Here is a 107093-nt window from a genome sequence, read left to right on the forward strand (position 1 = left end):
AAAGATTTTCCTCATCTCAGTCCTAAATGGCCTACCCCTTATTCTTATACTGTGACCCCTGGTTCTGGACTTCCCCAACATCGGGAATATTTTCCTGCATCAATCCTGTAAGAATTGTATATGTTTTTATAAGATACCCTCTCATCCTTCTAAATTCCAGTGAAAGTAAGCCCAGTCGATCCATTCTTTCATCGTATGTCAGTGCCACCATCCTGGGAATTAATCTGGTGAACTTATGCTGCACTCCCTCAATAGCAAGAATCTCCTTCCTCAAACTAGGAGACCAAAACTGCACACGATACTCCAGGTGTGATCTCACCAGGGCTCTGTACAACTGCAGTGGGACCTGCTTGCTCCTACACTCCAATCCTCTCGCTTTGAATTTTGGGCTTTTTGCACTAAAATCAGGATTTCTAATTTGATTATTTTTTTTGTCATAATCATAATCGGAATTTATTAGTTAAGTATGTTTTGCAACATACGAGGAATTTAGTTTGCCATACAGTCATATCAAAAAGGCAACAAGACACACAACTACATAAAAATATTGACATAAACATCCACCACAGCGGCTCTTCCACATTCCCCACTGTGGTGGAAGGCAATAAAGTCTTATCTTCTTTCCTCCTTTCCTCCCAAGGTCGGGAGAGTCGAACCATCCGAAGTTCCCGCTTCGGCGCGGTCCTTCATAAATACTGTGATTACAGGCCTGTTATGCGGCTGCAAATAAGAATCTCCTTATTCTGTTGTTGGTACACATGACAATTAAGCACTCTTGACCATAGGTTATTTTAAAATGAGAACAAATTATTGAAGGGCATGAATTAAGAATGTCCTGACGTAGAGGATGAAATACTTGCATTTCTTTATTGCATAATTTCCACCACATAATTACCTTTTAACCTACAGCAGGTTTTGAAAGTATTTTACTTAATTTTTGTTGTTTCTACTCTCAATTTTAGATAGGGTGCACAGTAATGGCACACTGACAGGCACTGTCCCTTTTGAAATAAACTATATTAGGCTCTATGCCATAATTACTGTATTGCCGCTATCAATTAATAAGACCAATCCTCCCCAACCATTCTCGATGCTAAACAATGAGTAATCAGATTTTGTTTGATGTATTTTATTATGGGATGTGGAGAATGAGCTCATTCAGCTGAATACTTTTACAAATGAAGTGCGGTTTGGTTAGCTCTAAAATTCCTATTTGAGGTTCTCGCTGTCGAAATGAAAGTAAGCGGAGATTTATGACATGGGCAGCTATGTAACTTGCCTTTTCTTTCTTTCAACAGAGAGTAACTATGCCGGGGAAGCTGAAAGTCAGGATTGTGGCTGGTCGTCACCTGCCGGTTATGGACAGGGCCAGTGACCTCACCGATGCATTTGTTGAGGTTTGTATACCTTAAGCAAAACACACTCTGATGTAACATTTACTATCTGTTGTGGGATTCTGCATTGGGTGCAAATGCAACTCACCATGCTATGAATTTGGTGACTATAATTAGATTGGGGATATCAGTGGGTGATCAGATATTGTAGAACGTACAGTGTAGCGCAACGTACATCCGAGGAGAGGCAATAAAAAGCCACAAAGAATCAGCAGAGAGAAGTGTCGCAGTTGGTAAAGACCCGCTTTCCATCCTGACCTTAGGTTTTCACTGTTTGAAGTTTGCATGGTGTGTGTGTGGGTTTCTCCTTGTAGGTTTCCTCCAGGATGCCAGTTTCCTACCACATCCCAAGTTGTGTGTGTGTGTGTGTGTGTGTGTGTGTTTGTTGGTTAATTGACCCCTGTAAATTGCCCCTAGCTAGCAGGGAGTGGACACTGAAATAGGATAACACAGAACTAGTGGGAACAGATGAGCAATGGTGTAATGGACAGGGTCGAAGGGCCTGTTTCCGTGCTGTATCTTTACACAAGTATCCAGAGCTCCATACTCACTTTTGGGCACGAAATCCACTGGTGATTTTTGAAGATGTCGGCCGCAGCACAGTCGGTACCATCTATATCCTGGTTAGTTGGTGGCTTCACATAATTTACGCTGACACTCTGCTCCGATCCCAAAGCGCTGTTGCCAAAACATTGAGCTGAAATCCGATCTAACTTCTCGGGTGGATGTGAAATTTTCCATGGCAATATTGAGAAAAGAGAACCTTGAAATTCGAACACAAGAAAATAAGCACAGGTGTAAGGCCACCATGCAGCCTCAAGCCAGCCCAGCCTTTCAATATGGTAGTGGCTGGTCTATGCTGGGCTCACCTGTGCCACTTCAACATAATGCCCAGTTCCTTGATTTTCCAAATATTTATGTATCTCCATCCTAAATGTATCTAACAATTTGGTCTCTACCATTTGCAAATAGAGAATTTCAGTGATTCATTGCCTTCTGATAGAAGGAATTTCTAAGCACCTCCATTTTAAATGATAGGCCCCCTAACTCTGCAGCTATGTCCCCTTGTTCACGACTCTTTCCCCTAGTGAAAATATCTTCACATATACTCTATTAAGCTCTCAGGATCTTATGTTTAAATTGGATCACCCCTCGATCTTCTACATTGCAAGGAATACCAACTCAAACTCTGGCTTTTCTTGATTGGACAACCCTCATCCCAAGAATGACCTTTTGTTGATTTTAAGATTCTGAAAATGATATATTAATGAGCAAGGGCCCTGTCCTGAAACCTCATCTGTCCATCCCTCCATAGATGCCGCCTGTCCTGCTAAGTTGCTCCAGCGCATAGTGTTGCTTTAAATGAAGGTTGGTTATTTCTGTTCAATGTCACCTCCTATTGCCGATTCTGCATTTATCTAGAGGCAAAATGTATGATTCGAGAGAGTTTAGTTTAAACATACAGCCTGGGAACAGGCCCTTCAGCCCACTGAAACAATGCCGATCAGCGATCACCTGTACCTTAGTTCCACCCTACACACTAGGGACAATTTACAGAAGCCAATTAACCTCCGGACCCGCACATCTTGGGAATGTTCGAGGAAACTGGGGCATCCGGAGAAAAGTTATGTGGTCACAGGGAGAACCTACAAACTTTGTACAGGCAGCACCCGTAGTCAGGATCAAACCTGGATCTCAGGTGCTGTAAGGCAGCAGTCTACTGCTGCACCACTGTGTTGCATCTGCAGCATAGATATTCATTTTGTAACTAAAGAAGAATATAAGCAGAGTTTAAAAAGGAATGGAAAATACATGTACAACTTCTCTTCCTTGCAGGTAAAGTTTGGTAATATAACATTTAAGACAGATGTGCACCACAAATCGCTCAATCCCCAATGGAATTCAGAATGGTTTAAATTTGAGGTAAGTCTTGCATTGTAGGTTTGCGGAAATATTAAATATGCATTTTGTACTTTAGTCAATGAATCAGAAATTTTAAGCTATTGGCTATAACGTTGCAGCTACTGAATTTAACAGGTGTTTCAATTTAAGGCATAACAGGTAAAGACCCGGCCCAGGTGCACATGTTATTTTGGGCTGGCTGAATTATCCAGGATTGGTGAGGCATTAGTGACATCCTGTCTAAGACCCGTTCTTGAAACTTCCTTTGTCTTTGTCAGACAGTGGCTCCCCATTCTAAGGTCAGACTGCTATTAAAACATGTGAAGAATTACAAAATAATGTTCTCCCAAAAAATTCAGTTTAAAAAAAACTTTTAACTGGTTAGAAATATATAACCAAACATTAAAGATATCCAAAAAGCCACGAATATTTTTTTTAATTGAATTTCTCCTGAAAGATAATTTATAATTGATATTGTTATAAATGTATAATTTATATTATTATAAATATAATAATTACATCATAATATATAATAAATATAATAATATATTATACAAAATAAAGATGCTTGAATACTGAAATAGAACATGAAATGCTGGAAGTATTAAGTATTCTTGTTATGGGATATAGAAAAGTACAGCACAGGACAACCCTTTCGGCCCACAATGTCTGTGCCGAATATGATGCCAAGCTAAACTATTCTCATCTGCCTGCACATGATCCACACCTCCAAACTTTGCACATCCATATGCCTTTCTAAAAAACCCTGAATGCCACTTTCATATCTGCTTCCTTCACCACCCCCGGCAGCGCATACTGGGCAACCAGCGCCCTTGTGTAAACAAAAACCTGCCCCACGCATCAACTTTAAACGTTGCCCTTTCTTGCTTGGTTCATGGGGTCCTGAGCTAAATTGTCGCCTATCTATCCCATCTACAGATGCTGCCTGACTCCCTGATTTACTACAGGCATTTTGTGCTTTATTGATAAAACAGTGTTTCTCAGTTTAACTGGTATCGCCATAGCTCATGGGCACTCCACAGGCTGTGCAACCTGTAGAAACACAGTTTCATCAGATGAATTAATGTATTTTGACGAGTGAAAATGTTCTTGCAGGTTGATGATGAAGACTTGCAAGATGAACCGCTGCAGATAACAGTACTGGACCATGATACCTACAGCGCTAACGACGCGATTGGGAAAGTATATATTGATATTGACCCTTTACTGTCCAATGAAGCCGCTGCCATTCTTTCTGGCTGGTTTCCAATCTACGACACTCTTCACGGTGAGTTCAATTTCTGATAATTAATGAGTTTCTAGCAGCTGGTAGTATGGTGTAATGGTCAGAAACGCTGGCAGTGCAAGTTAAGCACATGATTTACATATAAAGTTTTTCTGTTCATGCCTAATGTGGTAAATGTAGTCCACAAAGTAACTCGGTTGCAATTAATTGTGAACGTGGAGATGTTAATTTGTTATTTACTGTACTGCATCCACAGCATTTTAAATTGTTTTTCAATATTTTTCATGCTGATGAATTGTGGTATTTCTGAGGCTTGTGGATGGTTAAGCTGTTCAGTAAATAAAATAAAATATCTGTTCAATAGTAAAACCAACTTGGCAGTGAACACGTCAAAAAAAATTAATTTAAATGCTTGGTCAACTTTCTCTGTCGAGTTAAAGCATACATTTAATGTAATATTCCAAGATGTGAGATCCAGGATGAAGTATATTTTTGATAAAGAATAACTGCCTAAACGTTTGCCATCACATGAAACATCAGTTATAATGGAGGGACGAGGGAAAAATGGGCACTCTGGTCGTGCTGGTCTGGGCAGCTCAAGGCTTTGGGGGTGGGGTATCATAGCCCAGCATCTGATTTGAGGGAGGACAACTGTTAGGGAGGATAGACATGAGAAATGGCAGAAAGGCAATGCCCTCAAGAGATGCTGCCTGACCTGCTGAGTTACTCCAGCACTTTGTATCTTTTTTTGTAAATGGGCAAACAATTAAAATAAACATTCTGCCAATTTCTATGAAGGTGTCAACTAGTGTTTTTGCACAACATATTTTGCTTGCAGTTGGGGGGCACAGTGGTGCAGCGGTAGAGTTGCTGCCTTTCAGCGCCAGGGACCTGGGTGTGATTCTGACTACAGATACTGTCTGTATGGAGTTTGCACATTCTCCTTGTGACCACGAGGGTTTCTTCCGGGTGCTCTGGTTTCCTCCCACATTCCAAAGATGTACGGATTTGTTGGTTAATTGGCCTCTGTAAATTTTCCTTAGATTGTCTCTAGTGTGTAGGGTAGCACTAATGTGTGGGTTATCGTTGGTCGGCATGAACAATGTTCCAAAGAGGCTGTATCTCTCACCTAAACTTAACTAAACGAAAAAAGCTGCAGTGACAGATTTTTATATCGTTTCAAGGATTCCTCCTTTAACTCACTGTGATTGAAGACAGGGGTTTAGGAGATTATCGAAACGCATTCACAAGCTCTCCACGAGACATTCAAAGATAAATCTTCCCAAAACACAGTCTCTTGGTTAATAGTTTCTTTATTGTAGTAGTAAAATAGTAAGATATTCATCCAAATTTCTTCTTGTTTAAGCACGTTTTTGATCTTACTCATAGTCAAACTCGTGCATGGTCAAAAGCTGCGACCTCTCCCCCATGCTTCTTCAAACTAAACTAATTACTAGGGCATCTGCGCAAGAATGCTTGCCGCAAACACACTTCTGACCACGTAATAAATCCCACCCACATAATTACAGGCAGACAATATTTAAAGGTAACTGGTTATAGTTATAACATACTGTGTTAAGCTAAATGGCTACTACAAAAGCAAAGAGCAGATTTTAGACCATTTGATATTTTTATAACACTTTCACCTCTTTCAGAGCATTGTTATATCATGGCATTAACTTGTGCAATCCATTTGATTCAGTACGTTTCAGGAAAGTAAGGTGTTAATGTTTGTAGTATCTCTTCCTTTTAATTTTCATTAGCCTGGTTTTAATGCCATATTTTCTGTGCTAAGGTGGTATGATGTTTCATTTTGTTTCGAGATACAGTGTGGAAACAGGCCCTTTGGCCCACTGATTCCACGCTGACCATCGATCACCCGCACGCTAGTTCCATGTTAAACCACTTTCACATCCTACACACTAGTGGTCATTTACAGAAACCAATTAACCTATAAACCAGCAAGTCTTTGGATAGTGGGAAGAAACCGGAACCCCTGGCGAAATCCCACACCGTCCTAAGAAGAACGTACAAACTCCACACAGACGGCATCCGTATTCAGGATCAAACTTTGGTCTCTGTGAGGCAGCAGCTCTTCTGCTGTGCCACTGTGCTGCCCAAAAGTGTTTAAAAGTAAGATTCATGGCCTCCTTAGAATTTTTATAGCAATGGAAAAAAAAGGATAATTTTACACATGTGTCTTGGGGTTACTTGCAAAATTTGTGAACCTTTAATTCTTTGCTCAGTTGTCATTTTGTTTCGTATCCAAATCATTGACTGCATTAAAATAATTGTTCTGAACAGGTATCAGAGGAGAAATTAATGTCATGGTGAAAGTAGATCTCTTCAATGATTTGAACCGCTTCAGACAATCATCGTGTGGAGTCAAGTTTTTTTGTAGTAAGTATGTTCGCATCCACTCCCGACACACAAGGGGCAATTTACAGAGGCCAGTCAACGTAGAAACTGTCACGTCTTTGGGATGTGAGAGGGAGCAGAGCACCCGGAGGAAACCCTCACAGTCACAGGGAGAATGTACAGACAGCACCAGAGGTCAGGATTGAACCCGCATCTCTGGCATTGAGTCAGTGGCTCTACTAACTACCCACCGTACTGTCTTAATTTACGCCCATTTTCGGCACCGTGTTTACAGGGGAAGTCTATTAAAGTATGTAAACACACTGCTGGAGTTAATTCCTTGTTCTGTGAGAGTCTATATTAAAGTGAGAATTGGACTTGGATGGTAAATTTCTCACCATCTTTTTATAGCATTTCCCATGTGTGGCTCTAACTTACTGATGTGTCCATATCTCATACCAGCATTTCTCATTAACAAACAGTTAAGCTTTTTTACTGGTGGAGAAACTCAGCGGGTGCGGCAGCATCTATGGAGCGAAGGAAATAGGCAACGTTTCAGCCCAAAACGTTGCCTATTTCCTTCGCTCTATAGATGCTGCCGTACCCGCTGAGTTTCTCCAGCACTTTTGGCTACCTTCGATTTTCCAGCATCTGCAGTTCCTTCTTAAACATAAAGCTTTTTAACTAAGCATTTTGTTAATGAAAACTGGGTTGATGTGATTCAAAGCAATCTGACTACCATGCACAGCTAGCAGGGAAAGGAAATTCTAATCCAGTTCGTATGCATTCCGATCTCAACAGGACTGCAATAAATTTCTCTAAGTTATTAAACGTGATTATTGTTTGCATAGTTTCTTGACCTCATAATAAATGATTACAATGGGAGGCAATCAAGGGGCGGCACGTGGCGCAATGGTAGAGTTGCTGCCTTGCAGCGCCAGAGACCGAGGTTAGACCCAGACTGAGGGTGCTGTCTGTACGGAGTTTGTACATCCTCCCCGTGACCACATGGGTTTTGGCCGGGTGCTCTGGTTTCCTCTCACTCTCCAAAGACTTACAGGTTTGTAGGTTAATTTGGCTTCATTTAAAAATTGAAAATCTTCCTTGGTGTGTAGGATAGTGCTAGTGTACGGGGATTGCTGGTTGGCCCGGACTCAGTGGGCCAAAGGGCCTGTTTCAGCGCTGTACCTCTAAACAACATTGCTTTTGCCTCAGTCTTGCCTTGCAAATTTGATGGTGTGATTTTCTCTCAACAGCTCCGTCCATTCCTAAGTGCTACAAGGCAGTAACAATCCATGGATTTGTAGAAGAATTGGTAGTGAACGAAGATCCTGAGTACCAATGGATTGATAGAATTCGTACACCCAGAGCATCAAATGAAGCCAGGCAGCGGCTAATCTCATTGATGTCAGGTAGAAAGTCTTGCTGATTGTTGCCAATGTCTTTGTTGATGTGTGCTTGATTGTGTCGGAGCTTGTTTGATATGGCAGAATTTTGCATAGGGGATTTATGCTTCTTCTGAGAGATTAAGCCAGTTATTGATTGATTAAAAGGTACAGCATGGAAACAGGCCTCTCGGCTCGCCAAATCCATGCCGACCATGATTCGCACTGGCTCTATGGTTATTCCGTTTTCGCATCCATCCCCCAATTTACAAAGACCAATTAATCTACAAACAAGTGGTAAAAACCAGGGTCTGGAGGCTGTAAAAAAAATATATATATATACTTGCTCATCTCGCAATGTGTTACAACAAAGTATCATGCTTGAGATCAAAGCAGTATATGCTGGAAACACTCACCAGTTCAGGCCGCATCTAAAGTTTTAAATACCTTTCATCAGACCCTACCCAGTCCCTCTGCCTTCCACACCTCAGTTTTTTTTATCTCCTTTCAATTTCGCTATCTGTTTTTTTTTTAAATCTCCTTTCCGCTTTTACTGACCACTACATTGTTGCTTCTATTTTTAATCAACATACCAATTTACCAACTTTACCAAATTGACCTAATAATGGGATACCATGTTGCAGCTGTACAAAAACATTGGTTACACCGCACTTGGAGTGCCCTGGACGGTTTTGGTCGCCACACCACAGGAAGGATGTGGTAGTGATGGAGGGATTGCAGGAGAGATTTCTCATCAAAATTTGTACTCTGTGCTGCATGGATCCATGCTACTTACTTGATGATGATGATGATTATTACTTGTTGCAGTTACAGCTGTGTTTATAACAGCAAAGGTTTCAGACCTGGCCTCTTTTGTTAGGTTAGAGATTCAACATGAAAACGGTCCCTTCGGCCCACCAAGAATACGCTGACCATCGATCACCCGTTTGCACTGGTTTTACGTTATCCCACCTTCACATCCACTCCCTACACTGTTTACAGAGCCCAATTAACGTAGAAATCCACTCGTCTTTGGGATGTGGGAGGAAACCGCAGCGCCCGAAGGGTCACAGGGAGATCATGCAAACTCCACCTGAGAGGATCGAACTCGGGGCTCTCTCTCTCGCTTCATGAGGCAGCTGCTCCACCAGCTGTGCCACTGTACTGTCCTGTGGCACTTGATCAGCAACTCAATGCGTTTCACTGGATTTACATTCTGTGGAACAGTTTGTTTCATAATTAATCCTTCAAATGATTTGGCAACAGCATACTACATCAAAACGCTAGCTGCATGATACACCTGCAATGTATACTGCAAGTGTGTACTATCTCTATTACGTGCTGGCATTCAGGTGTTGTATTTTAAACACTATATATTCAGTACACTGGTGGTGTTCACTATTGCCAACCATTTCTTAAAAAATTACCTGCCTGAAATCACGTTATCATGTTTTATAGGCTGTGGTTTTCAGCATTTTCAGTCATAAAAGTAACACTATATAATTTGTTAAACAGGTGAACTGCAAAGGAAAATTGGCCTTAAGGTTCTTGAGATGGGAGGCAATGCTGTTGTAGGCTACCTGCAGTGTTTTGACTTGGAAGGCGAATCTGGGCTTGTGGTACGTGCTATTGGGACTGCATGTACGCTGGATAAACTGAGTAATGCAGCTACATCATTTCTACCTCCATGTAGCTCTCCATCCAAAGATCTGAAAGAGTAAGTACAAGGTTGCAAGTACGTGCAATCTCATTCTCCGCATTTTTTTCTTCTTCTGCTGCATGCAAGATTCATGTGCCTCTTCTTTGCACACTTCAAATATATTTGAGCATGGTTGAATACAAAGATTTATTGCAATTGTAAATCCCATTTACCCTGAGATGCAGCAAAAGCAAGACATAACATTAATGGGAGCTTTCTTGAATGATTTGTGGAAATAAAACTTAGCAACCAGAAAGCATCAATAGTCCATCAACCAATGCAATAACAGCGCTACATTTCTTAGCAAAATTTATGACTTAAACCAAATCTTTATGGTTATAAAAAGTTCTAAGAACATTAAATGCATATTTTTTATTCTTACGCTTTCCTGTTATGCCTGGTTTTGTGACGTCATGTTCCATTCCTACAAATGGTTGTCTAAGGCCGCACTTGGAGTATTGTGCGCGGATCTCAATGCCACCAAAGGAAGGATGTGATCAAGCTAAAGAGGGTGCAGAAAGGATTCATGGAGATGTTGCCTGGATTAGAGGGCTTAAATTGGAAGACGAGATTGAATCGATTGGAATAGTTTTCCCTCGATTAAAGAAGGCTGTAGGGGAACCTTTTCACACGGTGGATACATGGAACAAGCTACCAGAGGGGATGGCAGAGGCAGGTTTCATTACGAAGATAGACACAAAATGCTGGAGCAACTCAGCGGGACAGGCAGCTCTCTGGAGAGAATGAATGTGTGGCGTTTCGGGTCGAGACATTTCTTCCGTCTGAAGAAAGGTTTCATCCCGAAACGTCACCCATTCCTTCTCTCCAGATATGCTGCCTGCCCCGCTGAGTTACTCCAGCATGTCTATCTTCGGTTTAATCCAGCATCTGCAGTTCCATCCTACAGTTTTCATTACAATGTTCAAAATGCATCCTTGGACAGGTACATAGGTAGGAAAGGTGTAGAGGAAATTAGGCCAAATGCAGGCAAATGGGATTTGTCTTGCATTGGATAAAATGTTACTGCACTTATCTTTGTTGCATACGCTCAAGTAGCATGTTCCTGATATTAACTTTCACGTGATGATGGTTAAACTTTTGGCCATCGTTTTTAATGAAGGCAGGTGTCATGCTGAATATTGAGAACACGGCTAAAAGGATGCAAAATATCATCAAATGTGCTAATTGTAAAATTTCCAATTGCTTTCCTCATCTCTTGAAGGCATTATGAGATGCTTGGGTGTCATTCCATGCTCAAAACTTCATACAAAAGTAACTCTCCTGTGAATCAAGGCAGCAAATGTTTGCGACCTCCATGCAGGAGATCTTGTTTTCACATGAATGCATGCAGGCTTGCTCACTTTTGAAGTATGTTTAGGTTCATTGTGTGCCGGTGGTACAGTGAAAAGCTTTTGTCTGCGTGCTATTTAATCACATCAGATAATACTATACATCAATGCAATCATGCCAAACGCCAGTGCAGAAGTTAGAGCGATGAGAAAGATACCCGAGTCCTACTGATTCAGTGACAGTTTCTTCCCAGCTGTTATCAGGCAACTGAATCATCCTACCACCACCAGAGAGCAGTGCTGAACTACAATCTACCTCTTTGGTGAGCCTCGGGCTATCCTTTATTGGACTTTGCTGGCTTTACCTTGCTCTGTATCTATACGCTGTAAATTACTAGATTGTAATCATGTATTATCTTTCTGCTGACTGAATAGCACGCAACAAAAGCTTTTCACTGTACCTCGGCACATGTGATAATAAACTAAACTAAACTAAATGGCAGCTGGTAAGAAACTGGAGCATAGAGTCATACAGCGTGGTAACAGGCCCTTCGACCAACTTTCCCATGCCGACCAGCATGTCCCATGCAGGCCTTTGTTACCAGCTGCAGCTGGGACTGTAAAATGCATATGGACTCAGTGGACTGTTCTGTACTGATATACGGGGATAGTCTTGCTGAGCTGAATGCACCATTTGGTGTATGTGACAATAATTATAAAAGATGAAATAGCGGCACATTTGGATAGCTGTAGCAGGATCGGTCCGAGTCAGCATTGATTTACGAAGGGGAAATCGTGCTTGACTAATCTTCTGGGATTTTTTGAGGATGTAACTAGGAAAATGGACAAGGGAGAGCCAGTGGATGTAGTGTACCTGGACTTTCAGAAAGCACTTGATAAGGTCTCACACAGGAGATTAGTGGGCAAAATTAGGGCACATGGCATTGGGGGTAGGTTACCGACATGGATAGAAAATTGGTTGGCAGACAGGAAACAAAGAGTATGGATTAACGGGTTCCTTTCAGATTGGCAGGCAGGGACTAGTGGGGTACCACAAGGCTCGGTGCTGGGACCGCAGCTATTTACAATATACATTAATGATTTAGATGAAGGGATTAAAAGTAACATTAGCAAATTTGCAGATGCCACAAAGTGGCAGAGCAAACTGTGAGGGATGCTATGAGGATGCAGGGTCACTTGGACGGGTTGAGTGAGTGGGCATCTGCATGGCAGATGCAGTTTAATGTGGATAAATGTTATCCACTTTGGTTCAAAACAGGAAGGCAGATTATTATCTAAAGGGAGTCAAGTTGGGAAAAGGGGAAGTATAATGGGATCTGGAGGTCCTTGTTCATCAGTCACTGAAAGTAAGCATGCAGGTACAGCAGGCAGTGAAGAAAGCAAATGGCATGTTGGCCTTCATAACGAGGAGTAAGGTCCTTCTGTAGGAGCAAAGAGGTCCTTCTGCAGTTGTACAGGGACCTAGTTAGAACACACCTGGAGTATTGTGTGTAGTTTTGGTCTCCCAATTTGAGGAAGGACATTCTTGCTATTGAGGGAGTGTAACGTAGGTTCATCAGGTTAATTCCCAGGATGGCGGGACTGTCAAATGTTGATAGAATGGAGTGGCTGGGCTTGTATACGCTGGAATTTAGAAGCATGAGAGGGGATCTTATTAAAACATATAAGATTATTAAGGGTTTGGACACGCTAGAAGCAGGAAACATGTTCCCGATGTTTGGGGAGTCCAGAACCAGGGGCCACAGTTTAAGAATAAGGGGCAAGCCATTTAGAATGGAGATAAGGGAAAACATATTCACACAGAGAGTTGTGAGTCTGTGGAATTCTCTGCCTCAGGGCGGTGGAACCTGGTTCTCTGGATGCTTTCAAGAGGGAGCTAGACAGAGCTCTTAATGATAGCAGAATCAAGGGATATGGGGAGAAGGCAGGATTTTGGATCAGCCATGATCACATTGAATGGCGGTGCTGGCTCGAGGGGCCGAATGGCCTACTCCTGCACCTATTGCCTATTGAGAGTGTTGAAAATAATTTCTCACCATTGAACCGTAACGGTTTCAGAGAAAAACTCCAATACCTGCAATGAAGTAGTTTGGAGATTCAGGATTATAGCCAAGCTTGTGACAGGACTATTCAAGGGTCTTGCAGCAGAGGGGAAAAATCTATTCCTGAGTCTGGTAGTGCATGCTTTCAAGCCTCTATCTTCTGCCCAACCAGAGTTGGGAGAAGGGTAAATGATTGGGGACGGAAAGGTCCTTGATTATGTTAGCTACTCTCCCAAGGCAATGTGCTGCATAGATGATGGGGTACCTGGTCTGTGTGATGTGGCACAATGGCTGGCTCTTGTACAATGGGCTTGCCACATTACAGGAGAGATGTGGCGCCTTAATCGCAGATGAGGGTGCAGAAGAGTTTAACAAGGATGTTGCTCGGATCGTCAAGTTTAGAGAGTTTATTGTCATGTGTTCCAGATAGGACAATACAATTCTTGCTATATATATATATATATATATATGACCAAGTGCAGACCCGTCGGGTCTGTTCCCCCAACGTGAGGTTGTGGGGGGGGGGGGGGGGGGGGGGGGGGGGGGGGGGCATGCAGCGTCACACACACCAACTCCCCCCCCCCCCCCCCCACAGCACTCACGCTAATTATCCCCCTTGATATATTAATATTATTAATTTGCTCCTTTTACCCCATAACCACCCTATCTACTGATGCATAGACCCCAACTTGCAGTCACATCTAGGGGGGGGGGGGTGAGAGTGAGGGTAGAGAGAGAAGGGGCAGAGGCAGCAGAGACAGAAACACACAGAGAGGGGCAAGAGGGAGAGGGGGGTGGAGAGGAGGAGAAGAGGGAGGGTGGGTGAGGGGGGGAAAGGTGGGGGAGGAGGGGAGGAGAGAGGGTGAGAGTGAGGGGGGGGGGAGAGAGGGGGTGAGGTGGGGAGGGGTGAGCAGGGAAGGGGAGGATGGAGGGAAGAGGGTAGGGGGTGTGGAGGGGGGGGGGTTTAGGGGAGGGTGGGGGGAGGGGAGAGAGAGGGGGAGGGGGGGAGAGGGAGAGGGGTAAAAAAGGGGAGAGAGAGGGTGTGCTGAGAGGGGAGGTGGGGAGCAGGGAGAGGGAGGGTGGAGGGAAGGGGGTAGGGGTGTGTGTGAGGGGAGGGGGGTTTAGGGGAGGAATGGTGGAGGAGGGGAGGGGAGAGGGAAAAAGAGAAGAGAGGAGAGGAGAGGGGGGGGGGGAGTAGAGGGAGGGGGGGGGGGGGGGGGGGGGGAGGGGGGGGGGGGGGGGGGTGAGAACCTAAAAAACCTTTTAGAACCAAAAAAGACACATTCTGCAAGCATTGTAGAACCAAAAGAGACACTTTTTGCAAACATTTTAGAACCAATAGACACTTTTTGCAAACATTTTAGAACCAATAGACACATTCTGCAAGCGTTTTAGAACCACTAAGGACACTTACATTTGAGTAGACATGTGTTCAGTGTTATTCACAGCTCAGAGAAACGTGACCCTCTGCCTTCCTCCATCTTGAAGAGACTGTGAGGCACACCACTTCCTGGTTTTATAGTCCCTCCCCCCTTCCACCAGCAGGGGCAGCAGAGAGAATGGGAAATTTTGTAAAAATTAATATCTCTGTCATTTTTCATCGACGGGAACAATCCTCGGCACACATACGGCGGAGGGGGGCTCTGAGCAAGGTGGCCAAAAATGACGGCCGTAGGTGGCGGCGTTCTCTCGGAAATCGCAGCACAGGTGGCCAAAACCGGTCAAGAACAGACTTTTAGTAATATGAGATATATACACACATAAATAAACAGCTGGTCAGAGTTTGTTTGAAGTCGTGTTTCATAGTCTGATGGCTGTGGGAAAGATGCTGTTCCTGAACCTGGATGTTGCAGATTTCAGGTTGCTGTACATTCTACCTGATGGCATCGGAGAGATGAGTGGTGACGTCAGGATGATGTGGGTTCTTGATGATGTTGGCAGCCTTTTTGAGGCAGCGATTATTAGCAATAAGCGGAAGTTGGGCAAACTCTGCTTTCTCTGGAACGTCGGAAGTTGAGGGTAGACCTCACAGAAGTATATAAAATTATGAGATGCATAGATGGGATAGTCAGATCCTTTTTCACAGTGTAGAAATGTCCATAACTGGAGGACGTAGCTTTATTGTAAGTGGGAAAGTCTCAAGGAAATTTGCAAGACAAGGGTTTGTTTACATAGAGTGGTAGGTGGCTAAAATGCACTGCAATGTAGATGGTGGAAGCTGATACGATAACAATTTTTTAATACTGACATTTAGACTTGCATATGAACAGGCAGGGTATGCAGGAATATAGCCCATGTGCTGGCAGATGGGGTTAGTTTAATTTGCCATCACGTTTGACACTGATATCGTGGGTTGAAGGGCCTGCTCCTTTGCTGTGCTGTTCTATGTTTTATGACTCTTCACCAGATCTTTCCTTTCCCTGGTCAAAATTCATCGAGTTCAATTGTTGCACCTGGCTAATCTGGCCACCTTGGTAAAGTACCAGGATAAAAAATTGAACTCTTTCTGGCCTTAATATAAACCTACAGATGAGTATCAAAGCCTTCAGTTTTTCCAAATTGTATCCCAAACTATAAAAAAAATATATCCAGTAAGGGAAGCGCGTAATCTGTCAGTATAGTAAAAAAAAAAGACCCACTATAACTCGTGCAGAATTGTCATTATATTTCAGTTTCCTCTAACTCTGTGTCCTGTTTGTGAATGGCATGGTGTAGCCTTACCTGAGATCTTTATTGGTAGCTGGGAACGCGCCATTTTGATGATTCAGCACATTGTTTTAAAATGTTTTGTTTATTTTCTATTATATCTATTTAGCATGTTTCTGTGCTTTGGAGTGCACTGTTATTTTGATCTTGTATGTGTGTTTGCAAAATGATTGTGTATAATGTTAGAATTTTATTTTTGGACCTATTTGGAGTTCGGACATGGAGAATGTCTTGTTCTCAGGTACACCGTATAGCAGAAACATCACATTTTGGCTAACTGTTTACATTTGAAGTTTTTAGAAATGTTTTGAAGAGAATTGTGGTGACAGGTGGAAAGAATGATGATTGTGGAGGATGAACAGAATAAGTTTTTAATATTTTGAAAGGCTTATATAAGAATTGCACAAAGTGCCGCCGGAGTAACTCAGCAGATGAGGCAGCATCTCTGGAGAACACGGGTGGGTGACATTTCGGTCTGAGACCCTAATTAGTGCTGCCACGTTACTCCAGCACTTTGTGCCCTTTTGTGTATTAACCAGCATCTGCAGTTCCATAGAGGAACAACGTGGATAGAATGGAGAAACAGAAAATATTTATCCTCATAGACCTCTATAAAGGACTGTTTGGCAAAGGATGGCCTTTTTTTTAACTGTATAGATATAAGCAAATGGTTCTGCAAACAGTGCTGGAGGAACTCAACGGGTTGGGCAGCATCTGTGGAGGGAATGGACAGGCGACGTTACCGGCTGGGACACTTCTCCAGTGTGAAGAAAGGTCTGAACCTAAACATTACCTGGGCAGATGATGTACAAACATAGAAAGGACCATTAAAAACGTGTATGGGCCAGCGAGGGGACAGCAACATGGCAGTGAAAGAAGCTGAGTAGACCAGGCTATTTATCGTTAAATGCATGATTGGAGAAAAAAGAGGACTTTGACTCTCCTTTAACCCCCCCCTCCCCCCTCCCCACACACGAAAATGTGGTGCTCAGGCCGGGTGAGTGGCTGATCTCGACCTCATGGGGACCTCTGCACTGATCAGCGGATCAAATTGGCCCCTGCTGCCGGGGTTCTGAAACCCGGCTGGAACCAACAGATCCGTTCCCATAGCCGACTTCCGAAGATTTTGCAGGCCGCTATCTCGGCTCCTCTGTGGTCTAGGCTGACCATTCTGGTACTGTTTGACTCCTCTCTGAGGCCGTGACCCCCTGTTGATCTAGCAACATGGATAATCCGGAAAGCTCTGGAACCAAGGGTGACGGAAAGTCTGTAGTGGACCCGTATAGCTCTTTCCGTACAAAAAAACCTACATAGAACCTAATAAGTACAACAGAGGGAAAGGACAAAAAAGACATGTTGATAAAACATGAGAGTGAAAAGTGGAAGGATGTTTTGTTGAGTACAAGAATTGGCCATTTGGGTCATACATTTTATGTAGTGTTTTCAGTCGGAGCTTTCCTCTTTTCCTCAAGACAATGCTATCCTTAATTTTCCCATCTCTTTTATAATTTACACAGTAAATGATGAGCTTTCAAATTTATTGTGGGTACAATCATTCTGAACTAACATCAAACTATATTATATACAGTAAGTGTTATACATTTGAAGGATTATGCATTTGACAAGGAACAGCTGCACTGGGGTACAGTAAATTTTATGCACTGTTTGGTATGTATAATTTGTGTATGAAATGTCTAAAGATATGATTTATTGCTGCTGTCATTTATTGATTTCAAATAGATTTTAATATTTTAATACCTAATTCTAAGTAATGAAGTATTGGCTCATAACTGTTATAATTTTTGATAACGGGATTTTAGTTTTGTGCTTAATTACATAATTTTATTGTTGATTTGGTAGCTTCCTTTCCAATTAAAGAAAGCTCCCTTATGGTTTGTTCTGGACTAATGCTCTTTAGTTTTTCTTAAGGGATTATTGCCTGCTAGATAATTATGCCTAGATTTTCATGTTCATAAAATAAAGGAGCAGAATTATGCTATTCGCCCCATTGAGTCTGCTCAGCCATTCAATCACGGCTAATTCCCTCTCAACTCTCAACCCCATTCTCCGGCCTTCTCCTCATGGCCTTTACTAGTCAAGATACCCTTACTAATCAAGAAACTATCAATCTCTGCTTTAAAAATACCTAATGACTAGGTCTCCACTGCCGCCTGTGGTCATGAATTCCACAAATTCACTACCCTCTGGCTCAAGAAATAAATTCCTTCTCATCTCCATTCTAAAGGTATGCCTTTTTATTCTGAGGCTGTGCCCTCTGGTCCACGACTCTCCTGCTACTGGGAACCCCCCCCCCCCACATCCACTCTATCTAGTCCTTTCATTATGTGGTGGGTTTCAACGTTCCTTAAGCTTCCCCTTTAGTTTGTTGAAAAATAATCTAAATGAGATTTGAAGTTCAGTTATTTCATTTTAACAGTCAATTGTGTTGGCTATGTTTTATCTAATTTCTGGCATTTGGTTAGATTCACATTTTAGATCAGTGGTTCCCAACCTTTTTTTGGCCATGCCCCACCTAATCACCTCTAAAATCCTGATGCCCCCCCCCCCCCCCCATGTGGTGATATATAATTCTCCCATGACATCGCGCGCTTCATGCGACGTGCATGAAGAGCGATGGCGTGGTGATTATGTAATAACTACACAATAAAGACCTTTTTTACCCCAAAAAAATTATTTACTCAAAATAACATCTGAAACATAAACTACATTTGTTTACCTGATGGAAAATCCAAAAAAATAAAAATCGAAAATTTGGACCCAGACCTCCTCAGTCGCGCTCAATTGCCCCCCTTAAAAATCAAATTGCCCCCCTGTGGGGCGTATGCCCCACGTTGGGAACCACTGTTTTAGATGAATGAAGTCTGCAGTTGGTTGAGAGATTTAAACCAAGCTCTCTAAGGTTAATGAAGGGATATTGGTATTGACTGATGATGCATCCAATTTTGCAAACCTGAGCCTTTAACAGACGCTTTATTAATGAATCATTCGAAAGTAGATATTTATTCTTGTGCAGCTTCCAAGTAATTAATTACAGGAAAGGAATAGCTGGCGTCAGTGAATCAGGTCACCCTTGGATTGCGTCCCTTGAAAACCATCCTTATTGTGACTTTCTATAACATGAAGCCACATCATCTGTTAAAACTTCAGGAAATGCAAGTTGGGGGATAAAAATGTTCATTTATGTTTTTCACACAAGTTCTGCAAGTGCAAATTTTTCTTCCGTATCCCAGATTTTTTGACTGTGGTTTGTACAGGTGAATTTCTATCATCTAAACTGCTATCACACAGGGGTCACCAGTATGCATTTAAAGCACCATTTGCAACTTCCAAATATCTATTAATTCAATAGCTGGATTGAAATCTTCCAGTGATGCCAGACTACACTGTTCATTGGTTCAGATTATGGATCCAAAGATCCATTGGAAGATTGACCAGTATATTTCCATCTTTAAAGAAAGATGAAATGCAAGTTTTTTTTTTTAAACACAGAGTAGGTGGGTGCCTGGAACGTGCTACCAGCGGTGGTGGTGGAGGCACACACGATAGGTTTTTAGACGGCACATGGATATGCAGGGAATGGGGTTATATGGATTATTTGCAGACAGCTGAGAGTTGGTTTTGGCCTCTCATTCCACACAGATATTGTGCGCTGAAGGGCCTGATCCTGTGCTGTACTGCTTCGAGTTCTGAGTTAAGTAATGATTGAACACTTTGGTGGATCACAGACTAATAATCCAAGCAACCAGTAGTTGGAGTCCGTGAAGTGACAGTGAATCCACACTGTGAAAGCTTTTTTTCTGCAGATCCTCTGAAGTGGGAGTGTTCCAAACAGAAATTAATTTCCTCCCTGTTTGCTAGAGATTGTGGGTGGGACCGCAAAAGAAGAAATATATTTTATGTCGGGAAAAGCCGAGTGTGACCAGGGCAGGATAATGACGGTGCCAATATTGTGTAATCTATCTGCCTGTTGTCATGGACAAGAATGTCATTTAACCTTTCCATTCTATGGCAGCTGCTGGTAGACTGATTTACATTTTGTAACAAGCTGCTGCGTAAGTGAATTAACATAATTGGAATGTTTGAAAATCCTGCAGGGAAAAATAACTTTGTTATTGCAAGTCTGAAATTCTCTGCCTCTAACCCCCTTGACGTAAATGTTTTTATAAAACAAAATGTCCATACATGAGTAGGAAGAAACTTCAGATGAGAGTTTACACTGAAGATACAAAATGCTGCAGTAACTCAGCAGGTCAGGTCAGGCAGCATCTCTGGAGAAAAGGGTGATGTTTTGGGTCGAGAACCTTCAGACTGAAAGTAAGGGGAGAGGGAAACACCTGGGCAGAATTAGGGGAGAGAGAAACTGGAGGTGACTGAGATGACTTCTAGTTTCTCTTCCCCCGACCCACAATCTGAAGAAGGGTCTCGACCCAAAAAGTCGCCTATTCCTTTTCTCATGAGTTGCTGCCTGACCCTCTGAGTTACTCCAGCATTTTGTGTCGATTTTCCATACCTGAGGTTTCTTTTTTAGTTTAGTTTAGAGATACAGCCCAGAAACAGGCACTTTGGCCCACCGAGTCCATGCCGACCAACAATACCCGTTCACTAATACTATCCTACACATTAGGGACAATTTACATTTATACCAAGCCAATTAACCTACCAACCTGCACGTCTTTGGAGGTTTCTTGAAGCAGAGCTTGCATTACAGCAGAAGTTCCTGTATTAAGCATCAATGAAAATGCCTAAACATTGTTGATGGATATCTGGAACTCTAGAAAGTGAATTACTCAATGGTTGGGGGGAAAAATCTTGCAAAATTAATCCTGAAGAAGAGTCCCGACGTGAAACGTCACCTATCCATGTTCTCCAGGGATACTGCGTGACCAGCTGAGTTACTCCAGCACTTTGTGTATTATTTTATAAACCGGCATATGCAGTTCCTTGTTTCTGCTAAGTCTCCAATTGATCTTTAAAAATTTATAATTACGAAATACTTTGTGCTAGTTGAAGATTCTACACTTAAAAATGAATTCAAGAGAGAAACATGCATTGCAATGATGCTACATTAAATTGGCACGGTTTGTATTTTGTATATTCCAATTTATTGTAAATTCTAATGCTCCAGGGAGGCTACAAAGAAACATTTTATTCCAAGACAGCTTTTTCTCCTGCTTGCTGATTTTGTTTTTCAAAGTAATTAATAAGTAGCTGTTTCAAAATTGTGTTGTGGAAACATGCGATATAACAGAACTGCCAGGGACTAGGAAAATTAGTTCTTGTGTGTGCCTTACTAGCAGGGACTGCCCTGCAATTTGCCTCAACTCATGGGTGATCCAGAGGATTGAGAGAGGTAATTGAGCTATGTCCCACCAAAAAAGAGAATAATTTCCTCCCACAGCTTAAAACTTTGGATGTTTACTCACTTTCGGACATACTTATTGCTAATTTGTCTTAAAATAACACTGACAGTTAACTCCACAAAATTGGAACAAAATATTAGAATATCCATTGGTTTGATGCTATCTCCCAGCCATGTTAATTGATACGATAATCTGAAGGTTGAAATTATAAAAGCCAGGTGAATCAGTGCTGATCATGAATTTCACAACGACCACCACAACTTTATGTCACTTTTAAATGATGCATGCTGGTTATGTCTGATAAATATTTACTATTTAGTAGTGAGAATTTTTTGGTAATCCTGCTTGTTTAATATATCAAAAATTGACGATATTTGTAGCCTTGGCTCCCTCAGAGTTGTTTTTTTTTTTAACCAATTTCGTGCTTTCCTGTGTATTTTGTTTCTCTCCTGGCTCCTGCTTCTCTCTGCCAGGTCTCCTTTGCTGCACCAGCCAAGCCACGGATGCCGTTCGACTCACAACAGCCCGATTCACACTGCCACGGGCTCGAGACTAACTCAGAACTTCTCTGTGTCTGTTCCTACACTCATCTACACTGGTATGAGACTGCACAGGCTCAAGAGCTGGGGAGAAGTGGGCCACAGTAACATGGGTTCAATGCGCAATACAAGACAGACAGTGTAGCAAGGTACCCTAACACCTCCCCCCTTTAATTTAACTAATAAATCAGCTCCAGAACCAAGAACCATGGTCAGAGTTTCAGTAGATTTGAACAAAACCTTCCTGAAGATAGAATATTGAAACAAGTACATCTTGGTTCGAGTTTATGGATGACTTGAATATGACACGCTGAAGATTTACTTAACAAATGTTTTTGCTTTCATTATTTTTAGCTGTGGTGCTCTAATATGGTGTTCCAGAATAAGGAAACATGTGTTTCAGTTCTGCATACTGCAAGCTTACTTTTGGTTGCCTAATTGAATTGCATTTTGTATTTTTAAAGCCATATTTCATTGTTTTATTTATGTGCTCATTTTACTCAGGTTTCCAGTACATGGTTTGATTTGTGCTCCAGAATTTTTAGCCTGTTCCTTGTGTTGTAATGAACAAATCTGGGCAGCTGTACATCTTCCCAGAGTCTCCAATGTACGGACAGCGGTTCTTTGCCTTTTTAGGCGTCTTCCCCAGCCTGCACATAGAAGCAACTGCTGTCATCCCTGTGTATGGGTCATTCCATCATTGCTTAGATCCGCACCACAGGGTTACTGAATGTGTTTCCCACTTCTTCTGGCAGGGTTCCCTTCAGTGAAGATCCCAACCCTGTTGTTACTCATTCATCTGGACCCTCCACCCCTCTGAAAAATCAAACCTATTCCTTTTCACCTTCCAAGTCCTACAGTCGACAGTCTTCCTCTTCTGACACAGATTTGAGTTTGACACCTAAAACTGGTAAGGCACCTCCAACCCCGCTTTTTTCTTTGTTGTGAATTTGTGTTTTTTTTGCACCTGAACCACCTCGTCTGCTTATGAAAACCTAATCATGCGTTCCTCCTATTGCACAATGTGGAGCTGAAAAACGGAATTGGATTTTTGGATCGCTGTTAATCAATTCTAAAGCTGGGGCCAAACCTCATGTCTGTCTTCCAAGAAGAAAAAAGCAGAGAAGTGCATTGTACAGCCCCTTCCAGCAGAGGTCTATAGAGAAAAACACACAGTGCTGAAGGAACTCAGCGAGTCAGGCAGCATCTGTGGGGGGAATGTACTGATGATGTTTTGGGTCAGGGCCCTTTTCTTCAGGGTGGGTCTGACCTGACCCAAAATGTCATCCGTCCATTCCCTCCACAGATACTGCTGGACCTGTTCCTGATGTTGGGGGAGTCCAGAACCAGGGGCCACAGTTTAAGAATAAGGGGTAAGCCATTTAGAACGGAGACGAGGAAATACTTTTTCTCACAGAGAATTGTGTCTGTGGAATTCTCTGCCTCAGAGGGTGGTGGAGGTCGGTTCTCTGGATACTTTCAAGAGAGAGTTAGATAGGGCTCTTAAAAATAGCGGAGTCAGGGGATATGGGGAGAAGGCAGGAACGGGGTACTGATTGGGGATGATCAGCCAAGATCACATTGAATGGCGGTGTTGGCTCAAAGGGCCGAATGGCCTACTCCTGCACCTATTGTCTATTGACCTGCTGAATGCCTCCAACACATTGTGTTTTGATCATGATTCGAGAATCTGCAGTGTGTCGAGGTCTGTAGTGATTTGACTCGTAAATATCTAAACATCCCTTTTACATCCTGTGCCAGATTGTTTCTTGACCAGTCAGTGAGATATCAAACTAAGGAGACTTGGATAATCAATCTAGACAACCAAATGCACAGACTTGGATTATTGCGAATGTCGATTTGCCTGTTTCATCGGGTTTTAGGAAGATGGTGCTTCTCTTTCATATTTTTAACACTGTACTCCCAAATGCTTTTTAATTTAATTAGTATGCTGCACATTATTGTGGGCATCAACAGAAATTATATGATAGGTGCAGATTTATTGAGGCAACTTCTTTGAGGACATTCTGATATTTACAGCCACAGAAGAATGTACACGTTTCACCATAGCAACAGGAATTTTTCACTTCAGTGTCTCTTTTTAAGGATATGGTAATTATGATGAATGTTAATTTATGCCTTTTCTTGTATTCTGTTCTGAAGTTTTTGCCTTGCATTAAGTGCCTACGCACATCAGAATATCTATGGACATAAGAGATTTTGATATAGGTGTTATGTCTTTTTGATTTAGTGTTACCTCTCGAAAGACATGGTTAATTGTAAATCAAGAATGAAGGCTTTAAATTTGAAATATATAATTCACTAGGAGTACCACTACCAGAGGTTATGCTGCATCTAAGATAAGGAAAAGGAAATGTTGTTAACTATTTGTAGGTGAGTAAAGTGGAGGGAAATGTGCTTTAGAAAGATAATCCTAAACGAATGCCCAAAACAAGTTTGCCAGCTATGCCAACAGTGTTAACATCTGATCGAGGGGCTGTCCAAATCACATCATTTTGTCTATGGTGTTATTCTTAATTAAAATGCCATCATGCTTTCATTTCCTTTGAAAGACAGTACATTGCAAGTATTTAATTAAAGCCCCCAAAGGGATAGCCTTTTAAAAAATGTTATAGAAAGAATTGACTATGCAATTAACAACGTTTTAATTTATTATGCAGAAAGGTGTTTTGGTTTAATTTTCACATCCTCCTCCTGAAAGTTCTCATTAGTTTGTTTGAATTTGTGTTCACTTTGTGTATGTATGTTCATTTTACAAAATGTATACCCAATTGATTTTTTGCTTACATATGACTTTGCATGCTGTATTTTCTTCTCCTGTGTGTGATCTTGTGACTCTCCAACTTCATCTTTGTTTCTACTACTTTTCTACAGCAGCAGCTTTCCCCAAGGGGCCTAGGATTTTCTTCTTTCCCAGCTCCCCTCTATCCTCTGGTTCCCCCCATCATAACAGTGCACATCTCCTTCGCTCTGTGGCTGTGCATAGTTTTACCCCTCCTCACTCTGGCTATGCAAGTCCAGTCGGTCTGAGGAAAAGTGTGTCTTTCAATGAAGAGTTGCTTCTAACTGCCTCTGGTAGGATTGATTGGTGTGAAAAATTGCTTCTGCTTTTTAGAAAGCCTGTGTGCTCAGTACCTTTTTAAAAAAAAAATAATAATAATTGCATACATTACATTAAAGCAATCATACCGACATGCAAGAAAAATAAGCATGCTAAATTTGAAAGGATTCTAACTTAATTGTCAAATAAGAACTTTTTCAAGAAAAACAAATCAAACTAATGTACATTTTGGTAAAAGACAAACCAAATATTTTGTTTTGCGCCACACTTAACAGTTACAAGTAATCTGTAAGTCCAAATCTTATTGCAAATTTGTCCTGGCAAAAATGTTTTCTATTTTCAAAATTATGGCAATTGATAAAACTACTGGGATGGCGGGGAGAGAGATTGGCGAAGAATCATAAATGGCAGGTACTAGTTATTTGGAACCAATTCATTCATACATTCATTCATTCATTGCATTTACATAGTTCATTAAATATTTGTCTTGTTAAGTGTTCTGGTTGCTGTGTGCAGTCCAGTACTTCTTTTATTATTGTTATTGTTACTTTGGCTACGCACTTCTCTGTTGATCTGGTTAAGCCTGATGGTTTTACAATTGTTTTCATAATTTTTTTAAAATGTGGATTTGAATAATTCTGTATTGACCTTTTCCCAGTACAAATTCGCATGAGCTCATTTTTCTCTGTCTTTAAAAAGGGAATATAAAAAATTTCTTGTGCTATTGCTTTGTACTGTGTACTTTTGAAGAAAATTAGCTTATGTGAGCCAAAGGCCTATACAGAAATATCGGTAAGTCTATATTGTTTCCTTATCAAAGACACACAGCTAAAACCTACATTTGTAAAAGATTGGATTGATAATTACTTTTAAATTCCATTCTTCCTTAAAATGTACTAAATAATTTATTCATGTATGAATTATTTTAAAAAATATTGTTAATGAAGACGATTTTAGTAGGCAGCCAGTGATGCATTCTCATTAGATCATTAAAGCAGATTCAGGCCATTTGGCCCATTGAATCTAGTCTGCTCCGCCATTCAATCATGGCCAATCTTTTTTCCCCCCTCTCAATCCCGTTCTCCTGCCTTTGACACCCTTGCGAATCATTTTGTTTGGGTGTGGAGAGGTTCTTCCATAGTTTCTCTCAGGGATTGTGATGAAATATAGTTTGAACATGAAGCATCTTGGGATAATTGGCCTGAGTACATCAATCCCGTTTTTTTACATTTTTGTTGCAAAAATATATTTCTAAATGTCGATGTGAGCTAAGTCCCACCAATGTTGGCATACCATTTGAGATATAAAGTTATGGTGTGTCATGTTTGCATACCATTTTCCTTTATAAATGTGAACATAAAAATTTTCATTCTGGAAAGGCTGGCAGAAAATTCTTCTGCATTTGCGAATTTTAATAAACAGATATTTCCAAGGCACAAGTGGAGTAGAGTGGGCTGTAATTTATTTTTCTTTAATATGACACTTCCAATTCTAAGGGTGAAGTAAGCAGGGCTCTTGAAACGTAGTTTAAATATTCAGTACAAATTCATGCACAACAGATTAAAAGTAAACATTTTAATTTGAAGCTGCTTAAATAATGTCTCTGAAATAGGTGCACATTAATATTTAAGGTCAAATTCATTTTTAGAAGCTAATAAGAATTTGTAAAATTGCAATGCAAAATGTAGCAAATGGGTAAAATTAGTAAATGAAGATGAGCAAAATAAAATTATATGATTAATTTGTAACATGAAGCTAAAATTATAATAGTCTGTCGTGCAACAAAAAAAAATCTAGGATGAAATATATTGACCGTACCTTTCTAAACAGATTAGAAATCTGGGCAATTTTCTTGATGATCAGTTCTACTCTTATTAGATATCAAAATGGCACAGACACATTTTAATTTGGTATTGTGGTATTGTAATTTTTCAAGAATGCCTGCTTGATATTTCTTAGGAATGGGAAGTGGTAGCGGTGGAAAAGATGGAGGTCCTTTGAAAGCCCTCTATCGACAACAGACCCAGTCAGCCTTCGAACACAGGGTAAGCAGATAGTTTATTTAGCATTTTTCCTTCATAGATATTGTACAAATGTTATTTGGAAGTGGTTTTTTTTAAGGATATATTAGTGGCTCAAGATTTGCCATGTGCAAGGGTTATGGGGAGAAGGCAGGAAGATGGGATTAGGAGGCAGAGATCAGCCATGATTGGATGGCGGAGCAGACTCGATGGGCATAATTCTACTTTTATAACTTGTGAACATGCATAGTTTATTTGCGTTGTTCAATAAGTGAGATATCCTGAGCCACATGGTGCACCTCTATGATTCAATGAATGAATACAAAGTTGCTTGCTTTGATCTGATTGTACGCACCATTAATCGGACGTGATTTTGTCATCTAGATTATCGTTCCTTTTGCAAACGTCTTCACCGCTTCCATTTTTTTCCCTTCTGCACAGGAATTTCCCTTTTTCACTCTCACAACTTTCCCGCCTGGGTTTCTCGTTCATGTTGGCGGAGTAGTCAGCGCCAGATCTGTGAAGCTACTGGACAGAATCCACAACCCAGGTAAGCAGAACATTTCAGCTAGCATCACTTCAGGACAAGAAAAATACTCACTTCATTCAGGCTTGCGCAATGAAAGCTCAATCTGTTGGCGTCTTGACAAAATTGTTCACAGGACAATAAAGTAGTAAATTGGCCCAATGTGGCACACACATAGTATATTGATTAAAATTTCTCATGGATGTATACAACCAGGTGTACTTTTTAACAACTTTTTTTTCCGTTTTTGTGATATATTAAATAATATTTATTCCTCTATTATTCTATGCCAAATGCGGGTAAGTGGGATTAGTATAGATAAGGCATCTTGGGCAAGTTGGGCCGAAGGGCCTGTTTCAAGCTGTATGACTACTACGACTCTATTAAATAAATAATGTGAACTTTACAACTTGGCATCCTTGTTGTAATTTGAACGTTCATTTTGGAAATAATAGTGGTTTGTAGAAGTACTTCAACTGTGCACAGATGCACAGAGAAACTGCATCTCTGGAAAACCAAATACTAGATTTTAACATTTTTAGAATTTTTAATATTCCAAAAAGATTATTAAAGTTCTCTCAACTCAACTAAACTAAACACAACTCAAACTCAAAATAAAATGTATTAATTAAATTAGGTGGTCGGGTCCTCAAAGCAGTTTGAGAAGCTTATAGAACAACAATCTGCCACTGACACCAACAGCAAGGAACGATACGAGTACCCGCGCCTTTCTTGTCTGCAAACACAGCACTGGTTACCAAGGAATTGTGAATAGTAATTTGGTGGTCAGCAGAACTCAAAAATTCCTGATCGCATTGTAACGACGTCTACAAAAAAATCAGCATCTTCCATCTTCAGCAGAGGTTTTTGAAAGTACCTATTTAGTATTGAGCATTAATACCATCAATTAATTAATTACATTAATACATTCCCTGAGTTACTGGACAGTTGGTCTGTTTTTTTTCCCTTTAGTTTATTTTAGTTTGGAGATGCAGCATGGAAATAGGCCCTTCAGCCCACCGAGTGATCACCATGTGGCGACCAGTGATCACCCATACACTGGTTTTATCCTGCACACATGGGGCAATTTACAGAAACCAATTAACCTACAAATCTGCACCTCCTTGGAATGTGGGATGAATCCGGAGCACCCAGAGAAATCCCATGTTTTCACAGGAAGAATGCGCAAACTCCACAAACTGACAGCATCCGAGGTCAGGATTGAACCCGGGTCTCTGGCGCTGTGAGGCAGCGGCTCTACCAGCTGCACCAATGTGCTGCTCCATTGACTGTCCTTTTACATTTCTTTCGCGATTGGAAATGCGTGTCGCATTGAAGAGTACATTTTAATACTCTGTCGGGTGGTTGACACTACTTCTATGCAATACAGTCATAGAGTCATACAATGCAGGAACAGGCTCACCTGTCATGTCCATGCCAACCTCTTTGCCCATCTACACTGATCCCATTTGCTCGCACTTTAATGCTATTTAAAATGCCTGTCTAAATGTCTCCGGAATATAGTGATCATGTCTGATCTCCCCTGCCAGTGAGCTGCGGGTATCAACCACTATGTGTGCAAAATAAAATTCCCTCCCAATCCTCTTTAAAACTTTCTTTCTCTTGCCTTAAATCTGTGTCCACTTGTTTTGGATGTTATTCTTCTCAATAAGAGTAATAAATTGAACATTTGTTCCTTTTGCTGCTAATTACGTGCTCTTATCATTGTTATGTTTAATTCTTTCAATGGCAAGGGTAGTACTTAATGCCAATTGTAAGGTAAACCTTCTCTTTGAACAGCTAAATTATTTAAAACACTTTGATATAATTGAGTAGTTTGCCACTCCATTTTGTAAGGCAGTTAAGAGTCAACCACAGTAGTTTTGAGACCGGAATCTCACATGGATCAGTCCAGCCAACTTCCATTCCTAAAAAGCACTAGTGTACCATTTGGGATTTTATAACCAACAAACTTCATGATCACTTACTGTTATCGGGTTTCTATTTCCAGACTGTCTTCTTTACTCGCAAACTAGTGGAACTTGAATTGCATTCTCTGAACTGTTAACCCTGATCTCTGTATACTAATCCATTGATCTGAACTAATATGACAGCACACCATAAACCTTGAGCTTTGGTCAAATTTTTTTTCAATTGATTGTCGAATTCTTTATTAAAAAAAACCTTCATGATAACTTTGTGAAAGGACAACAAAAGAATTTAAAATTTCACATTAAATTTAATTACATTTAAATGTATTCACTACTTTTAAATTTTAAATAGTTAATAAACACTGAAAAAATATATTATTGTGGATTTTATTTTATTGATGCAGTGTAATTCCAAATTCTGGCTTTGTGAAGATGACGAACTACTCCAATCTTTATGTATTTAAAAATTAGTGTGGGCTGATCTTGCTTCCAGTTATATCCAATCCTTTTTTTCTTACCTCCCTCAACTGCATTATTCATGTTGGCTTCTATGCCAAGAAATCTCAAAATATTCAGAAGTAAACCTTTTGATTATTAAAATCACAAGCATTGCCAGGTTTTTGATATGCCAACATATACGTAGATCCTGCAAATACAATTGAGCTTGGTGGCTGATGTACCTGTCATGATATTTTGTTCGTATATTTGGACGTGTAAAATTTAGAACTCTCCTTGAATTATATTTTGTACAAAGACGTACGGGTTTGTAGGTTAATTGGCTTGGTAAATGTAAAAATTGTCCCTAGTGGGTGTAGGATCGTGTTAATGTGTGGGGATCGTTGGTCGGCACAGACCCGATGGGCCGAAGGGCCTGTTTCTCTAAACTAAAATAAACTAAACATTTAGTTGACCTTTATGACCTGCAAATAGCCTAGCCTGTATTTTTATGCTAAGATGTACATTTTGCAAATTTTACTTTTTTAATTATTTCTGCAGTTACCTGCATCAAATGTATTTCCTTTTTATCTGGAAAATGGTTTTATGTCCTTGATTATTTTACCAGTGCACTACATGCTTTCATTGGGAGATGTATAAAAATGTTATATTTTTAGTTTCAATTATTTTGTGAACAAGTTTTCATCCAGAGGTAATGAAACAAAGGAAAGAAACCAGTTGAGCTAATATAAATTTATCCTTGCCCATTATCAATTTCAGTTACTCAAAAGTTGTTCTTAATCTCTAAGGATTTGAGCTTGCAGTACCCTCTTCCGTTATAGGCTAAGTTTATTAATTTTGCATGGCTGTGAAACTTTTAACTTTTTGAAGAATGACTTTGGTTTGAAAATGTATCCAGCTGTGAGTTAAATTGCTCTCCAAATGTTTCGATGAATGGGTAATTATCTTTGCCCGAGTACTTTACGAACTGTCTTTTTCTGTTTTATTAAAAAATCGAAAGACAAATGCAGGTTCTAGATTCGAATAGCATGATCTTTATTCTTTGCCCTTTCTGGATGAATGTACCTCTATTAACTCTATTGTCTGTGTCTTTCCAGTTCATGTCAAGTAGTGTTGTCCTCGTTGTGCTCTCTGTATTGCTCACTCTGACCTACTCCTATAACTGATCTACTAACTTGCTGTTTTGAACTCAGCCTTTGTCGGAATTATGGGTAACACAAGATCATACAAACTGCTAGACTGGAATAGTTTCAATGCAGGTATTTTATAACTTCTTCAACATTACGCATACTGACTGAAATTATGGCAGCTCAGTGAATTAAAACTCCCATGGCTTCATCACTGCAACTTTATGATCGGCAAAAAAATTTAAAAAGCGTACCGATTGGGAGCACTGAACATTTGTGGAAATAATGATAACGAAAACAAATGTTCTTCAGAGGATAGATCAGAACCATTCAAGAAATAAATCGCAGTTTTAAATTAAAAATAATAATTTCTTGTAGTTCATGCACTCAATATCTAGTTGGTATTGTTATCAAAGCAATTTATATAACTATAATTATTTGATTCATTTAGTGGACACAATTTATAGTTTTAAAGGGTGATATACTAATTAACTAAGTGTTTCAAATAAACCTTTACTGCATCTCTAAGCTTAGTGAATCTTGGCATATTTAATGATGGAATCCTAACCTGGACATTCAGATCATATAATTAAAGTATCTAAAATAATGGACACCGACTGACATTTTTGATCAGTTTATGTGCTTATTTCCACTACCCCTACCAAAGGCCTGTATTGAACCAAAGGTGTGGTATAACCTAGCGCTAATTTTGATGATGACGGTGAATTTCTATTGTATAATATTCTACTGCATCTGGAGGCTATGACTTCACCTTTGTTTGTCATTGTGAAAGCTTAATATCAAACTGGAGAAGTTATCCTATTTTATTTTAAAGTGTTAATTAGAATCACATTTTATTCGCCAAGCATGTTTTGGTGAGAATTTTAAGCACTAGGGATCAGGTGAGGATTTTAATCACTAGGGATCTTCAGCACATATTCAGCATCAAGCATTCTTGGGTAGTTGATAAAGCATCTTGGCTGGGAGCAAAGGTGACATGAGAACATAAAATCATTGGAAATCAAAATGTGTGTCCCACTAGTTGGACCCACTCCAGTGATTTCACAGCTCAAAGTCCACTAATAAAACATACCAGGATTCTATTCCTTGGTGCAGGAGGATGAGGGGTGATCTTACAGACGTGTACCAAAGTCATGAGAGGAATAGATCGGGAAGATGCACAGAGCCTCTTGCCCACAGTAGGCGAATTGAGAACCAGAGGATATAGGTTTAAGGTGAGGGGGAAAAGATTTGATAGGCACCTGAAGGGTAACCTTTTCACACAAAGTGTCCATGGACGAGCTGCTGAAGGAGATAGTTGAGGCAGGTACTATCGCAAATTTTAAGAAACATTGAGACAGGTATGTGGATAGGACGGGTTTAGAGGGATATTTGCCAAAGGCAGGTGGAACTAGTGTAGATGGGACATGTTGGGCGGTGTGGGCAAATTGGGCTGAAGGGCCCGTTTCTATGCTGTAAGACTCTATGACAATCTCGACCTCTCGGAACTCTTAAATGCCAGTTATCTAGCTATTGTGTCCATTAAGGTCCTACAACTTTGCTTTAATCTCCAACCAGCTGAACAAGTATGCTGTTTCACTGTCTGTCCAGCACTATCCAAGGCAATTTCTCTTGGGGATTATGAACCGTTTGCTGTAGGATAAATGTTTGGCAATCATAGGCACAATGGACAGCAGCTGCTGGTTTACAAAAAAAGCAGTGCTGGAGTAACTCGACGGGTATCCCATATCCCCCTCCCACTTTCCTGTGCCCCATTTTGATGCACACCAATTTCTCCCACAATTCCAACCCCCTTCTCTCCTTCCCCTCCCCCACCATCCTCTTCCTCCTATATCCCTCTCTCCTTATCTCACAGACATTTGTCTTTTCATTTTTGGCCATTGTCTGGCATCTTTCAGTCAAACCCCCTTTAACTGTATTCACCCATTACTCAGAGGCTTTGTCCTGTCCCCACCTCTCTTTTACAGCTTTCTCACCCCCACCCCACCTTACTCCTCCACTCCAATCAGTGTGAAGAAGGGTCCCGTCCCGAAACATCACCTATTCATGACCTCCAGAGATGCTGCCTGACTCGCTAAGTTACGACAGCACTTTTAATATTTTTGTTAGACCTTTTGAGCCTGCTGTTGGAATGCATCCACTTTCATTACCCCGAATCAAACTTCTAGACCAAAAGGTGAATGGTATCTAACTTGGCTAGGAATTTCCTGGAGCACAGGATATCTGGATTCTCCAGCTTTTCCTTTGGGTCTAATCTCACTGGTTTGAATAAAAATGAATTATAACTTGCAGTAATCCAATTTGGTGGCATTATATTAAAATATTAATGAACTCTTCTTACAGACACTTTTTTTCCAATTTCCAATGTTTTATAACACAACAATAGAATCAGGATCAGGGGTGATCGTTTAGTGCAGGAGTTGGTGGGAAGATCCGACTTTACATTACAGCTTAAAGACTACATTACAGTCTCTCAACAGTAGCGCCCATACGCATCCTACTTTATAAGGGATCAGTATTTCCTGAACCAATTGGACAAGTAGAGCAAGTTTTCTGGGTAGGATGGTAAATACGGGCAAAATGATAATAGATTGTAGCAAATCTAAGTTTGAAACATATCTTAACACTATCCAAAGGAAGAGTAAAGATGGAGATTACCTATAGATACCAAATGCTGGAGTAATGCAGCAGGTCAGGCAGCATCTCTGGAGAAAAAGAATAGGGGATGTTTCAGGTGGAGACCATTCTTCAGACAGAGTCAGGGGAGAGGGAAAATAGAAATATGCAGGGGGATTTTCATACCTCCAGTTTCCCTCTCCCTCTTTTCTGACTCTTAGTCTGAATAGAATAGAATAGAATGCAATTTATTGTCATTCAAACCTAGGTTTGAACGAAATATCATTTCTACAGTTTTTTACATTACAACACAACAGCACAACATTACATTACAACACCAAGAAGAGGTGTCTTGACCCGAAAAGTCACCTATTCCATTTTCTCCATAGATGATGCCTGACCCGCTGAGTTACTCCAGCTTTTTGTGTTTATCTTTGTAAACCAGCATCTGCAATTCCTTACTTCATACTGGAGATTACCTATGATCTTTGTGAATGATAGAATGGGTTTGAGAGGCTGAATGGTCTGCTCCCAAAGCAGACGATCTATGCCACCAAGCATCTCCAGTGTTTTTCTACTCACCAGATTGTCACAACCACTAACCCTTTCTCGTAAAAACAGAACATCCGGGAGACATTCAACATGTTAGGGAGCATCTCTGAAGAGAGAAACAGTTAACATTTCCAGTAAAGACCTGATCCGTTATTATTTAGACAAAATCTGTGCCTTAGTTTTTGTAAAAGGTGCATCAAACTTAAGTACATAGTAGTGAGAGTTAACATGCATGTTGTGCTTGTGTTTTGTCTCCTACTTACTCCTCCTCTCACCCACAGCAATAATCTGTAGGCCCCAAGCTGTTTAGTCTAGTTTAGAGATACAGCGTGGAAACAGGCCCTTCGGCCCACCGAGTCCGTGCTGACCAGCGATCCCCGTACACTAACATTATCCTACACGCGAGGGACAATTTACAATTATTACCAAGCCAATTAAGCTACAAACCAGTACGTCTTTGGAGTGTTGAATGAAACCGGAGCTCCCAGAGAAAACTCGCGCAGGTCACGGGGAGAATGTACAAACCCCATACAGACAACACCCATAGTCAGGATCGAGCCCGGGTCTCTGGCGCTGTAAGGCAGCAGCTCTACTGGTGTGCCACTGTGCGGCCCTGACAAGAATATTGTGCACAATATTACCAAGCATGCACATCCCAAAAACTGGTGGACACAGTTTGAGAGAGGCCAAAGGCCATTAGCCTGTGAAGGATCAGAGCTTCTACCTTCAGGGAAAGGGGTAGGGATTTACAGAACCTAGAGGATCAGGTTGGGTCACTGGATGAGGTTAGAGTATCAGTCACAATCAAATGATCATGCTGCTTTTAGTAGTGGATTCAAGGGAGGCCCTGGTGTGTACTGTAGCACATAGGCAAGCAGTAAGTTGCAAATTCTGAAGGAAATCTCCCTGTAGAAGGATCCTGCTCTTGACTTAATAACCACAAGCCTGGTTGAACTGTTCACCTTTAATTTGCAGGGATTTGCACACATAAACCTGTTCGGATTATGTGCATAAATTGAAGTGAATGATACCAAGCTCTACTGCAATTCATTGACACCATTTGTGAATTGCCTCTGTGTATAAAGTTGTAATACACGCAGGGCACCCATGGCAAATAATGGGTCCAATGTGTCTTTGGTGCAGCACAGCCCCTGCATGCAGAAACATTTTCTGTAAGATTATGAATAAGCTTGATTGAGCTGATATCAAGGCTCCCCTTTCTCTGCTAGCTACCCCCCTGCCCACTCTCTGTCTTTCCTTAGACAAAAGCCTAACACCATTTGAGTGTTTCATTCTAACTTTTGTGATTCAGATATCATCCTCCTAAATCTTCTACGTATCTTCTCCAGCTCCTCCATATCCCATTTAGTTTATATTTAGAGTTACAGCATGGAACCAGGCCCTTCAGCCCATTAAGTCCTCACTGACGATCGATCACCCGTTCACACTAGTTTTATGTTATCGCACTTTCTCACCAGCTTCCTACACACCGGGTGCAATTTACAGAGGCCAGTTAACCCACAAACGCTGCACGTCTTTGGAACGTTGGAGGAAACCCACTCTGTCACAGGGAGAACATGCAAACTCCACACCGACAGTCTCCGAGGTCTGTATCGAACCCAGGTCCCTGGAGCTGTGAGGCAGCAGCTTTAACAGCCGCACCACCGTGTCGCCCTGCTGCCAATCATATCCCCCTCACCTGTATCCACCTATCGCTTGCCAGACTTTGCCTTTGCCACCAGAAATCTCCCCCCCCCCCCCCCCCCCCCCCCCCTGCAATGGGGGTGTTTTTTACCAAAATATTAAATGTAACTTTGCTATTATTCAAATAATTTGTTTAACTTTTGGAGACACAATTAACTGCAGTTGTTAGTTTACAAAAAAAAATCCCAAAGTGCTGGAACTTAACAGGTCAGGCAGCATCTCTACAGGACATGGATAGGCAACGTTTTTGGTTTGAAGAAGTGTCCCAACACAAAACCATGCTCTTCATGTCCTACAGAGATGTTGCCTGACCCAGTGAGCTGCTCTGGCACTGTGTTCTTCAATTACTTTTATTGAAAGGCTCAATTAACTGTTTTACTCTTTCTGATCGTTCTTGAACCTCCCACTTTTTATTTGTTCACAATAGGACCCCATCTAAATTTTTAATTTCAAAGGTGTTTGGACCCACTTTACTTTTCCTGTGAAAATAGACCAGGTCACGGCTTTCTTTACACTTGGGTAGGCCAGCACAGTGCGGGTAAGATTGTCTGCAAACGTCCCCAAGTACAGGAACATAATGAGGCAGAAATCCTGAAGTGTTTAGGTTTATTATTGTCACATGTACCAAGGTACTGAAGAACCAAGCAGCAGAAAGGAAATACATTTGTCAACGTACAAGGCGGCAGCGAGAGTCCAGAGAAATGGGTGGAATGGAGAAGCATAATAAAAGTGGAGTAGGATCAAGGGGCAAATAAAGAAATGGATAGGAAAAAAATATATATTTTTTTAATATATAGATCTACTTCATAATCTGTTTTGCCCACACAGATATAGTTAAGGAAACGACATGGATTTCGTTCAATTAACGATTGGCTTGAGTGGAAAGATTTCAGTGTCCCCATTATTTATTTTTGCTTTATTACTTAAGAATGTCCTTGAAAGTATATTTTTGCCAAAGAACTAAAACAATTATTCTTGTGTTCTGGTTTGGGTATCTTTGGGTAACATGTCAAAGCCGTTAAAAGAAGATATATTCTTTGATGTTGCCAACATTTGCCATGCTTTTACAAGGGCGTTGAGATCGTTACTTTAACCATTTCAGTGAGCTGCCATGGTTTTCTGTCTGTTTTGTCCCGTCCAGTGAAGCATGCTCAACATGCCTAGTTTTTTTTTTAAACTTTGTTCACTAGGAATTGCCTTTTTAAACTTTTTTTTTTGCTTCAGCAATAAAGCATTTCCAAAACGTGCACTTTGTTGAATTCAGCTTGGTATCTGGCGTCACACTTATCAAGTTATTAGCTATTCAGCTTTGAATTTGTGTACATTTAGAACTGCATGCTCACTTGAAACGTTATGGCTGGAACTGTATAAAGGCTGCTTTTTCTAAACATCTATATTTTAAATTTGCACCATTATTTTGTGGCAGAGCGCAGATTTTGTTTTGCATTTAATGCTTTTACAATTGTACACTTGAAAATGTGGCGTTTATATCCAAAGTTCTTACAGGATGACTCAACCAAGACTTAACTTCTTGTATCTTAAGCTGCTCTTTCTTCAGCATTTCATAGTTTAGAGAATGCTAACATAAAAAACATGCTGACAAACTTGTGGGTGAAAGTTGCACCTTTTAACCAGCATTTTGCCTGTAAAACTGCAGCAAGTTAGTGTTTCACTGTTCTGGTCCCAGTGCATATGACAGTTAAACATTCTTCACTCTGTAACCTTTCTCTACAAATATATCCCTGGCAGGGCCGGATTTACCTATAAGCTAGACAAGCTTAAGCTTAGGGCCTCGAGGTCTAGGGGGGGCACCTACCGTTCAACTCTGGGCGGGCCCCCGCTCTCTATCTCTCTCTCTCTCTCTCTCTCTCTCTCCATCTCCCCCCACTATCCGTGTCCGGGCCGCCGGGCTCGGCTCGCTCCTCATCCGCCGGCACGGCAGGCCGCCTTGCACATAGAATAGAATAGTTTCTTTATTGTCATTGTAACATGGACCATGTACAACAAAATTTAAAATGTCAGCCAGTCAGTGCAGCATTCAAACATTTCTAAAAGCTAACGATACATACACGGTAAAATAATAAAGATAAACAACTAAATAAATATCACGAACACAGCACGCATGCACACCCAACCCTCCATCCTTCTGTCGATTTCACAGTTACCACAGTCCCTTAGTCTGTATCGCCCCTGCGTTCCTTGGCGGTACATTTAGTGCCTTTATAGCAGTGGGGTAAAAACTGTTTTTGAGTCAGTTTGTCCTTGTCCTTGTAGATCTGTACCGTCTGCCTGACGGCAACAGTTCAAACAGGGAGTGTCCGGGGTGGGAAATGTCCTTTATGATATTCTGGGTTTTTTTGGTGCAGCGGGAAACTGTGTAAGTCCTCCAAGGTAAGGAGAGGGCAGCCGACAATCCTCTGGGCGTTGTCAATGGCCCTCTGGAGTGCTTTCCTCTGAGCCGCTGTGCAGCTGGTGTACCACACGCATACACAGTATGTTAGTATGCTCTCAATGGAGCACCGATAAAAGGACAGCAGCAGTCTCTGAGTGATGTTGTTCTTCCTGAGCACCCTCAGGAAGTGCAGTCTCTGCTGGACCTTTTTCAGCAGCGCAGTGGTGTTCACGCTCCACGTCAGGTCCTCCTCAATATGGATTCCCAGGAAGCGGAAATCCGCCACCCTCTCTACACAGTCCCCTCTGATAGTCAATGGTACCATGTCCGTTTTGTTCTTCCTGAAGTCTATTATTACTTCCTTTGTCTTTAAGGTGTTGAGGAGCAGGTTATTTTCTTCGCACCACACTGTCAGCTGCTCCACCTCATCCCGGTAGGCGTACTCGTCCCCCCCGGAGATGAGTCCCATGCGCATTGCTGCGGCCTGCACGTCCTCCCCCTGCACAGGCGCACAACCACGTCCAGCACATATCGTCCGCCCTGCGCATGCGCACTGCAACGGCAACTGGTCGGCGCTGGGCACTTTCTCCCTTGCTTTAAATTGTGGGAGATTTGGCCGCCATGGCTGTCCAGTCGCTGCCTCGCCGCCAGCGCTGAAAACCAACGCGGAGGGGGCCTCACAAGTGGAACAGCTTAGGGCCTCTCTTCATCTAAATCCGGCCCTGGTCCCTGGCCTGTATTGCTAAACGTTACATAGTAACAAGCAGAACGATGGTAGGTTTGAGCTACTCTGCCTGAAAGGGTCAACTACTTACATTTCCAGGACATGCATATCTCTGAAGATCTGTCCTGATCCCAACACATTAATGCAGTTGTGAACAAAGCCCGTCAATGTCTCTACTTCTTTGGAAGATTGAGCAGATTCAGCACGTCACTGAATATTGTCTTGAACTTCTACAGGTGTACAGTTTGTATTATGGCACAGTTAGCCAACGTGAACGCCCAGGAATGAAGATGATTACAAAAAGCGGTGGACACTGCCCAGTCCATCATGCGTACTGATCACCCCACCATCAAAGAGAGTCAAGAGAGTCAATTTAATTGTCAAAAGAGATCTATAGGAGGCACACCCTCAAAAAGGCATCATCATGCCACCCTGACTACGGTCTAATTTCACTCATGCCATCAGGAAGAAGGTACAGGAGTCTGACAACCGTGACCTCCGGGTTCAGGAACGGCTTCTTCGCAACAACCATTTGGCTATTGAACACGACAGACGGCAACTGAACTTTGAACTACAAATTATCTTGGTTGCTCAAGGGTCTTTGGGCTTTTTGTTTTGCACAAATATTTTTTTTGTTCCTTGGACTTCAGTTTGTTTTAATCTCATATCTATGAGTATTTTGATTATAGACCGGTTATGCTGCTGCAATTAAGAATTTCATTGTTCCATACAACACTCTTGACGTGCATGCGTGTGTATGCATGTGTTCAAAGAAATGTGCACAGGCCTAGAGGCACCCAGAGCTCTCCATTTATTTTTCTCTTTTTGAATCTCCAGTTCTTTTCAAAAAATCATTTTGCACATTTACACATGCGGGCGCCAGCGTACTTTGCCGCCATTTCCTAAGTCCAATCATACTGAGAGGACAGACCGGACTCTGGAAATGGCGCCAAAACATGGTGGCACCCACATATGGAAAAACAGGGCCCTCGTGAGCAAACCTAATGGCGACAGACCTGAGCGCCATTCTGTGATCATAGCTGCGAAATTTCTTGCACTTTGATGCCAGGTATAAGTTACGAGAGTGAAGAATGTTTAATTATCATATGCACCGGGACGCAGTGCAGAATGTCAGGTAGGAAATGTTTAAGGAAGAACTGCAGATGCTGGAGCAATCGAAGGTAGGCAAAAAATGCTGGAGAAACTCAGCGGGTGAGGCAGCATCTATGGAGAGAAGGAACAGGCGACATTTCGGGTCGAGACCCTTCATCAGACTGATGTCGGGGGACGGGAAAGAGAAAGGAAGTGGCAGTGAGAGAGGATGTTGCTAAACTGTCTTTGGAGAGAGGAGGAGAACTCCTAGCTGGTTTAAAGAACAAGGTTTAAAGAACAAGGCATTATTCTGGAGGGACGTATTGGAAGAAGATGTCTGAATGCTCTTGTGGAATTAATAAAAGTCTTAGCCTCCCTCTAACCCTGAACCATCGTGCTCTGGGCATAAATACATACACCCCGATCCTGGAAGATTTAGATGAGACCAAGAAGAATTTCTGCTCTGACCCTAAAAGAGCTGCTCCCCAAATCACAGTGTAGATTTTATTTATCTTGAGACACAATGGGAGTGATATTCATCGCAGGACAACTCCAGGGCCAATACAGGGTGAAGCACCAGCTTTTGTACACTTTCTTTTGACTTTACTAAAGCCATTGACTCTTCCAATTAGAAGAGACTGTGGAACACCCGAGTCAAACCTTGAAGTTAAACTCCAACTTGCATTTAGTAGCATGCAAGATATGTTACGAGCCAGCAGGCACCTACTATAACAGAACCAATCTTGGTGAAGACTGGAATCCAAGAAAACTGTCTTTTCCTCAAATTTCTCATTTCTTTTCTTGCTGTAGTACTCAGGCTTGCCACCAACTTCCAATGGAAGTGCAGCTAATCTTCCGAACTAAATAAAATTGTTCAATTTATGGCCATTGTGCTCCAGAACTATGGTAACCCGAATCTCGGTTGTAAAGCTGCCGCATTGCAAACACTCGGTTACAGACACTTGGAGATCATGCTGCTTGTTCACAAAACTATACAAGAGAATGGAACGTGCATCAACAATTCCAAAACCAAGCTCCTCTACACAAGCTGCCCCCACTGCACCACACAGCCCACTGAGAATAAGTGCACAATCAGACTCTGGAAGACCTGCACCCCTTGCATGTTTCAGGAGCCACCTCTTGATGAAGGCAGGCACGGATAAAGCTCCCCACCCAAGTGCCACCATGGCATTTAGTTGATTGAGGAAAAGACTATTTGAAGATCAAGACCTCAGATCAGGGGCCAAATGCATGGTCTACAAGCCAACTGTGATTCCTGCTCTTCTCTATGCAAATTGAGACCTGGACTACTTACAGCAGGCACTGGAAAAATGTCACCATCACTGATGTAGCAGGTGCTCCATATTCACTGGAAGGATAAATAGAGCACAGTTGGTTCTCTCTTCCGGGCCAACATCTCTGGCACTGAAGTCCTTACTACTCTATATAAAGACACAAAGTGCTGGCATAACTCAGTGGGTAGGCGGCATCTCTGGTGAACATGGATAGGTGATGTTTCCGGTCAGAACCTTTCTTCAGACTTAGTGGTTGGTGGAGGGGTCAAAAGCTGGAGGAGAGGGGCAGGTCGCCTAGTCTACGCTTGGCCTTAGGGATGTAGAGGAATCCACATCAGGAACACTTGATCTAGTAGATGAGGTTTGAGGAGGTGCAAGCTTTGACTCTAGGTTGGTTACTTTGGGCTGCCTGGGTCATTCATATTCTTACACTATCTTACTGAAAGGTGCAGTCTGTTGCTGAGTGAACTGAACAAAAGATTCAGGATAGGCACAAAATGCTGGAGTAACTCAGCGGGACGGGTAGCATCTCCAGAGAGAGAAGGAATGGGATGTGATTAAATCTTCCTGGGGACCATTGGCCCATAACTATTCTCGGTGAAGAAGCAACATTCAGAATGGATATTGAGGATCTTGAGGTCCTGCATTGGAAACTGGTGTAAGCCCCGGAATGGACACGACACCTCACAGAATACACCATCATTAGAGAAGGTTTGTAGCTCCCACATTAGCCTTAGAACTGGAGTGGAAGCAGTCATTCTTAATCCCGAGAGACTGCCAAAGGAGACAAGGTGGCAGGAGTCACTTGTAGACAATGTTGAAGGTTCCTGATGTTATTGTACAGCACACTAAATGCTACCAAGCAAGGGGGGATTTCTAGGAACTGCTAAGGAAGCCTTCACTGCACATGGATAATGACTGACAGAGATAAGGTGATTGATATTGAATAAAAATAAGCAATTTATTAATATAATTAACATAAGTGTGGAAGGTATGCCGTTCTAGACTGAAGTGGAGTGTCTCACTCAATTTGTTGGATCACAAGCAACAGTTTACAATTGGAAGTAATTCAACTTTTGTGCTAAGATTATCATCTAATTGTAGAAATGTGTTTGTAAATATGGAAGCATGTTATTGTAAAAGATGTTTGCATGGAGTCTTTCAGAAATTAGCACTTTTTAAATTGGGGCTCTTTAGAATGTTTAATCAATAAAAAGGATATATCTATTGTGTAGACATTATAAACTGCAGAATCTGGTTCACCGGAAAATACACAAAATGCTGGAGTAACTCGGCGGGTCAGGCGGCATCTCTGGTGAACATGGATAAGAGACATTTTGTTTTGGGTCGGGCCTCTTCTTCAGACTGCAAGGATGAATATCTAATATATATATATATATATATACACTAGACCAAGTGCAGACCCGTTGGGTCTGTTCCCCCAACGTGCGGTTGTGGGGGGTGGGTGGAGGCGGCATGCAGCGTCACACACACTAACTATCCCCCCAAACCCCGCACTAATGCTAATTACCCCCCTTGATATTGTATTAATATATTCATTTACTCCTTTTACCCCATAACCACCCTATCTACTGACGCATAGCCCCCAACTTGCAGTCACATCTAGAGAGGGGGTGGGGGTAGAGAGTTAGGGCAGAGATAGAAGGGGCAGAGACAGAGACACAGAGAGAGGAGCAAGAGGGAGAGGGGGGTGGAGAAGAGGGAGGGTGGGTGAAATGAAATGAAATGATTCAATTTATTGTCATTGTCAGTGTACAGTACAGAGACAACGAAATGCATTTTTAGCATCTCCCTTGAAAGGGAGACACAGGGCGTCGCGGTGTGCCCGCGCCTGCCGCCGTAATTACATTCCATTACAGGCAAAGGTGGGTGAAGTGTCTTGCCCAAGGACACAACGACAGTATGCACTCCAAGCGGGATTTGAACCGGCTACCTTCCGGTCGCCAGCCGAACTCTTAGCCCATTGTGGGGTGGAGGGGAGGAGAGAGAGAGGGGATGAGAGTGAGGGGGAGAGAGGTGAGGGGAGGGGGGGAGGTGAGGGGAGGGGGGGGATGGAGGGAGGGAGGGGGGGAGGGGTGTGTGGAGGGGAGGGGAGTTTAGGGGAGGGACGGTGGGGGAGGAGAGGGAGAAAAAGAGGGGGGGGGGGAGAGGAGAGGAAGGGGGGGAGGAAGGGGGAGGGGGAGGAGGAAGGGGGGGGGAGAGAGGGGGGAGGGGGTGTGCTGAGAGGGGGTGAGATGACGGGAGGGGGAGAGGTAGGGAGGGGGGGTGGAGGGAAGGGGGGGTAGGGGTGTGTGGAGGGAAGGGGGGGGTTTAGGGGAGGGGGATGGTGGGGGAGGGAGGGGGGAGTGGAGAGGAGAGGAGAGGAGGGGGGGGGGAGAGAAGGGGGGGGGGGGGAGAGAGAGGGGGGTAGAAGAGAGGGGGGAGGGAGAGAGAGAGTGCCTTTTTATTTCAACCCAAACCCCCAAACAACCATTTGCAGGCAGGGCTTTTTTACTTTAATCATATTTTCATTTTCAAACCACATTAAGGGTACTTACTCACAGTAATGTGAACATGTGTTCAGTGTTATTCACAGCTCAGAGAAACGTGACCCTCTGCCTTCCTCCATCTTGAAGATACTGAATGAGGCACACCACTTCCTGGTTTTATAGTTCCTCCCCCCCTGCCGCCAGCGGGGGCAGCAGAGAGAATGGGGAATTTTGTAAAATCATTAATATCTCTGTCATTTTTCATCGACTGGAAAAATCCTCGGCACTCATGCGGCAGAGGGGGGCTCTGAGCGAGGTGGCTAAAAATGACGGCCGTAGGTGGTGGCGGCGTTCTCTCGGAAATCGCAGCACAGATCGCCAAAACCGGTCAAGAACAGACTTTTAGTAATATAGATAGATATATATATATTAAAGAATGCTATTTGAATATAATGTCACAAAATTTCCCATGGTTTGTGGATTACCTATTTCCCAATAATTGTTCCTTTAATGTAATAAATATGTGTGGATATTGCTAACAAAAACAACACTGGCTACTTTTCCACTTTTGATTATTTGTTGGGATGAACATTATTTGCAACATTGCCAAATGCAGTTTAAATTATATCTCAAATCTCCTTTTAAAGATGAGCACTTACTGAAAATCTGCAGTAACCGACCTGTGAATATGGACACAATGAGAAGCCTAAATTGTACTGCACCAAATCACTTGGATTCAACTTTTTGCATTACTGGATTTAATTTAAAACCAGTAAGATGGATGCGATATTGACATCCCCTTTGTTACTGAAAAGTAATTTGATAATCTTTAGAGGAGAAATTATATTAAAAGATAACAATTTTGATCGATTATCCATTGACAAAAAAAGTTTTTCCTTTATCTTCGTGCTGTGGTTATGTTTTTCAAAGTAGTACTTAGTTTGTTAAATGTTGAAATTAATGTTACATTGTTGTTCTGAGAAGCATGTTATAATCCAGTGTAGGAAGGAACTGTTGGTTGATACCGAAGATAGACACAAAGTGCTAGAGTAACTCAGCAGGCCAGGCAACATCTCTGGAGGAAAGGAATAGGTGACATTTTGGGTTAGAACTCTTCTTCAGACTGAAAGATAGAGGTGGAGTGGGGGGGGAAATGGGGGGTGGGGGAGGAATAGCCCGAAACGTTGGCTATTTCCTTCGCTCCATAGATGCTGCTGCACTCGCTGAGTTTCTCCAGCACTTTTGTCTACCTTATATATATGGATGTCCACTTGAAGTGCTATATCAAACAAAGCTAACATTCCAAAGCTGTAGAATAAGGTTAGCCATTGCCCTTTAAGTAGCGGCCAACATGGATGAGAACAGCAAATAATCCTCTTTGGTCCCACATTTAAAAAAAATAAATGACGATTAAAATGTCAAGCAAAGATGGTTTATATTTGGATGCATCCAGAACGCACTGTCCATATTACAAGACAAATTAATTGTGCAAGATGTGAATATGTTAAATATAATGATCTCTTTGCTTGATATTTGGATGCAGTTATGATTTTTTTTCCTTCAAATAAACATGTCACATTTTATTTACTGATGGCAATGAGCATTGTCATCAAAGCCCCATACAGATGTCACCTGGAGAATGATACACAGGTGAATGTATTGTCCTCAGAAGAGATATGAAGCCACCTTCCATGTTAGGTGGACGTAAAATGACCCTTGCCATTGATTGAAGAAGCGCAGGAAAGTTCTTCGACTACTTTGACTTGTAATGTTGGTCAAAAAAAAAAAGTTAATCTAGTCATTTATCTCATTGTTATAGAGACCTTCTAAGGAAAGTTTCAGGAGGGATTAAAGTTTAAAGAGAAATTAAATAAATGCAAGTTTTTTAAGAAAATGTTTTTGATTGAAAATATTCTTATGATTTTTGTGAAAATTTAGCATGCACCTATCTTTGAACCTGACATTGAATAAGAATTTAAAAGCATTTACTGCCATAAAAATTGAAGACTTTTTGTAGTCTTATTGTACAATCATTGATGGATGGGTCAAAATTGCAGTATAATTGTCAGCTTTAAAATTATTTATTTAAAAAAAATATGGGCATCAACCTACCTGCAGTTGAAACACAATTTGATGTCGTTGTCTCAAATGTAGTTGCAATTCAGTATAATTTTAAAGGAGATTGGGTTTATGGGCAGCAAAGTTGTAGAGCTGCTGCCTCACCGCAACAACAGATCCAGGTTCTATCTGACCTCAGGTGCCGTCTGTGTGTGGACTTTGCACGTTCTTCCTGCGGGGTTTCTTCGGGTGCTCTGGCTTCCTCCTACATCCCAAAGACGTACAGGTTTGTAGGTTGATTGGCCCTCTGTAAAGTGGGGATGTGGAATAACATAGAACTAGTGTGAAAGAGTGATCGATGGTTTGCGTGGATTTGGTGGGCCTGTTTCTCTGAACTGTAAAGAAACCAAGAAACACTGAAGCAGCGTTGCTACTAATTGTCACTAGAGGGTGCTTAAGTTACAAAGTTCATGCTTATTTTGGAGCAAATATACTTAACCCCATTAAATGAAAAGTAACTGTTTAAAGTTTATTAGCTAATTTGTCAGAATAGAAGAGATTAAAAATATAGTAAAGCACTAAAAATTTGATTATAAATTAAGATTGATAATATTGAGATATATAAATGTAACCTTAGTATAGACTTTTTGTTGCCTGCTTGCAGGCAGTGAAAAGACTATCCAGGTTTCCAATCAAGCCATCCACCGTATACAGAGACAGGATAAAGGGTATAACATTTAGTGGAAGATAAGGCCCAGTAAAGTCTGATTAAAGATAGTTCAAAGGTCTCCATTGAGGTGGAGAAACTCAGCGGGTGCAGCAGCATCTATGGAGCGAAGGAAATAGGCAACGTTTCGGTCTGAAGAAGGGTTTCGGCCCGAAACGTTGCCTATTTCCTTCGCTCCATAGATGCTGCTGCACCCGCTGAGTTTCTCCAGCTTTTCTGTGTAACCTTCGATTCTCCAGCATCTGCAGTTCCCTCTTTAACTCTCCATTGAGGTGGATGGGAGGCCAGTAACGGACTCTAGTTGGTGATAGGGTGGCCCAGTTGCCTGACAACATCTGGGAAGAAAATGTTCACTGAATCTTGAGTTATCCATTTTCAAACCTCTGTGCCTCTCGCCTGATGGGAAAGGGGACATGAGGAAGTGAGATTAGTAAAGTATTCAGGCAGTTGTACCTATAATTGGATGAGGGAGATCTTTGATAATATGCAAAAGAACTGTAATGAGGTTTTTTTCGTATGTCATGACATATGATGTGGAATGTATTCTCGGAAGCGTTGGTGGAAGCAGGTTCATTGGTAACTTTCAAAAAGTAATAGGATCTGCTTCGTGAAGGAAAAGTCCATAAGACTTTGGGCAAGAGTAGGATTGAAACTAAATGGACAGGACTGTTTAAAAAAAACACCCAACATATACTGGGTCAAAATGGCCAATTTGATTCTGAGAAATATTTCGCCATGGAAACTTGTTTAAGTTTACAATGATGATTTGTGTTCTTGTTGGTAAAAGCAACTGAACGAACATTGTTTAAATTTAGACCGCCTGTGTACATTGTAAGTCAAGAAGCATTGCTGAAATTCAATACTGTATTGCTAATTGTAAATTACCTGGAATCTTACGTGCTGCATTATTATTCATATTGGTCAGGCAACATGGTGGACAGTTTTCTTTTGGCAGTGGGGGACATTTACTGTTATGGAGAACAGCATTAGAACTTTGGATAGGAAGGAACTGCAAACGCTGGTTTAAAGCAAAGAAAGACACCTGAAAATGATGGAGTCATCTCTGGAGCATCTCTGGAGAGAAGGAATGGGCGACGTTTCAGGTCGAGACCGTTCTTCTTTAACAGTTTGACACTGAAAATTCTTCAAGGAAAGTAACTTAAAAATCGAATTCTCCCGACGCGAAAGTATCTTTATATTCCTTGTTGACCAAGCGACATAATTTTGAATCAAATGTTCTATGTGATAGCGGAGGATGTTATTGAGAAGCATAGCTCATGCCACAAAAGGACAGAGTGCTAGAGTAACTCAGCAGGTCAAGCAGCATCTGTGGAGAATGTTGGGTAGGTGTCATCTCCACTGATTCTTGCTGTCCCATTCCATCTATGGCATGATCCCTTATCTTTAGAGATGATAGCACCTCACAGCAGATAGATCTTAATCTATCAACAGCCAGAATAGTAGTTGAGGTGCCTTTTTGGTGACGGGTAATATATTTTCAAATATTTATTTTGGTTTGCAGACATCTGTGTTTTAAGTCATAACACCATGGTACTGCGTGCCCTATTTGAACCTCTGCTGTTCACTGGTGAACGTACTTGGTGATGCTGGGTAGAATGAGCCAAGATTTTGAGGGAACGAAAGTAAAGTATAAATTAATTAAAAGCCTGAACATTTTTTAAGAATTTATCCCGAAGATTCAGCAAGGCTTCCACTGTTGACTACTTTTAGCACTGTGGGGCTGCTGCCTCACAGTGCCAGAGGCCGTTGGATCCTGACCTCGGGTACTGTTTGTAGTGGAGTTTGCACGTTCTCCCTGTGTCCACGTGGGTCTTTCTTCAAGTGCTCCGCTTTCCTCCCATGTTCCAAGGATTGTAAGGTTAATTGGTCTCTGTAAATTGCCCTTGGTGTGTAAGGAGTGAATGAGAAAGTGGGATGACATAGAACTAGTGTGAATGGGTGATCGATGGTCGGCGTAAACTCATTGGGCCAGAGAGCCTGTTCCGATGTTGTATCTAAACTAATCTGTGGCACCCTTCTGACCATTTGGTAATTTGCTGTAGAACACAAAGTGCAGGAGTCAGCATCCCTGGAGGACGCAAACAGGTGACGTTTTGGGCCGGGACCTTTCTTCAGACTGCCCTTAGACCTTGCGTCTACTCTCAGATAATGGGCTCCACCCAGCTTGCCAGCTGTTTTCAGTGAGGCCTTCAGAAGCAGTTGCATTTGTGTGAAGCTTAAATTGCACGCGAATTGGGAGGTAAATCTCACCGTTGACTGCAATTCTAAACCGTTGGCTGCCGCTGTACTTGCCCCCAATGTATTTTGTTCTATTGCCATCACATTTGAAGTCGGTGGAATTGAATGGGTGGCAGTGACTTCAACCAAAACCCAAGACTCTCAGTCTTGCGCTAGTAGCCAACGTTTAATATCACCCCCAACAAGTTTCCACTGTAGAACGTGGTAAAACCACTGTAGAACGTGGTAAAACTTTTGGGCGTTCATGACAATTCAACAGCTTTCTGGTTACTTGTAGTGATTCTTATGTTAATACATATCTATTCCATCAATATCTGGAGTCTATATTTTTTCAATAGTGTTTTCTCAACCTCGATACCCACATCTTACAAGTAAACCTTGTCAAAAATGCCACTAGGCTGCGGGAATGGAATGAGTCCACTTCATGTGGTACATTGTATTTGGATGAATATCTTTTACTTGTCTATTGATTTCTCCTCTTTGGCTTTCTCTCTGTAGATGAACCTGAAACTCGTGATGCTTGGTGGGCAGAAATTCGGCAAGAGATCAAGTCGCACGGCAAAGCTCTTGGATGCCATGCAGTTGTTGGATACAGTGAATCAACTAGCATCTGGTGAGTGTGAAAATGTTTGCGCGCCCTACATCTGATGCAGAAGTTTGGAATTAATTGCGGTTTACTTTGGCACTTTGCTTGCATGCATTTTAATAACGCTATTACTATCTTTCGTTTTTTGTGGTTGTAATGATAGACAGATTGTCAGCGTCTATTATAACATGAAGCTGACAGCAATACTAAAGTGTGCAGTTGTGCATAGAAATATAAGGGATACAGACCTTGTATCAGTATGCAAGAAAATGGCAGGAATTGCAGATGCTGTTTTACATAAAATTACTCTGTGCTGGAGTATCAGCATATCATGTCTGGAGGACATGGACACGTGACATTTTGGGTCGGGACTCTTCTTCAGTTTGATAGTGGTAGCGGGGAGAAAGCTGGTAGACAGAGGTGGGGTCGGGATAAGGCCTGGCACGTGATATAGGTGGATACAAGTGAGGGGGGTTTAAGTGACTGATGGTCGGACAAAGGCCAGAAGTGAAAATAATTCAAGCGGCTGTTGGATAAAGAAGAGGAGGAGTAAAAAACAAAGGCAAAGATAAGGATAAGGGATGTTGGTGGAAGGATATGAAGGGAAGGAAGTGGGGGAGATAGTGGGAGAAACAAGCGTGCATCGGGGTGGGGCACAGGAATAGAGGGAGATAATCTAGAAATTGGAGAATCAATGTTCATGCTGTGGATTGTAAGCTACCCAAGTGGAATATGAGGTACTGTTCCTCCACTATGGCAGAGGTAGGCCACCTGGCCCACCATTCAATCTAAACATGGCTGACCTATTCCACACATCAGCTCCTTCCTGCTAGTTCCTCGTTGTCCTCAGTCGTTCAGTCTTTCGAAAAGGTATCTACATCCATTTTAAATGCTTCTAAAGAGCTAAATCAGAATCAGAATAAATTTATTAGCCAAGTGTGTATACATACAAAGACAATGATGGTGCATATTCCATCGCCTCTTCATTTCCTCGCTGCCTCTGCTTCGCTGCCTCTGTGTTGTTGAAAGCCAGCCAGTTGCAGCGCATTGTCCAGGATCGACTCACACAACCAGGTCTCGGTGAAGCACAGATCAGCGGATCGAGAGAAGTCCTTGTTTGGCACAAGAGTTGCAATTCGTCCACTTTGTTGTCGAAAGAACGTAGATTTGCAAAGAATATACCCCGGGGAGGTGTGCATAATCCTGGTTGCTGGAGTCGGACGAGTGCTCCTGGGCGCTTCCCCCGGGTCCTCCTACGTCTCACGGCCTTGGACATAACCACAGCCCCGCCGACAAGTATTTCCAAATAATCCAGCGAGTGAGAGAAATCTGAAACAATGTTTGGAGGATCCGAATGTCTGATGTTAATGAGTTCCTCTCTCATGAAAATGATCTTTGTGGGATTTCCATAGACGACACAAATGAACAAAACCCAGACAAAACAGCATGCAGCAGTACACCATGGCAGCCGTTGTCGGCGTCATCTTAGTTAATCTCCAATGAATGCTCCGATGCTCAGATCTGCCACCCTTTGTGAGAGGTTCTACATTGGTATTGGCCGTCCAGCCCGCCAGTTTAAAACAATGTCCCCTCATTTGGGATTCTCCCTCTAGTGCAAACAAATTGCCCTGTCTCCTCCATATGTATTGGGAAGTGATGAAGACAAGGAATTCATGAAAAAAAAACTTTGTTAGTGTTATTAATGGTACACTAATCCATGCTGATTGTATTACCATACTGATCGCCCTTAGATAAAATGATCTAAAAAGAAGACACAACTTGCTGGAGTAACATGGATGGGTTCTGTTTTGGGTGGGATCCTTCTTCAGAATGCTAACAAAAGATTGTAATTCTGAGAAGTATTTCAAAAGATCACTTTTTTTTTTAAGAGGTTAAGATACTCAAGTGCCCACCCATATCTTGTGGGTGCATTCCAATCTCGGTGGCACACAATATGAGATGTTGAGTAAAAAATTGTGCCTTTGATTTCTAGTTTGTTATCACAGAGAATGCTTCAATGTCATCGGTTGTTCAACTAGTTTGATGATGTCACAGTTTGCTGGAGGCCTTTTGATCCTTTTGAAATAATGTTTGACAGCAACTGATGTGAGAAAAGGGAAAGTCCATTCTACAGAGAGCGCGCGAGATCTTTGTGAATTGCTTTCTTGGTGATCAGCAGCAAGCCACTTTATTGCTACTAAAATCCTGGTCAATTTTGAAATAAAATTCAAAACACAGAACATGATAAGTGCAAGTGATGTATCATTAAGCGTAAGCGTGTAAATGCTCGTGTCCAAGTCAAGATTCACCCTTGGATAGAGGCCAGTGTCAGAGATTAATTTAGTGCATAGGAATGGAATATACGGAGATAGAAACAAGGAACTGCAGATGCTGGCTTACACAAATTCCCTGTATGTGAATACTTGGCCGTTAAACATATTAATTCATTCATTCAAAAGGACAAAAGTGCTGGAGGATTTCTGCGGATCAGGCAGCATCTCTGGAGAACGTGGATAGGTGACATTTAGGGTCTGAATCAAAAGGACCCAAAAGGTTGTCTGTCTATGTTTTCCAGAGATGCTACCTGACCCGCTGAATTTATGGAAGTGACTGAATACAGTTGCCTATTTGGATCTTGGAAATCTGAAATAAGTGTTGAAAAGTGTGAAGATGATCTTCAGGTCAGGCACCATAGACAGAGAGAAAAAAAATTGTGGGTAATGGTCGCTCCTCACAATACGTTGCATAATTCTTTAGGTTTAGCTTTAGTATTGGCACATGTACTGAAGTGCAGAGAAAAGGTTTATTTTGCCTGCTATCCAAATTATATCAGACAGTATTATACATAGATACAATGAAGTACAATAGGTAGAGCGAAATAAAGATGCAGAGTGCATAATATAGTTCTCAGCATTGTAGCGTATCAGTTCCAGTGACAAAGTCCAACGTCTGCAATGAGGTAGAGGTAAATCGGACAGTACCCAAGTTTATGGAAGAAATAGTTGGGGAAGAATTTTATACATTGGATACGCACAGTGACAACAAACAGCCAATGGTCAAGCTGAGAGAGGTGATAAAGAGGTGGAACTGGATATTGATGATGTCTGTGCAGGTGAAACCTAATAGACATTCAGATGATATAACAAAGGACCTTCTTAAGGGGGATTTAAATGTTGGTTAAGGTGAAGAAGACAACCTATAATCTCTTCGCTCCCACCCCAGATGGAACAATTATAGCCTATCCCAAGTCTGCTGGATCTCCCGGTTGCTAACTATTTTGACACCCCTGCCCATTCCCACACAGACCCCTCAGTCCTGGGCCTCCTCCATTATAAGAATGAGGCCGTAAACAAAACCTCATATTCCACTTGGGTCGCATACAGTGATGTTTGGGACAAAGACCCATCATTTATTTATTTGCTTGTAAACCACAATTTGAGATTTGTAATAGAAAAAAATCACATGTGGTTAAAGTGCACATTCTCACATTTTCTTAAAAGGTATTTTTATACATTTTGGTTTCACCATATAGAAATTACAGCTATGATTATACATAGTCCCCCCATTTCAGGGCAGCATAATATTTGGGACACATGGCTTCACAGGTGTTTGTAATTGTTCAGGTGTGTTTAATTGCCTCCTTAATGCAGGTATAAGAGAGCTCTCAGCACCTAGTCTTTCCTCCAGTCTTTCCATCACCTTTGGAAACCTTTATTGCTGTTTATTAACATGAGGACCAAAAGCGTGCCAACGAAAGTCAAGGATGCTATTATGAGATTGAGAAACAAAAATAAAATTGTTAGAGACATCAGCCAAACCTTAGGCTTACCAAAATCAACTTTGTTTGGAACATCATTAAGAAGAAAGAGAGCACTGGTGAGCTTACTAGTCGCAAAGGGACTGGCAGGCAAAGGAAGACCAAACACCTGTGTGACAGATCAGAAACATTATTCAGGAGTCAGGTGTGGATTTGTCAATGACCACTGTAGGCAGAAGACTTCATGAACAGAAATACAGAGGCTACACTGCAAGATACAAACTACTGGTTAGCTGCAAAAATAGGATGGCCTGGTTACAGTTTGTCAAGAAGTATTTAAAAGAGCAATCACAGTTCTGGAAAAAGGTCTTGTGGACAGATGAGACGAAGATTAACTTATATCAAAGTGATGGCAAGAGCAATGTATGGAGGAGAGAAGGAACTGCCCAAGATCCAAAGTATACCACCTCATCTGTGAAACACAGTGGTGGGGGTGTTATGGCCTGGGCATGTATGGCTGCTGAAGGTACTAGCTCACTTATCTTCATTGATGATACAACTGCTGATCGTAGTAGCATAATGAATTCTGAAGTGTACAGACACATCATATTTGCTCAAGTTCAAACAAATGCCTCAAAACACATTGGCCGGCGGTTCATTCTACAGCAAGACAATGAAACCAAACATACAACTAAAGCAACAAAGGAGTTTTGCAAACTTAATAAATAGTAAATTCTTGAGTGGCCAAGTCAGTCACCCGATCTGAACCCAATTGAGCATGCCTTTTATATGTTGAAGAGAAAACTGAAGGGTACTAGCTCCAAAACAAGCTTAAGCGAAAGATGGATGCAATACAGGCCTGGCAGAGCATCACCAGAGAAGAAAGAACTGGTGATGTCCATGAATCGCAAACATCAAGCAGTCATTGCATGCAAAGGATAGGCAACAAAATACTAAACATGGCTACTTTCATTTACATGATGTTGCTGTGTCTCAAACATCATGGTGCCTGAAATGGGGGGGGGGGGGGGGGGGGATTTTGGTAAGCCTATATAAAACACTGCTGTAATTTCTACACGGTGAAACCAAAATGTATAAAAATGGCCTTTAATAAAATCTGACAATGTGCACATTAACTGCGTGATTTTTCCTATTACAAATCTCAAGTTGTAGAGTACAGAGGCAAATAAATAAATGATGGGTCTTTGTCCAAAACATTATGGAGGGCACTATGTATATTCATAATGAGTGGCTAATCCTCCTTCCTTAACAGAGGGAGGAGAGATGATGCCTTACTAATGGAACAACCAGAATCTATCACTCAGAGCTCTAACAGTAGCTCATCAGATTAACTTGCCCCTAAGGTGGTTAATAATGCCAGTATCAACCTAAACTGTGAACATCTCGTTTTATATTGCCATTAATGATATTTTCGTCTCACTTGTAAGTAAGATTAAGGCTTGTATGTTTTGCTCTGGGTCACACTATGAAACAGCATTATGATTGATATCTATAAAGGAATACTTATGATGTAATTTTTTATTTTATTTTTGGTTTAAGGCAACATCCCAATAATTGTCTGTTCATTTATTTTCCACAGTGAGGAAGTCTGTATCTTGTCTGCCTCAGGCACTGCAGCTGTGCTGAATCCAAAGATGCTTCAAGAATGCAGCATGGAAGGCTGTAGTGAACACAGGTTGTCACGGCAGCCTAGCTTCTTTTCCACAGGGTCAGAGAAGGGAGAGTTTGATTTTTTTCTGCAGTGCCAGGATAGTGCTTCTCTATTAGGGTAGGTTAAACCATTACAGTGGAGGGGGCAGGTCCAAACAATTCATTTCTACTAACAAAGTTTGAAATTTGGCATCGATTTGGCAAGAAATTGAAATGCGGTTGTTGTTACCTAACAGCTTGCATCAAGGTAACTATCTAAAATACTAACCATACTTAATTATCTAATATCACACGCCGATTTTCCACTTTGTAACTGGAGAAATTGTCGTAAATTATTCTTTAAAAAAACTCTCAAAAGACAAACCGAGGTGTAATTTTCAATGATGAATTATGATGCCTTGTGTAAGCAATCAAAGTAATGCTTGGTGCGGCCCCTTTGGTTCTGGATGTCCCAAGTAATGAGTCAATTTATCTGTCCTGACCTTCTGTACAATAATTTTCCAAAAGGAAGTGGGGTTCTGAAGTCTGGTTATGATGCATTCTGCTGACAGCAGTAACAGACTTTTTATTTGACAGCTGTATTACTGTATTAAATGTGCTTTAACCTTGTGGATTGATGTCTATTGTCTGGGTTAATAATAATTTAATTTAAGATAGATCAGCCATGATTGAATGGCGTTGATGGGCCGAATGGCCTAATTCCGCTCCTAGAACGTATGAACTCAAGCCATAGGAAGTTGGCATCGAAGAATTAAAAGCCAAAAGTGAAAGTTGTGTGAATTAGATTTTAAACCCCTGAACTTTGAATGTTCTTTTCCAAACATTTGGAGAGGTTAAGCATGACTGATGTTTAGAAGGTTTCCGATCTGATTAGCATGTGTCTCCTTTCTCCAGATTGGAGGATGCGACATCTCTAGCCTGCAGTTTCTGCCATATCCCTTATGATGAGTTAAATATGCCATTCCCCGCACACCTCACTTATTGTTATGTATGTCGGAAGTTGAAGGTTCCCGACGTTCTCTTCACAACCATTGAACCTCCATTGGAAGCGGCGGTAACTGGGAAAGGCTGCTTGATTCAAGCCAGGTGAGGCTTCTATTTAGTTATATGTATTATCACTGTGGCGTGACTTTATGCTGACATGGGTAGATGCACACAGACTCTTGCCCTGAGTAGATGAATCAAGGGCCAGAGGACATAGGTTTAAGGTGAAGGGGAAAAGATTTAATAGGAATATGAGGGGAAACTTTTTCACACAAAGGGTGGTGGGTGTATGGAACAAGCTGCCAGAGGAGGTAGTTGAGGCAGGGACTATCCCAACGTTTAAGTAACATTTAGACAGGTACATGGATAGGACATGTTTGGAGGGATATGGACCAAACGCGGGCAGGTGGGACTAGTGTAGCTGGGACTATGTGGGCAAGTTAGGCCGAAGAGCCCGTTTCCACACTGTCCCACCCTATGACTCTATGATGTCTTCTTGTCATGCAGACTCTGCCGTCAGAAAAAGAAGACTCAGGGTGAAGCCAATGCCACCGCAATAAGCAATCTCCTGCCATTTATGGAATATGAACTGCATACACAGCTGATGAACAAACTTAAGTTGCGAGGGATGAATGCACTCTTTGGGCTAAGGATCCAGATTGCAGTTGGTGAAAACATGTTGATGGGCCTTGCTGTGAGTAAATGCTTTATTGAATATTAACAGAACGTATTAAACCCCTGGGACAGAAAACACTAATATATTGTTTAAAAAAGGACACCAAGTGCCGGACAATCTCGGCGAGTCAGGCTGCATCTCTGGAGACCATTTTGGTTGGTGAACCATCTTCAGACTATAATTGTAGAAGGGGTGAGAAAGCTGAAAGAGAGGTGGAGGTAGGACTAAGCCAGGCGAGTGATACATGGATACAGGTGAGGGGGGCTTTTTTGCAAATAATCCATGTTCCCCAGATATACTGTCTGACCAGCTGAGTTACTCCAGCATTTTCTCCTTTTGTTTGTAAATCAGCATCTGCAGTTCCTTGGGTCTGCATTAATGTATTGTATATTTCATTAACATAGGGTGGCCCAGTTGTGCAGCTGGTGGAGCTGCTGCCTCACAGTGCCAGAGCTCTGGTTTTGATCCTGACCTCTGCTGCTCCTGACCTGTCCGTGCAGAGTTGTGCTCCCGTGACCACGTGGGTTTTCTCCGGGTGCTCTGGTTTCCTCTCACATCCCAAAGATGTGCGTGTTTGTAGGTTAATTGGCCCTCTGTAAATTGCCCCAGGTGTGTAGAGAGAGGATGAGAAAGTGGGACAACATGGAACTAGTGTGAATGGGTGATGGATGGTCGGCGAATGTTTCCATTGCTGTATGGATTTAATGAGATGAAATCCAGACACGCTTACACATCCACAGTTAGAGTTTTGTTTTAGTTTTTTTACTGTGGTGAAGTCTAATTTATGCTTGTAAGAATGTGTAAATTAAACCAATGTACATAATAACATGCTAGGATAGTAAACCGTTGATATTCTGAAAGGATAGATCATAGTGCCGAAATGTTAATTGGTCTCTCCTCCCACAGTTGCTGCGTGGCTGGCTGAGTTCTTCCAGCATTTCTTCTCTTCTTTCACATTCCAGCACCAGCAGTTGTATTTGATTTTGGGCACTGTCTTTTGTAAGACCATAAGACATATGAGCAGAATTCGGCCCATCGTGTCTGCACTGCCATTGATCATGGCTGATCTATTTTTCCCTCTCAACCCCTTTCATAGAAAATAGGCGCAGGAGGAGGCCATTCGGCCCTTCGAGCCAGCACCGCCATTCATTGTGATCATGGTTGATCGTCCCATCAATAACCCGTGCCTGCCTTCTCCCTATATCCCTTGACTCCACTAGCCCCTAGAGCTCTATCTAACTCTCTCTTAAATCCTTCCAGTGATTTGGCCTCCACTGCCCTCTGTGGCAGGGAATTCCATAAATTCACAACTCTCTGGGTGAAAAAGTTTTTTCTCACCTCAGTCTTAAATAACCTCCCCTTTATTCTAAGACTGTGGCCCCTGGTTCTGGACTCGCCCAACATTGGGTACATTTTTCCTGCAACTAGTTTGTCCAGTCCTTTTATAATTTTATATGTTTTTATAAGATCCTTTATATGTTTCTATAAGATCCATTCTCTTGCCTTCTCCCCATAACCTTTGACTCCCTTACCAATCAAGGACATATCAATCTCCGCTTTAAAAATAACCAATGAATTGGCCTCCACCGCCGTCTGTGGCTATGAATTCCACAGATTCACCACCCTCCGGCTATAGAAATTCCTCTTTACCCACAATCTAAAGGTGCGGCCTGTTATTCTGAGGCTGTGTTATAAAGTCCTGGACTCTCCCACTGCTGTAAACATCCTCTCCACATTCACTCTATCTAGGCCTTTCATTATTCAGTAGGTTTCAATGAGATTCCCCCTCATCCATCTAACCTCTGGCGAGTATAGGTTCAGAGCCGTCAAATGCTCCTCATACGTTAACCCATTCATTCTCGGCATCATTCTCATAAACCTCCTCTGAGCACTCTCTAACACGAACGCATTATTCCTCAGATAAGGGGACCCAAAACTGCAATATATTCATCTTCAGTCTTTAGAGGTGCAGCGCAGAAACAGGCCCTTCGGCCCACCGAGTCCGCACCGACCAGCGATCACCCTGTTCACTAGTTCTATCCTACGCACTGGGGACAATTTGCAGAACCCAATTAATCTACAAGCCTGCACATCTACGGAATGTGCGAGGAAACCGGATCAGCTGGAGAAAACACGGGTCACAGGGAAAATATACAAACTCCGTAGAGACAGCACCTGTAGTCGAGATCGAACCCGGGTCTCTGGCACTATGAGGCAGCAGCTCTACTTCTGCGCCACTGTCGCCCAATATATGTGGAGATAGAAACAGTGCAACCTTTTGTTCCCTGCAATGAAAAAGCTGATGACCATCTCTAGGAGATGGTGACATCAAAGGGCTGATCCCCTGATTTGTTTGATTGGTGGAAAGATACAGCATGGAAACAGACCCTTCGGCCCACCGAGGTCTTGCTGCCTATCGATCACCCATTCTGTTATCCCACTTTCTCATCCACCCACTGCACACATGGAACAATTTACAGAGGCTAATTAACTTACAAATCCGCACACCTGTAGGATATTGGAGGAGACCGGAGCATCCGGGGAAACCAAGTGGTCACAGGAAGAACATAGAAACATAGAAAATAGGTGCAGGAGTAGGCCATTCGGCCCTTTGAGCCTGCACCGCCATTCAATATGATCATGGCTGATCATCCAACTCCGTCTTCCATTGATCCGAAGATAATCATCAGAGTATGTCAAAGGCTGAACTATAGGGAGAGGATGGGTAGACTAGGACTTTATTCCTTGGAGCGTAGGAGGCTATGGGGCGCTATTATAGAGGTGTGTAAAATCATGGAGGTGAAATGGATAGCGAGAATGTACGGAGGCCTTTATCTGAGGGGGAGATCAATACTGAGAGGGAGCATTGATTGAAGGTGAGAAGGGAAAGATATAATGGGAACCAGAGGGGTGACTGGTCCCATGATGACGACAAGATTAGGGCACAGTGTTTAGAACTTGAATGAGTTTGGTGACATTGACTGAATGAGTCTGAGCTGTCTGTTTCAAATTTGTACGTTCAGAGTGGAAATTCTTTAAAATCTATATTAAAGTCTTAAATCTGTGCACGTCGCCTAGATTTTTTTTGTTGTAAATCCCCCATGTACGTATTTGTAACGGAGGCTGCGATTATTTAGTGAATTACTGTATTTTTTCATTGGCTTTGTTCTAGTCTGCGACTGGTTTGTACGTGACGGCCCTCCCCGCTCCAGGGGGCATACAGGTTGCAGGGAAGACACCAAGCGACTCGTCGTACGATCAGCATATATCAAACATCCAGAAGAAGATCAACGATATGATCGTCAAAAACAGAGAAATCCATGAGATTAATCCTCCCGTAAGTAGCAGCTCGTTTGTGCGCGAGTTGACATTAACCAAAATAAACTAAAGGGCCTGTCCCACTTTCACGACCTAATTCACGACCTCTGCCGAGTTTGCCCTTGACTCATACTCGCAGCATGGTTGTCACGAGGTCGTGATGCTAGTCGTAGGTGCTCGTGGCATCAAATAGGTCGGGGCGTTTTTTCAACATGATGAAAAATGTCCACGAGTAAAAAAAAGTCGTGAATTAGGTCGTGAAAGTGGGACAGGCTCTTAACAGCACAAATGTGGATGATTGAAGATGTTGGAAAGCGGTTAAAAATGCTTAAGATCGAGGTACGTTGGCTTAATCATCAGCATATTGAAGAATCTGTATGAAAGTAGGCTAACGATAGTGTTCAGCCGTGGTTTGTTTAAATAACCGGAGCAGGTTTCAGCGGCTGAATAGTCTTTTCCTTGTTCTTTGGCCAGTAAACAGTGTTTTCATCTGCAATCCAGATACTCCACGTTGCTTGGCTCCTCGGGAAGTAATAAAAATATTGGTTTAGTTTAGAGATACAGCATGCAAGCAGGCCCTTCAGCCCACTGAGGAAGGACCAACCATCAATCCGTTCACACTATTTCCATGTTATCCCACTTTCTCATCCACTCCCCACACACGGAGCGATTTACAGAGGGCCAATTAACCTGCACAAACACGCACGTCTTTGGGATGTGGGAGGAAACTGAGCACCCGGATGAATCCCATGCGGTGACGGGAAGAAGGTGCAAACTCCACACAGACAGCCCATGAGGTCGGGATTGAACCCAGATCTCTACGCCTCTATGCTATGAGGCAGTGGCACGATCCGCTGCGCCACTGTGCTGCCCTAATGGTTCCAGTAGCATTGCACAATATCCTATCTGATTGTGAGGCACAAGCTCTACCAGTAGAGCCTCTGTGCCGCTTTATTCTTTAAAGATGTTTGGTTCCTGGAGAATTAATAAAAACGTTCTTTCATCGTTTGATGAAAATGATGATGATGGACCTTTAATACATTCTATGCATTAGCAAGAGTGTAGGAACATCATGTATATATTAAATCGACAGTGGCACCATTTGTCTCTAATAAGCAGCGGTTTCTGTGTAAAATGGCTTCCAAATGTCTAGATGTGTAGTTAAATAAAAACCCCATTCATGTTTCCAGTTCAACTGGATGACTTGCAGCCAGAGCTGTTTCTACCAAGAGGTGTGTCGCTCTTTGATGCCACAAGTCATTCTTTGTGCATTGCCATTTTAAAAAAGAGCTCTTGACAGACATTGATTCTTGCCCACTGGAATGCTCTGAAGGCTACAAGTCATCTACTGTTCATGGAATGGTCTGTCCAGACCTGAAGCTGTTAGCTGACCTGGTCACCGGTCGGATCAAACCAGTTGGGAGGTTGTTGAGTCTATCTGGAAAAAACGTATCAGTTTATTTTCTTTGCAGCTAGGTCTAACTGGGAGCGGCTTCAATGTTGGGAGTATCGAGCTATCGAGCTGCTCAAACAAAAGACCTTGCATTGGTTAATTCTGTTGTGTTAACAAGAGCAGAGTCTAAGATGATAATTTGTATCTGGTTGTTTTTCAAGAAACAACTTCAGAATGGGTTGATTTTTAAAATTCTTTGGCGTAACACCAATAATGGTGTAATGTGAGCCAGTGGAGGTGTGGCTGGCTCTAGTCCTCAATTTTTTTTATTAATCCAGCCTGCTGTCAATGAAACAGAGGTTCACTATAATTGAGCAAAACACAAAATGCTGGAGTAATTCAGCGGGTCAGGCAGATCTGAGGAGGGAATTGAAAGATATAGCATGGAAACAGGTCTTCATCCCACAGAGTCAATGTCAACCATTGATCGCCCATTCACACTAGTTCTATGTTGTCCCTCTTTTGGATCCACACTGAACACACAAGGGGCAATTGATAGAGGCTAATTAACTTAAGCCCGCACGTCTTTACCGTGTGAGAAGGAACCGGAGCATCCGGAGGAAACCAGCGTGGTCACAGAAAGAACGTGCAAATTCCACCCAAAATCGGCATCGAATTCAGGATCTAAATGTGATGCTGTGAGGCACCAGCTCTACCTGCTGCTCCACTTCCCCCCCCCCCCCCCCCCCTTCACACATATGCGATGTTTCAGGTCAGGTCCCTTCTTCAGACTGATTGTGTAGTTGATCTGCCTATATTGTGGTCACCATTGCACCCAATCTAGAAGATTCAAATAAAGAAATTAACCTCGGCACAAGAGAGAGAGATAAACAGCTTGGATTCCCATTCCTGATTTGCTATCTTGTTTTATGCCCCGGCAGCACTCAAATAATCTTTTAGACTGTAGAGATACAGCGCGGAAACATGACCTTCGGCCCACCGAGTCCATTGCGACCGGTGTTTGCTCCCACTAGCATTATCCTACACACTTGGACAGTTTACTATTTTTTTTACCAAGGCCAATGAACCTACAAACCTGTACGTGTTTGGGATGTGGGAGAAAATCGGAGCACCCAGAGAAAAACCACGCGGTCACAGGGAGAACGTAGAAGCTCCATGCAGACAAGCACCCGTAGACAGGGTCGAACCCGCATCTCTGGCGCTATAAGGCAGCAACTCCAAATATAAGGCAGCAACTCCAACGCTGCGCTGCCCTTTTAGTGTCCCTTATTATCTCGTTTCACATAGCTGTTTAAATGAGGAACTTGAGGTTGACCCGATCTTTTGCACTTGAACTCCATTATACGCTGATACTTTCTATGGATTGACTGGGGGCGAACATACATTAAATCTTTTGATGGCTGCTAACTATTTCCTGTCCATTATGCTTTTGACAATAGGAAATCCTAGAGGAAACACTTGGATCCCCGATCCCTGAAACACAACAACGCTCCAGGCTCTTCCGCTCCCATTCGGAAAGTTCAGATGATGTTTCCGAACTGGATCTTTCACATGGGAAGAAGGACGCCTTTGTGTTGGAGGTAATGGAAATCTTTATTAGATATCATCACTGTTCTACTCGCTGGAGTTTAGAAGGTTGAGGGGGGACCTCATTGAAACTTATAGAATAATGAAAGGCATGGGTTGAGTGGATGTGGAAGGGGTGTTTCCACTGGTGGGAGAGTCCAGGACTAGAGGTCATAGCCTCAGAATTAAAGGAGGTGAGGAGGAACTTCTTTTGTCAGAGGGTAGTTAATCTGTGGAACTCATTGCCGCACAGGGCTGTGGAGGCCAAGTCAGTGGATATTTTAATGGCAGAGATATTTCTTGATTAGAACGGGTGTCAAGAGTTATGGGGAGAAGGCAGGAAAATGGGATTAGGAGGCAGAGATCAGCCACGATTGAATGGTGGAGTAGGCTTGATGGGCCGAATGTTATGTTACAGTTGTACCAGTTAGCAATCAGTATTGTGTTCAGTTTTGGTCACCTGCTATAGACATTGTTAAGCTGGAAAGACCGCAGGGAAGATTTACAAGGCTGTTGCCAGGAGTTGAAGGACTGAGCTATAAGGAGAGGTTGAACGGGCTAGGATTTTATTCCTTGGCCTGCACGTAGATGGGGGGATGATCTCATGGAGGTGCATGAGATGAGGTAGATGCGCAGTCATTTACCCAGTGTAGTGGAATCAAGAACCAGTGGTCATAGGTTTAAGGTGAGAGGGAAAAGATTTAATAGCAACTGGAGGGGCAGCTTTGTACACAGGGTGGTGGGTATATGGAAAGAGCTGCCAGTAGAGTTAGTTGAGGCAGGTAATATAAGAACGTTTAAAAGATATTTGGACAGATACATCGATAGTGATGTTTGAGGGATATGGGCCAAATGCAGGCAGATGGGACCACTTGGTCAACATGATCATACTCTTATGTATCCTTGGAGACATGAGAGGCTGCAGATGCAGGAATCTGGAGCAAAACAAAACAAATTACTGCAGGAACTCAGCAGGTGGAGCAGCATCCATGGAGGGAAAAGAATTGTCAAGGTTTCATGTTTTGACCCTCCATCTGGACTGAGAGGGGAGGCTGTGGGTATGAAGAGGAGAGAGGAAAGGGTGAGAGGGGCCAGTAGGTGAGCCGGGTAGGGATGATGGATGAGAGGCGGATGGAGCCATGTCGGGGTGGATTTCAGAGACAGAGGCAGGTAGGTGATGGGTGGAATTAGACTGGAAGGAATGAAAAAGGAAGACGGAACCAAGTGAGGGAAGGGAAAGTGGGGATTGGGAGGAAGAGATAACTGCTGGAGTGTAATAAGTAAGGGCACAAAGGCTGCTGCCATTTGACAAATAAGAAAGATGATAATGGAAAACATGGATAGGTGACATTCATGGATTTTTTTCTTGTAAACTAGCATTTAGAGTTCCTTGTTTCTACAAGGTGACGATGGGAATGGTTAAGGGAATGGCGGGTGAAACTAGATGGGGAGGAGATGCCGGAGGGTGGCATGGATGGGTTTTTGGTGGATAGAATCGAGATTGGGCGAGGGTAGAACATGGGTGAACGGACAGACAAAGAGCGGATATGGGGAAGAGGACAAAAATGGAATGACTGGAGGTGGATCAAAAAGGGGGGGGGGGGGGGGGGATTACAGGAGGTAACGGTTACCCATAGCTATATTTAAGAGGGAGTTAGATGTGGCCCTTCTGGCTAAGGGGATCAGGGGGTATGGAGAGAAGGCAGGTACTGGATACTGAGTTGGATGATCAGCCATGATCATATTGAATGGCGGTGCAGGCTCGAAGGGCCGAATGGCCTACTGCACCTAATTTCTATGTTTCTAAATTAGAAAATGTAGTGTTCATACCATTGCTGTCATGACATGTATTTTAATTTTAATTGCTATTTATTTTGTAACGAAAACTGAATGGACACTGGTTGAGAAACGTTTTTTTGTTTCCTCTGAGTATGCGAATACTCAGGAAATGACAATAAAGATTTACAATTACAATTACAATTACAATTACAATTGGTTGGAGACTGTCTAAAGCATTCGTGAGGCATTATTCCTCTGGGGATATATAATTTAATTTTAATTATTGCCACAATATTTCACTGTGTTCAATGCTCACTGATTCATGTGTCAACTTTGGTAACAGTGAGCTGTATTGCACTGGTTCAGGGACCTTGTAACACCATTCTAGACCAGTTCAGGAAGTTATTCGCACTTCATTCTATTCCACTAGGATTACACAATATTCTATGTAAGGTTTTTAGTAAAACTGGATTATAGTTTCAAGCAGGTCAGGACCTTGCCAACACAAGGCCATATTGTGCGACTAGACCAAGATGCAAAATAATTTCTTAATTCTGTTGATTCATTAAATATTTTCTTTAGTGTAGTAATACAGCATGGAAACGGGTCCCATGGTCAACATGACTCAGTGGGCCATCGACCACTCATTCACACTAGTTCTTTGGTATCCCAATTTCTCATCTACTCACCTACACAATAGGGACAGTTTTGCAGAGCCCAACTAACCTACAAACCCGCTTGTCTTTGGGATGTGGGAGGAAACCGGGGCACCTGAGGAAAACCCACACGGTCACAGGGAGAACGTGCAGACTTCCCCACAGGATCAAACTCGAGTCTCTGGTGCTGATAGGCAGCAGCTCCACCAGCTGCACCGCCTTGCCGCCCTGATAGTTCAAATAGCACTGCACAATAATCCACAGCATCAGACCATAAGTAAACACTTTCCTAATGTCTGCTGAGTGAGATTGGGACCTTAATAGCACTGCTCTGTATTTCAGATTGATGATGCTGATGCTGTAGAAGATATTCATTCATTATTGACTGATGCTCCCACGCCAGCTGGTAAGTCCTTAGGAAGGGAGAACAAGAAGGTAGAACGGGGATGTGGAGGAATTCCTTCAGTCAGAGGGTGGTGAATCTGTGGAATTCATTGGCACAGAAGGCTGTGGAGGCCAAGTCAATGGATACTTTTAAGGCAGATTGACAGATTCTTGATTAGTACGGGTGTTAGGGGTTATGGGGAAAAGGCAGGAGAATGAGAGGGAGAGATAGATCAGTCATGATGGAATGGCAGAGTAGACTTGATGGGCCGAATGGCCTAATGCTGCTCCTATAACATTGGGGGTAAAAAGCATTGTGTTCTAAGTGCTGGAGAAACTCAGTGGGTGAGGTAGCATCTATGGAGCGAAGGAACTAGGCAATGTTTCGGCCCGAAACGTTGCCTATTTCCTTCGCTCCATAGATGCTCCCTCACCCGCAGAGTTTCTCCAGCACTTTTGTGTACCTTCGATTTTCCAGCATCTGCAGTTCCTTCTTAAACAATGTGTTCTAAATCCTTCTCATTTCAATGCATTTGGACTTCTTAATATGTTTATACATTGACAGAGATTGAAATTCAATTGAATATTTAGATGGAAGTGCACATTATCTGACAGTAATGATCTGAAATAATTAGATATGTACTTGTAAACTTTCTGGATTTGTTTTGTGCGGACAGGTTTTTACAGTTGTAATACGGAGGTTATGCCAGGTATCAACAACTGGACATCTGATTTACAGGTAAATCTGCATGGTATTTGTTTGAATAGTTTAGTTTATTGTAAAGGGATTGTCGTCATAGAAACATAGAAAATAGGTGCAGGAGTAGGCCATTTTGCCCTTCGAGCCTGCACCGCCATTTGATATGATCATGGCTGATCATCCAACTCAGTATCCCATCCCTGCCTTCTCTCCATATCCCCTGATCCCTTTAGCCACAAGGGCCACATCTAACCCTCTTAAATATATCCAATGAACTGGCCTCAACTACCTTCTATGGCAGAGAATTCCACAGATTCACCACTCTCTGTGTAAAAAATGATTTCCTCATCTCGGTCCTAAAAGTCTTCCCTCTTATCCTTAAACTGTGACCCCCTAGTTCTGGACTGCCCCAACATCGGGAATAATCTTCCTGCATCTAGCCTGTCCAACCCCTTAAGAATTTTGTAAGTTTCTATAAGATCCCCCCTCAGTCTTCTGAATTCCAACGTGTACAAGCCGAGTCTATCCAGTCTTTCCTCATATGGAAGTCCTGCCATCCCAGGAATCAGTCTGGTGAACCTTCTCTGTACTCCATCTAAGGCAAGAATGTCTTTCCTCAGATTAGGAGACCAAAACTGTACGCAATACTCCAGGTGTGGTCTCACCAAGACCCTGTACAACTGCAATAGAACCTCCCTGCTCTTATACTCAAATCCTTTTGCTAGTCCAGTGAAAAGCTTTTGTTGTGTGCTATCCAGTCAGCGGAAAGACAATACGTGATTACAATCGAGCCATTTACAGTGTATAGATACACAATAAAGGAAGTCCAGGTGATTGTTTAAAGTTGGGGAATGTGTTAGTGGTGGAGGAATCATTTTGGTACCAGAAATTATATTAGTTTGGTGAAGTAGATAAAAATGCTGGAGAAACTCAGCGGGTGAGGCAGCATCTATGGACCTAGTGACCATACTCCTTCGCTCCATAGATGCTGCCTCAACCGCTGAGTTTCTCCAGCATTTTTATCTACCTTCGATTTTACCAGCATCTGCAGTTCCTTCTTAAACATTAGTTTGGTGAGAATATTTTAAGAGATTAGCAAGCAATCAAACCTTAATGGGTGGAGTTAAGACATGGGAAAGAGTATAAAACTTCGGTGAAAGCTGTACATGGACCCTGTGGTGTAGCTGTGAAGTAGTGGCATACTTAAACACTGCGATTAGACAAAGTTATACACAAGGGATAGTGAGTTTTAATGGGGGGGGATCTTAACTTTCACATATATTGAAATACATATTCATGACTGAAAATTGGTGCATATCTCATGTACTCGTGATATTTTCCAATCACACTCTCCAGGAAATTGCAGCCATAGTGCAAAGTAAAAATAATGCCCCCAAGTCTGGATAGTTTGGTGCCTAGTTAGAGCTTGTAGTGATTAATAGCCTGATGGTTGTAGGGAGGAAGCTGTTCTAGAACCTGGACGTTACAGTTTTCAGGCTCATGCTCTGCCCATTTCTGAATCTGATCTAAATCCCGCAGAATAAGCTGTCCACTGACCATGTCACCAAGTCATTGACCCCGAGCTTCTGAGGGATTATTTGTTTGGGAGGGCCAGGAGATATTATAAGACAATCCCACAAAGGGGGCAGTTGATGAGACGGTCAGTGAGAGAGTAAGAAGGGTAGTTGGGTTGCTGCTCCCAAGGTGACAGCAATGCCTTGGACGCACCTCTTTGGAGGATACCAGAAGCACCAAAGGAGACCTCAGGAGTGTCTACTGAGGAAACTCAAGCTGGAACCTGGAATGGGGGTAAATGAGTGTAAAGGGTTGAGGAGGAGATTTGCAGTCCACGTTGTTGAGATATGCAAGCCCTTTAGTACTGGGTTGTTTTTGCATTACTTGAACAATACTAAATCACAAACACTTAAACTATTATATGGTGGCATTGTGGAAGTTGAGCAGGATTTTTATTGAGTAAAATATGGTATTGAGAAGAAAGTGTAAAACTTAGAAGAAGTACTTTAGTTTAGTGATACAGCCTGGAAACAGGCCCTTCGATCCACCGTGTCTGTGCCGACCAGCGATCCCCGTACACTAACACTATCCTACACACTAGGGACAGTTTACAATTTTTACCAAGACAATTAACCTACAAACCTGTAGGTCTTTGGAGTGTGGGAAGAAACCAGAGCACCCGGGGAAAGCCCACTTGGTCCCGGATCGAACCCGGGTCTCTGTCACCGCAAGGCAGCAAATATACCGCTGCGCCACCGTGCCACCCCCAGAGGTAGAAGCAAGGAATTCCAGGTGCTGGTTTATGAAAAAAAGACACAATGTACTGGAGTAATTCAGGCAGCATCTCTGGAGAATATGTATAGGTGACATTTCGGGTCGTGACCCTTCTTCAGGCTGGTCCTGATCTTCTACCAAAGCATAAACGTATTAGACATATCCCTGCGTTCTTCACTGTCCATAACCATAGTTCTGACATTTTATTTTGTTTTAGTTTATTTTTTAATTTTAGAAAGTGTTCTATATGAAGCTATAATGCCTCCATGGTAATTGCCGCAGCTGTGAAATTCTTCTATTGACTAACTAACTGTTCACTATTTGTATTATTGCGCAATCTTTACAATGGCGTATTCAGAAAGTTATAAGCAACAAATAACATGAATGATGTTGGTATTTGCAGCCCTCGAAGGAATGTACTTGCTACCGGCTAATACCTTTCCCCTCCCTTTCCTTTTTTAGATGTTTACTTCTGTGAGAGTGTTCCGGCTGAACAACGTTACCAGTCTCACGTCACAGGGACTGAATAAAGCCTTCAGTGATCTTTGTGAAAATTTGCTAAAGGTAAGAGGCCAGAAACACACCAACTTAACCACAGGACATAGGAGCAGAATTGGGTCCTTTGTCCCATCAAATCTGTGCCATTCGATCATGGCTGATCTATTTCCACATCTCCCCCCCCCCCCCCCCCCCCCCCCCCCCAATTCTCCTGCCTTCTCCCCATAACCTTTGACGTCCTTACTAATCAAGAACTATCATTCGCCACTTTAAAAATACCAATGACTGCCTCCACTGCCACCTGTGGCAATTAATTGAACAGATTCACCACCTTCTGGCTCTACATATTCCCCTTCTCCATTGTAAAGGTACAGTCCTTTTATTCTGAGGCTGTGCCCTCTGGTTCTAGACTCTCCCACTACTGGAAGCATCCTTTACACATCCGCTCTCTCTTGGCCTTTCATTATTCGATCTTGCATCTGATAGCACTATTTAAACGAGAATCTCTCTCGGAGCAGTAAAACCAGAAACAAACTCCCATGACCACTTTTCTGGAAGTAATGCCAGCAATGACTTCACTGCATTGTGGCTTTTCCAAGAACTCTCAAATTCTTAGCTCCTCCGAATCTGACCTCTTCTACATTTGATCCCTCCCTGTATCCCATAAGTAACGGCTGTATCTCCAGCTGTCAAACCTCCATGCTGTGGAATCCTGTCTCCAAGGCCTTTGGAAGAAATATATTATCAATGGTATGTTGAAAAGTAGCATTGTAGACAATTGAATGTCCAGGCACATGTTTTGTTGAATTAATTTTAAAGCTGCTATATTATAGGTGTTTAAGAAGGAACTGCAGATGCTGGAAAATCGAAGGTAGACAAAAATGCTGACGAAACCCAGCGGGTGAGGCCCACTGCCCGCTGAGTTTCTCCAGCGTTTTTGTCTACCATATAATAGGTGTTCTTCTGTAAACAGTAAAACCAAGTGTTTTTGTTTTTAATTCAAAACTAGTAATGTTCAAGTGTGTTCAAGTGATTTTATTGTCATGTGTCCCTGATAGGACAATGAGATTCTTGCTTTGCTTCAGCACACAGAACATAGTAGGCATTTACTACAAAACAGATAAGTGTGTCCATATACCATAATATATATATATATACACACATGAATAAATAAACTGATAAAGTGCAAATAACAGGTAATTGGTTATTAATAATCAGAGTTTTGTCCGAGCCAGGTTTAATAGCCTGATGGCTGTGGGGAAGTAGCTATTCTTGAACATGGTTGTTGCAGTCTTCAGGCTCCTGTACCTTCTGCCTGAAGGTAGCAGGGAGATGAGTGAGTGACCAGGATGGTGTGGGTCTTTGATGATACTGCCAGCCTTTTTGAGGCAACGACTGCGATAGATCCCCTCGATGGAAGGAAGGTCAGAGCCGATAATGGACTGGGCAGTGTTTACTACTTTTTGTAGTCTTTTCCTCTCCAGGATGTTCAGGTTGCCGAACCAAGCCACGATGCAACCGGTCAGAATGCTCTCTACTGTGCACCTGTAGAAGTTAGAGAGAGTCCTCCTTGACAAACCCACTCTCCGTAATCTTCTCAGGAAGTAGAGGCGCTGATGAGCTTTCTTGTTAATTGCATTAGTGTTCTCGGACCAGGAAAGATCTCCAGAGATGTGCATGCCCAGGAATTTGAAGCTCTTGACCCTTTCAACCATGGAAGAAGAATATTTGGTGTGGAAAATGCTTGAGCCAAAATAAATGCTGAAAGTACAGTTAGCACTTGGTTCATTGCCCAGTGGATATGCAAGCCTGAAAAGGCCACATACACTCTGGAGTATATTTTCTCTTTTCGTTTTTAATCCATGAGTGTTTTTCTGTCTCCCACACGCTTTGGGATTAGGTTTTGGCAGTGGTGGTAGGGGGTAGTGCTGGGGAAAGTGTTAGTAATTATTGTATTGAGGGAGGCTTGATGGGGCTTTTCAATCTTTTCCTAATCACCCATTGTATATATTCCTATGGAGGAAGAATTTGTGTATTTAGAAATAGGGTGCGAATGATTTGGAATGCTCCTGTGAATGCACTTCATTTTAACACCAGCCTTGTCAATGCCAACCTGTGTTTCAGCTGGATGTAGAACAGTACTTAGAACAGTACAGCACAGGAACAGGTCCTTCGACTCACAATGTTTGTGCCAAACTCGATGCCCAAGTTAAACTGATCACATTTGCCTCAACATGGTCCCCGTCCCTTTATTCCCCGCACTTCCATGAGCCTATCCAAAAGCTTCTTAAACATCACCATCGTATCTGCCTCCATTAAACTTTCCCCCTCTCATCTTAAAGCTTTGCCCTCTAGTGTTGAACACTTCCACCCAGGCTGACTGTCTAGCCTATCTATGTCTTCCATAATATTATATACTTCTATCAAGTCTCCCCTGCCCTCCGATGTCTCAGTGAAAGAAATATGTTATTGAATGTAGCTAATATAAAATTAATTTGCCCTTTTATGGCTGGATACAAGTAGTGAATGGCGTACTGATTATTTAAGCATCAATAATTCTCTCTATGTAACAGTGAGCATGGTTCTCTCTTTCACATATTGTATCTAACCTTTTAAATATTTTCCATTACTCCCTAGGCTCTGTATTTTAAACTGCGGTCCATGGTACCGTGCTGTCTGTGTCATGTGAACTTCAATGTTGCATTACCAGAGGATGAATTAATCCAGGTATATACGTATAAAACATAATATTTACAACTATAGACATACAGTGCAGAAACAGACTATGTGGCCCATCGACTCCCCGCCGACTTGCATTCCACCCGTACACTAGCACTATCCTGCACACTAAGGACAATTTACAATTTTAACAAACCCAATGAACCTACAAACCTGTACGTCTTTGGAGTGTGGAAGGAAACCAGAGCACCTGTAAAAATCCCACGCAGTCACAGGGAGAACGTACAAACTCCATACAGACATCACCCGCAGTGGGGATCGGACCCAGGTCTCTTGCGCTGTAAAGCACCAACTCCACCCCTGTGCCACTGTACCACCCGATATTAACTATATTTAATGATCCAACATCTGTAATGTGGATTTCAGTTTTGACGGTTCATCTTTCCAGGTTGCAGTTACAGCCGTTGCGATTACATATGATCAGAACCAGGCTCAATGCATCAAGGCTTGTTCAGACAAGACTCTCCTAAGAGGTAAGGTGGTTAAGAAATAATATTGGTTGTTAAATGGTTAAATGTCATTGATTGAGTCAAGAATGTTTTGATGTCATATGTCCCAGATAGAACAATGACATTCTTACTTGCAGCAGCACGACACAATATGTAAACATAGTACACTAAACAATGTAATAAAGGAGAGGGAGAAAAATGTTCAGTGTGTATATATATTCACATACTCACAAATACACATATATTTATATAGATCATATATATATACAATGCCCTCCGTAATGTTTGGGACAAAGACCCATCATTTATTTATTTGCCTCTGTACGCCACAATTTGAAATTTGTAATAGAAAAAAATCACATGTGGTTAAAGTGCACATTGTCAGATTTTAATAAAGGCCATTTTTATACATTTTGGTTTCACCATGTTAAAAGTACAGCCATGTTTATACATTGCCCCCCCCCCATGTCAGGGCACCATAATGTTTGGGACACAGCAATGTCATGTGAATTAAAGTAGTCATGTTTAATATTTTGTTGCATATCCTTTGCATGCAATGATTGCTTGAAGTCTGCGATTCATGGGCATCACCAGTTGCTGGGTGTCTTCTCTGGTGATCCTATGCAGGGCCTGTATTGCAGCTATCTTTAGCTTATGCTTGTTTTGGGGGCTAGTCCCCTTCAGTTTTATCTTCAGCATATAAAAGGCATGCTCAATTGGGGTCAACCAACCAGCATTAACCAACCTGATCTCCCAGGTGGCTCAGCACTTCAACTTCCCCTCCCATTCCTAATCTGACCTTTCTGTACTGGGCCTCCTCCATGGCCAGAGTGAGTCCCCCCTCAAATTGTAGGAGCAGCACCTCATATTTTGCTTGGGCAGTTTACACCCCAGCGGTATAAACATTGACTTCTCCAATTTCAGGTAGTCCTTGCTTTCTCCCTCCTTCCCCTCCCCTTCCCAGCTCTCCCACAGCCTATTGTCTCCGCTTCTTCCTTCTTTCTTCCTTACATGGTGAAAACAAAATGTATGAAAATGGCCTTTAATAAAATCTGACAATGTGCACTTTAACCACATGTGATTTTTTTCTACTACAAATCTTAAATTGAGGAGCACAGAGACAAATAAATAAATGACGGGTCTTTGTCCCAAACTTTATGGAGGGCACTGTATAGAAACACGTACACACAAAAAAACAAACCGTAATGTCTAAAATAATCTGGAGACGTTGAACATTATTGTTCTGCACCATGTAAACATTTTGGTGTCTTGTGCTCTCAAATCACCCATGAGCGACAAGAGCAGTGGTGTACTTTAACTGGCCTTTCCACCTAAAATGGCTCCGTCACTAATGAGCTGAGTACAGCTGAGCAGGGTCAGGTTATACTCAGATGTAAACAAAGTACTGACGCACACTGCAGTCACTGTTACAGTCCAAGGATTTCATGAGCCAAAACTGACGTAGGTGGGCTGGGGGAACTGGAAAGAAATGCAAAATGTGTGACTGTTATTTGGAAGACATATTTTTGATTGATTGAAAGGCGCAGCATGGAAACGGGCCCTTTGGCCCACCGAGTCCACGCCGACCATCGATCAACAGTTCACAACAGATCCAAGTTATCCCACTTTCTCATTCACTCCCTAAACACAATGGGTCATTTCCAGAGGTCAATCGACCTATAAGGCCTCACGCTTTTGGGATGTGGGAGCAAACTTGAGCAGGCGCAGGATACCCACACAGTCGCAGGGAGAATGTGCAAACTCCACAAAGACAGCACCCGAGATCAGGAGCGAACCTGGGTCTCTGGCGCAGGTGAGGTAACGGCTCTACCGGCTGTGCCATTGTGCCGCCTTAATTTCCTGACTATATGATCCACATTTAAAATTGGGCTTGATAAAGTGACACTTAAACATAGCAAAATTGAAGTCAGTTGTATTACAAGGATGGACCCAAAAAGCTGGAATGACTTCAGTCTGAAGAAGGGTCTCGACCCAAAACATCAACCATTCTTTCTCTCCAGAGATGCTGCCTGTCCCGCTGAGTTACTCCAGCATTTTGTGTCTATCTTTAAACCAGTTTAAACCAGCATCTGCAGTTCCTTCCCACACGTATTAAAAGGATACTCGTGGCATGGATATAAAATTGAGAGATTTTGAAATTGTGTTATTTTGCAGAAAAGTGAAGTGATAATCCACATGTCAGCATTTGGAACCACTTCCCTTTCAGACTCATTCCTGGCCGTTTTAGCTATAAATCCAAATTCCACAATCCCCTGTTGCAGTTGGAATTGGAGAGCACATTGAAGAAATGGACACAGGCATAAACAGATGTCATTTAACATGTTGAAAGTGGTTCATTTTGCCAGGAAGGCTAAATTAACTACATGTTTGTAAAATAACGTGCAAGGTCAGCATGATTTGCTGTCTCATGCTCACAGTTCTTTGCTCGCAAAGGGAAAAGTTGCGAAGTTGGTTATAAATAGCATGATATGGGTTCATGAATACTTCTATACACTGCCCATGCCTTTATAAACTGAAGCAGAGAATGCAAAAGCAAAGAAGCAACGGTACATTTTTATATTAACATAGAGAGTCACCAGCATTAAACAAGTCCTTTAGGTCACGCAGTAAATGCCAACCATTACGCACCTATTTACACTGGTACCATTTTATTCTCCCCAATTCCCAGCCCCTTCTCAGTTTCTACCATGCGCAGACACAGCGTGAGCAGTTTACAGTCGATAACTAAGCTACCAGGCCTGCAGGGAGGCGAAGAAACCAGAAAGATGCCGTTATCACAGGGAGACCTCCACAAAGACAAAGTTATAATCACTGTAGCTCTACAAGTTGCACCATTGTAGGGGAATCGAGGACCAGAGGACATAGGTTCAAGGTGAAGGGGAAACGATTTAATAGGAATCTGAGGAGTAACTTTTTCACACAAAGGGTGGTGTGTGTATGTAACAAGCTGCCAAATGAGGTAGTCGAGGCTGGGACTATCCCAATGTTTAAGAAACAGACAGGTATATGGATAGGACAAGTTTGGAGGGATATGGACCAAATGCAGGCAGGTGAGACTAATGTAGCTGGGACATGTTGGCCGGTGGGGGCAAGTTGGGCCGAAGGGCCTGTTTCCACACTGTATCACTCTTATGACATTGTGCCTCTAATCTAGGCTTCTGCCGGGGGATTGTTTTCACAGTTCTGGACACTGCTCTTCGAGCCGGTTCTGAAAGCGGAGAGAGAGTGCATAAATGGTTTAAAGTGCTGGAGTAACCCAGCGGGTCAGGCAACATCTCTGTAGAACATGGGTAAGCAACGTCACCTATCCACGTTCTCTCTGAGTTACTCCAGCACTTTGTGTCCTTTTACGTAAACCAGCATCTCCAGTCCCTTGTTTCTATAAAAAGGATTTAGTCAATTGACATATATGCTGTAGAAATTCAGCCGTGGGTGACACAAAATTTAAAGAAGAAATGTTCCCAATTGTGAATGCTTTTAATAGTAAAACATGGGGGGGGAATCAGTGCACTGGGGTAGGTTTATTGGTGTCACGTGTGTGATGTACAGTGAAAAGATTTGTTTTGCATGATATCCAAAGAGTTCAGATATACCATGCATTAATACAATCAAATTCTTGATAAGTAAAGGTGTCATAGGTTATGGGGAGAAGGCAGGAGAATGGGGTTAGGAGGGAGAGATAGATCAGCCATGATTGAATGGTTGAGTAGACTAGATGGGCCTAATTCTACTCCTGTCACATATGACCTTAAGTCAGACTCAAGTACAATAGATGGAGCAATGGAGATGATACAGATACAGGGGTTCCTGTGTGTGTGTGTTGTACACAGAATTCATTGCATTTGCACACCTGGACTAACCTAGTGGAAGTGGAAGAGCTGGTGAGGACCAGACTAGTGACCACATCAGCCCTCAGTCAGCCGGTAGTCACCCTCACTGCCCAGATGTCGATACGAACCACCTAATTTATTTTGCAGCAGCAGCTTGCCATCGCCAGCAAGGCAGCGTTTTATTGCACATTCCTCACTTCAGATGCCGATGAGTCACCTCTTGTCAGCCACCACAGTCCGTCTAGTTTCAGTACGCCCATTGTGCTGTTCAGTAGAGCGTCACAGGGTGATGAAGCAACAGCAATATATCTCCAAGGCAGAGTGGTGCGCAAACAAGGAGGGGAACTCATACACAGTGGTGTTTCCATGCCCATGCTTCTCCTGTGCAAGGTGACTACCAAACCTGCAACCACTATCATCCAAAAGGACATGTGGGAATACCTCCTCCTGATAGAGCTGCTGTCTCACAGAGCTATAGACCTGGGTTCGATCCAGACCTCGGGTGCTGATTGTGTGGAGTTTGCACATTCTCCCTGTGATCACGTGGATTTCCTCCTGGTGTTCCGGTTTCCTCCCACGTCGCAAAGACGTACAGCTTTTGTAGATGAATTGACCGCTGTAAATTGCCCTTGGTGTGCAGGGAGTGGATTAAAAAATTGGATTACATAGAACTCGTGTGAATGGGTGATCGATGGTTGAGGTAAACTCTGGGCCGAAGGGCCTGTTTCCAAGCTGTACCTTTCATTTAACCAATCTATGGTTCAATTGTGTAGCTTTGTGTAGATTTTGTGGACGAATACGTTATAGAAAACATTCCTTCTGCAATTTGCAATCCTTTACGTGTTTATGCTGAATATAATTAATTGTTGCTTTTCCATCTTGGTATAAAGTTTCTGCAGAGAATGAAGAACAACTCCAGTTTACTTTGGAACTCTGCACGGATTCACATTCCAATCCGTCGGCTGTCATTTTCTCTCCCAGTAAGACTGCAGGTAATACATTGTGTGGCCCCTTTTAGTAAAAATCTCAATCGTATCTCTTGCATGTTGTAGACCCACAATATAATTTTGCAATATTGTATTTCACTCTAGTGACATTAGAAACTACTCTTGAAGGTGACTAATTATTGCAACATTATGCACCAAATTGGGGTGGAACCCTCTCCAAGACGGACGTGAAGCTCGCCGTTTGACCTGTTTAAATGGGTCAGCTCGACATAGACTACAAGACCTACACCACACCCAAACCAATTAGGAGCAGAAGAGGGCATTCGATCCAATTTGTGATCCCAGCTACAAAGACAGATGTGTACAGCAATTCGTTCTTCCCCCCCCCCCCACAATTAAAGCATGGAATAATCTCCACCCAACTGTAGTTACCCAACCAGATGCAACTAAATTTAAAGTAGCTATTTCTTCCCAATAATTCTTTCTGGCTTAAGCCCTCCCTTCACCACCTCCAGTTTAAATTGCATTTGGAATATTTTGGAGGACCAAGAAACCAAGAAACAGTAATAGGCAATTAGAATTTCAGTCCAGGTCCAGGTCCCGGTCCTGCTGTTTAGAATAGAAACATGGAAAGGTGAGGAGGGAATTTTTCCTCTCTGCAATTAAGTATTCATTCTGGCAGTGATGCCCATAGATTGTAACATGCAACATCCTTTTCTTTGAAGATGCAAATTAATTGAACATTGAACAGTGTCGCACTGGGCCGGGCACATCGACCCAACAATGTTTGTGCCGAACATGATGCCAAGATAAACGAACCTCATCTGCCTGCACGTGATCTATATCCCTCCATTCCCTGCATATCCGTGTGCCCACCTAAAAGCTTTTTAAATGTCACTATCGTGTCTCCTTCCACCGACTACCACCCTTTATGTGTAAAGAGAAACCTGCCCTGCACATCTCCTTTGATCTTAGAACGGCACGGTGGCGCAGCAGTAGATGCCAGAGACCTGGGTCCGATCTTGACTACGGGTGGTGTCTACACAGAGTTTTTACGTTCTCCCTGTGACCACGAGGGTTTGCCCGGGTGCTCCAGTTTCCTCTCACACTCCAGACAGATAGGTTTGCAAGTTAATTTGGTTTTGGTTTAAAAAACAATTGTGAATTGTGCTTAGTGTGTAGGATAGTGCGGTGTATGTGGATCGCTGTTCGGCATGGACTCGGTGGGTCGAAGGGCCAGTTTCCACTGGGTGTCTAAACTAAACTGAGAATCTTTTCCCCTCTCATCTTAAAGCTATGTGTTCTCATCTTTGATATTTCCACCCTGGAGAAAAAGGTTCTGACTGTCAGCCCTGTCTCTGCCCGCAATTGCTTAGTACTTTTATTTGTCATTTATGTGACTGAAAAACCCAAACAAGATTCTGAAATTGAATTGCAGCATGTAGGAATTTCAACCAGAATCTTTGCCATTAACGCTTTTGGATTCTGTGACGGGAACATAATGTGCTTATTCTTCAAACAGCACTGCAGGGAAACTGAAGGTGTTATCTGAAGGTCATCCTTCAAAACTCCTAGGGGGGGGAGGGGGTCTCCCCGTGACCTGCATGGGTTTTCTCCAGGTGCTCCAGTTTTCTCCCACACTCCAAAGACATACTGATTTGTAAGGTAATCCGCTTTGGTAAAATTTTTAAATTGTCCCAAGTGTGTGTAGGATAGTGTTAGTGTGCAGGGATCGCTGGTCAGCGCAGATTCGGTGGGCCGAAAGGCTTGTTTCCGTGCTGTATTTCTAAGCTAAACTAACCTGAAGACAGCATGACCACACTCTCTTAGTGCCGAGATACTGGGTGTGTTCTACAAGTGATGACCTTCCTCATGCCCCACCTACATGAACTCTTGCGTTGTGTACTTCTGACACTGCCTCTTCCAACACTCATACCATTTCTCCTCTCTCCGTTCTTGGTGTTAACATCTACTTGTGCTGGAATATCCCAACCTTGCTGAACTCTCTGCTGGAACTTAACTCTTTGCTAATCTCTACTCTCCCCTCAAAATCAACCTGATTGCTGATTTTCCACCTCCAAAGAGAGGACAATCGATACAGTTATTGTCCCGCCACATTTTTTCCACAGTGGCCGACACTGTAGGCTGCACCTTAATTTCCAGGCGAAAAAAGGGCTTCATTTAGAGATGCATTTCTGCTTGCCAGATGCATCAGTGGTGCATTATTGATCTGCATTAATGTAAGCAGGAATGCAGCTTTCAGTTCTAAATTTGCATTCTAAATAATATTGAATATGGCGACACAATATTCTGTCTAGGAATGACACCTGTCCCATTCCTGCCTGACTCACTGGTTCCTCCTGTACTTTTATGTTTCACTGAATGTTGAATATCCTTTCAGCTACGTAACTGTCCAACCCGCCACTGCAAACGTCATCAGCCATTTAAAAACCTCTTAATTTGTGTACATCATGTTGTCCTATGAGATTTGAAACTACAGGGGTAGTGGTGGAGGCAGATATGACAGTGGCATTTAAGTGACTTGTGGATAGGCTCATGGATATGCCTGGAGTGGCCGAATATGGATTATGTACAGGCAGATATGAGTTGGTCTTGGCATCATGTTCACGCAGACATTGTGGACCCAAGATCCGCTGTTCCTGTGGTGTACTTGTATAATCTATCATGAGAAGACATCCTTGGCATCTTTTTGTCCTGTTTAATCCTTTGGTTTCATTAACAGGGGAAGCAATATAAAAACATTATTTAGGATGTGGCATAAGGAAATAGTAATGTAGGCCCTAATTTAATGTGTGTTTACCTGATATTTATTTCCTATGGTGTATTTTGGTCTTGGACTGGGTTCAAATTTTGGTTATCCCATATTCATTCACAAAATCATCTTCTTAGGCATTTCGGAAAGTGGCAATTTGCAGGCAATCTGTCCCGCTGTACAAAGAGGTAAGTGAACCAGGCTTTTAAAATTAGCTGTAAGAAAGGGGTCTTTTGTTCTCTTTTCATGACCTTTTATGCAGTGATGATTGGCTGGTCAGGGGTACATTGCAATGGGCGATAGTTGTCATCCATTTTCCTTTTTTTTCTTTTCTGTGTGTGTTTTAGCCACCTCAGTTGATTACAGTTCCTTTGCAGACAGATGCAGCAGCTGGATAGAGTTCATTAAGCAGAAAGCTCAGACCATAAGGCGTGGATCAATTAAAACAAGTAGGCGAACGTTACAGTCTATCATGGTGATAATAATCTGAGACATGCCTATGATCTCCATTGGTGAAGGATGGACTATCCTACCCAGCAATGGCAAAGCAAATCAATGGCTCACGCAATCTGAGTGTGAAAGCTGCATCTTTGTGTAGAGAATGTCTAACAGAAATTGGTTACCGTCGGACTATTTTTAACCTTGAGATGAACACTATTTGTCAAAACCGCATTCTGCTAAAAATATAAGCAACATCTTTCACACTCTCAGTCGAAATTTCCTTTCAGCAGCAAAATGTGCTCCTTGATTTATTTTTGTATCGAGGAATCGCCAAATGCAGCCATCGCTATTAAAATGCTCCTTATGGGCGGGGGTGGGGGGGGGTGGTGGATATGAACTACTCTTGTTTGAAGGAATGCCACTGCCTTTGAAACGTCCCCTTCCAGCTGTTTATGCCTCTTTTTGTGCATGTTCTGCATGATCACCCACTCTTTAATGCAGCTCATGCCTGCGCCATCACTGAGCTTCAGATGCTGAATGTACCAGTGCAGCTGAACAGTCTTGATTTAAACAATAAAGCACTCAATCATCTAAACAACTTTAGTCTTTCAATACTAATTACATTCTACTTTTTTTTTTCTCCCCCCCCTCCCTTTTTCCACCTTTGTAGTTGCTTCACTTGACAAAGCAAGCCCACTGGCAGAAGCTCTCACACACCATCGCTCACCGATATCATGCACCACCTCCACAGTCACTGTCGTGGAGATGACCCCTCTCTCTTTCATTCCCGGTGCAAAAATAACCAAATATCTTGGAATCATCAACATGTTCTTCATTCGGGAAACCACGTCACTGCGCGAGGTGAGCAACTAGTCCGTGGTCGGGAATCCGCGAGCGGCAGCGAGTGGAGCCACTTCCTCACAGCGCCAGAGACGCTGTGAGGTTCGATCCTGACCTCGGGCGCTGTCTGTGTGTGGAGTTTACACATTCTCCCTGCAAACACATAGAATTGGCACATACTGTGACCACATTGGGTTTTTTTCGAGTGCTCTGGTTTCCACCCACATCCCAATGAAGTGCTGGTTTGTAGGTTAATTGGCTTCTGTGAATTGTCCCCAGTGTGTAGGGAGTAACGAGTCTGAACGAGTGATCGATGGTCAAACAGGTGATCGGTGGGACGAAGGGCCTGCTTCCTGTGCTGTATCTCTACACTAAACTACAGAGAGATTAGCTTGATCTCAAACTTTACATGTTTAAAATTAATCCATTTGCCTTGTAAAATGAGGGAGCTACTAATTAAAACAACCTTTACTTTTATATTGTGCGTGAAATTAATAGCAACAAATTACCTGTATTTGGCATAAGGATGGGATTCGCATATGTACATTTTATATCTTTTGATCTTTAACTGAATGTGGAAAAAAGATAACATCTATCATAGATGCTTTCAATGCGTACAGCATCGATCACTTTCAAAGTGCTTTATTGGACTGAAGTTATAAGGTGCACTATAAATGGCTTGGGTTTTTGTGTTGTTTTGATCCATGAGATAAAAGAGATTAGACTGTAATAAATTGCTATTCATTTTGGGAAGGCAAATCAGCTATAAATAGCAAACTGTTCATTTAGGAATAGTCTAGAGATACAAGGAAACATGCTCTTCAGGCTACTGAGTCCACGCCATCCATCGATCACGCATTACCTTAGTTTTATGTTATCCTACTTTCTCATCCACTCACTACACATTGGGGGCAACTTTACAGAGATAAGTTGACTGACAAACCTGCACTACTTTGGGATGTGGGAGGAAACCGGAGCACCCGGAGAAAACCCACGCGGTCACAGGGAGAACGTGCAAACTCCACTCAGACGGCACCCATGGTCAGGATCGAACCCCAGGTCTCTGACACTGTGAGACAGCGGCTCTACCAGCTGCGCCACTGTTCTTGCATTATGATCTTAGTATTAGTAGAAGAGTTGGCTTTTGTGAAGTGACTGACACTTCTTGACGTGCAAGGAAATATGCCTCAATCAATGTATTTACTTTAGCAATGGGCAAGTATTTACAGTACTGAAGATTACTTAAGTCTGTGGAAAACTGTATAGGATAAAGGCATGCTGATAGGTTAACTGATACTTGAAAAACTATACATTATTTATGTTGTGTATTGGTATGTGGAATGTTTGAAGTAATTTAACTACCTACAGAAAAGAATATCTGGTAGACCAAAGAAAGAACTAAAGTTCTCCTGCAACCATCTTTTCCCTCAGATGCCTATTGAATTTTGCCCATCATCTTAAACCCATGTCTGGTTCTTGATGCCCCTATCCTGGGTGAAAGACTCCATGCATTCGCCCTATTTATTCCCCTCATGATTTTATACACTCTATAAGATCAATATTTGTTTTCATTTGACAAAGTGAGCTGAACCTCTTTCCTTTAGAATGTGTAGGAAAGAACTGCAGATGCTGGTGTACACTGAAGATAGGCACAAAATGCTGGAGTAACTCAGCGGGTCAGCCAGCATCTCTGGAGAAAAAGAAGAGGTGACGTTTCAGGTTGAGACCCTTCTTCAGACCTTCAGATTCCTAAAGAATCTGAAGAAGGGTCTCGACCTGAAACGTCACCTATTCTTTTTCTCCAGAGATGCTGCCTGCCCCGCTGAGTTACTCCAGCATTTTGTGTCTGCCTTTAGAATTATGTCTGCAGTTAATGTGGCTGCTTTTGGCAACTTCAGACAACAATAACATATTTCTGTTGCTCCTTTTCAATGTAGGAAAATGTTGCACAGTTATTTGCTGGATGTGACGAAGGGGAGAGATGAATGGAGGTACACATGAAGTTAGGAGGATGGGGAGTTGCATGTAGTATACAGATGGATGAATATGATAGATAAGTGGAAGCAGTTGGACAAATAGGTACAGAAATAGGTTAGCACACAACAAAAGCTTCTCACTGTCCCTCAATACACGTGACAATAAACTAAACTGAAACTGAGGCTGAGAAATGGCAACTGGAGTTTAATCCGAGCAATTGTAGGGTGTTCCACTTTAGGAAGTAAAATGTATGGGGGAAAGTATACAGTTAATGGCAAGACCCTTATCAGAATCCATTTCCAGAGGGATCTTGGGGTCCAGGTCCATTGTTTCTTGAAAGTGGCAACACAAGTAAACAATGTGGCATAGAAGGTGCATGGTGCGCCTGCCTCCAGTGGTCTGGCCATTTGAGTATTGGTCATCATGCAGCTTGATAGAACTATGGTTTGGCTGCATTTTTAGTATTACAGTGCCCTCCATAATGTTTGGAACAAAGACCCATCATTTATCTATTTGCCTCTGACTCCACAATTTGAGATTTGTAATAGAAAAAAAATCACACGTGGTTAAAGTGCACTTTGTCAGATTTTAATAAAGGCCATTTTTATACATTTTGGTTGCACCATGTAGAAATTACAGCAGTGTTTATACATAGTCCCCCCCCATTTCAGGGCACCATAATGTTTGGGACACAGCAATGTCATGTAAATGAAAGTAGTCATGTTTAGTATATTGTTGCATATCCTTTGCATGCAATGACTGTTGAAGTCTGCGATTCATGGACATCACCAGTTGCTGGGCGTCTTCTCTGGTGATGCTCTACCAGGCCTGTATTGCAGTCATCTTTAGCTTATGCTTGTTTTGGGGGCTAGTCCCCTTCAGTTTTCTCTTCAGCATATAAAAGGCATACTCAATTGGGTTCAGATCAGGTAATTGACTTGGCCACTCAAGAATTGACCATTTTTTTATCTTTGGTGCTTTGAAAGTATGTTTAGGATTATTGTCTTGCTGTAGAATGAACCGCCAGCCAATGAGTTTTGAGGCATTTGTTTGAACTTGAGCAGATGTGTCTATATACTTCAGAATTCATTATGCTACTACCATCAGCAGTTGTGTCATCAATGAAGATTAGTGAGCCAGTACCTTCAGCAGCCATACATGCCCAGGCCATAACACCCCCACCACCGTGTTTCACAGATGAGGTGGTATGCTTTGGATCTTGGGCAGTTCCTTCTCTCCTCTCCTGCTCTTGCCATCACTCTGATATAAGTTAATCGTTATCTCATCTGTCCACAAGACCTTTTTCCAGAACTGTGGTTGCTCTTTTAAGTACTTCTTGGCAAACTGTAACCTGGCCATCCTATTTTTGCAGCTAACCAAGTGGTTTGCATCTTGCAGTTTAGCCTCTGTATTTCTGTTCATGAAGTCTTCTGTGGACAGTGGTCATTGACAAATCCTCTCCTGAAGAATGTTTCTGATCTGTCGGACAGGTGTTTGGTGATTTTTCTTTATTATAGAGAGAATTCTTCTGTCATCAGCTGTGGAGGTCTTCCTTGGCCTGCCAGTCCCTTTGCGATTAGTAAGCTCACCAGTGCTCTCTTTCTTCTTAATGAAGTTCCAAATTGTAGATTTTGGTAAGCCTAAGGTTTGGCTGATGTCTCTAACAGTTTTATTCTTGTTTCTTAGTCTCATAATGGCTTGTTTGACCTTTCATTGGGACAACTTTGGTCCTCATGTTGATAAACAGCAATAAAAGTTTCCAAAGGTGATGGAAAGACTGGAGGAAAGAATAGGTGCTGAGAGCTCTCTTATACCTGCATTAAGGAGGCAATTAAACACACCTGAGCAATTACAAACATCTGTGAAGCCATGTGTCCCAAACATTATGGTGCCCTGAAATGGGGGTGCAATGTATAAACACAGCTGTAATTTATACATGGTGAAACCAAAATGTATAAAAATACACTTTAATAAAATCTGACAATGTGCACTTTAACCACATGTGATTTTTTTTTTTCCTATTATAAATCTCAAATTGTGGAGTACAGAGACAAATATTTGTTTTTAATCCCAAACAAATCTTTGTCCCAAACATTATGGAGGGCACTATACGTGCAGTTCTGGTCGCCCCATTGCAGGGATTTTGTGGAGGCTTTGGAGCGGGTGCAGAATGCTACCTCGATTAAGGGGTATTAGCTGCAAGGAGACGTTGAACAGACTTGGATTGCTTCCTCCGAGCACCAGAAGTTGAGGGGAATCCTGATGGAAGAATTTTATGAAAGGCATAGAGTAGACAGTCAGAATCTCTTTCCCAAGATGTAAATGTCAAGGACGAAAGAGCATAGTTTAAGGTGAGAGGGGCAAAGTGTAAAGGAGTTATGTGGGGCACGTTTGTTATTTTTGCACTGTGTTGAGTGCTTGGAACACACTGCCAGGGATAGTGGCGGAGATAAATACGATAGTGGCGTTGAAGAGGCTGTTAGATAGGCACATGGAAATGAATCATTTGCAGGCAGAGGAGATTATTTTATCATGGCATCAGGTTTCGCACTTTGGACCGAAGGGCCTGTTCCTGTCCTGTACGTTTTTTTTTTTCAGTGAATATAAATAAATGAATTATGCATTTAGATATAGTGATATGATTAAGATCCCTTGGTTCTAAACCTTTGAGCAACCATTTATTTGCAGTTTAGAACATTATCCATCAGACCCAAATAAATAATGTGCTATTTAACAGGTCTCCAGGACATTGCTGAGCCTTAATGAGATGATATTACATATTGGCAGAAACCCAGCAGCAAATGTTCTATTCTGTTTATGAAAGACACTCAGTGGAATGAGTGTATTTTCTCTCAAATTGTACATTTTGCACATCTTCAGGTTATGTCATCTCGTTTTGCATGTCAGCTGGCAACAGCGATAAGTTTCATGCCTGCAGCCCATTTACAAAATAAAATTCCAATGGGACTCAACCAAATAAAAACATTAGCAGACATGACAGGATACAGGATTGGCTTCATGGTAGGAAGCAGAGGGCAGTGTAGGAACGCTGTTTTTAAAATGTAGGCCTCAGGGGTCGGTGCTGGGCCCCTTGTCGTTTGTCATCTACATCAACGATTTGGATGAGCATGTACAAGGCATCATGAGTGAGTTTAGGTATGACTGAAATTGACAATTTAAATAGAAGGTTATCAAGAATTACAGCAAGATCTTCAACAGGTGGGCCTCGGAATGACAGTGTGAGATGTTGTATTTTGCAAAGTGAAATCAGGCCACGACCTTGATGGTGAACGGTAGGGCTCTGGGGAGAGTTGCAGAGCAGAGGGATCTAGGAGTGCAGGTAAATAGTTCCCGGCAAGTGTCATTCACAGGTAGATAGGAAAGTGAAGAAGGCTTTTGTCATGTTAGTCTTCATCAGTTAGGGAATTGAGTATAGAAGCTGGGATATTATGAGGTCATAAGTAATAGGAGTAAAATTAGGCCATTCGGCCCATCAAGTCTACTCCGCCATTCAATCATGGCTGATCTATCTCTCCCTCCTAACCCCATTCTCCTGCCTTCTCCCCATAACCTCTGACACCTGTACTAATCAAGAATCTGTCTATCTCTGCCTTTAAAATATCCACTGATATTACAGTTATACAAGACATCGGAGTACTGTGTTCTTGATGTTGCCAGAACTCAGCCTTGAGTTATAGGGAGAGGTTGGGTCGACTAGGACTTTGGTCATTGGAGTGCAGAAAGCTGAGGGGTGATCTTTATAGACGTGTGTAAAATAATGAGGGGAATAGATACAATTAATGTTCTTTTTCTGTCAGAGTAATCAAGAACTCAAAGGCACATTGGTTTAAGGTGAGAGGGAGAGGATTTAATAAGAACCTGAGGGGTAACTTTTTCAAACAGAGGGTGGTGGGTATATTGAACGAGCTGCCAAAGGAGGTAGTTGAGTTAGGTACAATGGCAGCATTTAAAATACACTTAGACAGGGACATGGATAGGATGGTTGACAGAGATCTGAGCTAAACATGGGATTAGCTGAGATGGGGCATCTGGATCAGCATGAACAAGTTGGGCCGAAGGGTCTATTTCTATTCCCTGATTCTGACTGAAAGATAGATTGAAGAAGTGGATTTTGAGGATTGCAGTGAAGACTATGTTGGAAGAATTGAAAGAACCAAGACCATTTTTTAAACAATATTAAGAAAAACCTCAAATTTATATTTATCACTTGACGGTGTTTTTGCTGATTATGAGAGTGTGTTGTAAACTTGAAAGTAATTACTTGGAGAACATTAGGCTTTTTCTTTCCAGTCTGTAGCAATGTTACAAAATTTTGAGATTTTAAAAATCAAGTCTGCAATTTATCCCATCAGATAAACAATAAAAATAAGTTTAATTTGACACCTAATTCACTTTCATATCTCAAGTATTTAAAAAGATATGGCCATTTTCATACTCGGAAATTAGCATCTTGTTCCCTATTGATTTTTTATGGACATAACAAAAAAGCTGTGATCGTGGACAGTCAAAAGCCCATAACTTTCTTAAAAATTAAGAGAACTGAATGAAATTTTCAGTTATCATAGATTGAAGCATTCTAAAACAAATATAAAATAATCTTACTTGGATGACCTGAAATTAAAGCATATAATTAGTTAGTTACCTAATTGTAGCTAATTCCAAACTTCAATTACTAGATCTAAACATCTATCCATTTCTTAATAAATGATTAACATTTTTAAATAGCCTAAGTGCCCAAATAATATTCACAAATAATTCACAATAAAACATGATTTTTAAATCTCATTTACATTAATTTATAGGCCAAATGGAAGGAATTTAGTGTTCAATTGCTGTAAATTAAAGTCCATTTAAATCAGCTTTCTAGTGGGATCCTGTGAACGCACTGGTTAATGTTTAACCTACTATAACAATTAAATAAAGCCCTTAAAACTAATAATAGCTCAAGCGAGGGAATCTTCCAGCGATTATTCGTTAATAATTAACTAGGCTGAAAAAACTCGATTTGAACAGCCTAGGGAAAATCGCGTTTTAAACCCGCCCCCCTCTAAACGGCGCCAAAATCGCGCACACGGGCTGGGACAGATTTTCAGCGACGCTTCAGGTACGTTTTGCAACATACCTACAGTCTGTGTTTAAATTCAGCTTGGATTGTTTTGTCTTGCGTGAAATGAGTTTAGAAAGTAAATATGTACCTCTTTGGTACTACGAAGCTCAAATGTGTAGCTGGCTAGTCCACATTCCTGTCCTCAGCTGAGCTTCGACAGAAACATCTGCAAACAGATCATGAAAGCTGTTTGCTGCATGGTGCTTAATAACTGATCATGGCATTGGAATGCAAGCTGCTGAGGGATGATCTTTAGAGATTAAATGTACACCCAATTACATTGGTGACTGAAGTGCAATTACATGTTGGATAGCAGGAAATGGGTCAACCAATCTGCACGCTTCCCAAGGTACACGTAACAGTGTGATAAAGATCAGGTTGTGGTTTATTGTCACGTGTGGCGAGGTACAGTGAAATGCATTGTCTTGCATGCCATCAAAATTAGATCAAGCTTTACATAAATACAGTTGATTCAGGATTCAAGAGAGTTTATTGTCATGTGTCCCACATAGGACAATGAAATTCTTGCTTTGCTTCAGCACAACAGAATATAGTAGGCATGAATACAGAACAGAACAAATCAGTGTGACCATATACCAATATATATGTGTGTATATATATATATATATATATATATACACACATAAATAACAGATAAAGTGCAATGTGCTATTTAACGATCAGAGTTTTTTTTTTTAGTTTGATAGCCTGATGGCTGTGGGGAAGCAGCTATTCCTGAACCTGGTTGTTGCAGATTTCAGGCTCCTGTACCTTCTTCCCGAAGGCAGCGGGGAGATGAGTGAGTGGCCAGGATGGTATGGGTCTTTGATGATGCTGGCAGCTTTCAGTTTCATTGAGGCAACATATCTATCTTATTGAGGCAACGACTGCGATAGTGGGGAGGTCAAAGCCGATGATGTACTGGGCAGTGTTTACAACGTTTTGCAGTCTTTTACGCTCCTGGGCGCTCAAGTTGCTGTACCAAGCCACGATGCAACCAGTCAGCATGCTCACAAACACAAGTACAATAGATAGAGCAAAAGGGAAGATTCAGAATGGCGAATATAGTTTTCAGCATTGTAGTGCACAAGTTCCATTTACAAAGCCCAATGTCCCCTATGGGGTAGCGCTGAATCAGACAGTATCCTGGCTTATAGAAAGACCGTTCAGAAGCCTGATAACATGGGAAGAAGCTGCTCCCGAGTCTGGTGGTGCACGCTTTCAAGCTTCTGTATCTTCTGCCTGACGTGGAGAAGAAGGAATGACATCCACAAGTGTGCAATTTCATGCGGTCTTGAGCAGAGCGGTTCCCAAGTCAAGCCTTGAGGCAACCCAACAGTATTTGGGTTTCAGTGCTCAGTATTCTATAAGGCAATTTGTTTCAGTGATATTAATTGAATTTCAATGCAATATGAGCTTGTATGTTCTTATCGTTCTATTCTGACCGCTTGCAAGTTCAGTGAGGACATGGATGGGACCTGAGGTTAATTTTTGACTTGCGATGACAATCCCTCTGTGCGTGCTTTACTGAAGGAGTGCAGCTCTGAAATGTCAAACATGGTCTTCATTTAATAGAATCTGATCGAGAAATAAACTCTCAACCTTCAGATCTGGAGACTAGAATGGCTTGAGTGTTTTGTTTAGTTTATATTAGATTAGAGATACAGCTTGGAAACATGCTCTTCAGCCCACCGAGTCCACACTAACCAGCAATCTCCCGTACACCAGTTTTATCCTACACAGTAGAACAATTTACAGAGGCCAATTAACCTACATACCTGTATGTCTTTGGGATGTGGGAGGAAACCGGAGCACCTGGAGAAAACCCAACACGGTCACAGGGCGAACGTACAAACTCCAAGCAGACGGCACCCATAGTCAGGATCGAATCCGGATCTCTGGCACTGTAATGCAGTAACTCTACCGCTGGCACCACTGTGCAATCCCAAGTCGCACCAAAAGACAAATATATGTTCAAGCAACATTTTCAATACAACATCAAAGGATCACCAGAGTTTCTGCTGGGAACATGATTGACTCGTATGACAATTATGACTTTGAGAAGACATTTGAACACATAGAGAGGAAGGGTTTAGAGGGCCAGGGGCCGAATGCCGGAAAATGGAACTAGCCCAATATGACATCTTGGACTGCATGGCTAAGTTGGCCACAGGCCTGTTTCCGTGGTGTATAGCATTGCCTCCGTGAGAACATTGGACTTTGTGCTACAATGCTGAGAACTGTGTTCAAGAAGGAACTGCAGATGCTGGAAAATTGAAGGCAGACAAAATTGCTGGAGAAACTCAGTGGGTGTGGCAGCATCTATGGAGTGAAGGAAATCGGCAATGTTTCGGGCCGAAACCCTTGTCTACAATGCTGAGAACTATATTCTGCACTCTGTACCTTCCCCTTTGCTCTTTCTATTGAACTTGGGTTTAAACTGATTTGTACCTACGTATGATATATCTGATCTGCCAGATAACATACAGACAAAGTTTCTCACGGTGCACATGACGATAATAAACCTAAACTTCTAGGAGTCTACAACAACGTTTGGAGTGTAGTATGCAAAATTCTCCAACTGCACTACCTTAGCCAGAAGACTAAACAAAGTGGAATGATAAAGGGCCTGTCCCACTGTATGAGGTAATTCAAGAGTTCTCCCGAGTTTCCCCTGATTCGAACTGGGAGAATTATGGTAATAGCCGTTCGTAAGTACTCGGGACTCTCGTGGACATTTTTCACAGTGCTGAAAAACTTCACGAGTTACTGCATTTCCCGAGTACCTGCCGTTAGCGTTACAAGCCACTACGGGTCATCCACGAGCTCTGACGTAGCCTCTACGTACATTCTACGTGCTTACCACGAGTTTGATTTTTTTTTAAACTCGTGAGAGCTCTTGAATTGCCTCGTACAGTGGGACAGGCCCTTAACTTTTATCTCTCGGAATCATATAAAGTTGCATTGCATGGGATTTTACCCATTTTATGCATGAATATAAAATATTTAACATTGAGCCTGTTTTAAACGCACAAAGGTAAAACACAAAAGGGCACAATGCGCTGGAGTAACTTAGAGGGTCAAGCAGCATCTCTGGAGAACGTGGATTGGTCACATTTTTGGGTCGAAACCCTCCTTCAAACTATCTGAAGACCGATCTTGACTGACCTGCTGAGTTACTCCAGCATTTTCTGTCCTTTGGTGGATTAAGCAGCATCTGCAGTTCCTTGTTTCTACAAAGGTAAAACGACACCCAGTTTCACTTTATCAAGACATATTGTGGTGAAGAAGCATGAAATCAGTTTTATTTTTCTTTGGAAGTATTAGCGTGGTTAAGGGTTGCAAAGTTGACTTCCTTGTCCGAGAATATTGTTTAAAATTAAATGCTCTGGGTATTTTATTGAGCATAGACCTAGTGCTGGAGTAACTCAGCAGGTCAGGCAGCATCTCTGGAGAAAAAGGATAAGTAACGTATTGGGTCAGGATACTTCTTCAGAATGATACTGAACCCCAACCTGAAACGACACCCTTCCTTTTTCTCCAGCGATGCTGCCTGACCCATTGAGGTACTCCAGCACTTTGCGTCTTTCTTCACTTAAAAACCCGCATCTGCAGTTCCTTTCTACATAATTTATTGAACAGTGGGCTTTGAAAGACGGCTATCTCTTAACACGTTACAAAAGTTTTTTTGTTTGTAAAATGTTTTCACTTCTCTCAGGAAGGAGGCGTTAGCGGGTTCCTTCATGCTTTTATTGCGGAGGTGTTTGCTATGGTGCGGGCCCATGTTGCCGCTCTGGGTGGAAACGCAGTCGTGTCTTACATCATGAAACAGTGTGTGTTTATGGAAAACACCAACAAAAATCAGGTCAGTAATTCCAAAAACCCATTTGTCTGTTATTATATAGTCATCGTAAACATTTCTTCCCATAATCATGAAACCCCAACAATCCAACCGTGACAAATGCTGCTCTCTCTCTGATAGAGCATGAAAACAGGCCCTCGGGTCCAACTGGCCCACGTCTCCCCAGATCCATATCAAAGCTTGTCCCATTCAGGAGATCCTTCATCCCTGCAGCCATTAGATTTTATAATTCGGACCGCTAGGCTGTAGGGGGATGCATTTTTGCAATTTTTAATTTTTAATTGTTAATTATTGGTCTTTTTAAGTATTTATTGCTCTCGGGTAGTGTCCACAGTGTATTCTATGTATTTTCTGTCTGCGTTCGTTTTGAATCTGTGGGTTTGTTGGTTGGGGGCTTCTGGACATCTGAATTTCCCTGAGGGGATCAATAAAGTATTTATTATTATTATTATTATTATTATTATTATTATTTACCTCTGGGTGGCTCATGTCCTAAACTTTCCCTATCCATGGATCTGTCCACATGGCATTTCAATATTTTTCCACATACAGTGCTGGCTGAAAGGTCTGTTCGTGTGCCAAACTCGTCTTTGCCTTTGTAGAATTTGGGAGAATGAAAGATGGTTGCACTGAAAAAATTTTAAATGGCATAATGCAGTAGATGTGGATTACTAGATGGTGATGTTTAAAACCAGGGGTCACAGTCTCAAAATACAGGGTGGGCAACTTGGTCAGAAATGAGACGTTTCTGTGGTGAGAGGGAGGTGAATCTTTTGGAATTCCACCTAAGATGCCCAGTCCCTGAGTATATTGAGGAGAGAAATAAATAAATATTTGGAGATGAAGAATATTGTCATGTGGAGTTGTTTCAGGAAAGTGACTACTGAGGCAAAAGATTAGCAATGATATTATTGAATGTCAGCACAGACACAAGCAGTCCATTGGCCGTCTCCAGTTATTTTGTTCTTCCTCTTTAAAACGTCACTACCATCACAATTTGTCCGATTAGGATTTCAATCCAGCTGCACTTTGACAGCCACAATTCTATTTTTGATGTTTAGTTTTAGTTTAGAGGTACAGCACTGAAACTGGCCCTTCTGCCCACCGAATCTGTGCCGACCAGCGATCCCCGCACACTAACGCTATCCTTCCTTCTTCTTCTTTCGTGTGGCGTGCACAGCCTAAAGTTGTTGGTCAACTTGTTCTATTTGATCTTTTGTTTGTGGACGCCGAGTTGATTGCATTAATCGAAACAGGGCGGACCACGTGAAGGTTGCAATCTTCCACCCCAACACTATCCTACACAACAGGGACTATTTACAATTTGCAGAAGCCAAATTAACCTACAAACCTGTACGTCTTTGGAGTGGGAGGAAACCTCCCCGGAGGACCAGGGGAAAACCCACTCGATCGCAGGGAAAACGTAAAACTCCGAACAGGCAGCAGTCAGGATCGAACCAGGAGCTCTGGCACTATAAGGCAGCCACTCTACTGCTGCGCCACTGTGTTCGTTACCTCATTTAAAAAAACTGCAACGGGGTCTGGAGGACTATGGGGCAAGTGTTGGGTGATAGGGTCAGTGGGAAGGATGTTCACTGATGAAGTGGATGCATTGGGCCGAATGGCTGGTTTCTTACGAGCAATCCGGTGCCGCATAATTTTTCAATACTGGAACCTTATGCAGTAATCTGTTTATATTACTGACCTATTTAGGATACAAGGTGTTGCAATGATTTATCATCATATGCCACCTAGATTTGTATGAAGACTTTAATGCAGCAAAGCATTCCCAGGAAACTCTGCAGACAGGCGAGCAGCACTGCACCACCTGGCCAACTGGACACTTTCGTTGAACACATGCCAAAGCCTGTTGGATCTCCCGGTTGCTAACAACTTTAACTCCCCTTTCCACCCCCCACACCGACCTTTCCTGGGCCTCCTCCACCATGAGGCCACACACAAACTGGAGGAACAGCGCCTCCCATTCCGCTTGGGTAGCTTACAACCGAATGGTATGAATGTTGAGTTGTCCAATTTTAGGTAATCGACCTACAAACTACTCGCCCTCCCCCCACTCTCCTCCAAAATCTATCAGTAAAGCTTTCAACCCATTGATCCATGCAGTCAGATTGGGGCCTGTAAACACTTTAACTTCGTTAACCATGTGTGAAATTATAAATATCTCAATTGGATTATTTCCTCCAAATTTCTCTATCTAAAGAACTGCATGTCTGGTTTTAGTTTTAGAGCAGGGAGACGGCAACCTACGACCCCCGGGCCGAATGAGGCCCGTAACCCAAAATCATCCGGCCTACAGGTGTTTTTTTTTCCCGTAATTATCCGGCCCGCAGACTTCCGACATCTCCGGTACCTCCAGAGGCCCGCGGCACCCAGGCGCGGTGACGCAAGGAGGCCTGCGCTGGCGGCCGCAATGGCCGGGTGCAGCCGAGCGTCAAGCTCTGGCTGTATCGCATCCTGCGCAAAGCTGCCGGCACGGCTGCGCGCCTTCTGTGTCTGGGCTTCACTGTCAGGATCGGGGTTGTCAATAGGCCGGCGTGGTCACAGGGAGACTATTCAAACTTCGTACAGACAACTCCGCAGTCAGGATCAAACCCGGGTCTCTGGCCCTGTAAGGCAACAACTCGACTGCTGCACCACCATTCCGCCTCTGGTCTATATAAGCCTGACCTCACAAATAACTGCTTTATAACTTGCAATATTTTGACGCACCCGAGCTATATTCTTCTTAAGTACTTCGAACTGAATGCTATAGTGCAAGCAAACCAGAAGTTTTCAGGTTGGGATTCTTCTTCAGGCTGATTACAAGCCAGATCGTTTAGTCATAGTGGTCGAGCAAGACAAACAGACACAGACCTTCGGCCCAGCTCATCCATGCCAACCAAGTTAACCGAGGTAGTCTCTTGGCTGCTCTTGCCCCATATCCCTCAAACCTTTCATATCATAAAGTGATACAGCACAGGCACAGGTCCCTCAGCCCAACTTGCCCATGCTGACCAACGTGCCCCATCTAAGCTAGTCCCATTTCCATATGTTCGGCCCATTTTCCCTCTGAGCCTTTCCTATTCATTTACCTGTTCCAAGTGCCTTCCAGTAGTTTCTTTCCCGCTCCCCCTTCAATCAATCTGAAGAAAGGTCCCGATCCAAAACTTCACTTAATCCACATTCTCCAGAGATGGTGGACACAAAAAAGCAGATCAGACAGCATCTCTGGAGAAAAGGAATACATGACATTTCAGGTCGAGACCCTTCTTCAGACTGGGAAAGGGAAAAGGGAACGAGATATAGACAGTAATATAAAGAGATATAAAACAAATGAATGAAAGATATGCAAAAAAGTAATGATGATAAAGGAAACAGGCCATTGGTAGCTATTAATGTAATCCAACATGTTGTGTCGTTGGTGTTATTTGGTGCTATTGCAAGTTAAAGCTTTTTGAATTATAAAGTGCATTCATTTAATAAAGCGGCATGAATATTTATTTATTTGCACAATGCTGAGTTTGTGTTCTCTCTCTCTCTCTCTCTCGTTCTCTCACCAGGCACAGTGCCTTGTCAATGTAAGTGGTGATGCTGTGAACTTCATCAAAGACTCCGATGTGGAATGTGCATCTGCACAGGCACAAGGAAGTGGTTCACAAACAGCCAACGGTGGCGGAGATGTTGTCACATGAACTGGTCCAGACTAATTACAGCTAAAGGTTCATGCACTTCAGGGACTTGAGACAATTTGTCTGCGTTTCAATCGGATCGACTGTAATCCCAACAAATGATATGGACGCAACCACAAACTACACATTGCATCCTCCAAATGGCCTGTATGATTTTGCATCTGTAGTCTTGTGGTATATATTTATTTATACCACAACTTTAATTTTGCTTGTCCTTTCATGATCTGGAGCTTTAAATGAGAGGTTAACATTTTCTCACAATCTTAAGCTTTGAGGACATGCCACAGGAACTGGCAGAAATGAAGGTGATTTTTTTTTATTTTTCTCTCTCTGTCAGAAACAGATCTCCATCAACCTGTTCATTCAATTCCCGGTGTCAAGACCAAACTGGGAATTGTATGAAATTGAAAATGGTACTCGAGTGTACTTTAAGCCAATGTAAAACGGGATGTTTATTCTAGAGTAGAAGCCCACTTTCAGTGGAAACGAGGAGGAGGGGGGGGAATAAAATTGCCACAAAAACAAAACGCTAATAGCAACGTAACGAGTTTTATGTCAGTATAAATCTGATGTGGCTTTTATCTGTATTCTTCTGTTAGAAGGTACAAGACATGCAAGAGATTTTCCTCAAAATAAATTACAGGCTTCTTGGTTGCACGAAGATTGTGCAAGCAAGGAAATGTTGGGTTTAGGAAAACATCTGTAATTACTACAAACAAATGGAACTGTATAATTCTGCAATATGAAAAATGTATTTTTATAAATTCTCAAGTTTAGAATTGCGATAAAATAGATGTATTTAAAATATTCATGTAAAATTGCAAATCCAGAGTATATAGTGGGCAAAGGATTGTTTTTATTTCAAATTTAGTCCATAATTAAAGACTTGAATGTACAGAACTCCTCCATCGTATGGGTCTCAAGAATTCACTTGCTTTGCATACCTGAAATGCATGAGAAAGAAAATTCACTGTTTAAACACATTTCACAGGTTATGATAAAACAAGGAAGAGCATGTAAGAAATAGTACTCGTAGCCCTTCTGAGAAATAAATGTTTAAAGAATATTTATAAAGTTTTTCTATCAATGCTGGTGGCCATATATGTTTTTAAGCCTTGTTTCATTGGGTAATGTGCTGGTGGGTACAATGTTTGCACTTTGTTATATATTTCAAAAAAAGTGTAAGATGTACAGAACATTTAAACTGTTGCTCTGCTAAATGATGCTGCATCTGAATGGAGTCATTTCCAACATGTTTGTTGTTAATCCAACGTTACCTACCAAACCATATTTGGCATGTGGATCATAATGCAAGCCAGCAACTGTGGGCTTCAGTTTTCAAATAAATTGTTGCATCTCAACCACCTGTTGTCGCTGTTTTTATGTTTAAGAAGGAACTGCAGATGCTGGAAAATCGAAGGTACACAAAAATGCTGGAGAAACTCAGCGGGTGCAGCAGCATCTATGGAGCGAAGGAAATAGGCAACGTTGCCTATTTCCTTCGCTCCATAGATGCTGCTGCACCCGCTGAGTTTCTCCAGCATTTTTGTGTACCATAGCTGTTTTTAATCATTGGTGTCCTGTGTGTCTGTCCATTGGCTTAGTAAAGGGCCTGTCCCACTTTCACGACCTAATTCACAACCCTTTTTCCTCGTGGACATTTTTCATCTTGCTAGAAAAACGCCCCGACCTACTTGATGCCACGAGTACCTACGACTAGCATCACGGCCTGCTACGACCTCGCGACGACCATGCTGCGAGTATGAGTCAAGGGCAAACTCGGCAGAGGTCATGAAAGTGGGCCAGGCCCTTAAGGGATACTTTAGTGTGATGACTTAAAAGGTCCCAGGAAAAATGGCTTATTCATTGTCCGGGGCATTTTGCCCCCTGCTTATTGTTGGCTGAGCACTACTCCCGACCGACACACAAGGGGCAATTTTACTAAGGCCAATTAACCTACAAACACGCACAGCTTTGGGATGCGTGTGGAAACTGGCGTAGTAATCGGAGTAAAATAGTAATAGAGAAAGAAATGTATAACAAAGATCATGGTATTTTGTGGGGCTGAGATAAGGTCTTGGGAAGGTATCGATTGATCGAATTGATTGCAAGATAAAAGCCTGGAACCGGGCCCACCATTTCCACGCTGAACATCGGTAGGCAAAAATGCTGGAGAAACTCAGCGGGTGAGGCAGCATCTATGCAGCGAAGGAAATAGGTGATGTTTCGGGTTGAGACCCTTCTCCAGACTGAACATCGACCGCACTAGTTTTATGTTATCTCACTTTCTCATTCACTACCTATGCACTACGGGGAATTTTACAGAGGGCCCATTAACCTACAATCCTGCTGGTCTTTGGCATGTGGGAGGACACTGGAGTACCCATGCGCTCACAGGCAAAACTTGCAAACTCCACACAGACAGCACTAGGGGGTCAGGATCAAACCCAGATCTGTGATGTTGTGAAGTAGATAAGCATTGTGGCTGGTACGGACTTGATGGGCCAAAAGGCATGTTTCTGTGCTGTACATTTCTATGAAAACATTTTAGAAACATCGGCGTTCGATGTCGGCGACGCTCCTGTGAGAACAAAGAATTACGCTGTAGGGGGGGGGGGGGGGGGGGAAGATCAAGGAGGGATCCAGTGTGGGCTGGAGTTTAGAAGGTTGAGGGTGAACCTCATTGAAACTCAGAGAATAATGAAAGGCATGGATAGAGTGGATGTGGAGAAGATGTTTCCACTGGTGGGAGAGCCTAGGACCATAGAAAAATAGGTGCAGGAGTTGGCCAGATGGAAGTTGAAGAAGAGGGACTATATTGAATTTTAACTTTGTCGAGACCCTTTACGTTGCGCCGTTTGTACTGTATGCAAACAAAGAATCGCACTGTACCAAGCCCACGAGACAAAGGATCACTCAATCAATGTGTAGGAAAGAACTGCAGGTGCTGGTTTAAATCGGAGGTAGATACAAAATGCTGGAGCAACTGAGCGGGACAGGCAACATCTCTGGAGAGAAGGAATGGGTGACGTTTCAGGTCCAGACCCTTCTTCAGACTGATGTACTCTGCTTCACATTGAACAATATATTTGGCACAAAAGACACTTTTCATGAGGTAATGGACAATAAGTGCAGGAGTAGGCCATTCGGCCCTTCGAGCCAGCACCGCCATTCAATGTGATCATGGCTGATCATCCCCAATCAGTACCCCGTTCCTGCCTTCTCCCCATATCCCCTGACTCCCCTATCTTTAAGAGCCCTATCTAGCTCTCTCTTGAAAGTATCCAGAGAACCAGCCTCCACTGCCCTCTGAGGCAGAGAATTCCACAGACTCACAACTCTCTGTGAAAAAAAATGTTTCCTCCATTCCAAATGGCTTACCACTTATTCTTAAACTGTGGCCCCTGGTTCTGGACTTCCCCAGCATCGGGAACATGTTTCCTGCGTGTTCTTGTTTAATGTCTGAATCTCATGGGACAACTTCAATTTCCCTGTCGATTGTCTCTTCCATTGGGATTTGTAATGCATACACCTGACATTTCAGCTTGCGTTTTGTCTAAATTTTGCTTTTATCATTGTTTTTGGTGCCTTATAGGCAACCCGGGGAAGTGGTTGAATGCAATTTGCATGGTCCATATGTACTATATTAAACATCCTTAGACAGGACTTAAAAAGCCAGGGAATAAATAGAGCTATAAAACTCAATAAAGATTAGTAGTTTAAAATGAGTGGCATTATTAAAAATGGATTGAACTGCAGCAATTCTTCCAAGTCCCAATATAAAATAGGAACCGGAGCCAATAATACTTGCACAATACCATACAAAAGCTTCTGCGATGTCTTCCTTTCTGTATTGAATCGTGCAGCACTGAAAGGCGTCTTCTCCCATCATCATCCATGTAACCTGTGGCACCACTCTGCGCTAACCCCATTTTCCTGACCCGCTATTTAGTTTAGAGATTTATCTTCAATGTCAATTTAAAACCCTTAACATTTTTAACGACTTTGCACTTGAAAGGTACAAGATGGTGCTGGAAACATGACAATTCTTGTGTATTTGGTTAGCGTACTCGACTGTTCTTACACTCTTGTGCTTGAGTATAAGTAAGTACGTTTATTGGCCAAGTATTCACATACAAGGAATTTGCCTTGGTGCTCCGCCCACAAGTAACAACATGACATATAGTGATAGTTACGAATGACTAAGAAAACACTAAACATTAATAACAATAAAACATTGTTGATAAAACACAATTGATCAAGCAAGTGAACCAACAAAATACCAGATCAAAGGGAGGCTACAGATTTTGGGCTGTTGAGTAGAGCAACTACTTGTGGATAAAAACTGTTTTTGTGTCTGGCTGTGGCAGCTTTGACAGTCCGGAGTCACCTTCCAGAGGGAAGTGATTCAAAGAGTTTGTGGCCAGGATGAGAGGGGTCAGAGATGCCTGCTCGCTTCCTGGCCCTTGCAGTGTGCAGTTCATCGATGGAGGGAAGGTTGCAGCCAATAACCTTCTCAGCTGATTGGACGATTCGCTGCAGCCTCCGGGTGTCGTGCTTGGTGGCTGAGCCAAACCAGACCATGATGGAGAAGGTGAGGACAGACTCTACGATGGCCGTGTAGAATTGGACCATCATTGCCTGTGGCAGATTGTGCTTCCTCAGCTGCCGTAGGAAGTACATCCTCTGTTGTGCCTTTTTGACTGTGGAGTCGATGGTAGCTCCCCACTTAAGGTAATTGTGACTATGTGTAGGAAGATTTTTACCTTGATTCCGACAGCCCTAAGAGCTATATCGAACTCTCTCATGAATAGTGTTAAATATAGCTCTACGCGTTACTGATTTTGAATGATCAGCCATGATCATATTAAATTGCTGGCTCGAAGATCCAAATGGCTCACTCCTGCACCTACTTTCTATGTTTCTATGGGGAAAAAAAAGGAATTTCACTTGGGGACATTAACGATAAAGTGGCATTAAACCATTAAAGACACAGCATGGAAACAGGCCCTTTGGCCCAATGAGTCCACGCCGACCATCGATCTCCCGTTCACACTAGTTCTGCGTTATCCCACTTTCTCATCCACTCCCTGCACATTAGGGGCAATTTACAGAGGGCCAATTAACCTGCAAACCCACACGTCTTTGGGTTGTGGGAGGAAACCAGAGCACTAGGAAGAAACCCACACGGTCACGGAGAACGTGCAAACTCCACAAACCAGACAGACAGCACCCGAGGTCAGGATGTAACCGGGGTCTGTGGCACTATGAGGCAGCAGCTCCACCGAGCCACCCCACACATGGTAGGGTTGCTTCAAGCATATTTTTATATCGGAAGCAAGTCAACTATTCTTCATTTAGATAACTTACTATTAAAACCCCACTGCAGCAGACGGTATAATTTTGTTTTTTGAGCAAGGCTACGACAAGTAATTGGGTAGCATCTCATTTAATAAATTGTGTCCCTTTCATTTCAAATAATTACTGATCTCTGCCAGATCATTTGATGTTGGAATGGAAAATTGTCCAGGAAGGAATCCATCTGCTATTTATTATTGGAGAACTCCATAAAGGCATCTGTAACATCACTTCAGGAAGAAACGCTTCGATGTTCTTCTGTAAGAAGACTCAGGCCAGGTAAGTCTTGGAAGAAAGTCAGTCGAAAACAGCAAGTACAGTAGAATGCTGTGTAATGGAAACGTTCGACCTGCCAAGTAGAAATATAGAAAGATGGGTGCAGGAGTAGGCCATTCGACCCTTCGAGCCAGCACCGCCTTTCGATATGATCATGGCTGATCATCTAAAATCAGTACCCCGTTCCTGCCTTCTCCCCCCCCATATCCTTAATTCCTTTAACCCTAAGCGCTAAATCTAACTCTCTCTTGAAAGGTAGAGAATTCCACAGATTCACAACTCTCTGGGTGAAGAAGTTTTTCCTCATCTCAGTCCTAAATGGCCTACGCCTTATTCTTAAACTATGACCCCTGGTTCTGGACTCCCCCAACATGGGGAATATTTTTCCTGCATCTAGCCTGTGCAGCCTAGTAGTCTGAATTTAATAAGGATTCCTCATGTCGGTCAAGTTGTAGGGCAGCACAGTCGCACGGCAGTAGAGTTCCTGCCTTTTGGCGGCAGAGACCTGGGTTCGATCCTGACTACAGGTGCAGCCAGTACGGAGTATGCACGATCTCTCAGCGTAAACATGTCACTTTTTACCAGATGCTCCAGTTTCCTCCCACACTCCAAAGACGTGCAGGATTGTAGGTGAATTGGCTTTGGTAAAAATTCTGAAGTGTCCCTCGTGTGTAGGATAGTGTTAGTGTGCGGGGATCGCTGGTCGGCACGGACTCGGTGGGCAGAAGGGGTGTTTCCCATGCGATATCTCCAAACTAAACTAAACTAGAGTTGCTGCCTTACAGCACCAGATACCCGGGTTCAATCCTGACTGCGGGTGCTGTCTGGACGGAGTTTGTACGTTCTCCCCTTGACCTGCGTGGGTTTTCTCCGAGATCTTCGGTTTCCTCCCACACTCCAAAGCCGTACAGGTTTGTAGGTTAACTGGCTTTGGCAAAGATTGTAAATTGTCCCTCAGTGTGTAGGATGGTGCTAGTGTGCGGGGATCGCTGGTCGGCACAGAGTGGGTGGGCCGAAGGGCCGGTTTCCATGCAGTAACTCTAAACTAAACTAAACTAAAACTCCTGTAAGCGAATCGCTCCTTAACAGGTGAGTCAGAGATGTCGGTAGCTTTTATTTTAATTCAATAGCTTTAAGGTGAAAGGGGTAAAGTTGAAACGAGTTGTGATATCTTGGTCAACGTGGCCCTGTTTCCGTGCTGTATGACTATGTGTATGGCACGTTTTTTACCTACCAGAGTGGTGGGTGTCTAGAACGTGCTGCTAGAGGTGGATATGATAGTGGCGTTTAAGAAGCTTTGAGACAGGCACATGGACATGCAGGGAATGGAGGGATATGGATCACGTGCTGGCAGAGGAGATTAATTTAAAGTGGCATCATGTTCAAGTCGGACATTGTGGGCCGAAGCATCTGCTATCGTGCTGCACTGTTCTATATTTTATGTAGCATGATCGATATAATACTAGAACATTAATAAATCATCATTAAGAATCCGAGGGGTCACTTTTTCACACAAAGGGTGGCGGGTGTATGGAACGAGCTGCCAGAGGAGGTCGTTGAGGCTGGGACTATCCCAACATTTAACAAGAAGTTAGACAGGTACATGGATAGGACAGGTTTGGAGGGATATGGACCAAGCGCAGGCAGGTGGGACTAGTGTAGCTGGGACATTGTTGGCTAACGGCCTGTCTCCACACTGTATGACTCTGACTATGACAGACAGATATCACTGTTTTAATTGAGATTTGTTCTATTGGCAACAAGCCAACGTCACACTGATAGATAATTATTCTTATTGGTTTATTATTGTCACAACTAAATATCATGAATCTCTCGGCTATTTCCATTCTAGCACCACTGATACCAACTGTGTGTTTGTGTGTGGGGATGTGTCTGTGTGGGGTGGGTGTGGAGCTGTGTGTATGTGTGGGAAGGGTGAAGGTGTGTGTGGGTAGGGGTGTGTGTTTGAGGTGTATGTGTGTGTGGGGAGGTTGTGGCTGCTGTATGGGGGGGGGGGTATGTGTGTGTGGGGGGGTTTTTGGAGGTGTATTGTGTGTGTAGGGGTGTGTGGGGGTGTAGAGGGTGTAGGGCATGTGTGTGCGTGTTGGAGGTGTGTGTGTGTGAGGGGGTGTGGGTATGTGGGGCATATCTGTGTGTGTGTTGGGTGTGTGTGTGTGTGTGTGTGTGTGTGTGTGTGTGTGGGGTGTGTGTGTGTGTGTGTGTGTGTGTGTGTGTGTGGGGGGGTGGGTGGTATGTGGGGGATATCTGTGTGTGTGTGTGTTGGGGGTGTGTGTGTGTGTGGGGAGGGTGTAGGGCATGTGTGTGCGTGTTGGAGGTGTGTGTGTGTGGGGGGTGTGGTATGTGGGGGATATCTGTGTGTGTGTGTGTTGGAGGTGTGTGTGTGTGGGGGGGTGTGGTATGTGGGGGATATCTGGGTGTGTGTGTGTGTTGGGGGGGGTGTGTGTGTAGGTGTGTGTGTGTGTAACCCATCCTGTTCCCTGAAATTTGATAACCAGCTCCTTCCTTCACCTTGCTGACATTGAGGGGGAGATTGTTTGTCCTGACACCACGTTGCTAAACTCTATCTCGTTCCCATACTCCATCTCATCATTGTTCCTGATGTGGCCCACTACGGTGGAGTAATCTGTAAACTTCTAAGTAGCAGCTTTGGGCTCGCAGTTGTAAGTGTGCAGGGAGTATAACAAGGGGCTGAGAACACATCCTTGTGGGGCATCGGTGTTGAGAATTATCGTGGAGTTTGTTCTATCGCCTACCCTCAGTGACTGTGGTCAGTGACTCAGGAAACTGAGCATCTAGTGGGAATGTTGATTCCCTGTTTCACTGGATCAGAGATGAGTTTGGATGGGATTATGGTTTTGAAGGCATTATGGTTTTGAAGGCAGTCAATAAAGTGGAGTCTGTCAAATGTGTGTTTCCTCCTTATCTAGATATTCCAGGGTTGAGTTTTGGGCCAGGGATATACCAGATGCTGTGGGCCTGTTTCAACGATAAGCAAATTGGCTGTCTGGGGGGTGGAGTTTGTGTTCATAAGTCATAGGAGCAGAATTAGCATATTCGGCCCATCAAATCTACTCTGCCATTCAATCATGGTTGAGCTATCTTTCCCTCTCAACCCCATTCTCCTGCCTTGCCCCCACAACCCTTAGCACCTGTACTAATCAAGAATCTGGCAATCTCTGCCTTAAAAATATCCATTGACTTGGCCTTCACAGCCGCCTGTGGCAATGAATTCCACCGATTCACCACCCTCTGACTGAAGAAATTCCTCCTCATCTCCTTCCTATAGATACGTCATTTTATTCTGAGGCTGTGCCTCTGGTCCTAGGCTCTCCCACTAGTGGAAACATCCTCTCCACATCCACTCTATCCAGGCCTATCACTATTTGGTAAGTTTCAATGAGGTGCCCCCTCATCCTTCTAAACTCCAGCGAGTACAGGCCCAGTGCCGTCAAACGCTCATCATATGTTAACCCACCCATTCCTGGGATCATTCTCATAAACCTCCTCTGGACATTTTCCAATGCCAGCACATCCTTACTCAGATATGGGGCCCAAAGCTGCTCACAATACTCCAGATGCGGTAAAACTCTGTAAACAATATAATTTAAAAAAAAGTTATATATATATATATATATATATATATATAGCCATTTGAGGCACAGGTTTAACAGCCTAATGGTTGTGGGGAAGAAGCTGTTCCTGAACCTGGACGTTACTGTTTTCAGGCGCCTATGTATTCTTCCCGATGGCAGGAGTGAAATGAGAGCATGGACAGGGTGGTGTGGTTCTCTGATGATGCTGGCTGCCTTTTTGAGGCAGCGATTCCTGTAAATACCTTAGATGGTGGAAAGGTCAGAAGCCGTGATGAAGTGGGCTGTGTTGACCATGTTTAGCCGCCTTCTTCGCTCCTGGGCATTCAAGTTGCCAACCAGCAGGATGGAGGAGTTAAATGCTGAATTAAGGAAGCAAGGGGTTGGAGATAACCTTGCCCTCATCGGGGGAGCTGCTGTAGAGATGGTCGACAAGTTCATCGTCATCCTGATCAGTTCTCCTCTCCCTGATGAGAGTTCTGCAACACACTCTCGTGCTGCTCGCCCTCCACACACAGGCATTTATTGCTCTATGAAAACTCCCCGAAGGTGCTTTTTTTTAAACACATTCCATGTATGTTTAATGTTGTCACAAGGTAGATAAAAATGCTGGAGAAACTCAGCGGGTGAGGCAGCATCTATGGAGCGAAGGAATAGGTGACGTTTCGGGTCGAGGCCCTTCTTCAGATAATGTTGTCTGGGTGTTTTGCCTAAAGATAGGCACTAATACCATTGAAAATTACACTATTGAATATAGAGAATCCATATTTATAGAGAATGTATGAAGAGCTTTTTGTTTTGTATGTATTTTTTATGCTGATCAAAGTTTATTTAGTAGCAGATGCTTTTGTAGCCTTGAAATTAAAATGTATATAATGATATAATATCTATTATCATGATATATGATGTATAATATTTAATATAATTGCATATTTAAATATATTAAAATATATATGTAAAATATATTAAATAATTAATATATATATATATATTAATTAATTTATATAGAAAATATATTAAAATAAATTATTTTATATTATATATATAACCATTTTTGCTTTAATATATTTTACGCCACAGGCCTTTATATATAATACAATATTTTATATAAAAGTCTTGTATTAAATATATGTATATTTAATACAAGATTTTAAATACAAGATCCCCTTGCTCAAACTAATATATGCACACACACACACACACACACACACACACACACACACACACACACACACACACACACATATACACACACACACACACACAACACACACACACACACAAATAAATATATACATATATATGTGCATATGTCTATATATATATCTGTATATATATATATATATATATATATATATATAGATATAGATATAGATATAGATATATATATATATATATATATATATATATATATATAGATATATATATATATATATATATATAGATGTGTGTGGGTGTTTATATACTTGCATTCACTCTTCTCTACCCCTCCCCCACCCAGGTCGCAGTAGCTTCTCATTGTCACCCTACAAACTGCTTACAATGGCCTGTTTCCTCCATCATCGTTACTTTTTTTTACATATCTTTCATTCATTGTTCTTTGTCTCTCCACATCACCATCTATATCTCTCGTTTCCCTTATCCCTAACCAGCCTGAAGAAGGGTCTCGACCCGAAACATCACCCATTCCTTCTCTCCAGAGATGCTGCCTGAGTTACTCCAGCATTTTTGTGTCTATCTCTGTGTATATGTATATATATATAATAATAATAATAATAATAATAAATAAACTCCGCATGGTCCAGACAAGGGACAACATTACATAAAAATACATTGCATA

The 107093-nt window shown here is 42.4% G+C and overlaps 1 protein-coding gene across 12 annotated transcripts; it reads left to right on the forward strand.

Annotated features, from left to right (window-relative positions):
• The first annotated feature begins 1278 nt into the window (after positions 1-1278).
• c2cd5 (C2 calcium dependent domain containing 5) lies at positions 1279-97369 on the forward strand. Of its 12 annotated transcripts, XM_055652851.1 has the most exons (27): positions 1279-1397; positions 3231-3317; positions 4413-4584; positions 6847-6942; positions 8157-8312; positions 9801-10002; positions 22718-22872; positions 24858-25058; positions 27004-27089; positions 27507-27615; positions 49533-49647; positions 54978-55166; positions 55943-56134; positions 56540-56726; positions 59881-60045; positions 62880-63020; positions 65784-65847; positions 66503-66564; positions 69277-69378; positions 71950-72039; positions 72440-72524; positions 77242-77343; positions 80209-80259; positions 80419-80520; positions 81183-81373; positions 92176-92322; positions 95880-97369. In XM_055652851.1, exons 1-27 carry the CDS (start codon positions 1308-1310, stop codon positions 96009-96011), a joined length of 3471 nt encoding a protein of 1156 aa, XP_055508826.1. In that variant the 5' UTR covers positions 1279-1307; the 3' UTR covers positions 96012-97369. The 12 variants fall into 12 exon arrangements, with proteins under 12 accessions (XP_055508826.1, XP_055508815.1, XP_055508822.1 ...); XM_055652840.1 differs by lacking the exons at positions 22718-22872; positions 24858-25058 and adding an exon at positions 21897-22021; XM_055652847.1 differs by lacking the exons at positions 22718-22872; positions 24858-25058 and adding an exon at positions 21897-22021 and having other exon boundaries at positions 54978-55073.
• The last annotated feature ends 9724 nt before the right edge of the window (positions 97370-107093 follow it).

Source organism: Leucoraja erinacea, chromosome 22 (assembly GCF_028641065.1).
Source record: "Leucoraja erinacea ecotype New England chromosome 22, Leri_hhj_1, whole genome shotgun sequence".
NCBI classification, from domain to species: domain Eukaryota; kingdom Metazoa; phylum Chordata; class Chondrichthyes; order Rajiformes; family Rajidae; genus Leucoraja; species Leucoraja erinaceus.

What these genes read in the sequence shown, in the direction of transcription:
- c2cd5 (XM_055652851.1), top strand. Translation starts at nt 1,308, where the DNA reads ATGCCGGGGAAGCTGAAAGTCAGGATTGTGGCTGGTCGTCACCTGCCG. An exon ending in AATCTACGACACTCTTCACG is followed by an intron (nt 4,585 to 6,846) that starts GTGAGTTCAATT and finishes TGTTCTGAACAG; the next exon opens with GTATCAGAGGAGAAATTAAT. An exon ending in TGATGCTCCCACGCCAGCTG is followed by an intron (nt 65,848 to 66,502) that starts GTAAGTCCTTAG and finishes TTGTGCGGACAG; the next exon opens with GTTTTTACAGTTGTAATACG.